The 143,583-nt window shown below is 38.7% G+C and overlaps 5 protein-coding genes, 3 long non-coding RNA genes and 2 pseudogenes across 10 annotated transcripts; 3 read left to right on the plus strand and 7 right to left on the minus strand.

Moving 5' to 3' along the window:
- Nucleotides 1–817: 817 nt before the first annotated feature.
- LOC105668153 (putative nuclease HARBI1) lies at nt 818–2,542 on the minus strand (annotated as a pseudogene).
- A 14,165-nt stretch (nt 2,543–16,707) lies between these two features.
- Nucleotides 16,708–17,608, minus strand: LOC136997858 (uncharacterized; annotated as a pseudogene).
- Nucleotides 17,609–22,864: 5,256 nt separating this feature from the next.
- Nucleotides 22,865–23,862, plus strand: LOC136997823 (uncharacterized). 2 transcript variants are annotated; one of them, XR_010888470.1, is made up of 3 exons: nt 22,865–22,925; nt 23,052–23,100; nt 23,306–23,862. It is a non-coding gene; the product is annotated as an uncharacterized lncRNA (long non-coding RNA). The 2 variants fall into 2 exon arrangements; XR_010888469.1 differs by having other exon boundaries at nt 22,891–23,100.
- Nucleotides 23,863–39,359: 15,497 nt separating this feature from the next.
- Nucleotides 39,360–48,602, plus strand: LOC136997859 (uncharacterized). Its single transcript, XM_067349255.1, has 6 exons — nt 39,360–39,371; nt 46,447–46,699; nt 46,757–47,052; nt 47,107–47,289; nt 47,560–47,868; nt 47,979–48,602. The coding sequence occupies exons 1-6, from the start codon at nt 39,360–39,362 to the stop codon at nt 48,600–48,602; spliced, it is 1,677 nt and encodes a 558-aa protein (XP_067205356.1).
- Nucleotides 48,603–48,755: 153 nt separating this feature from the next.
- On the plus strand, nt 48,756–54,615 carry LOC136997860 (uncharacterized). The gene is made up of 3 exons (XM_067349256.1): nt 48,756–51,543; nt 53,870–54,094; nt 54,557–54,615. Exons 1-3 carry the CDS (start codon nt 48,756–48,758, stop codon nt 54,613–54,615), a joined length of 3,072 nt encoding a protein of 1,023 aa, XP_067205357.1.
- Nucleotides 54,616–57,216: 2,601 nt separating this feature from the next.
- On the minus strand, nt 57,217–58,933 carry LOC136997861 (uncharacterized). Its single transcript, XM_067349257.1, has 4 exons — nt 58,792–58,933; nt 58,168–58,448; nt 57,444–58,013; nt 57,217–57,357 (listed from the first exon to the last, which is right to left on the minus strand). The coding sequence occupies exons 1-4, from the start codon at nt 58,931–58,933 to the stop codon at nt 57,217–57,219; spliced, it is 1,134 nt and encodes a 377-aa protein (XP_067205358.1).
- Nucleotides 58,934–59,200: 267 nt separating this feature from the next.
- LOC105679252 (uncharacterized) lies at nt 59,201–60,841 on the minus strand. Its single transcript, XM_012379163.1, has 2 exons — nt 60,641–60,841; nt 59,201–60,535 (listed from the first exon to the last, which is right to left on the minus strand). The coding sequence occupies exons 1-2, from the start codon at nt 60,839–60,841 to the stop codon at nt 59,201–59,203; spliced, it is 1,536 nt and encodes a 511-aa protein (XP_012234586.1).
- A 3,525-nt stretch (nt 60,842–64,366) lies between these two features.
- On the minus strand, nt 64,367–77,520 carry LOC136998014 (uncharacterized). The gene is made up of 2 exons (XR_010888597.1): nt 72,529–77,520; nt 64,367–64,934 (listed from the first exon to the last, which is right to left on the minus strand). It is a non-coding gene; the product is annotated as an uncharacterized lncRNA (long non-coding RNA).
- Nucleotides 77,521–91,046: 13,526 nt separating this feature from the next.
- On the minus strand, nt 91,047–92,670 carry LOC136998006 (uncharacterized). Of its 2 annotated transcripts, none has more exons than XM_067349765.1 (3): nt 92,500–92,670; nt 92,154–92,416; nt 91,047–91,649 (listed from the first exon to the last, which is right to left on the minus strand). In XM_067349765.1, exons 1-3 carry the CDS (start codon nt 92,540–92,542, stop codon nt 91,290–91,292), a joined length of 666 nt encoding a protein of 221 aa, XP_067205866.1. In that variant the 5' UTR covers nt 92,543–92,670; the 3' UTR covers nt 91,047–91,289. The 2 variants fall into 2 exon arrangements, with proteins under 2 accessions (XP_067205866.1, XP_067205865.1); XM_067349764.1 differs by having other exon boundaries at nt 91,047–91,652; nt 92,500–92,669.
- Nucleotides 92,671–106,464: 13,794 nt separating this feature from the next.
- LOC136997805 (uncharacterized) lies at nt 106,465–108,240 on the minus strand. The gene is made up of 2 exons (XR_010888448.1): nt 106,814–108,240; nt 106,465–106,721 (listed from the first exon to the last, which is right to left on the minus strand). It is a non-coding gene; the product is annotated as an uncharacterized lncRNA (long non-coding RNA).
- Between the last annotated feature and the right edge of the window lie 35,343 nt (nt 108,241–143,583).

Below are 143,583 nucleotides of genomic sequence, written 5' to 3' on the forward strand. Positions count from 1 at the left end.
TATCACCCGTTATAATTTTCCACAGGAAAGACTTTTTGTGCTGTTTGTTGTACAGATTCAGACACATTTCAACACGGTTATCTTTGTTCTTCTGGCTCAATTCGTATGGTACCCACTTTCCCTTTTTCTGAATCTTTCCCATCTTCTGTAAACGGTTAGAAACGGTTTGTTGCTTTACTCCCAGTTGTAATGCAAGCTCTTTTTGCGTTTGGGACGAATTTTTATCAAGTAATGCTTGCAATTCATCGTCCTCAGTCTTGAGAGGGGCTCCGCTACGTTCACGATCGCTAACGTTGAAATCACCTTCTATAAACCATCTGAACCAAAATTTACACGTACTTTTGGATACAACATTGTCTCCAAGAGTGAAACAAATTGATGCACACGCTTTTGCGGCGCTCTTTCCTTGATGGAATTCATAGCGAATGCAGTGCCGAATAAATTGTTTCTTGTTTGCCATTTTCAAGCTGCTGTAATTTTAGGTTACACAAACAATATCGTGATGTTGGTTGTTATTTTTTATGTTACCATATAAACACAACAAAATCGGAAAAGAGCGGAAAAATATTTAAATTTTTAATTACTTTTTTATGTTCTACAAAAAAGGTTTAAAACTTATTTGTACCCCTAATACATAGAATCAGTCATTAGTTCGTTCGCTTGCCGCTATGTGACGCATTATACGCTATCTATCTCGTATTTAAGTTTTAATCATGAAAACTATATAAAACTTGCAAAAGGTGGGTAATAATATTGAAGTCTTCAATTTGAAGATGTAATAACTTTTTCTATCAGTTTAATATCTGAATCCCAACACAGGGAATTTAGCTAAACTGATTGTTCAAAAATTGGGTAGATAAATGTCCGAATAAATGAAAATTGTTTATTATTAAAAAATGTATTATATATACTATGTACATACATAAAATGTACCTCATGTACATGCCATGAATGTGTATTGCACATCCTCGGAATATACCCCATGTATATACCACGAATGTACACTGCATATCTTTGGAATATACCTATGTATGTACTATGGACATCCTATGTACATACATACGGTAATTATTTCACATACATAGGATATACGCTTTATATACTTTTCACATTCTCTGTATATACATAGAATATACAATATACATATATGTATATACATAGGACGTACATAGAATGTCCTAATGTTTATTGGGTTGTGATAACATACGCATAATCTGTTCACGCTTTTGAATGGCAATTGCCTGTGGGCGTCCTTCGTTTTCTACATTTATATTTAAAATTTCATTTGGTATTTCTTCAATTGCGTCAATATCATCATATTCATCCATATTATCTAGTATAAAATTGTGCAATACACAGGCTGCTGCAATTATTTTTTTTCCAAGATCTAAATCTGTAATATCCAAATATTTTAAACGTCAAAACTTTCCTTTCAAACGTCCAAATGCTCGTTCAATTACTGATCGAATTGAACTGAGTTTAGTATTGTATCGTGATTGAGCAATTGTCAAATGTCCTGTGTCTTTAAATGGTGTCATTAAATTCATCATTAAGGGATACGTAGAATCTCCAATGATATGTTCTTCTGGCAGCAATAATGTGTTTCTTTCATTTATAATATGTCGATATATTGGGCTATTTTTGAATATGCGTGCATCGTGCATTCTTCCAGGTAGACCAATGAAACAATCAATAAACTTTATACGATAATCACAAATACCTGAAATAAAAAGTAATTAATTAAATAAAGTTGATTCTCAAAATAAATGTTATACATTCAGTAATACCTTGTAATACAATTGAATGAAAACCTTTCCTATTGTAGTAGTCATGAGCATTGTCTTTTGGTTGCTTGCACGGAATATGACAACCATCAATTGCTCCTATGACTCCCGGAAATCCATTTGATCTTTGCTCGAATATCTGCAAAATAAAAAAGATTGGATTAATGTTAATAAAAACACATGTAAACACATTTTTATGTAAACCAAAACAAAAGTCCAAAATTATTCAGATCAGTTTAAATTTAATTTTTTCTTAAAGTGCTGAATCTTCCAACTTGTTATAAATTATTATTTTAAAAATTGTTTTAATAATTTTATACTTACATCCATACACGTGTTTTTATAAATATTATTTGGCCATTGTATATACTGTGGCATTAAGTCAGCAAGTATACCAACAATTTCTTTAAAAATATTATGTGCTGAACTTGTTGGTATATTAAATCTATCTCCTGTTGCTAGAAAAGTTACTGGTCTGCTTAATAACTATATAGTTAATAACACTTTTTTTTTAAGTGGTGCATAATCATCTACATGTCTTTCAAGATGTTGTCCAATAACATTTGATAAATTCTGTAATTAAAAAAAAACATAATAAAACATATAATAAAGACATGTATAACAACATAATTAATAAACTACTAATTTAAAGCATATATTGTACAATTATACTGTACAAAATTAAATTGTTCAAAATTTACAATTTTTTAAATAATTTTATGTATACAGTTACTTACTTCACAAGTTGCTCGATCCATCCTAAACATTTCTTTAAACTGATCTTGAGTAAATCTAGGAATTGTTATTTCATAATAATATTTATTACAATTTTTTATTCTGGCACGGTGTCTTACATTTACATTTACATTAATAATATCAGGTATTATTAAATTTGTCATAATATTTTCAAAATTATGTACGGATATTCCATCATCCATTGCAAATAATGGTATTAATTCCATTTTTATATACAGGGTGTTCATTAAGTCGCGGACCGGTCTAATATCTTTTGAAAAAATAAAAATTTCGAAAATCGCCGAAACACGTCAAACGATTTTCCAAAAAAATATATTTTTTTGCGGGGGGTTGCAACCCCCAACCCCAAGGGGGTGCGGGGGGCGCGAGGGGAGAATAAATTCTTAAATGGGAAGGGGGTCGAGTGGGGGCTCGTTTGAAAGGTCTTTTCGAGACGAATTCAAAACACTATCCATACAAGGGCGCTGCAATCATTTTTCGCAAAAATATTTGATTTTTAAGATTTTTAATACCATCGGCATTTGCGTTACCCAATGTACACCACGTGGAGGTTGCTCGGTTGGATTTAATACATCGTGTAGCCCTGAAAAGGACTGATTTTATGTAAAACGATCATTTTTTTCTCTTCGGGATGCTTGATTATAGTGAGTCCCCTTGCCTCTCATTTGTGCGGTTGGTACATATGCCAGTTTATCACTTACAACAAATGCTCAAATTGTCTGCCCTCCTCTGCTTGACAATGAGCTAGTCGTAATGGAAATGCCAAAGTAATCGTTAACTACTCGATGAGTTAACATCTTTCAGAAAATCGTTTCGCGCAAGTGAAATTTTGTCAGAGAAAATACATAAATATCGCATCCATCATCGGTTACTTTGGTCAACGATTACTTTGGTCAGACTTCAGACGGTCATCATTATTGGTTCAAACTGTTATAAATTTCTTTTGTCTTCTTTTGCAAAAATTATCATAATTATTATTATTATTACAATTATTAATATTATTACAATTATTACCCAGTTACTACATTTATTAATAATAATTGTAAATAGTTAAGTAGTACATGATGGCAAAATTAACAGAAAAAGAACGGAATTATCTGTTAATGATGAGAGGATATGGCGATAAGCAGAGGTCGTTTCAAGAAACTTGCGACCTGTTCAATGCAACATTTAATGACCAAAATCCAATTTAAAAATCGACAGTAGTAAGAACGATTGGGTGTGTTATCGAAACCGGAAGCGTAAAAGATCGTCCACACAGTAGACGACCTAGGACTGTTTTCGATGACGATAGCAGTATAATAATTTTAGAGTTTTGTCGAAAATCCTCATGCGTCTATTAGACATATTTCTGTAGAAAATGAAGTTAGCATAAGTGGCGTTCATAATCTTTTAAAAAATTAGAAGTTCTATCCTTATAAATTACACCATACTCAAGAGTTGCTTGGTCAAGATTTAGATGGGAGGATGGAATTTTGTGAGGAAATTGAGGAACGCGGAAACGATTTTGTAAGTTAAATTATTTTTACAGATGAAGCTGCTTTTCAAATCGATGGAAATGTGAATCATCAAAACTTTCGATATTGGAGCACTGAAAATCCTCACTGTATGAGAGATGATAAAACCCAATATCTCGCTAAAGTAAATGTTTGGGCAGGAATAATAGGAGAGCATTTAATCGGGCCTTTTTTCTTTGATGAAAATCTCAACGCTGAAGCGTATGAAGCTACGCTAATTCAGCAAATTATACCCGCTATTAGAAACCTTTACCCTAATAATGAGTTCAATCAATTATGGTTTCAGCATGATGGGGCACCGGCACATTTTGCGTTGCGTGTACGGCGTGTTTTAGATGAAAACTTCCCACATAGATGGATAGGAAGTCGTGGTACAATTGAATGGCCGCCAAGATCCCCCGATTTGACACCTCTGGATTACTTTCTGTGGGGCTACTTGAAAGAACGAGTTTACAAAATAAGACCTGTCAACATTGAAAATTTGAAGCAGCGAATAACTAATGAAATGAATGCAATAACTGTCGAAATGTTGAGGAATGTGAGAGACGCATTTCCATTACGACTAGCTCATTGTCAAGCAGAGGAGGGCAGACAATTTGAGCATTTGTTGTAAGTGATAAATTGGCATATGTACCAACCGCACAAATGAGAGGCAAGGGGACTCACTATAATCAAGCACCCCGAAGAGAAAAAAATGATCGTTTTACATAAAATCAGTCCTTTTCAGGGCTACACGATGTACTAAATCCAACCGAGCAACCTCCACGTGATGTACATTGGGTAACGCAAATGCCGGTGGTATTAAAAATCTTAAAAATCAAATATTTTTGCGAAAAATGATCGCAGCGCCCTGTATGGATAGTGTTTCGAATTCGTCTCAAAAAGACCTTTCAAACGAGCCCCCACTCGACCCCCCTTCCCATTTAAGAATTTATTTCCCCCCTCGCGCCCACCGCATCCCCTTGGGGTTGGGGATTGTAACCCCCCGCAAAAAATAGATTTTTTTGGAAAATCGTTTGACGTGTTTCGGCAATTTTCGAAATTTTTATTTTTTCAAAAAGATATTAGACCGGTCCGCGACTTAATGAACACCCTGTATATTATATATTACATATTAACTGTATTTTACTGTTTTTACTGTATGCACGTTGCCCATTACACATTATTATAGGCAGCCATCTTTGCAAGCAATATTTCAAGCGAATCATTCAGCGGCAAATTTATAGCGGATTTTGATCCATCGAAAGCAGATGTCTCAACTGTTGAGTCTGCTGAATGCGGCCAATGCTATTGTTACGTCCTGATCAGACTTCACGATTCTTTTCTTTTTATTAAATACCAGACCTAGTAAACACGGGACCAACAAAAACTCTTAAAGAATATTATAACGCCAGAGCTGTTTTTCTCACGAGACACCATGAGCTCGAACTTTCTCCCAGAGAAAAATAGCAAGGGGGATAGATATTTGAAAATACTTTGGTCGGTCAGCGTGCCTATCGTCGTCAGGAAAATCATAAAAGTCAAAACTCGCGGTAACCGGAGTCTTTAGTCGACTCCAGATGTTTAAAATAAGAAATAAAAACTGGCACCAGCTAGCCATATATTTGGATTCCGCCTACGGGAACCCTAGTAGATAGGGTTTTACCGAGTGACGATCGGGCAATGACCACAGTCGCACGCCTAGAAGGCATGACACCTGATACGGTGCACGTGTTCAGTAGGTCTGGGAAACCGAGATGCATTAATCGCACTCTCCACGCGACTCCAAGGCCACGCAACAGTCGTAAACTGTCAAATTTATTAGATCAGTGACCCAAGGTCTCGCGAACTCATATACCGATTCTCAACCCTCCAATCCGAAAGCCGGGAATCGGAGCAAGCACCTCTATAGACCACCCTTCGTTCCGTCGTACGGTCTAAAGACTACGCCCACCTAGATCTTAAGACACTGAGATGCACCCCACCTATACTAATTAACACCAACCGGGTTACGCCACCTCAAAAACCTACCCCCATCGCTTATGGACCCGAAACGACGCTATTCCTTATTCGTTAAGGCCCCTTTCTTCCTACCTCCATTCCAAGTAACTTAATTACCTAAACCTAATCCTATTAGCTAAAAATGACGCCACCCTCCCCCACATTAAAAATCTTCTCACAAGACTAATTCCTATTCGATCCCCGCTTCAAAAACCTAAGATTTTCCAAATGGATTCACCCCAAGGAAAGGGTATAAAAACCCGTGTTTTGGTGGCTCCAAACCACAATTATACACAATTAGTCACTCAGTTCATCAAGCAAGTTTGCCAAGTCCTTAAGTCAGTTTTTCGAGTAGTTCGGGCCGCGAAATAAAAAGGGTCGATACTTTGTCACGACCAAGTGGTGCATTTCAACCAGAGGATCCATCACTCTGACGACACCATCCCGCGGCAGGGTGCCCACGCTTTTACAAAGGGTCCGACGCCTACACACCATCCCTCAACGGGGCGCCTGTTCAAAAACCACCGCACACACTCAACCCAATCCGAAACTATCTTGTAACGAGTAAGTTAGTTCATTTGTTTTATTTTTTTCCTCATCAGTATTTTCTTTATTCTTATTATGTCCTCCGTCCCTATTTTGTTTAAAATTTTTGTATTATTTATCAGTGAGAACTGAACGTTCGCCGCGACCCAACAATCGTCGGAATCGCTCGGACCTTTCGGCATTCGCTCTCTGCATAGCTATATTCCTCCCACCATACATCAGATACGCGGCGAGGGTCACCGTAAGACCCGTTAGAATTAGGGGACACACCCCACGTAGTAACTCTCGTATAACCACACACACTCAAACCGACCCACCTCCGGTATCACCATCGATTCCTCAGGAATCTCCTCAGCAATCTCCTGAACCCTTTCTTGACCTTTTACCACTTCCTACCCCCAGGTCCATTTCTCCGATCCTAGAAGAGCTCCTGGACTACAGACCTCCTCCGCCTGTCCGTTTACACCCTCCTTCAGTAGAGGCTCAACTGGAGGAACTCCCACATAACGATCCGGAGTTGGACAATATATCCGTCAACTCCGAAGCCACCACCATTGAATACGTCGAGCCTCCTCCGCATCTTCCTCACCCTGTATTCACCGAGTTCGACTTCTTAAATCTAGTCTTTTCCCCTGAGGAATAATCCACACACACACACACACACACACACACACACACACACACACACACACACACACACACACATCTTTGGAAAACCGAACGACGAGTACGCTTTCTGATGGCGCTCAGCGCTCACGAAGCTATCATTGCCGGTGTCGCATGTTTTCTTATAAAATGCATATTTCTGCAAATTTTCAATGAATCGATCTGAAAATTTCCAGAAATCTTCCTTCAGTGGTGAGGAACAAATGTATCACTGGAAGTTATTCCAAATTTCAAGTTCCTTCGATACTTTTTGTCGGCGAAACTAAAAAAACGTGGTTACCGATTGGCCTCAATTTGCAATTAATTATTATTAAACAATAGGTTAATTAATTAAACAATAGATTTTCAGCTTCTTTATTGTTTTGTAGGCATCGCTAGACTATACTGCATGCGTATACCAAATTTCAAACAATTTCAATAAAATTTGGCCAAATTACGACGATTTATATCTTAAAATCTTATTGAATTTGGGGATAAAAATTTTTCAGTTTTTTATTTTTATTATTAAAAATAAGCATCAAACAAAAAAACTGCAAATAGAAAAAAGTTCCGTCTCGTCGATCTCTACAAGCCTATATTTAAAAAAATTAATGTTGCGACTTTCAAAATTTTCATGCTCTGAGACGTTTGGACAATACTTTTACAGGATTTCAAGCGCTGGGCAAATTCTTTGATCCGGGCCGTCAATTCTATCTATCTGTTACGCTCGGTCGACCCGCTGAACTTATTTTTAGCCGAGCGCGTGTCACTCAGGTACAGCGTTTCGTGTGTGCGTGAGATGTGCTTGGGTTCGAAATCCCGCTGATCTTATCCGCACGCGCTTATATTGTATTTTATTTAACTATTTTTTAATGTTTTTTTTATAAACTTCTTATATCAAAAAGTTTAATTTTTTGTGAAATCTTTACATATTCAGCAAGCACTAAAATACATATTGATGCGCGAAAGATGCCGAAATCATATCTCTATTGCGCAATATATAATTATTAGGAAAATATCAGAATAACAAAAGTCTTAATTTATTTTATCCATAAATTCGTAATACGTTCTTTAGCCTATTAAAAATCAAATATCAAATAACTTTGCTCCACAAGATATCAAAACTCGAATTAAGAGTATCATTTTTAAATCATTTTGTAAACAAATTTAAGATTGCTACTTTTACTTATACATTCGACAGCAAAATTAAAGTATCACTCATTCTGCTTTCTAAAAATAGGCAAATTTCGAAAAAGTGTAACTTTGTCAAAAATGATCATAATGAAATATTCCATATTCAAATTTTAAATTTGAAATCTTTACTTTTCAGATTGGTACTTTATTAAACAAGTTACTGATTTTTTACGAAACTATACGGATACAAATAAAGAATGCAAAATGCATTAAATTTCAAAATTTTTGTATGAACTTTGCAAAGTTCCATGACATGAATTAAAAATCGCACACAAATGCGGTTTATAGCTTTTGAAAGTGTTAATATTGAAGCAAAAATGATTTTTTTACTTTAACATTGAATAATTTGTTGAAAAAATTGCACAACGTTCAAACGAATAAATTAAAGGTAAAGATTTACGCTTTCAAATAATGTAAACCGCATTTGTATGCGATTTATAAATCACGCATTGGAACTTCTCAAAGTAAAAAATTTTAAAATTTGACGCATCTCTATTTATATTTGATGTAGCTTTGTAAAAAATCAGTAAGTCATTTACTAAAATACCGATCTCAAAAGTAAAGCTTTCAAGTTGTAAAATGCTTCTCAGAACATTTTATTATGCCTACTTTTGACGAAGTTATAAATTCTCTTGAAATTTGGAGGGCAGAACGGGTGATGCTATAATTTTGCTGTTAAATGTGTATACATCAACACATTATCATTGGATATATTTATATCATTTAAAGAAACATTTCTTATTTTTATAAACACGATTTCAAAAATATGCAAAAGTATACTTTTAAAAAATAACTTATAAACAAAGCTTACCACTGTTGCGTATCCATAATTTTTGTCTTGCATCTTGCTTTGATGGAAATTTAAATAAATGTGAACCTGTAGTATATCGTCCGTTACGACAGTTTTTATAAGCACATTTATCATAAATTGTTTCCATTGTCCACTGATTATTTATTATACTTTATTTAATAAATGTTAAATATGTTTCATAAACTTTTTAAATATAAAACTAAAAAATATAAAACTAAAAAATTAAATATAAAACTAAAAAAAACTATATAAATTAAAGGATAAAGTTCCGATTATAGCGGAACCCTCCGATTTTTTTGAAACTACACTATTTTTTGTATTTTTGCACGTTGATGACGAATATGATAATGAAAATCGCCGACAAGGTCATTTTCAAGGTCAAAACATTAAAAAACTGAAAAAATATCACTTTTTTAACATTATTTTAATAAATATTGACGTAACAAACAAATATTTCAAATAAAAGTTGTAGTTCTTGTAAAAATACATTATTTATGTTCTATGCATTTTTTGTGTAAAACTGATAATTTTCGAGAAAATTGACGTTAAAGGTTAAAAACTTTGGTAAACAGGTAGGCCTTAGCTTGCATGCGCATGCCGTTCAAGAATTAGCGGCGTGTGTGCGTATACAATTTATGTATATTTATTAAATCTTTGTCTTGCTAAAAATCTAATGAGTCTACAATATACTAAAATTACTAGATACTAAAAAGATTAGCAAGACTCCAACGCAAGGTGTGTGCGCGCAGAAAGTTTATATGAATTAAATCTTCGCCTTACTAAAAGTATGATGAGTCTACTATATACTAAAAATTTTAAATACAGGAAAGATTAGCAAGACCCCAACGCAAGGTGTGTGCGCGCAGAAAGTTTATATGAATTAAATCTTTGCCTTACCAAAAGTATGAGTCTACAATATACTAAAAATATTAGATACTGAAAAGATTAGCAAGACCCCTACGCAAGGTGAAGAGCATATTGTGTTTGAAAGTTATTTTAAACTTCTATAATAGTGACTAGCCATGTAATAGGCGGGGGGAGGGGCTCTGCCCCTCCCCCCTGCATCCCCTCCCCGCCTGCGCCTTCTGGCCCCTCGGGGGGGCTTCGCCCCCCCAACCCTCCTTTTTTCGTCCCCCCGAACCCCTCTACCTGTTTACCAAAGTTTTTAATCTTTAACGTCAATTTTCTCGAAAATTATCAGTTTTACACAAAAAATGCATAGGACATAAATGATGTATTTTTACAAAAACTACAACTTTTATTTGAAACATTTTTTGTTACGTCAACATTTCTCGAAATAATCTCAAAAAAGTGATATTTTTTCACTTTTTCTGACCTTGAAAATGACCTAGTCGGCAATTTTCATTATCATATTCGTAATCAGCGCGCCAAGCTACATAAAATAGTGGAGTTTCAAAAAAATCGGAGGGTTCCGCTAATCGGAATTCCACCCAAATTAAATAACAATTAAACAGAAATAAAAGAAAATATAAAAACGATATTTTATAAAACGATAATATTGCAAAATAAAAAATGTGAAACGAAGCTGCACGGTAACACACAGACTTTCCGTTGCACACTGACTATGAGCGTAGCGTATTTATCTCAATTTTTACCGAGATGCTCGCTGTTTACTTGTTTAGCTAGGACAGTGCTCGGAATTTGTTGAACATTTCAGCCGATTTCCGCGGTATACCCCTTTTTTTGTCTCCATACCGCGCTTGCTGCAGCCGCTAGGGTCAACGTCGCCGAGCGTTAGGAGTGGCACTATTTAATTATCATATTAGTGGATTCTTCTCCCTATTTATTAAAATTTTAAAAAATTTATTAAAATTTATTAAAAATAAATTTATTATTAAATTTATTAAGTGAAAATATTTTAATAGATTTCCACGTCACCCATGAGGTACTAATGCTGACGCGTTTTTTTAAAAGTGGTTTTTCCAGTAGGTCCGCTCCACTGAAGATAAAAATGCGTCAGCATTAGTACCTCATGGGTGATGTGGAAATCTATTGAAATATTTTCACTTAATAAATTTAATAATAAATTTATTTTTAATAAATTTTAATAAATTTTTTAAAATTTTAATAAATAGGGAGAAAAATCCACTCATAATTAAATAGTGCCGCTCCTAACGCTCGGCGGCGTTGACCCTAGCGGCTGCAGCGAGCGCGATGTAGAGAAGAAAAAAGGCGTATACCGCGGAAATTAGCAGAAATGTTCAACAAATTCCGAGAACTGTGCTAGGAGATTGTTTTATAAAACTATAATCTCTCTCAGGACTGTCGATGATATATATATATACTGTGAGTCACAAAATTATTCGCTCAGTCGAGAATGCAACAAAGATGAATGAAATAATGAGACAACAAAGGACTTTTTGAAATTTTTTAATTTGGAAATACATAATTTACAGTTCAATATAACAGAATTGTAGAAAAATTTGGAACATTGTGGTTTATAATTACAGAAAAACAAGTTATAACAATTCTTTACACGTTTCCACGTCACAAAATTATTCGCTCATTTTGTAGAAATTATTATTTTAATAAAATTTATACTTAGTGGGATACCCTTTTTGTTTTACAACTTCGGCAAGTCTTTTTTGCATCGATCCTACTATTTTTTTCAAATAATCGCTGTCTATTTTTTGCCATTCCTTTTGTAATCTATTTTGCAACTCAGTTTTGCTTGTAATAGAATGTTTGCGAATTTTTTCCGTAGTACTCTTCGAACTGTTTCGTGGGAAACTTCTTTTTCAGAGAAATTTTGAAGAAATGAGTTTATTCGGGGAGCACTTATTTTCGGATTTTCTTTAACTTTCCTAACTACAAACGCTCTTCTGAGGAATTTAATAATTTCTTTCTACCACGGCCTGTTTTATTTTCTATTCGTCCTTCTTCTTCGTATCGTTTAATAACGTATCGCGCCGTCAAATAACTTTTACAAACAATACTTCCAATTTCTCTTAAAGATTTACTGTTTTTTCAATAAAAAATAATTAATTTCCTAACTTCAAGATTTGTTTCTTTGCTTTTTCTGCCCATGATAATGAATTATTGAAACGAGAAGTTATAAATGGAAATCGATGCTTACTGAATGCTTTTCTATGTTATACTGACTATCTTAAGCAACAATCAGAAACAAATACCTATCGAAGTTAGTAGACTGCATTTGTTTTAGTCGGTTCATAGAGTGAGTGAATAATTTTGTGACGTGAAATCGTATAAAGAATTGTTATGACCTGCTTTTCTGTAATTATAAACCACAATGTTTCAAATTTTTTTTACGATTTTGTATATTGAACTGTAAATTATAAATTTCCAAATTAAAAAATTTCAAAAAGTTCTTTGTTGTCTCATTATTTCACTCATTTTTGTTGCATATTTTTATTTATCAATCTTTTATAAATAACATTTTTAAAATAATTTTTGACAATATCTGATTTATAAAGGATTGGTGAATACACAATTTTTAAAAAGAGCAATTTTTAGGGTAATCATATTTTAAAAAATAAACAAGTATTCGATCCGACCAATATAGTTTCAAGTTTTATGACACGGTTTTTTTCAATTGATATACAATATTTGTTTTAGAAAAAATTAAAGTCTTCCAGACAAGCACACAAAATTTTGTGTATGTGTAGTGTTAAGAATATAGAATTAGATTTTAAAACTTAATTGTTAAATGAAACTTTGTGCGGTGCACACTTGCTTGCGGCGGTTCATGACTATAGTCCTCTCAAATTATAAATAAAAAGATTATTTTTACTGTCTAGCTTGCATTCGTGTTTAATATGTATTTTTACATCTATTATAGTTTACGTGTAAACGCCCAACCCTGGCTTTTAATATTCAAAATAAGTTATTGGTCATTACTGTATAAAATATCTATAAGAGTTTATCATTTTTTTAAATATTGACAAAAATGCAACTTTTTTTTTACACACGCGCACGCACACACACACACACACACACACACACACACACACACACACACACATAAAATTATAGAAGAGTTTATTAAAATAATTTAAATGTACATTTTCAAATTACACTGGTTATTGAAAATAACTGATCTTTTGCTAAATAAACTGTAAATGCAAAAATAAATGCTACATGTATTTACAATACGTGTGTATTTATATTTCAAATCTGATTGATATACATAATCATGTTTTATAAGTATGCATTACCGACACTTTGTAGATATAGCACATATCGGAACCAAAAAGTCGTGGACATAGCACGGAAGAGACCCAAAAGATCGTGGACTTTACCTACGGGATTCGTGAACATTGGCTACGTAGTTCAATGTGCACGTTTTGTGCACATAGAGGCGCTAGCCCACAGAAACACGAAAAATGCGGGCATATCCACTCTCAGTCTTCTCTCTGCTTATAGTCTGTGCGCTATACGTAACCCTTTCATAACGGTTGTCGGGTGGCACTTGACTTTGATATGGGTGAAGTTAACATTAACTTTGAAGCGATATAGTTATATATATTATTATTTTGAGTGTTTTTGTTATATATGCTATGATAAGATACATACAGTGACTGATTGCAAGTTGTTAATTGCAGTTAAGATCTTGCTAAGATCTAGTAAGACTTGCATTGCCAAAGGGGTAAGCTGCACTATTTGTATTAATTGCATTGCCAAAGGGGTAAGCTGCACTATTTGAATTGATTGCATTGCCAAATTGGCAAGTTGCACTAATTATAAAATTGCATAGTCACGGCGTTAAGCCGTATCATTCGTATAATTTTGAATTGTTTAGGTGACCTTGCACCTCTCGTATTATCTGGTTTTGTCTAAATGACAATTGCATTAGTTCATTGCCAAGGTGGCATATTTGATAATATAGTTGTTTTCTTATTTAACGGGTTTAACAGTTATAATTTGAACACGCTCTGTGCGGCTTTCTTTACTTTTCTTTATTTTCAGGAATCACCATATAGCCGTAATAGCATCCTTATTTTCAGTTCTACATATTGATATACGCAAAAAGAGTTCATGCTTATTATTCAGTTGCTGAGTCTCTATACCGTCAAGGAAATATCAAAAATTGTCTCTTAATTAATTCTAAGATACCATATCAATTCTTCCAGTTTGGTGAGTGAATTTGATTTGATTACATTATGCAATACACACTAATGTGAATATTTCATTCATGCGCTTTTGTTGATCGTGCGTTGATTATATTGTATTTTATATGTACTTGCATTTATATGATTTAACGTATTCTATTATGTTAATATATATGTTGTGTCTTAAGAATATTACTTAGTCAACTCAATGAGTGAATAAATTGTTACAGTCTTTTCTTTGAGATATGTATAAATGAGTTTCCCTTCAAGATTATTCGTTGTTTCTGTATTTTGAAATTATATTTAACAAAGATTTTATACATGCTATGATAAGATACATACAGTGACTGATTGCAAGTTGTTAATTGCAGTTTATGTGTTTTGTCGTTAACAATTATCTAATTGATAATATTGAAAGACTTATGAGATGTTTATAAAGCGAATTTTACAGGTTCTTCTATATAAATCTTAAAATTTGCAAATTTATATACTACATGTGTTTGACTTATAGGTTGTCATACTTGTGCATCTAGCACAAGACTGGATTGTAAATTATACGATTTATTATTGCTTGCTGATAAATTGCATAATCTAGTGACTTTAGTGCAGGTCACTGAGGTTGCCTATCTATGTTACTGCATTTTATGGTTTACCATGGATGCAATGTGTTAGATTAGATTAAATATGGTGTGGCTCCGAGGGGGTCTCCCTTACGGCCATATGAGTCGGTACGCGCTTGCGCGATAGAAAAAGCGGTATTTTAGAGCGGTGAAACGTAATATGATGATGCAATCTTTTGTTCTGAAGCAACCCAATTTATATGGTTTATATGGTTCACTGATCACTGATAATTTGTATGGCATTGATTATTATGTGTAATGTGTAAGTGTGTTAGTGTATTTGTGTGTGTATGACCGCAGTGTGTGAGCTAAGGTCCGTGGGTTTGCTAAGCCCAAATGGCTGTGCGGTTCAGCCATCCTACGCGGATTGCAATGTGTTATGCATCTGAGATGGATTTGTGACAGTGAATATCTGTTATTGAGATCATTGTTAACAGTATTTTTACTATGGATTACCTAAAAAATGTTGCTTTTGATGCTGAAAGCGATTAATGACACAATGTTCGCATTGTTTTATATGAATAATGTGCAGGATCTTATCGCTCATGGTTATGTGTACCTGTGACACATGGCATGCTTGAATATTATTAGTTGAGCATTATTATTGAACAGTTGTTATCATTGTCGCATTGAACAGCTGTAATTGGTATTAGTATTAGTGATCTGCCAATTATAGACGGATTGGTAATTATCCAGAATAGCTACCTCACCTCCGATTTTGATAAAAATACACTCATTCGACGCGTTTTAGTCTAAAATAAAAGAATCTGGCAGAATAAAAGTCGCTCTGCCCAGCGAAGCGAGATATTAATTGTTAAAGTTAATGACTTTTCAGGTTACGAAACCTGTCATTCCGACTGAGCATAGCGACATGGGCATGCGCTGCGGTCACGCGCGCATGCATAGTAATAACTTAGTGTTACTCTGCGCTAAATTTGAACATTGGATTTGCATTAATCCTCGCTTTGTGTAGAAACTCGTAAACCCATGTTGAACCTTCCTTTATTGGAAATTTCACGCGTAGGCGGCGGAGGACTTCGCCCCGTAGGGGCGAAGTCTCTCCCCCGCGTAAAACAAATAATAAATCCTACTCAGGTTATACCTAACAAGGTAAACCTAACAAGGTTAATCAAGGTTCACAAAAAAAGTCGTAAACCCATGTGGAACCTCGCTTTGCGTGAAAAGTGTATGCGTAGAAATAGTTTCGCTTCACTACGAAGCGAAATTCCACATTTACTTTCTACGCAGAGCAAGATTGAATGCAGACCCAATGTGTATAGTTTTTATAATGGTGGAGCCCCCCGCAGGGGGGCGGAACACACTGCTTTCACACATATTCTTTCCACGCAAAACGAGGTTTAACATGGGTTTACAACTTTGTTTGTCAACCTAACCTAACCTAACCTTGTTAGGTATAACCTGAGTAGGATTTGTTATTTATTTTACGCGGGGGAGAGACTTTGCCCCTACGGGGCGAAGTCCTCCGCCGCCTACGCGTGAAAACTTTAAACATTACAATTAGTATTTTCTGTAATAAATATTTTATTTTAATATATTAAAATATAAATATATATAAAAATATAACAAATATAAAAATATAACAAATATAAAAATATTGCACAAAATATTCAAAAAAAAAATTAGTAGATTTCGTAATTGAACACGGTGTTTTAGCGTCTACAATTTCGTGTGATACGTATGGTAATAATGCAAATATTAATAAAAAACATTAATACATTGATATAAAGAAATTGATACGTGTCTTCAAGCAGTGCTTGGGCCTGGTTCATCGCAGGATGATTCTGGTTGGTCTTCTTCTGGCTGATATGTGGACATCGAAGGATACATTTCCACGATAGTTTTGAAGAAAACTTCAATTCGTTCCAGCCGGCTATAGACACGTTTGAACAGAAATTCGGACAAATATCCAATAAAATGTTCAGATTTTGTTCCAAACTTTGGAATATTTCCCCGAACTTCTCTCCAAACGCGTTCTATATGTTGAGTATGTGCGTATGTAATACAGTTAAAATAGTAAAAATACTTCTTACTTTTAATTAATTTTAAATATTTCTTACCGGTTTCAGGATCGACAAAGTTGAAAGAATGGTTGACTGTCAGATGTTGGAAGCCCTCATTGCTTAAACAATTGTAAGACTTCCAACAATCTGATACAACTGTTGTTCCTGACATGATCCACTGTTTGATGCATACCAGGGCGTTTTCTCTGTTCGATCCTCTACTGGAACGATGAAGATTTTCTTCGTATCTCGCTCGTATTCTCCGAAAATCCACTGACCTTTGATCAGTCGACCACGATTGTATTTTCGTCGTCCAAATTTTGCCTCGTCTATTTCAACTGTGCGTCCTGGGCCACCAAACTTTTCGCTGTGTTTTTCAGCCCAGAACACACAGACCTGTAATTAGAAATAAAATTATTTTATTTTACAATACTTAAAATATTTACAGATGTTTAAATATTAAAAAATATTACTTACTTCACGGCAAAAATTAAACCAATCAACAATCGTGGTCTGTGATACACCAGTTTCATCCTGCGTATCGTCTTAACGTGAGTGTCGCAGCATTAAAAAGCATGCAACAATTTTGCAAACGGTACCCACGTCAAGGTTTGTTCTATCGAACCATGTTCCAGATTTCGCATTTTTATAAAAATCGCACTGCTTGGAGACACGTTTTTTGTATATATTTTGTACAACGTGCCGTTTTCTACATTTATATATTAATGTTTCTTTATTAATATTTATGTTATTACCACACGTATCACACGAAATTGTTAACGCTAAAATACCGTGTTCAATTAAAAAATCTACTAATTTTTTTTTTCAATATGTCAAGTGACCAAATTCTAATAAGCTTAGCATTGTGCACTGTTATTACGCTTTTAATATAATACGCAATAACTAATGAAATTTCTTTGTTCAAACTTAGCGCAGAGTAACACTAAGTTATTACTACGCATGCGCGCGTGACCGCAGCGCATGCTCATGTCGCTACGCTCAGTCGGAATGACAGGTTTCGTAACCTGAAAAGTCATTAACTTTAACAATTAATATCTTGCTTCGCAGGGCAGAGCGACTTTTTTTCTGTCAGATTCTTTCATTTTAGACTAAAACGCGTCGAATGAGTGTATTTTTATCAAAATCGGAGGTGAGGTAGCTATTCTGGATTTTTATTCTGGATAATTATCGACGGATTTTCTTCTAATATAGACTTGTTTTGTGTGACATTCATATATGCATTTATTTGATAGCTTTAAGGGGATGCTGGAGTGGCAGCCGAACTCCGACGCGAAAGCGCCATCATTTCGATGGTACTAAAAATGAAACGACATTATCGGCGTAGCCTACGCCGCGTAGGTCCGTGTGTACGCATTTGTTTGTAGTGGTAACTCACTACACTGACGTGTGGTCTGTGTACGTGTGTCATCGGAAGTTTGTAAACAAACGATGCTTGCGCTTGTTTCCTCGACTGAAATTTCGTCGCAAGGCTGCAATATAATGTCCGAGAAAACATAGGCGTATACAAGGTGTCAAATAAATACAAACTAAATATGATCGCCTCTGAATATATTTATTAAAAATTGTTAGCTGACGTTAGATCATCTCTGGCTTTTGTAATTCTAAATTGCCAGTCCACGAGAAAACCGCCTCTGGCTTGAAGAGAAGAATAAGAATTCTCTAATGCCAGTCCACGTGAAAACCGCCTCTGGCTTGTCTTATTTTATATTGCCAGTCCACGAGAAAACCGCCTCTGGCTTGAAGAGAAGAATAAAAATTCTCTAATGCCAGTCCACGAGAAAACCGCCTCTGGCTTGAAAAGAAGAATAAGAATTTTCTAATGCCAGTCCACGAGAAAACCGCCTCTGGCTTGAAAAGAAGAATAAGAATTTTCTAATGCCAGTCCACGAGAAAACCGCTTCTGGCTTGTCTTATTCTTTATTGTAAGATACTTTTATTACGTCATATGCTCTATGTATATATATAATGTATATTATATGCTCCATATTATCTATATTCATATCAAAATATCTTTCTAAGAAATTGACATCATTTTGTATACTTTTTTTACAATAAATGTATGATATATGCCATATTTTTTATTTCTAAAGCATGAAATATAAAGATATTTTTATTTTTTTGTGTCTATTATTTGTAAAATAATATTGATAAAAGAAACAACATTAATTTTGCGACTTGCAATAATCTGTTTTATTATATGCTTCTTTTAAATACTTACAATTAGCCTTATTTTATGTGATTAACTTGGTATTTAAAATACGTATCAAAATCGAAAATGTATTTGTATTACAGTAGAAACGAAACATTCTTGTCTTACAACAGAGAGAAATGGCAAAATATAATATTGTCTAAAGTACAGTCTAATAAAAACTGTTAAAATTGAACATTTTATAAAACCACTGTGATTCATGAAAAATCAGAACTATTATTTAAAAAATATAAACATATTTCGACTGTGTGTTTTAAACTGCACCACACATTCAAAATTCACAGAATAAAATTATTTTTGCAAAGTTGTGTATAATGTCAGTGGAAAAGTGATTTATTTGTTATTACATATACATGATATTTTATCATTCCTCTCTGGTGTAAGACTACAATGTTTTTTTTTCTACTGAACTAGAAATTAATTTTACATTTTGATGTGTATTTTAGATACCAAGGTAAACGCATAAAATAAGGCTAATTGTAAGTATTTAAAAGAAGTATATATTGAAACAGATTATTGCAAGTCACAAAATTAATGTTTTTTTTATCCAAATTTTTTTACAAGTGATACATACAAGAAACTAAAAATACCTTTATATTTCATGCTTTATAAATAAGTTATATGACATATACATTTATTATAAAAATATATACAATATACAAAATAATATTAACTTTTTACATAGATACTTTGATGTGAATATACATAATATGGAGCACATAATATATATAATATAAACACATGAAGCACATGAATAAAAGTATTTTACAGAAATTAGAATATGAACGTATGTAACTAAATATAAATATTTGCAAAAATGTTGCAAAATTTATGTATAATACATACACTTTTTTATCCTTCAGAGTGCCTTCAACCCATTTTTTTCAGCCGGGTTTTGTAGCACATAACACAAACACACACACACACGCACAACTAACACACATAACTAACCTAAAAGATTCTGTATATGACAGATAGCACTGAGAACTGTATAGCGCCTCTATCCCAAAATCGCAGAACTAATCTATAGCTCTTTTTTACCATTTTCTTCTATATTGCACGCATGCTTTGCATAAATCTGGAAAAGTATGGCATTTTGAAAATAAGTCTCTAAGCTCTATTTTTTTGGTTTTCCATTAAAGTTTCATACGCTCTTTTTCGGCACACACTCTTGTTTTGCAGATTGAAGCAGTATAATTTTGATATAAAAGATATAATTCTTTGAGGTGACATTGTCGATAAATTTTCAAAAATTTTTTTTATTTTTTGGTTTAAATTTCACTATCCACCGAAAGATTAGCATGTGCACTTTACTTACACCAAAGGATTTGTAATTCTATCAAAGCAATAAAAAATGCCATACTTTCCAGAAAATTAAAAGTTCGGTCGGTAACAATATGACTTCAGCATCCTCTTAAGAGTTGAATTTCTTATATCTAATGATAGTATATAACTCTGATAGTGTTTTGACTGTTCACTGTGTGCAGATTTACTTACTGTTTATGCTGGTTACTGATTACTCTACTTGCAGGTTAACTTGTCATATGCGTATGATTCTCGTCGCATGGTAAAGGAATTTTTTTTAAATAGCTCTATCTTATTGGAGGATACTCAAGATTATGGATGGATATTCTGTATATAAGGAGGATGGATAAGATACGTATTTCGTGGATTGTTGACATGTGCCTGTAAATAGATACATATGGAATAAGGAACTATTCTGTCTTAATGTAACGATATTGTTATATATCATGAAACGAGATGAATTAGTCTAATAATGTGAGGTGGGAATAAGTGTGTACAGATATACAGATTTACTCATTACGAGATATAGCCTTTTGACATATTACTAGTTAATTTTGATGAATATATAATATATGGAGATATAATAGCTGATTTAATTGAACTACTATTTTCACTTTGTGATTACTTAATGAAATAGATTATAAGCTGTATTTCTAATTAAGATGGACATTAATGTATTGATATTCGTGCGCGAGATACTTTGATTGATGTACGAACAACTATATATGTGATCTGGAATTTTCTCTTATTTGAGATTTAACATAATTCGGATGAATGATTTCTTTATAGAAAATACATGTATTCGTGTTGTGCCTATGTGGGATGTATTTGTGTTATTTTGATTTAAGTGTATAAATTGCATAAACTGATAATTATATAATTTATTATCATATTTTGGAAGGTTTATGTATATAATCATACGGATAATTTAACTATTCCAATGAAAGACTTTATAAGGAGAAATTATTATTAATTAATTGCTAAATGATATATCCCACATAGCAAAGATCTCCCCAGGACATCCCAATTTGATCGAAATAGTCCCAGTTTGATCCAGAACAAAACGTTATCCGTAGGATTACCTGAGGATATCCCGTGTAGCATGTCCTGTGGATATCTTATGTACGATCTCCGCAGGACATCCCATTTTGATCAAAATGATTTGAATGATACAGATCGATAATAAATAGTTATTCGTAGGATTTCCTAAAGATATTTTTAGCACAAAAAATATACGTACATTAAAATTGCTGTTTCTTCAAATTTAGCAAAAGATTTCTTACATAAATATTTTTTAGTAAGACATTTTTTTGCTTAATTTGAACAGAGAACAAATTTAATTTTGTGTGCATGCGTAAACACACATATAACATACAAATATAATTTTAATCCGTCCATTTGTTAAGAGCAAAGTACAAGTATATATAGAGAAAATATTTATTTCTATTATATGACGATACTAGAACTTGGTCATCGAGTTCTTGGTTCGAGAAGCCAGTATATACAGTGATGGAAGAAAGTTCCGTAATGGTCAAATATCTTGGAAAATAATGATTATGGAAGAAAATGTTCAATACAAAAGTTTTAGTATATCAAATGGTCTATTATATGGTTATATTTAAATGACCTTCATGTGACCTTGAAAGACACCGCGAAGGTCAACTTTGAAATCTTAAATAGAATCTCCTATTTTCTATTACATATTCTTAAAGCTGGTGTTAAGACGTTTCCGAAACAATATAATAAAATTATTTTTTATTAAGTACTTTTTGAGTTATGAGGCTTGAAAGTTACAGCATTTTGACATAAAATACAAAATATCTTGTAAAACATTCAATTTTCAGAAATCTTTCAGAAGAAAAAATATGTAATTTGCAACATGTAGCTGCATATTTTTTTTTAAAAGCAACAATGTGTTTTCTTTATATCAATTGATTCGTCTCATTATTTTATGCATAAAAGTATTAAGGTAAGATTCCTGAAAATTGAATGTTTTACAAGATATTTTGTATTTTATGTCAAAATGCTGTAACTTTCAAGCCTCATAACTCAAAAAGTATTTAATAAAAAATAACTTCATTATAGTGTTTTGGAAACGTCTTGACACCAGCTTTAAGAATATGTAATAGAAAATAGGAGTTTCCATTTAAGATTTCAAAGTTGACCTTTGCGGTGTCCTTCAAGGTCACATGAAGGTCATTTCAATATAACCATATAATAGACCACTTAATATATTAAAACTTTTGTATTAAACATTTTCTTCCATAATCATTAATTTCCAAGATATTTGACCGTTACGGAACTTTCTCCCATCACTGTATAAGATTACCGCTTTTTGATTACCTAACCTTTCTCGAATTGACAACTCGAATCAAATTCTAGTGTCGTAGATCGGTGAACATTGAGATTAACGCAGACAGTGAAGTGTGAGTTTTGTGCTATGATTCTCCCTTAAAAAACGGAAAAAGGCGCATAAGCGATAATATAAAGCGTCAGGAACTATTAAATTGACAGATAATTATTAAAATCTAAAATTATTATATCATATGCAGGTCATCTTTCTATATATATCATAAATAAGGTTATGTTTGAGAGATGTTGGTTAGTAGAACACCGCTACTACAATTTTTATTTATATATTTTATATTAATTTTTGTGCTATATATATATTTATAGCACAATTATATATATATATATATATGTATATAATTTTTACAAATAAGTTAGTTTTACGTATGTAATATTATGTATATGTATAGTATAGTGAAAATAAGATTCAATATTATTGTTTTAAATTATATTGCAGGAAGAGTTTGCTTATTTACAGTAAAAAAAAGACTATAGATACTAATATTTAAGTCATCATTAATTATTGCGTAAACAAGGTAACATAATATTCTTAACTTATGGCATAAACAAGGTAACATAATACATGCATCTTTAAGAATAACTAGTTCTTTGAAAAATGACAAGAATTATGTATATGTAGGAAATATAAATGTTTGTTTTGTTAATAAATTTAGTGAATGTAAGTTTAGTGAATATATACTACGTATATATATACATATATATACCCACACATACAAATACATAAATAAACACTTAAACACATAGATATTTACACTAATAAATCTATACATAATGCATATACATATAATACATACATTAGATTTAGTTATTAAATTATAAAAATTAGATTAACTTTCCATCTAATTCATTAAACATCTGGTTTAAAAAAATTAAAAATATATTGAGAGGTATATGTTTATATTTATGTTATATAAATGTTTATACGTATTTGTAGGTACAGTTCAATTAAAATACCCGCAAGCTACTGAGCACGAAATTTCGGAACCAATTAAATCATGACTTCGTCATGCAATTAAAAAAATAAAAAAACTGAATGCTGCACAATAAAATATTTGATACTTTTTTTTTATATTTTGTTCATGTGTATAAATTATACATAATATTAGCAATTTTATGTATAAAATATTATGTATGTAATATTATTCATATTAAGTTATAATATTTAGTAATATCAAGTTTATTAATTTATATCTAACACTGTGACTAGTGCAATTTTGAAATGTACAAGACGTATCTTTAGTTTTCGTTTTTATATATACAAATTTTATTTTTATTGTGACTATTTTTACATTATATAGTAAATAAAAAATTTAAAAAAAAATTACATATTTTATAATAAAATGTGCTTCAAATGTACTATTATTTATATTACTTATACGTACTTTACCTTTTTTGAAATGTGTCTATTCTTAAAATAATGTAATATATTAGAAGCTTTTATTTTTAGAAATTTTGCTAATAATCTTTCCTTTATGCTCATAAAGATACTTACATGTCAAATGTCTATATAAAAAATTTGAAAAAAATATGTATTTTGAAAAAATGTTTCAAAAATTCTTTAGTTTTAAAGGAGTAATAAAAAATAGTAATAAAACAATATTTTGATAGTGGTGTCATTAAAGCGAAATTGTCGTAAATTTTTAAAATATAAATAATAATTAATATGAAACTTTTCGAGAGAGAAAGAGAGTGACGTTACTTATTAAGATTACTGTTTTATTGCTTCCTTAACTTAAAACTAAACAATTTCTGTTTAAATCTTTTAAAAAAATATATTTTTTAAAGGCATTTTAAATAAACATTTAAAATAGATATTTTTCTGGGTGGTATTTATAGTCCAATTTTATATTTAGAATCGTCTTATGATTTCATTCAACTAATGAAATAATGTTGCGCAACCATTTTGTTGATTGAATGAGGTTTTAAAATGATTTCGAATATAAGATCGGATTATTAACACCATCCTATATTCAATAATTTTATTTGGATTTTATCTGGATAAAAAAAAATATCCAGGAGACATTGTTGGGATCTAATTTAATCATATGTAGGATATCCCAGGGATATCACAGGGATTTATTTTTGGATGTCCTACGGATATCTGAAAAGCGGACATTCGGATATCCCACGGATGCCCTACGGATATCCTACGGCTTTGTACAGACATCCCAGGGATATCTGAAAATCTTTTACATTACATCCCGCGGACATCCGTAGGATGAAATTTTGCTATGTGGGATGATATTAACAAGGATTTAATTGTTCTAAGAGCTATAACTATTATCATGATGATGTTTTAGCCTAACAAGTTAATATGAACGATTTTGTTTCATGAATAAGAATCATTCTATGATGGAAATGTATAAGAGCGATATATTGAGAATTCCTACTATAATTCAAGGATAGTGACATTATTATTCTTTGTTTATATATCTATGGCTAACTAGTATAAGCACATATATATAATCGTAATCTTATAAAGTTGAGAAGACTGTGTTATAAGAACTAGTGTAGTCTATGTGAATTAAATACTAAGTCGATTATATGGTTTGTGTTTATGACATTATATGGGTGAAAGTAAATGTACTATTGAAGAGATACCTCCAGGACTATTTGCTTTATTAGTGGTGCTAACAATTTATGTGTGTTTTGCATATGATAATTGAAGGATAGATATTAGGGTATAATATACTATATATAAAACTAGATTAATATGCAACAACTTAATGATACGAATATATACAAAGATGAATAAAAATAATAGAACAATTGAAGATTGAGTGGCCGATGGAGACATTGTTGCCCTTATCTTTCCCCTTTATTTTACTTACCTATGCTGGATTATTGGACCGTTTCAGCGGGAACAAATAGTTATCTGAAATAAATGAAATTAATTAATTCAATTAATTGACTTTCCATATGTGACAATCAGGATATATTAATGTATATTGAACAATAATTCTCCTATTGTATATATAATGAACGAGTTGATTATAATAGAATTGATATTTTGAATAATAATTGTCTTGTTCTAGTGTAAATTATAAGTGAATTTCTTTTGAGATGCTAGGCATGCTTTGATAAAATTTATTGATTGAGTGATATATTGTGAATTGACTTTGTAAGGTGAGTTGTAATCATATTCTGACTTTGATACATCTTATACTATTTATGAACTTATATATGTAAACTCTGATAAGACTTTATGTGTATGGGTTGTGAAGCTTTGCATCTGAATGCCAAATATAGTTCCTTGTAGATTCACATTATACTAAGTGAATGGGGCAGCTACTCGGAGCAAATAACTTATACTGCCCGACAAGAGATTACTCTTGCTTAATAAAACCAATAATAACAATATGGTCATGAGCATAAATAATGATAATACCGTCTCGGCGTTGGATACCGAGAACCGGCATTGGGGGGTATCGTCCCTGTTCCTCACGGGTCGTCAACCTGTGAAGGGCTGGCTCCTGCGTCGGTGGCGAGCGCGGGTGGCCGAAGTGCTATCGTCAGTGTGCAAAGACTAAGTAAAGAGATGATGATTCTTCCGTTGAGAAGGAACAGGTCAGGTTCTGTAAGGTCGGAGGAGACGGGGGCTGTTGCGGCCCTTTGTGATGCGGTGCTGTCGGAGCCTGTGAGTCCCTCCATCTCGACCGCTTATTCGGATAGCAGAATCGATTTCAGATTCAGATATTAAGGTGACAAAGGAGAACCCGCGGCAGCAGTGAAGGGAAGAAGGGGCAGACCGGTGGGGCCTAAAAAAAGGAGGATCAAAGATCAAGGGAGGAGAAAGTTGGCTGTCGCTTCTCCGTCGATAACGGGAAGAGAGTGGACGACGAAATGGCCGGCCTAGAGCTGGAACATGTCGCACAGATAAACCTGAAAATTACAGAGATGGTTAATGGAGTTGAATCTATTAGGAAAAGACCTAATATTAAGGGATCGTTTACTGGCCAGATGAAGGTCATGCTAGAGGTCATACGCAGAGCAAGTAGACGACTCTCCATAAAGGCGTCATCGAATGAAGATTCGGATTACTGGAAAGAAAAATTCTATAAGATGGAAAGAATGGCAATGGAGAGTAGGTGCGAAACGGACGCGTTAAAAGTAGAAATAGAGAAGGTAAAAAGGAGAGAAGTGATTAAAGACGCCTATGATATTAGTGAGAGCAACAGGGACTTACCTCATCGGGGTAAAGAGACGTTGTTGGAGAGGGCCTTGGGGCCGTCGGCTGCAGCCCTCCCCCCAAGTGAGGGAAAGGGAAGAACTCTAAGGAGCGGAAAAGACTATAGAATTGCGAGCGGCATAAACCCTATAAAAAAGAGTAAGTGTGCAACACCAAGTGAATATTACAATAGGATCGAGCTGGATCTGGCGATCGTCCATTCTTTAGACAGACTGGGTAAGGGCATGACTAATCCGAGAAACGAGGCTCCTTAGAGAGGGAATGTATACAGAGGGGGCAAGAGCTGATAACCAAGCAGGAGCGAATCCGGCGGTACCTGAAACAAAACAAAAAAAAACCAAGCTTAGTGAAAGTCAAAAAAATAGTATCTTAGTAAAAGGGGACACTTTTGTGATGCCTTCAAGTCCGATGGTGACTTTGGGAGGTAGAAATCAAGTTAAAAGAGTTAATAAAGTTAGTAACATCATATCTGGGGGTCGTAGCAAAGATTCTGGGGCTTCATACGCGCGATCTGAAAGCAAAAAGAAAAAGAAAAGAAAAAAATTTAGCATCCAAAAGGGTAATAACGATGAGAGTAATGCATCTAACTTCATTAGTGCAAGCGAGGGGGAAACGATAGACAATTTCGTAGATTCTGGAGGGAAGGAGGTAGAATGGACAGAAGTGACGAGCAAAAGAAAGAGAAGGAGAATTGGGGAAGGTAAGTCCACACCCAAGGAAGACAGCACAACTCCGGGGGCAAATTACAGTAATGCCAAAAATAGTACGGGGAAGAATAAAGATAATAGATAGAATGGTAACCAAAAACAAAGAGAAAGTCTCACCGCATTCAAAAAAATGGTTCCGCGCACGTCGGTGGTATCCGTTCTAAATGAAAATAATGATCTTTCATATGTGGATATTATGAGGGTTGCACGCGAAAGAATCTCATTGGTGGATCTGGGTATATCAGAAACCAGAATCAAAAGAGCGGCGACGGGGGGGGGGGGGGGGGGCTGATAGAAATACCTGGTACTGACTCTGAAAACAAGGCAGACCTTTTACTTGCTAGACTAAGAGAGACCTTTTCGGATACAATCGGAGTGAAATTTAGGAGGCCCACTAAAAAGACTCACTTAAGATTATCGGCCATGGACGACTCGGTGTCGGGGATAGAAATTAAAAACATTATATCAGAGATTGGTAAATGTGATGTGGAAAACATTACATGTAGTGCGATCCGATATATCAGGGGAGGTCTTGGAGTGGCTTTTGTCCAGTGCTCGACGGCGGCTGCAGTTAAGATCTCTGAAGCAGGTAGGGTGCATATCGGGTGGTCGGCTGTCAAAGTGGAGGTGATGAGGGCAAGACCGCTCCAATGCTTCCGCTGTTTGGCGGTGGGTCACACAACTCAGAAATGTCCGAGCGAGATTGACAGAAGCCGCTGCTGCTACAAATGAGAACCGGACCACAAAGCAATAGAGTGTAGAAATAGAATCAAATGCCCGGTCTGTTCTTATCGTGGCCTGAATGCAGAGCATATAGTGGGCAGTAACGTATGCCAGGCGGTGGCATCCAAAAAGAATTTAGATAATACAAACATTAATAAAACAAGCATGAATAACAAAGAAGTAGAATACGTTGAGGTTCGGAGGGCTCAACAAACAACCGAGCAACCCGTTGCTGCTGCGGTCGAGATGGAGTGTAGTAACAATAAATATGCTAACTATACTACAATGTAATGTAAACCACTCAAAGCATGCGCAAGATAATTTGCGTCAGCTGATGGAGGAAAATAATGCTGGTCTGGCAGCCATTTCGGAGCCACACTCGATTCCTGAGGATGACAGGTGGGTGAGCGCGACAGATGTACCTCCAACATCTGCAATTCTATGGCGCAGAATGAAGGGCGCGTTCTTACCAATGCAAAACTTAGAACGAGGTCGAGGTTTTTACGTAGTTAGGTGGAGTTCGTTGATTGTTATTAGTTGCTATATCACTCGCAATGTACCGGAGCGAGTATTTAACGCATTTCTAGATGCAATACATGTAATTTGTGACGTGACGCTTTTCGAGCGCCGTCACAAGGGCGATAGCCCGACCGAGGGAGCAAAGAGTCCTGGTGTTGCTCCTCGCGTGGAGAGAGCAACCCGCGAGACTCCACAATCTGTACGCGTTGTTTTTTTATGTCGTTCCCATTTTGTACCGTAAATATCGTTTTTAAGTTGTAAGGCGAGACCCCGTGCGGGCGGCGTTGCGTGTTTTGTGCCTCAGGGCGAAGATGCAGCATCGCCATGGAGACCGGACGCCGGGGGATCATCAACGGGTGTCACGCGTTAGTGACCCCACAGTAAAAGGTCAGGTACCGCGATTCTGTCGCCTTCGCCATCCAAGCCCTATCGACTAACTCCGCTTTGGTTTTAGCCACAAACTCAAAGAAGCGCAGAGAAACGCAGCAGCGGACCTCGCCCGGCTGCAGACGGCTTCGAGGACTCCGAAGATGCTGCACCCGGAAGGACCGCAGTATGGCCCGGCCAGCCTAACCAGTCTCTTCCGGAAACATCAACTCATCAACACATTATCGGCCGAAGGATTTGAGGAAACCACAGAAAGCGGGGGGGGGGGGCGCCTTGGATGAACTGTGGGCGGGTCTCAGGGTCCCCCCTTTTTGGAAAATCAGCAGGATGCGCAGGAAGGCGACGCGGATTTGGAAGGACCTATGTGCAGAGCCGAGAAGAGTCACTGTTCAGTGTGCCGCAAAAGCGCGAGAACGATCACGAGGACTCAGCCCAACGACGCCGAAGACGTCCACTCGATGTAAGCCGCCTCTCGGGTAGCCGTAGAGTTCCGTCCGGTTATGGCTGGTAGCGTGAGTCTGTTTTGTATTTAGTGTCTCTCACATAACTAACCGAGATTTTTGATACCGTGAGCGCGTATTGACGCTCAATTACCGCGTGTTTCCAGCCGGCTCCGGATATCACGTAAAAGTCTCTCCGCCTTGCGTGAATCAAGCGCCGACAGTCTCTTTCGTTTACCGTTTCGTTTCGTTACCGTACCGTCTTTCCGTTACCGTTTCTGTTTAAAGATACCGATTGCTACCGTCTTTCCGTTACCGTTTCTTTTGAAGATACCGATTGCTACCGTCTTTCTTGCGATACCGTTTGGTTACCGTTTGGTCGCGTTATCACTGTACCGGAAGTACCGTGGGTGAATGTCCGCGGGCGGATTTTGGTTCGGGAACGTTCTCCGCGAGATTGCTGTTACCGCAAAGTTAGCGTCTCGGCGAGAAACGTGAAAGCCCGCGAAAAATAGCCGTTCCGCGACATCTCATTTCTGGCCGTTAGGCTACCGTCGTTCAAAGAGTATTTATTTGGCCTTCACCGGCCGCGTCGGATGGTCGTAAGATAAGTTATTTGTTTTGCTGGATATCGTCGGATCAGCTGCGAATTATCGTGATTGCGTTTCCGAGATTTCATGTAGTTATCGAACTTTATTCTTGTTACCGATTGATTGGGGCGAATGGCCTTACTACCGTATCAAACTATTTCCGCCGTATCGGCTCCGGCCGAACTATATAAGTATCTTTTACTTTGTAACCGAATCACTGAAATAAATCATTGTTAAATTTTAATTATTGAGTTGTCCTTGTGTTCGCCTCTCACTCCAGATATCTAACGTTAAATAAAAGAACTGCGCCCCTCTGCCATATACTGAGCGGGGAGCGGCCGAGCAATTTAGAGAACTGTTGAAGTTACCGATACCGCGGTGCGATTACTCGCACCTGGCGCCCATTTCCGGTTACCGATATCGCGTGAGTTACCTTGCTCCCAAATTTTGTGGAGTACCGCGAGTTACCGAATCGTGCAGTTATTGCCGATTTCGCGAGTTACCTTGCTCCCGACGAGCGTGGAGTACCGCGAGTTACCGAATAGTGCAGTTATTGCCGATTTCGCGAGTTACCTTGCTCCCGACGAGCGTGGAGTACCACGAGTTACCGAATCGAGCATCTATTTTCGATACTGTAAGTTATCGAATCGAGCATTTATTGCCGATACCGCGAGTTACCGAGTCGTGCATTTACTGCCGACGCCGCGTAAGTTACCTAACTCCCGAAGATTGTGGAGTACCGCGGTTACCGATTTTCATTGGGCGTGCTCCCTCGGATCTGGCGTGATTCCGAGGCTAGTTCACGTCGCAAATTTTGGCGCCTAACGTGGGGCCCACGCCGTGAAAAATCATCGAGAAATTAGGAGAAAGTAAAATCTGGAGAGTGAGAGAGCGTAACTCAATTAATTATATCTGTGTCTTGTCAATGTACTAATCCACTTATTACAGTTCATGTTCTTTCGTCTGTGTATATGACAAATGTACGTATCGTCCACAATATCTATATGCTGTCCTATGCAAGTAAGTTGCAATAAGTATATTCTAAGTCCTATTGAAAAGAAAAGGACTCTGGAATTTATGTGCCGTCGCGTATACGTGTGATACCGCTCGCTGTGTTGGCGCGTGCCGCTCAGCTGTAGAGTTTTTCTACACGTCGCTCACTCGCGGCCGAACGCGACGTAAACACTCATACATGCGCTCGCTTATATAATATCGTCTAAACCGATTTCGCAGAAATTAAGTAGGTCAATGGAAAAACCGAGACATTTAAAGTCTCAACCTGTTCAGCATTATTTCCGCCTGACTGATTTCGAGCGTGTTATAGAGAGCCGTTTATCGTACCTTTCCGATATTAATTATACGCGAGGCCTAATTTTCGAGATCTTTTCGTTAATTTCATAAATTTCCGTTATAACGAATTATTCGCATAATATTGTTCGATAAGTGAATCGTTACTATGACCGTTTGACGAACTTGTTTATTATTTGATACCGTTGATCTCAGCTGCTTTCTTTTGATTATTGTCGATAGCTCATGTATTATTTTTTTTTTTCGGATTTTGTTTGTTACTTCTTTTCTCTTAGGTTTTACCGTATAAGGTCGTGGTTAGATTCGTTGCGTTTAAACTTTCGTCTCAACGTATTCTTTTGATTTTTATTACTCAAGGAATTATTTAATTCAGCTTTGCGTGATCACGTCATAATTACCTTTTTTATTTTACCTTTCCTTTTTTTTTGTTTTCGCTCTTTAAGTGCATAATTATTGTCTTTTCAAAATTAATTATTTTCTTTTTGCCCGTTCTCGTTATTTCTTTCTTTTTTATTAACATTCGTGGATTGATTATTGCGTTCCGTATTCCGCCACTGAAAACGTCTTTCTTTCTTTCATCTTTTTCCTTTTTCTTTCTTTTCACGATAACGCTAGTAATTAACGCTTCATTTCCAATATATTAACTTTAAAAGTTACATGACAGTGATCTTAGCCTGCTAACTTTCTTTTCTTTGTTTGTAAAAAGTTTTTTTCTTCTCTCTCTCGAGTCATACCGAATAACACTTTTTTTAAAGCAATAGATTGCCTGACTAAGGTCGGATTGAAAATATCGTTACCGTTATTATATTGATATCGCCACATGATGAAAGTTTCGATCGTGGGTTTAACGGACTCGCATTGAATTTGGCTGATTTGGCGTATCAAAGTCGTTAAAACGTACAGTTTTCGTGTCATTTGAAATTGTTTGTTTCTCGTATTTATTCGTTACCGTATCAATTGTGTTTATGATTTATTTCTTTTTTTTCTCGTGTCGGTTACTCGAGCATACGGTCACTTTCGTGTGTTGTTTTTTTTTAATTAAGCTACCATTATTAATTTCCTTTTCATTTCTTTTTCTCGTTCCTTTTCTCTGTATGTCCTTTTCTCTTTTATGTCTTCTCGCGTACGGATAACAAAGGAGACGTACGTGAAGCTTGATTGCTGTACGGTTGCGCGAGTGTGCCAGTATTATTACCGTATTATTATTATCCTTATTTTTTTTCTCTTTTGGAAGATTTATTGAAATTTCGTGGAGATTTGTGAATACGCCGTCGAGAATTGGCTCTCGGCGTGATTTCTTTTCTCTTTCCGTGCCTCTTTTTGTTTGTCGGTGATTATCGTCTCGTGCGTAAGTTTGGAGGAATAACTTAACCTCGCTTTCTATTCTAGTGTTCTTTTTATCTTTGGTTCCCTTTGTTTTGTTTAGTGGCGTTAATTATTCTTTTCTTTTCTTTTCTCTTTCGTTCTTTTCCTATTATCATATATTGTCGATTTTTCTTTTTTTGCGCGTGCGTTTTCAGGTTTTGCGTTCTATCGTGACGAATTCTCGTTCGGTAATTGATTACTTTTTGGTTGATAGGAAACAATTTAGCGTCGTTTTTTTTTCTCGTTCTACTTTTCTTCGTTCTTTCGTCCGTCTTATTTCTTATTGAGATTATACTTTTTTTGGTGTTTTTGCGTCTCGACTACGTTTTGTTTTTGGCGAGTATTTGGGTGGACCTAGGAAATAGTACCGGATAATTTTTCTTGCTCCACATGAGGAAGGATAGTTATCCTCATCAGTGGATTTACGACCTGACCATCGAACAAGCGCGACAACACTTATCGGATAGGGGATTAAGTATTCAGAGAATTTTGCCGGTTTTACGAGCGCGACTTACGCGTTACGAGAACGCTCAGCACGAAAAGTCTCCCCCGTCTCCGGCACTTAGTCCGGCTGAGGACGCCGCGATGTCATTAGACAAGTGCGCGATTTCGAGCGAATCCACCCCCCGAAGGGAGGACCCAAATTACCCGGGACACCCCCGTTTTACAATCGGGGGGGAAAAGGAAGATGCCGCGGTGGGAGGGGTTTATCTTACGTGTCCCCCGAAAATTCCGGAGGTTCCCCCGCAAACCTACGAACCGCGTCCGTCACGCGCGTCCACTGCGGAGGCATATAATTTAATGCGTAAGTGGAACTTACAGTTCTCGGGAAAGCGGGGTAGCGACGCGGAAGCATTCCTGTTAAGGATCAAAGAAGCCCGCGCAATAGTACCGATATCAGATTCGGATCTATTTAAACGTTTATCGTTGTTCTTATCGGACATGGCGCTTTATTGGGTAAAGTTAGAGAGCGCAAATTGGCGCAATTGGGATGATTTTGAGGCCGGATGGAGAGCGCGATTCGGAGATCCCGATTTTTAATACGCGCTGCGAGACGAATATTTCAGGCGCACCCAGGGGGAGCACGAGACACCTGCCGATTACCTGACGTGCTTACGCGCGTTATTAAATAGAATGACGCCCCCCTGGCCCTTGGTGGAACAGCTTAATTTCGCGCACCGCAATATGCTGCCGCGTTTAAAAATCGCGATCCGCCGGCAAAAATTCGGAGATTTTTCCACATTAGAATATCTAACGAGCCGCGTAGAAAAATGCTACCTCGCGGAGCAAAATTACCGACCCCCGTTACCGCCGGAACAATCTATTTTCCCGGACTTAGCGTACCGCGCTTCGAAAGGAAAACCGAAGAACCCTGTTACCGTTGCTACCGCTGCTTCCACTAAAAAGGAGAAGAAAAAGAAGGCCAAAACCGCGAATAGAGCAAAGGCTGATACCGATAAAGATACCTCTACCGATACCGCTTCCGATTCGTCAAGTAAAGTTACCATTTCCGCTACCGCTGCGGCCAGCAATGTCAAATGCTGGAACTGCACTAAAATCGGACATCACGCACGCGAATGTACCGAGCAGCGCCGCATGTATTGTTAGCGGTGTGGCAAACCGGATGTTACCGTTAGAACCTGCCCTACGTGTGCGGGAAACGCGGAGCCAGTAGGTAAGGTCCCTACGACTCCAGATCCACAGAGAGAGACCCGAACTAGATTGACAGATACCGAAACGCTAATACATTTCTACGTTACGTTCGAGCGAGACAAATTGCCGCTCCTGCGATACTTTACGATCCGTATCGACAATTATACACTTTCTGCCCTCGTGGACTCCGGAGCCAATCGAACCTTGCATGGTCGAGAGGGAATAAAAATTATTCGTACGTTAGGACTCATGACCTTTAAGGGGAGAGGCGTACAAATTCGCACAGCCAATGGACAGATAGCGAATATTCACGAAGAAATCAAGTTACCGTTAGAATTAGAAGGTCAGTGTCGTGAGGTTACCGTTGCATTGTTGCCGACGTTGGCAGTACCATGCATTTTAGGGGTGAATTTCTTAACGAAATTTGGTATAGGGTTGGATTTCGCAACAGGTGAATGGTATTTTGCGCAAAATCCAAACGTTCGCTACCGTCTCGCTACCAACCGAATTTCTCGTGAAGGCTCATATTATGGATTAACGGAATTAACGTCAAAGCAAGAGCATACGTTAGATACTTTTTTGAAAACCCTCCCGGAACCGTCTGTGAATCCCGGTATTACAAGCCTGACAGAACATAAGATCGATATAGGCAGTAATCCGCCCGTGAAGCAGCGTTGTTATTTAGTGTCGTCTAAGGTCCAAGAAGCCATCCGTTCGGAAGTAGACAAAATGTTAGACGCCGGAATAATAGAACCTTCGTTTAACAAATGTCGAACCCGGTGGTCATGGTCAAAAAACCGAATGGCAAATACCGATTCTGCTTAGATTTTCGAAAGGTGAATAGCTTATCGAAGAAAGATGCATATCCGTTACCGAACATGGCGGGAATCCTTGATAAATTGCGATCAGCCCGTTACATTTCGACTATAGATTTAAGTCAGGCCTCACTTTCAGGTACCATTGGCTAAGGACAGCCGAGAAATTACCGCGTTTAGTGTTCCGGGTAAAGGACTCTATCAATTTACGCGGATGTCGTACGGCTTAACAGGGGCTCCCGCAACCTTTCAGCGGTTGCTAGATCGGTTGATAGGCCCCGAAATGGAACCTTTTGCGTTTGCATATCTCGATGACATTGTGATAGTAACGCCTACTTTTGAGGAACATATGATCTGGCTAAATAAGGTATTGGATAGAATTACCGCTGTCGGTCTTACCGTGAATCCCGACAAATGTGAATTTTGCCGTGCTCAGGTGCGATATTTAGGATTTCTCGTACAAAGAGAGGGGCTAATGGTAGACCCTGAAAAGACGCGACCGATCCTCGAATATCCCGCGCCGTTAAATATCAAGCAATTGTGCCGATTTTTAGGCATGTCGTCCTGGTATCGACGATTTATTCCGCAATTTGCCACTCTTAGCGAGCCGTTGACACGCCTTTTGAAAAAGGCAAGCGCTGGGAATGGGGGAGTGATCAGATCCGCGCCTTCGATCAGATTCAAGATCATTTAGTTACCGCACCAACACTTGCGCGTCCAAATTTTAAAGAACCTTTTGTATTGCAGACTGACGCTAGTTCTGTAGAGTTAGGTGCCGTTTTGACTCAAAATATTGATGGCGATGAAAAGGTAATAGCTTTCGCAAGTCGAGCTCTGGCAGGCCCCGAAACAAGATACACAGTTACCGAGCAAGAATGCTTAGCAGTCGTTTGGGCGATAAAGAAATTTAGACCATATCTTGAAGGCTATAAATTCACAGTTGTTACCGATCATAGCAGTCTACGCTGGTTACATAATTTGAAAAATCTAACAGGTAGATTAGCTCGATGGGCTCTCGAATTATTAGAGTACGATTACGAGGTAATTCACAGGAAAGGTGCCTTACATCACGTGCCTGACGCACTCTCTCGCATGTTCGAAACTCAAGTTACCGTGGAAAATTCAGATACCGATACCGATACCGTTAATTTGGTTACCAAAAATGATACCGCTGGCGCGCTTACTGCTGCCAATACCGCTCCGGTGATAGATACGAAGGATGATTGGTACCGCAAAAGATATAAAGAGGTGATATCAAGTCCGAATAAATACACGCAATGGAAGGTAATGGACGGACAATTATATTTTTTGAGGCCGAAACGCGTGATTTCCGAAATAGTCGAGGATCTCGACCGCTGGAAATTAGTCCTTCCGAAGGAACTGCGTCAAGAAGCCCTCAAAGACTCGCACGACGCGCCGCAGGCAGGTCACCTAGGCGTAGAGAAAATTTATCAGCGTGTCGCCGTGTCTTATTTTTGGCCGAATCTGTTTCGTGATGTTACCGATTACGTGCGAGCGTGTGATATTTGCCAGCGCACCAAGGTCGAACAAACGGGTTCCGCAGGTCTCATGGGTCGCCGAATTGCGGACGGTCCATGGAAAACCGTAGCTGCCGATATCATAGGGCCATTGCCGCGTAGTAAATCGGGATTTCAGTACATTCTCGTTATTCAGGATTTGTTCACCAAATGGGTAGAGTGCAAGGCACTTAGATCGGCTACCGGAATCAAAATTAAAGAGGCCCTCGAAGACTTAGTAATCTCACGATGGGGCGCTCCGAAATTTTTATTGACGGATAACGGTACCAAATTTATCAATAAAACGATGAAGGCGTTTGCCGAAGGGCGTAATATCACGCACACAACGATACCGCCCTATCATCCTCAGGCTAATCCCGTAGAGCGAGTAAACCGCATTCTTAAGGCAATGGTCATTTCGTTCATAGAGAAGGACCATCGCGAGTGGGACAAACATTTGTCCGAATTTCGTTTCGCGTACAACACCGCGTTTTATTCGTCCTTAGGGATATCTCCCGCGTTCCTCAACTTAGGAAGGGAGTTAGAGCCGGTGCAATCACTAAAGCGTCGCGACAATAAGGTTACCGACATTGAGAGTAGAGATACCGCCGAGTGGGGGAAGCGCATAAAGAAATTGCAGTCATTGCGCGACTGGATTATCGAAAATTTAGACCAGGCTTTCCAGAAGCAATCCTCCCGATATAACTTGCGTAGGCGTGATAGACGTTTTGAGGTCGGCAATTTGGTGCTAAAGCGACAGCACATCTTATCGTCTGCGGCACAAAACATAGCCGCAAAACTGGCGCACAAGTTCCAGGGCCCTTTGAAAATCTCGCGGGTGATCTCGCCCATCGTGTACGAGCTAGTCCAGCTGGACGGATCTCCCGCAGGTAAGATTCACGTACAGGACCTTAAACCCTATTGCCTTCCCGATCCCGAAAGCAGATGCAGCGCAACGTGATTTTTTTTTCTTTTTTCCTTCTTTTCTCTTTTCTTTTCGTTCCTTTGTTTTCTTTTTTTATTTTTTTTCTTCGTCTTTTGACTATTTTATTTTCTTTTGCCCGCGTAGGTTAAGCTAGTACCTTAGTTCTTTTTTTTGTTTATTCCTTTTTTTTTCTTTTTGTATTCTCTTTTGTTGCTATCGACAAGTCGCTGCATCGCCAGCGCACCAATAAAACCTGTCAAGCCAAGTCGTGTCTGTCTCCTTATCCTCCCCTAGTAGTAAGGCGGGAACTCTCCGTTAATCGGGAGAACCACCGCGACCCTCTCGTGGACGTGAACTGCGGAGAAACTCTCGGAATCGTCGCACGCGGAGTCCGAACGAGGCAGGGGGGAAACATGCACGGCGACAGACTGCCAAAAAAAAAAAAAATTTTGCGGTTTGTGGTGAGAACACCCAGGTAAGGCTACCGGAGGGTCGGTCACCGGCGTTCGTCAGGACCGAAACTCCACGGTCCTCCTCTGGGAAGGGGGAGTTGTGACGTGACGCTTTTCGAGCGCCGTCACAAGGGCGATAGCCCGGCCGAGGGAGCAAAGTCCTGGTGTTGCTCTTCGCGTGGAGAGAGCAACCCGCGAGACTCCACAATCTGTACGCGTTGTTTTTTTATGTTGTTTCCATTTTGTACCGTTAATATCGTTTTTAAGTTGTAAGGCGAGATCCCGTGCGGGCGGCGTTGCGTATTTTATGCCTCAGGCATAAAATACGAAGATTCAGCATCGCCATAGAGACCGGACGCCGGGGGATCATCAACGGGTGTCACGCGTTAGTGACCCCACAGCAAAAGGTCAGGTACCGCGATCCCGTCGCCTCCGCCATCCCAGCCCTATCGACTAACTCCGCTTTGGTTTTAGCCACATACTTGTAAAGAAACGCAGCAGCGGACCTCGCCTGGCTGCAGACGGCACCGAGGACTCCGAAAATGCTGCACCCGGAGGGACCAGAATATGACCCGGCCAGCCTAACCAGTCTCTTCCGGGAACATCGAATCATCAACACAATACCGACCGGATAATTTGAAGAAACCACAGAACGCGGGGGGGGGGAGGGGCGCCTTGGATGAACTGGGCGGTTCTCAGGGGCTCCTCTTTTTGAAAAATCGGCAGGATGCGCAAGAAGGCGACGCGGAATTAGAAGGACCAACGTGCAGAGCCGAGAAGAGTCACTGTTCGGTGTGCCGCAAGAGTGCGAGGACCAACGCCAGGATTCAGTCCAACGACGCCGAAGACGCCGACTCGATGTAAGCCGCCTCTCGGGTAGCCGTAGAGTTCCGTCCGGTTATGGCTGATGGCGTGAGTCTAAAGTTCTGTGTTTAGTGTCTCTCACACGACTAATCGCGATTTCGATACCGTGAGCGCGTTTTGGCGCTCAGTTACCGCATGTCCAGCCGGCTCCGGATATCGCGTAAAAGTCTCTTCGTCTTGCGTGAATCAAGCACCGACAGTTTCTTTCTCGTTGCCGTTTCGATTGCCGTTCCGTTTCGTTACCGTACCGTCTTTTCGTTACCGTTTCTTTTTTGAGATACCGTCTATTTGCTACCGTCTTTCTTACGATACCGTTTTGTTACCGTTTTTGTCGCGTTATCACAGTACCGGAAGTACCGTGGTTGAATGTTCGCGGACGGATTTTGCTCGGGAACGTTCTCCGCGAGACCGCTGTTACCGTCTTGGCGAGAAACGTGAAAACCCGCGAAAATAACCGTTCCGCGACATATCATGTGTGGCCGTTAGGCTACCATCGTTCAAAGCATATTTATTTGGCCTTCACCGGTCGCGTCGGATTGTCGTAATACAAGTCATTTGTTTTGCTGAATATCGTCGGATCAGCTGCGAATTATCGTGATCGCGTTTCCAAAATTTCATGTAGATACCGAAATTTGTTCTCGTTACCAATTTATTGGGCGAATTGCCTTACTACCGCCGTATTAAACTATTTCCGCCGTATCGGCTCAGGCCGAACGATCTACTCATCTTTAACCCTTGTAATCAAATCGTTGAAATACATTATTGTTAAATCTTAATTATTGAGTTGTCCTTGCGTTTGCCTCTCACTCCAGATATCTAACGTCAAACGAAAGAATTGCGCCCCTCTGCCATATACTGAGCGGGGAGCGGCCGAGCATTTTAGAGAACTGTTGAAGTTACCGATACCGCGGTGCGATTACTTGCACCTGGCGCCCATTTCCGGTTACCGATATCGCGTGAGTTACCTTGCTCCCGAATTTTGCAGAGTACCGCGAGTTACCGAATCGTGCAGTTATTGCCGATTTCGCGAGTTACCTAACTCCCGATGATTGTGGAGTACCGCGGTTGCCGATTTCTATTGGGCGTGCTCCCTCGGATCTGGCGTGATTCCGAGGCTAGTTCACGTCGCAATATATTTACTCATGAGTAACTTTTCGAGGTTATGTGACTTATACCTTAATATGATCTGTGATTTTATATGATTTCATATTATCATATGCGGACAATTAACCTGTAGTGGCAGAGCTACTCGACTACGTGTTATGTGGCTGAGGAATGGTTATACAGAAGTGGATACATGCTGTAATGAATGGTCCTCGTGATACTGGAAGTGGACTTAAAATGGGCACAGATGGGTGGAGGTTTACTCATATTACTCTATCTTTCTCTAAACTTCTTATTATCATTGTTTTGTTAACTTGTTAACTTGCTATGAAGCTGTGTATACATGAGCTTGTATTAATTGCATACCTATTTCAGTGATTGTTGCATATGGATGATTAATAGATCCATTCAATGCCATTATGCGACATATCTACTCAATGATTTGAGGATTGTTCCACATGTATGAAAATGTACCTGAGAATTGTCCATGTGAACGGAATGGCCGCAGCAATGTGAAAGACACCAAAGATTCTATATTATCTTGTGTTAATTGTGTGCTATGGCTGTTTGCTTTGTCATGTGTATAAATGTGCATATACACACTGAGCATTACAGGAAATATAACTAATCTATCTATAGGATTGAAACTTAATGACTGTTATTTAGAATGTTTCTTTTAATTAATTAATATGATTTGGCTGTTTTGTTCTATAACTATTAATTTGAATTATTATTTATAAAATATTTGATCAGTTAAGCGACAGCTATACGTATGGTTAATAGTGTATTATATATGACAATTTATAGATATATGACTGAATAATTGCAGTCACTTATCTGCATATAACAATTTTGTTAAATTAGTTTTTGATTGATTATAATATTGATGTGATTTATGATTTTAACATTCTACGATTATGCATATTACAAAATGGATTATATGTTAAATAGTGGAGAAATGAGATTTTTTTATATTTGGATATTGTGATATTCAGTGTCTTTGCTAAGATCTGTATGAACCGAATGTTATATCAATGTAATATACCCTGTTGGATGTTGTATGTATGTCTGTTTATTGTGGTGATTCTATATATTCTATACATAATATGTAAACTGTATGTTCGCGATCGAAATGAGACTCCGATCGGAACAAAGAGGTGCCGGGTGCGCTCAGAGAGAGCGAAGGGTCAGATTGGCGGCGAGGAAAGAACGGAGCGAGCAACGAAAGGAGCGAGAAGGAGAGAGAACGCTGGCGGTCGCACGAAACCAGAGCTGCCAGTTTTCTCCGGAGAGCTCCACACGCGCACAATCGAGACCCGCTGACGTCACGTGTCCGTGTGCGCTCGGCTGTCGACGGTAGAAGTGGGCGGACCTATGTCTTGTATCTCTTTCCCACCAAGCCTAGCGTAAAAACCGGTTTTAAACGCTCGCACCGTTTCTTCTGCCAAGCGTTGGCAGCGAAAATGCTTTCCAGAATGCTTTCGCTCCACGCGACTAAGTCGACTAGCGGCGTGTTGCTTTCGCTCGACGCGATATTTTTTCTGAGATATACAGTCTTTTATGAAACATATATCATATTTATATTAATAAAATATTTTAACATTATGTATTTGCAGAATATGATTTTTCACGTTAATGTATAAAATAAGAATAAAGTAATAAAAATTATATATTGCAATATATAAACAAAACAAGTAACATTTAATATATTATTAATTTATTTATATGTTCCAATTTTACACATTAACGTGAAAAATCACATTATAAATGCATAATATCTTTTGTAAATAGCAAGATACATTGAGAAGTAAAGGAAAGAATTGATTGAAAATAAAAGAAACATGTTTTTACTTAAAAAATATTTATGACTATCTTATTTAACACAAAAGTAATCTGGACAAAGCATACCAATGTGATTATACATCGAATAGTTTAGTATTTTAACTTTATTTTAACCATTTTAATATAGTGGTCTTCCGCACCACCCAAGAGGTTCCACTAATGGTGCGTTAGATTTTTTCAAGTGGATCTTCGCCAGGAGCCCTATTGTACCACTTTTCATTTTTCTTTATACATTACCTTTATATAGATATGGTTTCGTTTGCAGACAAGATACTTGTTACATTCCTGTCGTTTATAAATGTGGTGTCATTTGCAGACAAGATACTTGTTATACCACTGTAATAAAAGTAGCACACAATTACTTTTCTTGTATCATATAAAAAATATTATTAAATTTATTTTAAACATTATTATTGCGTATTAGATGTCGAGGGACTAACTATATCATTAACATCTGCAGGATATAGATTAAGAAGACTTTTCTGTTTCTTAGGACAATGTGTATATAAGTTGTCTGTCGACATGAGAGATAAGTGCTTTTCATTAATCTCCATGTCTAAAACAGTTTTTTTTCTAGCTTTTAAAGCTGATTTCAAAACGCAAGTGGCATTTACAGAGACGGACGAAAGGCTATTTCGTTTTTTCGTTTTTAAGTCTGATAAAATTGAAAACATTCTTTCTGGGTCGGCATTAGAATTTGGAAGTGATCTAACAGCATTCATAAGAGATTTGAGTTTGGGATATCTATCAGTATTTCTGGAGTTTTTACTTTGTAAAATCTGTTTCCACATGTCATCAAAATTTAATTCTTTTAAATTTGTTTTTTCTGTTATTGTAAAATCTAGATGTACAATAAGCCATTCTTTCTTTAAATCGTTTTCGTCAAAACCTCCGAAAGTTTGAGCGATAAAAGAAACATCATTGAATGATGTTTCTCTGTCAAAATCAAATAAAACAATATCTGCATCAAAAACTTTTAATTTTGACAAAAATTTGTCATTAATTGGTAATCTTTTACTTATTTCCTCGGCAGCTGTTACGTAAAATTGCAAACAATTTTCTCGGACATTCGCAACTAGGTCTGCATGTCCGTTTTTTGTCAATTCGTTTAGGTATTCTTCACATTCTAATCCTAAATTTATTTCGCTTAAAGATTTTTGATTATTTTTTTCAAAAAATTGGATATTATTGCATACGTTTTTTAAGCACTCGGATTTTAAAAAATGTTTACAGACTGTAGTCAAAAACTCTACTGCTTTTGGTTGTAATAAATGGATTCTTGTTTCCACTGCTTGAAAGAATGCATTAAATAAATTAAAAAAATATAAAATATGTTTCAAAAATAAGAAATATGCTTTGATATCTAACTTTTGCATTATGGTTAATAAATGTTCTCCAGATATTGTTTTTTCATCTACAACTCTTTCGATCAAAAAATGTTTAATAGCACTCCAAGACTCAAGAAGTCTTTCCACACACGTATGGTGAGAAAGCCAGCGTGTATCAGCCAATCTTAAAATTTTGCGGTTTGTTTTCTGAAAATATTCCGTAAATTCTTGAAAAATAGCTAAACGCTTGGGACTACCGTTAATGTAACTTGCGATTTTTTTTAGAAATTCCTCGCAATATTCGGGTATTTTTGTACATGCATTATGCGCAATTAATGCAGCGGAATGGCACGGACATGGAAATGTTAATAAATTTTTACAAATTTTTGCTAGTTTTGTTTTAAATAATGAATTTTTTCCTATCATGACAGATGCATTGTCGCATGACAAGGCAATAATATTTAAAAATGGAATGTTAAGACTATACATTTCTGATTTAAATGCATTAAATAATTTTTCTGCGCTACTATTTTTTGCATCAATATTAATTAATTTTATTAACTGTGAGCGAATGTCTAATTTTTCTGGATCAACATACCGCACAAGAAACGTCATCCATTTTTCATTACAAATATCAGACGTTTCGTCAATAAAAATAGAAAATCTAGTATTTTGAATTATGTTTACCACACGGTTCGTTTCAACCGGACACAACACATTTGAAATTATACTTTTACATTTTGTTCGACCCATAGTCATACTTTTTAATATGTTATAATCTTTTCCTATTTGTTGAAAAAAACTTAGAATATCTGTTGCCGTTTGATGCGAAATATTTTTATCAGCGATCAATGCGGCAAATCGAATTTCTGCTGATTTTTTTCGCTCTTCAAATGTTAAAAGTGATTCATGATTTGTCACGTTGTTAGTTTCATTCGTTTTCTTGGTTTCTGTATTATTTTTTTCAGATATCCTCTTGTGCGCTTTGGATTCTGAGTGATCATATATGTGCGATAAGTCACCAATCATAGTTTTTTTACAAAACGAGCAAAAAAATGAATTTTCATTATGTGACACCTCGCATAGCCATGGCTTAAATTGCTCAATATCTAACCATTGTTGTCGAAATGAATTTTTTTTACGTTTTTTTGTATTTGAACTTACATCGTTATTATTGAATAATGACGTATTTTTTATGACATGCAGAATTCGCATGACTTGAAACACGAGTATTGCATGAAAAATCTTTATTGCACATATACAATGAAAAAGACTATCATCATTGGATACTTTACGTATCCAAGATGTGTATTTATTATCACTAAGCCAAGCTTCTAAAAAGCTTCTCTTTGGTTTTTTTCTCAATTGTTCACACATTTTTATGTATAAATAAAACAAAAAATAAAAACGAAAAATATATAATATATGAAAAAAATTTATATATTAAAAAATATTAAAGAAAATATATTTTTTTACGTGTAAATAAAACAAAGCCAAAAATTATAAAACAAAAAGAATAAAAAACAAGAAAAAAAATATATATATATAAATAAAAAAATATTTAAGCAAATATACTAAAATAAACTAAATATACTAAAATAAACTAAAATATAATAAAATAAACTAAAATATAATAAAATATATATTATTAAATATATGTTATTAAAACTGTGTTAAATCATTTTTTTGAAAATTGAGTCATTGTTATTACAAGACTCTACTCTCCAATTTTTACCCAATGGCAAATGTTTTAAATAAATATTTTCATTTTAATAGATATGTGAATTAATAAGATTAAATCACATTCGCCGGTATAGTGTTGATATATATATATTATACACATGCATATAAATAGTATATAAATAGATGTAAATGTAAGAATTTTATAACCTCAAACTACTTTTCCTTTTGAACATCAAATTTTTCCGAGGCACGTGTATAATAAACATGTTGGCACATATTAATGATATAATATTATATGGCGACGAGCTTAACCAAGTCGCTAAGTCGTATTCATTACTTTCTCGTTTAATTAATTAATTAATTACTCGTCTAAAGTAAGTCGTTTTCACGAAACTATATCACTGACGTGGTTTGCACAATGGTCTACGTTACATACTGAAGTGAGCTTTGGAGAAGTGGGGGTGGGTTTTTTCCCCTGTTCGTGCAATAAGTATTTAACGATATTTAGTTTATTTTATAGCTCTGTATTTAATTTCATTTATTAGCATAGTTTTACGTATGCAACTTGACTTCAGTAGAATTAGTTTTGTGAACGCCAGATAGTTGGCGCTAGTTATAGTTGCGAGAGAGTTCCTATTATTACGTGCACGGACAATTTTTGTACGGCGTGTTTTATACAGAATAAACAATCTTCAATATCAATACACAAGTAATTCATTCTATTAATACGTGCCAAGCACCGGTCCTGCATTGAGGACACTAACATTTTGGTCCTTCGAGCCGGATACGCCCAAAAAGACAGCATAAGTCCGTGCTTAACCTCGAAACATCGAGTCGTAGGCGAGAGCACAAAGCTCAGCTCGTGCATGCGTGGCACTGTAAGCCGAAAAGAAGCAACCATCTTGATCATTCGCTTAAAAGCACGCAAGTGAGACAAAATTCACCACGAAGTCCTCGCGAGCATTAGACATTTTTCGAGTATTAGATTTTTCGAGAAAGTGACAGTTTTGACGTGATTCACCATGACCGACGGGGCAACGAGGCTCAAATTATATAAAGGCAAACGCGGGCAAATAAAGGGAAGTTTCACGCGAAGTGACAAATACTTAGCCGATCTAAACGGTTCAGAAGTATCGATAATTGAATTGCGTCAACGGTTACAATAGGTGAGTGACCTGTGGGAGGCTTTCAACGACGTACAATCAGCAATTGAAGAGCTCGAGACTGAAGAAGCAAACGAGCCGATTCACCACGAGGAGAGAGGGGAGTTTGAGCGAAGATATTTTGCAGTCACCGTTCAGTTGGAAACTTTGATCGACACAAAGATCGCCGTCGCGCGGCCTCCGCATTCATCTCGTCAAAGCGACAACACAATAAGCGTGCAGAATCTCCGAGAAGGAACGCCAATATATCAGGGAAGTAATTTTCCAAACGAGCATTTGAAATTGCCACGTGTTTCATTGCCTACTTTTTCAGGAAGTTATAAGCAATGGATTCCATTTCGAAACATGTTCTTGAGTATGATTCACGAGAATCCGATACTGCCAAATGTGCAAAAAATGCAGTATCTTATGTCAGCCCTGACGAATGAAGCTAAGGATGTTATAAGCTCTTTGGAGGCATCCGATGCTAATTATCCTGAGGCTTGGAAAATGCTTAAGGAAAGATACGACGATGACAGCCTAATAATCCAGAAGCATGTCAAAGCACTGTTCGAGCAGCCCGCTCTACTCAAGGAGAATCATCTCGAGTTGCGACAGTTGTTAGACAACGTACTAAAGCATATACAAGCACTTAAAGCATTGAAAAGGCCTACGCAACTGTAGGATGATCTGTTAATCCATCTGGTAACAAGTAAATTGGATCACATCACAAACAAGGAATGGGAAACTACGATAAAAAAGGGTGAGATACCTACGTTCAATCAATTGACAGATTTTCTGTCACAGCGATGCAGGGCTCTGGAGGCATCATCTCGCAGTCAGCGTAGCACTCTCACTACACAGAAGGTGGTTAAATTAGATAAAAATAAAGGCACAGCAGCTCATATTATATTTACCACAAATGTCATGTGTGCCTATTGTGGAAAGGCTGACCATCCTATTTATAAATGTGCTGGTTACTTGGCGCTACATGTGGATCAACGTATAAAGGAAGCAAGATCTCGCAAATTGTGCCTTAATTGTTTAAAGGTTGCTTCTCATCATGCGAAGCAATGTGGATCGGGATCTTGTCGAAAATGTAATAAGCGTCATAATACTTTACTTCATTTGGAACAGGTGGTCAAGCAACCTGAATTTGATATCACAAAGACGTCTACTCCTCAGGAAAAGGAACATATAGTAGCCACAAGTGTAAATCACGCATCGGTTAGTCAAAGCAGACAGGTGATCCTAGCTACGGCAATAGTTAATGTTGTGGATGCGAGTGGTGCTCTGAAGCCCTGCCGGGCATTGTTGGATAACGGATCACAATCCTGTTTCATAACCTCTAAGTGCGTCAAGAAATTAGGTATCAAACAATACGCTACAAACATACCCATATTTGGACTCGGTGAGCTGTCAACACGAACACATGGTCTCGCAAAAGTACAATACAATCGAGGATTAATGGATTTCAAGCTAAGCTCGATTGTTTGATAATCGAAAGGATAACTCAAGCTCTTCCAGTTAATCATCTTAATCTTCACGATTTACAGATACCAGACGGCATTACATTGGCTGACCCTGAATTCAACCGTTCGTCTGAGGTGGAATTACTTCTCGGTGCGGAGATATTCTTGGATTTATTGTGCATCGGAAAAATCAAACTATCAAGCGAACAGCCAGTCTGGCAGAAAACTTTACTTGGATGGGTAGTTTCAGGTAATCTCATGTTGCTAGAGGAGCCAAAGAATGTTACGATATGTAATTTGTCAATCAACGAGCAACTCAACACAAATCTCGCCCGCTTCTGGCAAATTGAGCGTGCAGAGCGTCAAAACACGAGAACCCCTGAAGAGCGCATTTGCGAAGGACACTTCGCGCAAACTTACAAGCGCAATTCTGAAGGTCGATTTATAGTGACGTTGCCAACGAGAGACGAAGTACTACGGACATTGGGCGAATCAAAGGACATCGCACTCAACAGATTTCGGATTCTAGAACGCAAGTTGAGTCGAGATGCTAAGCTGAAGGAGGAATATACGGATTTTATACACGAATATCAAAGCCTACAACACTTGAGAGAGCTTACAATGAACACATCATCAATTCAGGATACAAGTTTACATTACTATTTACCGCATCATTGCGTGATAAAGGAGACGAGTTCTACTACATGACTTAGAGTTGTTTTCGACGCGTCAAGTCATACAACTAGCGGAGTTTCATTAAATGACGCTTTGAGAGTTGGTCCGGTTTTGCAGCAAGAATTAGTCTGTATACTTCTTCGATTCAGAAGCTTCAAATACGTCTTGACCGCAGACATTGCCAAAATGTACAGGCAGGTGCTAATAAATGAGGCTCAAATTCCACTTCAGCGCATCTTATGGAGAGATCAACAAACAGAAGACATCAAGACTTACGAGCTATTAACGCTAACATACGGAACCGCTTCATTCCTGGCTACCAAGGTCATACATCAGCTTGCAGATTTAGAAGAGAATCGTTATCCCGTCGGAGCGAAGATAGCACGACGCGACTTTTATGTCGACGACTTGATAACGGGAACGAATTCCATAGGAGAAACATTAACGATTCGGGATCAAATAACATCGTTACTTAAAAGTGGAGGTTTCACACTTAGGAAATGGACCTCAAATAACGAAGAGCTGTTGAGCGGAGTCACTGAATCATCAATTGGCAATGCGATGTTAGAGTTGGACAAGGATGGAACTTCTAAAACGCTAGGAGTCAAATGGAATCCGTCAAAAGATGTATTACAATATACGATTGGCATGCAAGCATCAGAGTTGAACCTTTGCACGAAAAGATCAATTTTATCCAATGTAGCTCAAATATTTGATCCCCTTGGACTGTTGGGACTTGTGATAGTAACCGCTAAAATCATGATTCAAAGACTTTGGAAACTTCAAGTTGGATGGGACGAATCTCTACCTTCAGATATTTACACAGAGTGGATGGATTACGTTGTGAAGATACAAAAGCTCAACGAATTTGAAGTACAACGCAGGGTCTTTCATTATGGAAACGACGTGCAATTCGAGCTTCATGGTTTTTGTGACGCAAGCGAGAGAGCGTATGGAGCTTGCATTTATGTACGAAGCATCGATTCACTTGGAACTATTCAAACTCATCTACTCTGCGCCAAATCACGTGTCGCTCCTGTCAGAACGATATCAATTCCGAGACTGGAGTTGTGTGGAGCACAATTGCTTACGCAATTGATGGATAAGGTTAAACATGCCGTAGAACTCGACCTCAACAAATGCTGCTATTGGACAGATTCATCTATAGTACTACATTGGATCAAAACTACCAACAAAAGGTTGCCTGTTTTTGTCGCACACAGAGTCGGCGAAATACAAGAATTAAGCGAGGTCGGCAGCTGGGATCACGTGGGAACCAAAGAAAACCCAGCTGATTTGATATCAAGAGGAGCAAGTCCGAAAGAATTAATTGATTCACAATTGTGGTGGAGCGGACCGTCATGGTTACAAAAAAATATCGTGATTCAGCATCAAGCGAACGTCATGGATACTGAGGAGAATCAGTTACTCGAGAATAATAAGTTAACGCTTACTTCAATACCTACTCAAATGGTTATCAATCCATTCGATAAGTTCTCCAACTTCAACAAACTTGTCCGTGTTGCTGCCACTTGTATACGATTCGCACTAATCTGTAAAAGGAAACATAATTTTAAGGTTTCAGATCCATTATCAGTTGACGAATTGGAATACGCTATGAGATGCCTCATTAAAAGGGAGCAGCAAATGTCCTTTTATCAGGAACTAAATGCGTTGCGAAATGGTATTGAAATTTCCCATAAAAGCAATTTAAAGGCAATGAATCCATTCATCGATGAAAACGGCATTCTGCGAGTCGGTGGCAGATTGAAGAACTCGGAACTTCAACCTGAGGCTAAGCATCCTATATTATTGCCTCATCACTCAAGGTTAACTAAATTGATTATTCAACAGGAGCACAAAAGGATTCTTCACGCCGGAGTTGAAGCAACTCTCGCTGCGGTACGACTGTTGTACTGGCCGATTAGGGCGCGCAGCATAATTAAAAGGTTACTACGACAATGCGTTACGTGCTTTAAGATGCGATCACGACTATCTGAACAAATAATGGGTGACCTTCCGTCACAGAGAGTCAAAATCACTAGGCCCTTCAACGCTACAGGCATAGATTTTTGTGGGCCAATATATATACGCGAAGGAAAACGCAAGAATAGCAAGCATATTAAGGCATATGTTGCAGTTTTCGTTTGTATGACCACAAAAGCAGCACATTTGGAGGTTGTCTCAGATTTAACCACAGACGCCTTTCTCAATTCCTTCAAGCGGTTTATCGGTCGCAGAGGAAAGCCGAGCGACGTCTTTTCAGATAACGGCACAAATTTCGTTGGAGCCAATCATGAATTAGAAGATCTCAGGAAGCTATTCATTCAAGAGGAACATCAACGTAAGATTATTGACACGACGTCCAGTGAAGGAATAAAATGGCACTTTATTCCTCCTCGAGCTCCACATTTCGGCGGTTTGTGGGAGGCCATCGTCAAATCCTTCAAGAATCACTTTTACAAAGTGGCCTCAGAAGCAGCACTGACGTTCGAGGAAGCCTCTACACTTGTTATTCAAATAGAGGCAATACTTAATTCGAGACCACTAAGCGCTCTGTCTTCAGATCGTAACGATTTGAATTATTTATCCCCAGGTCACTTTCTTGTGGGCAGCTCACTAATTTCTTATCCTGAGCCCAACATAACGCAGATCAAGATAAATCGGCTCTCGAGATGGCAACGGCTGGAGCAAATACGCCAACACTTTTGGAAGCGCTGGTCACTCGAGTACTTGTCGCAACTGCAGCGACGAACCAAATGGCATGCTAATCGCGGCGAACAGTTGGAGGTTGGTCAACTGGTACTATGTAGAGAGGAAGGATTGCCGCCCTTGAACTGGACTTTGGACAGAGTACAGGAAATCTGTCCCGGCGACGATCACATCGTCAGAACAGCTATCATCAAAACGGCTAAAGGGAGTTTTAAAAGACCGGCGGTAAAATTAAGCATACTTCCCGTTGAGTCATCCGCGAGTATTAAAGAAAATTTGATTAATTGTTGTGATAAATAATAGACTTTGTAACACCTTAACTGAGTTTGCAATATTGATATCCATAAGATATCAAGGCGCGCGGTATGTTCGTGCAATAAGTATTTAACGATATTTAGTTTATTTTATAGCTCTGTATTTAATTTCATTTATTAGCATAGTTTTACGTATGCAACTTGACTTCAGTAGAATTAGTTTTGTGAACGCCAGATAGTTGGCGCTAGTTATAGTTGCGAGAGAGTTCCTATTATTACGTGCACGGACAATTTTTGTAAGGCGTGTTTTATACAGAATAAACAATCTTCAATATCAATACACAAGTAATTCATTCTATTAATACGTGCCAAGCACCGGTCCTGCATTGAGGACACTAACCTCCCCTGTGGTAAGAATTAAGGAGGCAACTGGGGAGGGAGATTAAATTCTTATGTGACCGTAGTCAGCCATTGCAGTATACAGGGTGTATAAAAATGGTGGAAACTCCAGAATATCTAAAAAAATATAACTTTTGTAAAAAAATGTTTCAGATAAAAGTTGTAGGGTTTAAAAAGATCTATTTACCGATCTTATCAGTTTGATCTTGGGTAAAGGCGTTTCAGAGATTTAAAGATCATCTTCACTTTTTCAAATGGAATTACTCTAATTTTTTTATATAAATCGATTTCTCGCAATATTTGGCGTAAAAAGTTATAGAGGTAAGATGGCCAAAAATTGAATAGTTCACGAGATATTTTATACTTTAATTTGACATAATTTTATATAGACTATGAAATATCTCGTTAAATATTCATTTTTCAATTATCTTACCTCAACACTTTTATGCACAAAATAATGAGAGGAATCAATTAGTGTAGAAAAAACACATAGTTGTCTTGAAGAAAAAATATAATATGATATAATTTTAGCTACATGTTTTTTCTTCGACAACTATGTGTTTTTTCTACACTAATTGATTTCTCTCATTGTCTTGTGCATAAAAATGTGCATGAAAATGTTGAGGTAAGATAATTGAAAAATAAATATTTAACGAGATATTTCATAGTTTATTTAAAATTATGTCAAATTAAAGTATAAAATATTTCGTGAATTATTCTCATTTTTTTAATACATTTTGTATACTATATTCTATCAGATCTTTCATATTTTAATGGTATACTTCAATCACAGATAATAATTATTGATTGCCCACACAATTATCGTGTCGGTGTGCTAAATGCGCCCAACTAAAATAATCGCTTACAGAAAGCGCTCTGTACATACATACATACATACATACATACATACATACATACATACATACATACATACATACATACATACATACATACATACATACACACATACATACATACATACATACATACACACATACATACATACATACATACACACATACACACATACACACATTCACACATACACACATACACACACACACACACACACACACACACACACACACATACACACACAGTTCTTGTGTACCTGGCCAATGTTTATAAACGTACAGACTAGTTGCTTCTTCCTTTCCGTGAGCACATACATTTTAGTTTCAAGAACACGCTGCTTAGAAGAATATCTCGAAACATGAATCGTAAGTAATAAATTAAATTATTATGCTCTTGAATCATATTATATTTGTAAATTATTATTCATAAATTGAATAAAATTTTTCAATTTTTAAATATAATAATATGAAAAATAGCACAAGAGCTATGACTAGAATTATGTGTTAATGTTTCTTATATTTACGAAATTGTCTTTATGGATATAAACGTTTCAATCGATTATTCATCCAATATACATTACATTAAAAGAATCAATAATTTTAACATTGGAAATACATAAAATCAAAAGTTTTAACTGTAAAACATTCAATGTCCATTTTTTTTAAAAGCTATGTCACTTGAGAAACCTTAAACATAAAAATAGAGCAAAATTAACAGTTATTGGAGTAATGTTATATTATACAAAGGTTCTCAGTTATCTGTACTTGTTGACATCGCAAGTAATGAAAATCTTTTGTGGTTAAAATTTTTAATTTAATGTATTTTAAATATTAAACTGATTCTTTTATTGTAACATATATTGAGGATAATCGACTGAAGCGTTTATATCTTAAAAGACAATTTTGTTAATATAAGAAAAATTGACACATATTATTAAATCGTAGCTGTTATACCGTTTTTTATTTTATTTAATTTATCTGTTAGCAAATAATTAGAAAATATTTGATTATTAGTTTCTTTCTTCTCTCTTATATATATATATATATATATAATTTAATAAATATGTATTAATTTTTGCAGAGGAAAATATAATGGACGTGGGAAATTTATCTCTAGAAGACGTGACAAATGTGCAGCAAATGATGCAACTCATGTTGCATCAACAGCAAGAAATGCAAAAAATACAACAACAGCTGAATTTAATTACAGAAAAATTAAAAGAAAAAGAAGTGGAGAAAGAAGCAGAACAATCGAGAGATGAGCAGCAGCAACAGCAGCAGCAGTCGGAACAAGCCGGCGATAATGGTACATTATTTATTAATTTAAATACAATATCAGAGAATTTTCCATATCAGGAATAGGCTAGTGTAATAATATCTTATTAATATATATGAAAGAGGCTAATAGAGCCACCGCTGGTTGTTGGTGCGAATTTTTTTATCTCTTATATTTTTTCTCTCGTTTTCCTTCCTTTCAAATAACTTCCTTACTTTAATCATACATTCCGATTCTTGAATAATAAGATCGATGTATGCAATTCTCGTACACTTTAGTGTCTCGAATCTGAGATTAGTGTACATTTTAATGTCTCAATGCAGACGAATCAAGTTTCTATACAAAACATAAAAAATTTCGCACTAACAACCAACGGTGGCTCCATTAGCCTCTTTCATATATATTGATATTTATTTATTTTTTGTAACTAAATGATTTATTCATGTGCATAATTGTTTTAAATTATTAATCTATAAATGTGTTTATTTTTAGAAAAAAAAGAAGAGGAGGTGGTCGGTCGCGTGCACGGTGGTACGCTCGGCGAAACTTGAAACAACGTGACAATCATGTTAGACCAGGTCCTTCTGGAATTACAAAAAGAAGAGGAGGCCAAAATAACAGAGGTGGCCGCGGGAACAGAAGTCGGGGAAGAGGTACAAGAGGTCATACAATAATAAAAAACTTATTTATCATAAATTAATAAATTTTATAAATTTTATTTTATTTTATTTTATTATTTTTTTATTGACTAACTTTTCTTATTGACTAACTTTCTTGTTGATCTCAAATATTAAATAATTTTAATTAATTTTATTATTTTATTTTATTTTAATTAACTTTTTTTATAAAATTTTTGACAAATTTTTAATTTTTAATTTTTTTTTTCTATTTTTTATTTGTAAAACCGACGAGCTTTTATTTGTAAAACCGACGAGCTAACATTGATTATATCAATGTTAAAACTAACTTTTTTATTAATTTTACAACAAATCTTGCGTCTAAATTATATTTGTTTTAACTCAGATCTTAATGTAAGTCAGCGTGCGTTTTCATATGTATTTTATTTATTTCACACTAAGGATAGCCTGATGACAGGCTATGAAATGTCTGTTTATACTAATGTTATTATAACTCAATACAAGTTCGTTTGCACTAAAATCTAGCGTTTTGATTCCTATTGCTCCTTTCCTTTTATAATTTTATTATTTGTTGACCCTTATCATTTTTAATTAAGATAAATAAAATTTCATTAATATGTCTACAAAGGACACCACACTTATAAACGACAGGCATGTAACAAGTATTTTGTCTGCAAATGACACACTTGTAAACGATATGTAACAAGCATCATGTCTACAAATAACACCACATTTATGACCGACAAGTGTATGATAAGTATCTTGTCTGCAAACGACACCATATCTATATAAAGATAATGTATAAAGAAAAATGAAAAGTGATACAATAGGGTTCCTGGCGAAGATCCACCTCTTGGGTGGTGCGAAAGACCACTATATTAAAATGGTTAAAATAAAGTTAAAATACTAAACTATTCGATGTATAATCACATTGGTATGCTTTGTCCAGATTACTTTTGTGTTAAATAAGATAGTCATAAATATTTTTTAAGTAAAAACATGTTTCTTTTATTTTCAATCAATTCTTTCCTTTACTTCTCAATGTATCTTGCTATTTACAAAAGATATTATGCATTTATAATGTGATTTTTCACGTTAATGTGTAAAATTGGAACATATAAATAAATTAATAATATATTAAATGTTACTTGTTTTGTTTATATATTGCAATATATAATTTTTATAACTTTATTCTTATTTTATACATTAACGTGAAAAATCATATTCTGCAAATACATAATGTTAAAATATTTTATTAATATAAATATGATATATGTTTCATAAAAGACTGTATATCTCAGAAAAAATATCGCGTCGAGCGAAAGCAACACGCCGCTAGTCGACTTAGTCGCGTGGAGCGAAAGCATTCTGGAAAGCATTTTCGCTGCCAACGCTTGGCAGAAGAAACGGTGCGAGCGTTTAAAACCGGTTTTTACGCTAGGCTTGGTGGGAAAGAGATACAAGACATAGGTCCGCCCACTTCTACCGTCGACAGCCGAGCGCACACGGACACGTGACGTCAGCGGGTCTCGGTTGTGTGCGTGTGGAGCTCTCCGGGGAAAACTGGCAGCTCTGCACGAAACGGCAACCGAGCGAGAGAGAGAGCCAAATAGAATTAAGTGAGCGAAAAGTGAGGATCCGCAGGCGCGGTGGAAACGGATCAAATCGAATGAGCGCGATAAATGTTTGTAGAGCGATGATATTTGCAGAATAATGCACTTTATTGTCAATAATTAATTAAACGAATTAACAAAAGTTCGCTGGCGATTAAGCCCGTCGAATACGTTCACGCGACAAGCGTCTAAATCTCGCAATAAGAAAAGATTCGAGAAACAACTGATTTTGAAGCCCGAAACTAAGCTTTCGTACGCTTGAGACGAAAATGAGAAAACTAATTAATAGCACTCAGCGACTTGAAGCGTCTTCTCACTCGGAATTGAAGAAAGCTTCTGGTTTTGCAAAAATGACCGATTGAAACGCCTGTCCGGTTGATCTGCTTGCGACCGCCTTTTTTACATCGGAGAGAGGGCCAGATGGTCGATGATGATTCGTGCAGACCTAAACTCAAGCGCCAGAGAGAGGAACGCTATCTCTGATGATTTTGAAATTTTCGGCTTTTCAACGCTTTTCTCGTGGCCTTCGCTGTTAGAAGTAAAAATAAAAACAATAGCAGCGGCTCACTCGAGATTGTTTACCGAAGCATGTTTTTCCGCTGCGAACGCTAAACATGGTCATATTCTGCCCGTTACTATGAATTTGTTACAACGTATACGATAACGAATTATAAAGACGAAATTATAGAAATATATGACGAAAAGAATTATAAAAACGACATAACGCACGCAGCGCGAAGCTCGATCGTTAACATACCGCCCGATGATTGAAATGATCGTTTCGAAAGGATGATGGTAATTGTACATCGCAGCAAACAAAAAAATTTTATAGAAGCTATTTTACAGATAGAATGATCATTTGATGGAGGCGATCAGTAGTTATCTCAAGAACTAGCGCGTTCTAATTTGTCGACTCCATGTCGATCGGTAGGAGACATATTTTTACTAGCGGTCGTTTGTACTCGCCGGAGATGGTTTTGACTGTGACAACACGCATGAGGTTGTCAGGGCCCGCATGGCACTCTAGAATGCGCCCTAGTTCCTATTTGCACGGCGGGAGCAATGAGTTTTTTAGCAGTACTAATTTGCCGACTCGGACAGAATCTTTGGCTACTTTTCGCCACTCACTCGTTGTTGAAGCGTATTTACATAATCATTTTGCCAAAGTTTCCAAAATCGCTCCGTCAGCTGTCGCACTAGCTGCCATCGGGACAAACGATTCTCGTTGATTTCCAGTACTGATTGTTCCGGAGGCGTAGTCAAAGCAGATCCTATTAAAAAGTGGCCTGGCGTGAGCGGCTCGTAATCGTCGACAGTATCAGTAAGCGGGGCGACAGGCCGAGAATTTAGACATGCTTCGATGTTACAGAGCACGGTAGCGAATTCTTCGAAGGTCAAAGTGTGAGACCCAACTATCCTACGGAAGTGGTGTTTTACGCTTCGGACACCTGCCTCCCAGAGCCCGCCGAAATGTGGAGCCGATGGAGGAATAAAATGCCATGTTACGTTATCCGTGGCCGTGCGATTTAGAAATTCAGGCTCGCGAAGGGCCGCTCGGAAGGCCATAGATAACTCGCGCTCGGCCCCCACAAAAGTAGTTCCGTTGTCGGAGTACATGGACTCTAGAAGTCCTCGTCGTGCGCAAAATCGAGAGTAAGCTCCTAGAAATGCCGAGGTGGCATAGCCCTCGACGAGGTTCTAGGTGGATAGCGCGAGTCGCCATACATATGAAAACGGCAATGTACGCCTTGCGTGATTTAACGCCGCGGTCGGACATCGCTCGAATTGAGACCGGACCGGCGTAATCAACACCGCAATGCAAGAACGCGCGCGCGAAAGGCGCGACTCGCACCGTCGGCAAGTCGCCCATCAGCTGCGTTTGCGTCGCCGCCTTTTCTCGAGTGCAGACTATGCACTGATTTATCACCGCTTTTACCACGCTTTGAGCTCGTATTTTCCAGAATTCGCGACGCAATGTTGCGAGCGTGAATTGAGTGCCGGCGTGAAGGGATCGCAGATGAGCGTGATGAGCTAGGAGCGTCACCAGAGGATGCGACGCGAGAATGACGGGATGTTTGCGCGGAAGGGCAATGAGAGCGTTGGACAACCGCCCGCCAACGCGAATTAATTTATCTTTGCCCAGAAAAAGAGTGAGAAAGAAAAGTCGGCTCTTTGAGGACAGGGCCTTTTGATTTTGTAGCGCCTTTCGATCTACTGGAAATAATTTCTTCTGAACGCGCTTAGCCAGAAATCTCGCGCGGTTCGGCATTCGTTCGCCGAAAGGGCGGATGGAGCTTCATTGATCGTTACCTGATGCGTCGCCCGGTTACGAAGTCGACGATCGAAGCGCATGATGTACGCGGTAACGCGTATGAGTTCAGGCTATGAGGAGTAGCGTTTCGATAGATCCCATGGCTCCGGCGGATTTACGACATGAGCGGTGGCGCAAAGTCGCTGTTCGAAAGGCGCTTCTAACGAAGAGTCAACCAGTGCGGGCCAGTCAGATGCCGGAAGACGCAACCACGTTGGTCCCTGCCACCAAAGTTTGTGGGTAGCGAGCTGGCTACCGAGAATTCCGCGAGATGCGCAATCGGCAGGGTTGTCCCCGGTTGGAACATGTTTCCAGGAGGCAAATGGAATCCGGGATTGCATTTCAGACACGCGATTTGCCACGAAAGTCTTCCATCTCGACGACGGTTGACTCACTCACGCAAGCACGACGGTTGAATCCGTCCAGCAATGACATGAAGCTGTGGTGAGACGGAGAGAGTTACGCACGAATTTCATCAACCGAGACAGAAGGACGGCCGCGGCTAGCTCCAACCGAGGAATACTTAATGATTTGATCGGCGCGACTTTCGATTTTCCGACAAGCAACGCGGAAGTTATCTCCCCAGAGATGGATGTGAGCCTAAGATAAACGGCGGCGGCGTAAGAAGTGGTAGCGCGTCAGAAAAGCCGTGAAGCTCGCATTCCATTGTATCGGATCCTCGCTGTATCCAGCGAGCGAGTCGCTGCCCGTTTAGGTCGACCAGCGACGTTTTTATGGACTCCCACTGGCTTACCAATGTTAATGGAATAGTTTCGTCCCAGTCCACTTTAAGCTGCCACAATTTTTTCAGAAGGATTTTGGCTGAAATTGTCACGGGCGTGCTCCAACCGAGTGGATCGAACAGCTTCGTGATGGTGGATAAGATCGCGCGTTTTGTGTTTGGAATCGAGAGAGGAAATGACACGCGAAATTCGAAGACGTCCGACGCCGGATTCCAGCTGATACCGAGAATTTTTATGTGCTCATTAGTTTGTAGAATTTTAGAGCAAGCTAACCCGTGATTTTCGACGGCGATGTCGCTCAATAATTTTGACGAGTTACTGACCCATTTCCGCAATTCGAACTGGCCCCGAGCTAACAGTGCGCACAGCTGTTCGCGGATTTGTCTAAGCATTGGAATGTCGTCCGCCCCGAAGAGGACATCGTCGACGTAGATATGATTTTGGAGCACCGAGACCGCCAAGGGAAACGCATCTCCTTCGTCTTGAGCGAGCTGACGAAGCACGCGAAGTGCTAAAAAGGGCGCCGAAGCCGTACCGTATGTCACCGTGAGCAGCTGATACGCTTGTACGCTCTGGTCGTTATCACGGAACCACAAGACTCGCTGGTAGTCGACGTCGCGAGGATCCACTCGTATTTGACGATACATTTTAGCGATATCGGCAGCATAAACGTAGCGAAACTGTCTCCATTGTAGAATTACCGCTGCTAAGTCGGTCTGTAATTTCGGACCCGCGAGCAAATGATCATTTAGCGTCGATCCATTTCCAGTGCGGCTCGAGGCGTTAAACACGACGCGCAAATGCGTGGTAACGCTGCTCTCGCGAATAACCGGGTGATGCGGAATGTAAACGCATTGCGCTGAGTCGGGCCCGGGAGACGATATGGTTCGCATATGTCCCATTCGCTCATACTCGCTAAGAAAATCGCTGTATTCCGCTTTTAATTGCGGATTTTCATTGAAGCGTCGCTGCAATCCTTGCAACAAGCGTTTGGCGGTCCTATGCGAGCTTCCGATTTCGATCGGAGGGCCTCGCTTGAATGGGAGACGCACGATGTACCGACCGTTCGAATCGCGCGAGTGCGTCGACACAAAATGCTCTTTGCACCGCTGCTCCTCGGGGCTGAGTAATGTCTGTCGCGGCAGCTCCTCGATTTCCCAAAAATTCTGGAAAAGCTTATCGAGTGATAGATTGTTTGCGCAATGCTGGACGGTGACGTTACGTGAGTTCTCACGAGTCGCCGTCGAGCCCGAGATGATTCATCCAAAGACGGTATTTTGCGCCACAGGTTGGCCGCTTTCGCCCTTTCGCACGCCCTCGAGAATCAGATTACCATAAAGATCGGCGCCTAAGAGCAGATCAATTGGATCTGCGCTGAGAGGATCCGGATCCGCGAGAGAAAGATCCGCGAGATGATCCCAATTGACGGGAGAGACCGCAGGCGACGGTGCGTAGCTCGTCAGCGACTTCATTATAGACGCGCAAATCTCGAGAGCCGGCTTCGAGTTGTCGCAGGGAGAAAAAATTATGTTTGCGGCGAAACGACAAGTGCCAGCGTCGAAGCCTCCGACGCCGGAAATGGCAACCGGTGCGCAAACGCGGTGCACTTTTAGGATCCGCGCAAGTCGTTCGGTCATAAAAGTTATTTCCGAGCCTTGGTCGATTAATGCTCGAACGACGATGGCACGACCTGATGCTGTCCGAGCCTGGACTTTAGCGGTTGCCAGTGACGTGAGGTCGCGAAAGAGTTTTGGTCGTCATATTTAATGCAGTTACAGCAGCAGTCTCAGCGGTCTTTGCTTGCGCATCGGAGCGGGCTGGCTGCTTCGACTGACGGAGAATCTGCATTGAGGTGTAGCATCGAGTGATGCTTTTGCTGACACGTGCGACAGGCGTATTTGCTGGGGCACGATTTTACTGCGTGTTTGGCGCTCAAGCAGTTCATGCAACTGTTGCTGCTTTTGATGATTTCCGCACGTTGTATCGGGCTTTTCTTAATAAATTGCGGACACTTGTTTATAAAGTGAGCCGATTTGCACAGTGGGCATGAGATTGTAGACGTTGCGGACGCCGTCGCGCTCGTTGCCTTTTGCGACCGTGCTAGTTTTGTAGCGCTTGGAGGCGCCAATTCCTCGAGAGCGCGAGAGGCGATGAAGCGATCGAGATCCGCGTATGACGGAATAGCAGTTTCGTTCCCCCCCCCCCTTTGAGCTTTCATGCTTTTCGCGTAGCAGGATCGAGTTTTTGCGAGACGGTATACACGAGGAGATTGTTCAGAATGTCTTCGGATGATCGCTTGAGTGTTTTTAGCGACGCGATAGCTTGATTTGCTTTATCTCGCAGTTCGTTTAATTCTGAAGCTGACTCGCGTAAAACACTCGGGAGATTACACAGCGACGCGGCATGAATATCGACCAAGCGACGTTTATTCTCATAGCGCGATACAAGAGTTTTTCAAGCGATCTCGAAGTTGTCGGCTGTTACTGGAATGTTCTTAATCGCGTCCAGAGCGCGCCCGGTCAAGCTCGAAAATAAGAAGTGCATACGCGCGAACGCGGACAAGTCCTTATTGTGGATAATGAGCAACGAAAAACGATCGTGAAAACTCTCCCATTCGTCGTACTTGCCCGAAAACGGTGGAATGCTGATGGGTGGTAGATGAGACAGCGAAAAGGCTGATGAAGACCCACTGGTGCGATGATTTGCCGAGGTGGAAGTCATCGGCGGTTCGATCTCCTCGAGGCGCTCCGCCATGTAGTCCAGGGTCTCCTGATAAACGTCTTCGTGCGCGTCAAACAGCTGACTCCGGAAGTAGTCGACCGACTCTCTTTGCTTCTGGCACGGCTTGCAGCAACGATGAATGCGTCTCAATGCACTAAGCCCATGTCTCTTTCAGGGCGGACACTCGCGATCGTATTTTTGCGGGTGTGTAATTATTTTTCCCGACCTTTCGAAAATTATCAAGTGACCGGGAGATTGAATGAAACAATGCTTGCTGTTTCGCTAAAAGTTCACTCATGGTGATATGCGAATTGTTACCCTTTGTCCAATCACTTTAACGCGCCACACTGATTGCCCTTAATCCGGCTCGAAGGACCAATTTTATGTTCGCGATCGAAATGAGACTCCGATCGGAACAGAGAGGTGCCGGGTGCGCTCAGAGAGAGCGAAGGGTCAGATTGGCGGCGAGGAAAGAACGGAGCGAGCAACGAAAGGAGCGAGAAGGAGAGAGAACGCTGGCGGTCGCACGAAACGGCAACCGAGCGAGAGAGAGAGCCAAATAGAATTAAGTGAGCGAAAAGTGAGGATCCGCAGGCGCGGTGGAAACGGATCAAATCGAATGAGCGCGATAAATGTTTGTAGAGCGATGATATTTGCAGAATAATGCACTTTATTGTTAATAATTAATTAAACGAATTAACAAAAGTTTGCTGGCGATTAAGCCCGTCGAATACGTTCACGCAACAAGCGTCTAAATCTCGCAATAAGAAAAGATTCGAGAAACAGCTGATTTCGAAGCCCGAAACTAAGCTTTCGTACGCTTGAGACGAAAATGAGAAAACTAATTAATAGCACTCAGCTTGAAGCGTCTTCTCACTCGGAATTGAAGAAAGCTTCTGGTTTTGCAAAAATGACCGAGTGAAACGCCTGTCCGGTTGATCTGCTTGCGACCGCCTTTTTCACATCGGAGAGAGGGCCAGATGGTCGATGATGATTCGTGCAGACCTAAACTCAAGCGCCAGAGAGGGGAACGCTATCTCTGATGATTTTGAAATTTTCGGCTTTTTAACGCTTCTCTCTTGGCCTTTCCTGTTAGAAGTAAAAATAAAAACAATAGCAGCGGCTCACTCGAGATTGTTTACCGAAGCATGTTTTTCCACTGCGAACGCTAAACATGGTCATATTCTGCCCGTTACTATGAATTTGTTACAACGTATACGATAACGAATTATAAAGACAAAATTATAGAAATATATGACGAAAAAAATTATAAAAACGACATAACGCACGCAGCGCGAAGCTCGATCGTTAACACTGTATATACTTACTTGTTTCTGTAAAGTAGACCTTAATAGTTTATAGATCTCATCAGTTAATAAATTTCTTAATGCAAGTGATTGTAGTATGAAATAAATGTCTACTGGAACAGCATTATTGAACTATTACCTGTGTATTGATGAACGGTGGATTATGCAGTGGTTACTATATATACTTGCAAACACTTAGAGTGGGTATTAAATAAAGTTTATTGTTATTAATAAGGATATTATACACGGTTATAAATAAATTACAAGGCTTGGGTGATTGTAAGAGGTGTAATAATTGTCTCTCTTCTGTCTCCTTCTATCTTGCACACATCTGAGATAGGATGATTTGAATTGCTGTACTGGAACAAATAATGGTCCTTGAGAATGATGGACAACTATGTTATAATAATTGATATGATTTTTTTATTTAATTAATAAATGAACAAACAATAATATATAAACAAATACATAAATATATAAATGGATGTTTATAGAATAAATATGTCTCTATTTCAAACTGACATTGAACGTCATAGTGATATCTAATTAGACATTTATTCTGATTCATGGTTAGTCTGATTATAATTGAATCTGTAATTGTTAATCTGTAAATAATTGTGTTCATATGATATGATCTGTATATTACAACAAACTACTTTGGCTTAGTATTGATAGTTTGAGCAAGTGTTTTGAAAATGCTCTGTACTGAACTTATTAGAATAGATTATTACTTGGGATTATTAGTAGAACATTAATTAATTGATTGACTTATTTGAATTGGTTCTTAGACTTTATTATGTGTGAATATTATTATATGAATGAAGTGCACCACTATTATTATTGTAGATTTTGTCATTGACTGTTAGTGAATGATATTGTTCTCGGTGGACTTTTAGTTATATCTATTAGAGTAGGACAGCTACCCAGAATAAACAAATATATATACAAAATAAATAATGACAAACAAGCTTCAGAGCTAGAGCTAGTTAGACATGCTCTATTTATTACTTTATATCACATAATAATTAATTAGACGTTTCGACCATTCGGATGTGGTCATCTTTAGTACAATACTTAAAACTATCTTCTAAAACATATTACAAATATATATACACTATCTCAACAAGAGAAGGACATTCTTGTTTTAAATAAAACCAGGCTAACAATTATGGACATGAGTAAGAAAATAGATAAAAACGCCCCGGCTTCGGATACCGGGGACCGGCACGTGGGGGGTATCGTCCCTGCCTTCTGCGGGTCGTCATCCTGCGAAGGGATGGCCTCCACGTCTGCGGCAAGCGTAGAGAGTCGAGCTGTTATTGCCAGCATTGAAAGATTAAGCACGGCTATCACTATTGTGCTGAGAAGAGGATCCAGATCGGGCTCTTTGAGGGGAAGTGAGGTCGACTCTACTCTGGCATCTGAGGACGTGGAGCTGCCTTGTTCGGTGAGTTCTGCCCCCGATGCCTCTGATTTCTGTGGAGCGGAATACTCTGATTCGGAGGGTAGAGTCTTATCTGGCGGGTCGTCCGAGCATCTGAAAAAGAAGATAAGATTAAATCTACAGGGAGTAGAAAAAGAAGGAAGCGGGGTTCCCCCCTTAAAGACGAAGAGCTTGAAAAAGAGAGGTATGCCCCGAGTTTCTCTTTCGATAGTAGAAAAAGTTGAAAATGAAATGGCTGGCGTCAAATTGAAACACGCTACCTAGCTTAATTTAAAGATTAAAGATATGATTGATGAAATAGAGTCAATTAGGAAGAGGTCGACCAACATTAAAGAGTCATTTAGTGGACAAATTAAGGTGTTCCTAGAGGTCATACGTAGAACCAGCAACCTTCTATCTATCAAGGCCTCATCAAAGGAGGACCCAGAATATTGGAAGGCGAGGTTCTATAATATGGAAAAATTAGCCATGGACAATAAATGCAAAGCAGATTCTTTGGAGGTCGAATTGTAGGAGGTTAAAAGAAGAGAACAAGTGCAGGCCTCGTATGATCTGACTCACACCGTAACCCCAAGTATGGGGCCGGTGGCCGGTGCTTGCATTGAGCTTGCACGGGCCGCGAGGGTGGTAAAACCTTTATAAAAAGACCCGGGTTGGTCGGACTCGTCAGCCATGGTAGGCAACCGACCTAGGAGAAGGCAACTCTGAGAACAAACCACAGGATAGGAAGAGGGGGAGGTGCGCTGCTCTTCCCCTCGGTTTTACCCGGACTCTGCGCACTCGGCCGGGGGTCGTCCTTCCCCGCGCTCGCGCTCATCATGTACACACACGTTCACACACACACTCTTGGCCCTCGCACTTTCTGGGCGCCTTCGCCACTGCGAAGCTGCCCGGAAGTTGGGGCCTATGCATGCATCCGGCGGGGGCCCCCGCGCATCGTGATGATGCGTGGGATACCACTTCCCGCCTGCATACACTCACACATTCATTTATCAATCATATACACACACACATACACACACCATTCTTTCACACACACAATCTCACCACATCCACACCCGCCCGGGTGGGGACCTGTGGTCCGCCCCCGAGTCTGGGGGACCCGGGCCGGCATGTGGTGGTGATGGGGCGGCGGCTGCGTCGGGACGCGTTCCCCGGGGGAATCCGCATTTTACCCGGGAGCGCGCTTTCGGGGTACGTCGTCGCTCGTGATCCGCCGCATGTCGGGCCTCATGCGGGCGGGTGGCGGGGCGGGTCTCCCCCTGGCCGATCGGTGGCGTTCGCCGAGCGGGCCAGTCGCTTTTTTGAGGGCCCGTAAGGCGTGCGCGTCGATTCATGGGTACGAATCCGGGACAACAGCGCGGAAGTCTCAAGCTAAGGTAGAAGGCATCGTGCCGAGGGTTGAATGGCCGCAGAGACTATAAAAATGTGTGGTCGCAAACGATCCCTATGGGGCACCTGGCGCCACAGTATATTAGTCGCCTTACTCCGGTATAGAGGCTTTGCCGGAGTGGACCTGTTTCCTACCATACTTGTGGGACAAAGATGGAGACACACAATACACAAAAAACAATCACAAAGCCGGACGGAACTAGCAATGACGACGTGGACATCAAACACGAAATAGAGAGGGCGCTGACAGGATTACAAGAGGGAAGGGGCATAACAGCCGGCCTGAAGAAAGTCGCCGATAAGACCAGCGTCGGGCGACTGAGGAGCGACGAGAGGGCAGCAACGGCTAGTGGGAATTCCTTCCCTGCTAGCACGAAAAGGAAAGGGAGGGAGGCGTTCTCCTTCTCGAGTAAGAGCGAGGAGGGAGACGCCCCTTTTAGAACCCCGAAGGGGAAATTGGTAAGAGGACCCAAAGAGGGAACTGGGATAATGCCCCCGAGCGGTGGAAAAGTGGCGGATGGAGGCGCCAGTATAAGGCCGAAAAAACTCAGGAGGAGGGGCGTGGCCACCCTCGACAAAGATCTCCTGAGGCACTAGGACTGTCTGAGGGCAGCTTTCGAACAACTCCAGCTGCCCCCTTATCTCTGGGCAGTCCTGTGGGACTACCTCCGAGGCAGGACAATCGCATATACGGATGGGACAGGTACGGTGTGCGAGAGGTTGATGTTACCGCGGGGTTCCACAGGGGTCTGTTTTAGGCCCGACACTGTGGAATCTCGGGTACGACGATGTGTTTTGGGCGGCCCTTCCTCCGGGCTGTGACGTCGTCTGTTATGCCGACGACACGTTAGTCATGGCCGGGGGGAGGATTGGAGAGAGGCCGCGCTGTAGCAACCGCAGCCGTGGTAAGTGTAGTGCGCGCTATACGGGGCCTGGGATTACAGGTGGCTCCTCAGAAGACGGAAGCCTTGTTCTTCTACAGGAAGACAGGAGGGAGACCACCCCCGACATTCATAAACGTCGGAGGGTCCCGTATCCTTGTGGGGTTCAAGATGAAGTATCTAGGCCTCACCCTGGATGGACTCTGGGAGTTCACACAGCATTTCGATGCTCTCACTCCCAGAGTGGACAGGATGGCGAACGTGTTGTGTCGCCTCCTGCCCAATCTCGGCAGTCCAAGTGCCAAAGTAAGGCACTTATACACGAACACCGTCCGGTCGGTGTCCCTTTACGGGGCACCGATTTGGGCAAACGACCAACAAACGCGCCAGCGCCTTGGTGCGTAAAGCCGATTGCCGCATGGCCATCAGAGTCGCCCGTTGTTACCGGACGGTGTCGTACGTGGCGGCCACGACCCTGGCGGGGATGCTCCCGTTCGACCTAGTCACTGCTTTGCTTGCCAAAGCATATTGAGGTCAGACGGAGCGACATTTCCCCCGAAAACATCCCCAGGAAAGTGGAGAGAGAGTAGGCCAGGGCCCGGAAGGTGGCGCTCAGGGAGTGGAAACACCGACTGAGCAAACACAATACTCCGGGTCTCACGGAATGGAGGACCGTCGAGGCCATCCAGCCCTGCCTACTGGAGTGGATAGGTAGGAGAGGAGGAGGAATTTCCTTCCACATGGCGCAGGTTTTTACCGGGCATGGTTGCTTCGGTGACTACCTGTGCCGGATTGTGAAGGAGCGCACTGCGCGGTGCTTCCACTGCGCGGCCGACCAGGATTCGGCGCAGCACACGCTCAAGGTGTGCTCGGCGTGGTCCGTGGAGCGTCGGATTCTGGTCGAGGTGGCTGGCGATGACCTCCCTTTCTTTGTTAGAGGAAAGTTGGAGGAGGAGGGTTTATAGGAGGTGGTCTCCTTCTGTGAGACGGTTATGTCTCGGAAGGAGGAGGCCGAGAGAGAGAGAGAGGAGGGAGGTACTGCCTCTTCCCAGAGGAGGAGAAGGGGCCAGGGAGGGGATCGGCCGAGGCCACGCCCTCCGCGCCCAGGCGCCGTCATCGCGCCGAGGTAGGATAAGAGGGGGGATGGAAAAGCGTTAGCGACCTCTCTCATTTCCTTCTCCGGTAGATTCCTACGCACGCTGGAGGGACCGTGCGGAGCCTAGCAACTTCGTCAGGGTTTTGTCCCAATCGCTGGTAGGAGATGGGGACTCTGATTCCAAACCCCCGGGTGCCTGGACTCGATAGGTGTGTTTTTGAAAAACACCCCCAGGATAGAGGAGTAAACCTCGAGAAAAAATCTGGGACCTAGCCAGTCTCGTTAGCACGCCGGTACTTCGGCATAACGGCTGGCCCCCCATGGCACGAGGGAGGGACGTGGTGTCTTATACCGTAACCCAAAGTTTGGGGCTGGGGGCCGGTGCTTGCATTGAGCTTGCACGGTCCGCGAGGGTGATAAAACCTCTATAAAAAGATCCGGGCAGAACGGGCTCGTTAGTCTTGGTCGACAACCGTCTTAGTGGAAGGAAAACTACGATAAATACACCCGGAGAAAACAACTCTGTTAACAAATTATTATGATGAAAGTATGACCGACACAGGGAAAGACTTACAGCAGCAGGGGGTCGATAACCCAGCTGCCGGCGCGGATGGGGGTATAGTCCCTGCCTTTGCCGCGTCGTTATCCGGTGAAACGCCTACTGCGGGGTTGACTATGAGCCCCGCAGTAGATATTGATATCGGTGGTTTCTCCTCAGGAGAGGAGATGGAAGTAAGAGGGAGGACTGCTCCTCCTGCCGTGGAGGACCTCCCGCTGGAGGATTTACTAGGGGATAGGGGCGGGGGACCCCCTTCTAGAGGAACCTGCGCCTCTCCCCCCAGGTTTGGTCAAGGCCCGTCCCGCCCTTTGCAAAAGGGATGCGAGCGACAGGTGGCGGCTGCTCCGCAAGGAGCGGGGTAGACCGCGTAAAGATGGGTCGGACTTCTTTAGGTTCCCCCCGGTGCTCCTGTCGGAATCGGATTCCGATGGGGAAGACGGAGTCACCGCGGGGACGTCCACCACGGGCAGTGCAGCGGAGGGAACTGCACTGTCCGGAGCCGGCAACTCAGGGGGGGGAAGTTCCCCTCCTTGAGATCATCCCGCTGGCGTTCACCGGCCCCCAAAAAAGGAGGGCTGAGAAGGTCATTGGTCTGATGGAGAAAGGAACCTCAGAGGAGATGCTCGTGAGCATAGACCGGGTGCTCCTCTCCATAGAGGAAGTGCGACAGCCGGCCACTGGGCTCAAAGGTGAGCTCAGTGGAAAGCTTAAGTTTGGGGTGCACGTCCTCAGGGAGACCGTCCGGATTCTTGCCGGGCGGGCTTCCGAGGGCGGGGACGGCTTTTGGCGCGAGTGGGTCCAGGCGCTGGAGAGGGACATTGAGTCCCAGCGGTCGGAGTATGGCCGTCTCCAGCGCCAAATCCGCAAACTACAGGCGTAGAATGCGCGTTGGTGAGAGGCCGATCTCACCTGTAGTGGAGGGTTTTCTCCCAAGCCCTGGGCCGGCTGGGGGGAACTACCATGGAAGTAGAGGTGGGCGGGGACTGGTACCCCCGTCCTTCCCCGTCGAATGATCCGCAGATCGCGGTGAGCTTGGCGGTGAGCAAGCGATACCTTGCGAGAATTTGGCGACCGCCTCCGGGGGCTGGAAGAAAGGGTGGCGATGCCCCCCTCCACCAACAGCCTCCGCCCCCTCCCGCCCTCGAGAACTCCACCGCTAGGGGGGCAATCCAGAGCAAAGTGAGGGGAAGGGGGAGAAAGGGGGGACCCACTGGGGTTGTGGTGCCTCGGGGGGCGGGGGATGTTCCCCCATCGCCGCTGGGGGTCTCCGCTGGCTCCGTTGCACCCCCTCTTCCCGAGGCGATAAGCACGCCGGAAGCGGTGGAACTCATTACCTGGGCCACCGTGGTCCGGCGGAAAAGGAGGGCCGGTAAGGCCGGTGGAGGGCCTCGTCCCTCCTCTGCCGCGCCCCCAGCCCGGCCGACCTTCCATGTGAAGACGGCCCCCAAGAAGGCGACGCCCGGAGGGGAAGGCGACAGTGGCGCGTAAAGGCCGGAAGCGCCTCCCGCGCACGGCGGCGATCCTCTTGACCGGCCGCGGCGACCTGGCCGGAGCCATGGCCATGGCGCGGCAGAAGATCCGCCTAGAGGATCTCGGTCGTTTTGACGGCATGAAGGCACGGAGGGCCTTCAACGGGGATCTCCTTTTGGAGATCCCCGGAGGTCAAGTTGCGGAGGCTGGGGCAAGTCGGCTGACCTCCGCAATGAAGACCGCGCTCGAGGGGTTCGAGAGGGTGAGCGTTTCACTCCCCTCGAAGAAACTTGATCTCCGCCTCACGGGGGTCGAGGAGTCGGTCTCCGGGGAGGAGATCCGCTGAGCTATTGCTCGTATTGGCGAATGTTCAGAACCGGAGATCCGAATAGGTCCGCTACACCCGACCAACCGGCGTGTGCAGACAGTTTGGGCGCAATGCCCAGCACGAGCGGCGGTCAAGGCATCGGAGGCCAAGGTCATCCAGATCGGATGGACCTACGTACGGGTGGAGCTGCTCAAAAGCAGATCCACCCGATGTTTTCGGTGCCTGGCGCGTAAACACGTACAGCAGAGGTGCCCGTCCAAGGAGGACAGGGCCCTCTGCTGTTTTAATTGCGGTGAAACGGGGAGGCATGTTATTGTCTCCCCCAATGCCCCATCTGCACGAAGGCGGGGAGGGAGGGAAACACAGGGCGGGGTCGGAGAAGTGCCCTCCGATCCCCCCTGCGCCTCCGGGCTCCCCTAAAAAATGGGTGACCACTCCCCCCCCCCCCCGGTGCCCGTTGGGGCCACTACGCGAGTTCCGTGGATGGTCCTCACGGACACCGCGGGCGAGATTCCTAGCAGGGCCGACTCGTGTGAGCGCGAGGGTCACGAGGGCGACCTCGAGGACCCTCGCGGAAAAGCGCCCTTAGGGCAGTGGGGGGAGAAATCCAGCCCTCCTTTCCAGCCCCAGAAAGTGCGGGCCCTTTCGGCTCCTCAATTACCTCCGGGTAAGCCGGGCTCGAGGTGTCGGAAGGGCAAGGGTTGGTCCCCTGCGGGGCGGGCAGTGTCAGACCACTCCCTCTCGGATTGAGGGGGGACTTTGGTCTTTGTCCGTCCCCGTAGGCGGGACCGTTAGGCCACGGTTCAAGGGGTTTTTCACGTCGAGGGCGGGGGGGGGGGGAACGTGGGAACCTCCCCCCACATAGGTTTTGATGATGCCGGGTGACCGGCAGTCGGGGGGTGGCCGAATGTAATGCGTTGCGGTTTCCGGCTATCCCCCATAAACGGCGGCTGACGGCCAAGCAACGGGGGTGGAGTTTAGTTGGTAGGCGCCTGAGAGACAGTTGGTCTTTTTGTACTCCGAATCCCAGGCGAATCCAACACTACCTTATGGCAGTGGATATTTTTCCACATTGCACGCCATAAGGTGTTTTTGGAAGATTCTCTACCCCCGGGGGGGGGGGAAGCTACGCTTCCACACAAGAAAAAAAAAGCCTCGTATGATATAGATTTATCTAATAGACTTACCTGTGATTTTGGATGAAGTAATTGTTGGAAATATTCTAAAAGGAAATTCAAATAGCGCGGGCTACAGCCCAACGGAGCGCCGCAGCTAGGATGTCGAGACGGCCCTGATCCATGGAGGGGGAATCGATGCACGCATAGCAGCATGCATGTCTTTATTAGTGTGCGGCTAGTCCCATCCGTTACGACGGTGGCGTGAAACTAACGTCTTTTATATAAGAGGAATAGCGAATAAATAGTTTTGATACGATACGATTCAGTTTGTTTCGAGAAAGCGGGTTTGACTCCCTCACCCCCTTATATATTTCTAACATAATAGATAAGAACGTTGATCAAACAAAGATGGTTCCCTCCATTCGAGAGTAGAAGGAGATCTACAAGCAGTAGAAATATTAGAGATGATATTACTTCAGCTAAAACCATTGTGAAAGATTGTGAAAGTGGTATACATAGGGAGCTTTTCATCAAGGCATTTAGGCGACACATTGACACGGTGTCAGACAGGGTGCTTTCCATCAATGACACGCCACGGCACGGTTCGACACAGCAGAAGAGCAAAGTCGAACACAGAGTCTAGTTCATGGCTGCCAATTTTTGGGATGGTATTCTAGAGAATTTTCATTTTATTTATCTGCAAAATATATTTATACTTATCGCAATCGTAAACAATAATAAATGATGGTTATGTTGATTTGTACGTACTTTAAATATGCCAATATGCTCCTGGTACAATATGCCAATATGCTCCTGGCCAATTTTTCAATTAAATGAACTTACCAGATATCATGGGAAGACATAAACAGACTCTAGCGGTCCAGTTCAGAACTAAACGCGTTCCATCAAGTATCTAAGCACGGTGTTTGACCGTGTCACACAGTGTCGATCTGTGTCTCCTAGATGGAAAACTCCCATAGTGAACTTATTAGCAGACTGGATCTGAATCTTGCCATCATCCGCTCCCTTGATAGACTGGGAGATGGAATGACTCAGTTGATCCAGGAGATAAGGTTGCTCAGGAAGGATCTTAACACTGGCGGTCCGAAATCTGGCGATTTTCATCCTCCTGGCCCACCAATTTCTCCGTCTGAATGGAAAAAGGTAAGGGCAAGAAAAAGACTAATAATAATAATAATATGATGATGAACTGTAATTCTGGTAAGAAGAGCACTTACCTTGGGTTTTCGGATGATAAGTTGCCGACTATAAGCTCGCTAAACTTTAGGGGATCGAATAAGAAAAGATTGAAAGTTGTCTCTGGAGGATATAGTGAGGTTTCTGTTGTGCCTAGAGACAAACCTGGAGAAATGAAAAAATAAAATAGATTAACTAACATACGGATGGATAACTGTGATATAAATAATCCTCCTTGTATTTATAGTATGAGTGAGGAAGAAATTTTTGAGAATTTTGTAGAAGTAGATAGAAATAAAACTAAATGGTCCATCGTCCGTGATAAGAAAAACAAGAGAAAGAGAAAGAAAATGGGTACAAAATCTATCCCGATTAAAGACAATTCTCTGCTCCTGCCGAACTTTGACTCTAGGTCTCTTATTAATAGAAATAAGTATACCAATAATACTTTTAATAATAATTTTAATAACATTAACGTAAAATCCAATAGTACTTATAAAGATAAATTAATTAATCTTAAAAAGAAGGTGCCGTGTACGTCAGCGGTGTCTATTTTGATTGAAGATGGTTGTCTTTCTTACGCAGATGTTCTTAAAACGGTGCGTGAGAAAATCTCTTTTATGGAGTTGGGTATAACGAATACCAAAATCAAGCGGGCGATTACGGGTGGTGTGCTTATAGAGATTCCGGGTGACGAATCTGAAACTAAAGCGGATATTCTTCTGATTAGATTGAAAGATATATTTAAAGATAATTGTGGAGTTAAATTGCGTAGATCTATTAAAAGGTCACAATTAAGACTTACAGGCCTGGACGACTCGATTTCTATTCCTGAAATTAGAAACATCTTATCAGAAATAGGTAAATGCTCAATAAAAAATGTCTCATCTAGCCAGATATGTTCGTGGAGGTTTAGGTGCAGTGTTCGTTCAGTGCCCGATATCGGCTGCTGTAAATATTCTCGAAGCTGAAAGAATTAATATAGGCTGGTCAACTATAAGAGTTGATCCTATGCGACCAAGGCCATTGCAATGCTTCCGGTGCTTGGCGGTGGGTCATACTTTACAAAAGTGCCCTGAGGCTAAAGATAGAAGGCTCTGTTGCTACAGATGTGACGAACTGGATCACAAAACCTCTGACTGAGTGCAGAAACAAGATTAGGTGTCCTGTGTGCTTTGACAGAGGTCTTAACACCGATCACATGGCGGGTAGCGACGCCTGTAGACCGGTGGCCCCTGGAAAAGCTATAGAGAAAAATGTTAAGACTGTAAATAAAGATGGTGATAGTGGTAATGTTTACATTCCTATCCCGGCTACAGCAGAGGTCACTGAGGTTCGGAGGCCCCAGGATTTGGCGAAGATTTCCGCCGAAGAAATGGATGTGGGGATACCAACCTTAATGGTGACCTTGCGACCGGCAGCAGCGGGTCAGCAGGCGGAAACCCCAGCAAAATAACGGAGCTGAGCCATGCGGCCAACGCCCCGAGGAACCAGCGAAGCAGCGGACCTTCGGCGATAAGAAGATTCCCAAGGTCCTGACATAGGTTAAGTTTTATTTTAAAAATACATATAGATAAATGTTTTATTTGCCATTAGAGCACAAATTATTCGCTGTTCCTAGTTTTATAAAATTTTAATAGTTTATCGCAATGAACGTTCCGCGTATACGTAAGAAACGCGAAACGACATCGTAGTGTTAAGATTACTTCTAGAATACGTAAAGATAAGTAGTTCGATAAAGAAAACCGCGTTAAACTAATCATTAAGAAATCGGATAAATCCGAGTAGTTTTATTTCGTGTTAAAGACAAGATATGCAATTTTAAATTACGTACTGTAAATAGATTCTTTTAAACGCGAATCACCGCCGTGACGAAACGGGTTACGAATTGATAGCGGTGATATTTTTATTATTATTATTATTATTATTCGATGCCAAGTCGCATACGAAAAGCGGTGCTGTAATAACTAAGCGTCGGCATTTGGTCAAACATCTATGTCGGCGAATTGATCAAAGACGATCGAAAAGTCAACTCGGTCAATACTTAACCGAGCGCGGCTAAACATTCGCCGTGGGAATTTCCATATATGGCAGACAATCGCAAACGTTTTCCGATGCGATAAACAGCCAGCGCCTTTCATCAGCGGCGTCGGAAACATGATTGGCGGACGACAGCTACCACCTGTAAGAATCCGGATTGGTTCAACCCAAGAAGGAAGGAAAGCAATCGTTGTCGAGGTATATAAGGAACGAAATCCAGCGTCCAGAGAATTGGTGTGCGAAAAATGGGTTCCTAGCGTGTCTTTCGCCGAGTCACGCTTCGAAGGAGCACCATGGCCACCTTATATCATTTAACCGATAACCAGTAGTTTGATGATAGATTTTCGCGACTCCTGCCGTAAAGGAGGATGTACGTGAAGTGTTATATTTTACTGCAATGTAAAACATGATCAATAAATTGTGATAACCGATTTATGTTCAACCCGGCGACGCGAAGAGATCGTGCAATTGTGCAAGTGCGTGCGTCTTAATTATAATTTTCCGATGTACTCGTATGACAAACAATAAACTGTGATTATTTTATCATATACAAATGTCAAGAGTCATTCCAAATATTTACCTCTTACATGCGTTCGTATAAACTCACCGTTAGTTGGGTTATCCTCTCCGTGGCGGACATCCTGATGTGCCAGCTGCAATGGAGATCCTGGAGGCATCCTGGAAACTTAAAAAATAAAAAGAGGAATTAATGAAGTTGTTGTGTGTCGAAAGACCACAACGTAATAATTATAGGTTAATTAGGCAATAACAATAATAAACATTTAGAAGGCCATTAATCGAGGCCACTTCTCGAGAACCTGTGACAAAAGTTATTTAATTATTAAACAATTAGGCGCTGACGCGAACACTCGTTCTTAGAAGCCCGAGTGTCACTTGCGTCTAAAGTAGGTTAAACAGATTAGCATTTTGGTAACACAATGGATCGATATAGTTCAAGTCTCATTGTGTTCCGAATACTGATCCGTATAAATTAAGGCGGCACACAAGGTGCCGCGGGTTTTTATCAGCAAAATTCCGGACAAAGCACGACACGTCGCGTACACGCGTAACCGCAGTAGTACGGTCGCCGAGTGAGGTGACAAGTGTAAAACAAGATACCGAATAAAAGTTATTCTATCTATTTAAAAGTACATCATTCTCCTAAACTCTCCGAGCCAAAGCCCCCTTGACCAGCACGGCGAATCTCGAATCTTTACGCAGCGCCTACCGCTATCGAAGTAGGCGCAACAAATTGGTGGCAGCGGTGGGATTCGCCATCTTTACCGTTAATCTGGATGTTCTGGATACCCTGATGACCTGGGCATGGCTGCAGCTGGACCAAGAAGTCTAACTCGAAGAGTTAGAAGCACAGGCACCAGAGTTAAAAACAACGCAAAACGAAAGTTAAAGTGTTGAAACTGGTGACCAAGAAAGTGAGCCGAAGCAACCCGTAGCAGCAATCAGCAGAGGAACAGCGTGAGCCTAGCAGAACGCCGCAGGAGCTGAATTAACGCAACCTGAGCAGAGCAGCCTTATCGCAGAGACGAACCGCGACCTGCCTCAACAGCCGACAGCCGGACGCAGAAGACAGCCCGACGCAACGGCACGAGCAGTGATTCAACATGCGAGCGATAATAATTCTGTAAGTTACTGACAAAAATTGTACACTAAAAGTTAAGCGGCGTTAATGTCCGAAGAACGCGATAACCCCAACGTGCAACTTAATCGATCCTGGCTATTCAGCAGCCAGGGCCAACGAGCGATAAGCGCACTTATAAACCCGAATCAGGGAACACAGCGTGCGACACGCGGAAATCGCGAACTCGAAACACAGAGTTCTAGTACCGAAAACGCGAGCGAGAATCCGGAAGTCCACGAGAATATAGAAATAAATCGACACTACTCTTTCGGGAAAATAGATACTAGTCTAATACTCGAAAGTGAGGATAGGGAAACGCGTCAAAACAGACAAATAAGCAGTAGAACACCGAGTCGCGCGTCAACAAATAGCGAGTCCGAACTGACCTCATACGATAGCAGTATTCGATCCGCGCGAGATAAGATACGAGAGCACGATGGCCCAAGCACCACGCAACATAACTGCCAGCGTGATAAACGAAGATATAGAATCGTTACGCGAACAACTAAGTAACGAAGGCAAAGAGACCGTAATAGCGGCCGGAACGCAGAGAAATCGCGAAACTGAGCAGATGGAAATAATGGTCAAATTTATGAGCGACATGCGAGTTCAACTACAAGGGATACAGGAACATTTCCACACGCAAATACTACGCTTACAAGAGCAGTTCGTCGATCTACAAGAACAGCAACGCGATATAAGAAACACGATCCGACCAGTCGCGTTCGGGCCTGATAATAGGGCACAGGTTTCACCACGACGTGTAACAGAGACGAACGTGACATACGGACATGGCCCATCCGATATACGGAGTAGGTCCCTACTCGCGACCAGCTACATGCAATTAAAAGAGGCGCGGAGTATAATACCGGAAATTGACGGTACCTCGCAGCACAAAATCCAAGAATTTTTAAGCGCAAGCACATATGCAAGGAAAGCATAAATTCTACAGAAGAGTCACAGTTACTCAAGGCCATATTGTGCACTAAACTAAAGGGAAAGGTCATGCTCAATTTCCAGACGCGAAACATACAAACGTTCGCAAAACTGAAGCAAGAACTCGAGGCATGCTATACGACCCGTAAAAGCATTGCTCACCTGCAGTTAGAGTTTAACACACTCAAGCAAAAGCAGGGGGAGGGCGCTTAAGTATATGGCCTGCGAGTGGATTAGCTCGCAATGAAACTCTATGAGTCAACGATTGAAGGCAAGGAACACACCGTGGCCGAAAAGAACACGATTAAGGGAACAATACAAGGCCAGGCCCTGCAAAATTTTCAATTAGGATTGCAGGAGGACATAAAAATAATAGTCCGATCGCGGAACTACAGCAATCTGCAAGAAGTGATAGCAGTGGCTGCCTCAGAAGAAAAAATGAGAAACCCAAACGTAATGAATAAGCCTAATTACAAAGCGGTAGATACCACGCGAGAAAAACCACCGCAATGTGCAAAATGTGGCAAATGGGGCCACCACGGACGCGAATGCCGCACAAGTCGCTTCGCTAACCGATTTAACTTACCCAAGGCGGACGGACAAAGAGTAAACGCTCTTGAAAAATATTGCAAGCATTGCAAAAAGACAGGACACTTGCGCGACGAGTGTTAGCTGCTAAACGGCCGACCCGAAAAAGAGGCCAACTCAAACGATAATGTACGCCCAAGAGCCATTAAATACACTAAAAGTGATAAGGGCAAGGGCGACGATAGCGACAACGAGAGCGAGGTCACTGCCAAGAGAACAGCTCGACCAGCGAAAACTCTACAAGTCGCACATACCGATAAAATAGCGCAAACAAACACGGATTTGGATCTGATTAAAATCTCTGTTAAAGAAGCAAAAGGAGAAATATCTACCATGCTAGTGGATACCGGCGCAACATTAACATTAATAAAGTTAAAGCATCTGAAGAGGGAGAAACGCTAATCTATGACGAAAAAATTACATTAATCGGCGCTATCGGAAGAAAAACGGAAACTTTGAGGATAATTGAAGGCAATATACCTATGCGCAACAAGCGCATAAGACACAAGATACATGTGGTGGGAGATGATTTCCCCATAACACATGAAGGAATTCTGGGCGCAGATTTTTTGAAACGGCATGTGACGCATTGGGAGTACCCCACTAAGCGATTAACCATAGGAGAAACTACATTCAAGCTGTTTCCTTATAAGAAAATAACATTGGCACCACGAAGTGAAACAGTCGTGCAAGCCACGACAAGTGAAAGCGCTCTAAGAGTTGTGCACGTATTAGAGACACGAGACAGGGGTGATCATCGGTGGCTGTTTAGTAAACGCCAGTTACTATAGCTGTCCCGTAAGCGTAATAAACACCACCGACGAAGAGATCGAAATACAAGCCCCACACGTCGATATTGAGCCTATAGAAAATAAGGTGGAAGCATAAATCTTAACCACCGGAAAATGCGAGGAGGGGGATACAGTACCTTTATCGCGCATTGGAAAAATAAAGAAGTCAATAAGGACCGAATATATGAATTGCGAAGAAGAAAAAGCAATATTGGCAATCTGCGAAGAATACAGTAACATATTCCATTTGGACGGAGAACCCCTGACCTGCACCGAGGCACTGCAACACGAGATCGTAACTCGAGCCGGTACGGCACCCGCGAATACGCGACCGTATAGATTACCGGAGAAACATAAGGCCGAAGTAAATAGACAGGTACAGGAAATGTTAAGAAACGATATCGTACGTTGTGACGTGATATTTTCGTGGTCCGTCACAGGGCGAGTAAGCCCGATCGAGGAGGGAAATTTGAGGTCGGAAACCCCACCGCGGGGGGCGACGACCTCTCCCTCTTAATTCTTTTTTTGAGCGTTGTAGCAAATTACGCGAGTCGTGGTGAGTGGCCAAACTCCAATATTGTGATTGAGGTGGAGCAGCCTTTGTGGGACCTGCGGGGGACTCAGCAGGCAGGACGACGGAGGCCCGGACGGCGTGCAGGCAGATCCAGAATAAGGGCAAGTAGAAATACCCTTGCTGGTATAATTCGATTCCAGACACAGTCGCTACCGCAGTTACCGTTTCAGATTCGGAGCATATCGAGGCCGGTGGACGCACCGAGAGAGATGACGCCCGAGAGGGAAGCGCGCTCTCACACGCCGGAGAACCGGGGTGGAGTACCCGAACAAGGAGCTGTCGTAACGAGCCAGGAAAGCAGAATCAGGTCGGAACCTGGCCAGTTCCCGGCTGATTCAAAGAAGGTTCGAATCCGGAAACGGAAAAGGCCGCAAAGGGCGTTAACGGCAGCTGTCAGAAGAGAGAGACCGGGGTCACCTCGGAAAAGCGTCACCGAGGGCCGATATATCGAGGAGCGACACGAGCATCGAGAAATCTAGGAAACATCGAAGGATCAAGAATCGCTAATCGATAGCGAGGATCTACATGCGCAGGACGATGCGCGGAATGTCACCGCTGTCCGGCGAGCCTCGCTGTCGTCACTGTTCGGCGAGTCGGCAACCTGAGAGGAGCCTTGAGGACCACAACGGGCGTACCGACGATTTGTAAGGCCACCACTTCGACTTCGCGGTAAGAGAGCGGTACCAGTAGGCGGCCCAAGCCTCGCGGAAATAAGAACCCGCATAGTTTTCGTAAAAGGGTATTGAATGTACTGAAATGTCTCGCGGTATCGAGCGAGGTTAGATTTAGGCCGGGCCCCGCTGACTACCGCCGCTCTAGAATAAGATTTCACCATGCTTTTTCCCCTCGGGGCTGCCGAGCCGACAGTCGTTTTGCGTAGGATAATGTCTTTTTTTTATGCGTAATAATTTCGTGTCTTTTCATGTATTTACGTACCGAGCGTAAGAATATTTTTGGAGTTAGTCTGTCGCGTATTTCTCGCCTCGGCCTTCTGTCGAGCGCTTACAATCAGAGCCGTAAGAATAAAATTAAGACAGAATTCGTACTGTAGGCTAATTTCTATTGAGAGCGAATTGCGCTGTGTGCTAACTGTTATTAAGAGAGATTAATAGAGTGAATCGTGACGACCGTACCTAATGAGAATTATAGAACTTGTACGTCGAATATATTATACCGCGTGAGACGGAAGTACGCGGATTTCCGTGTACCAAACATCCAAGTCATAACGCCTTTTACAGAGAAAACTGATATCTCCCCTTCGCGGGATTAAGACGTCTATCACCCGGCGTCAATCTTACTTGATCTAATTACTAGAATTAAATGTTATTTGTTACCAATTAATGTGTTCTTAATAACCATCTATTTCAGACTCCTCTCTCCAAATCGGTATTCAGCATCTCTAAAGAACCTTGCCCCTCTGCCATTTGTAGAGCGGGCTAGTCGCGCTTATCGCTCATTAATAAAAATATGAACTCTAACGTATTTGTTCGTGCGGTGCGTTAATCTGCGCCTGGCGCCTAACTATAAGTATTACAGTAATGAATAAATCAATTAAATAGAGCAACGAGGTTTGACACGCTTACCGGCGGGTGTACTTCTGCCCGACGGAAAAGTCGTCGCAACGTCCAAGCTCGAGTCAATGAAACGCACCACTTTTGGTGGTACCGAAGAAAACAGACGCTTCGGGAAAACTTAAAATGCGAGTCGTGGTCGATTTCCGAAAATTAAACGACCTAACAGTCGGAGACTCTTTTCCACTGCCAAATATAACAGATATTTTGGACCAACTAGGAAATTCAAAATATTTTACGTTAGATCTGGCATCGGGTTATCATCAAATACCCATGGCAGACAGAAATAAGCAAAAACGGCTTTTTCAACGCCCTACGGGCATTATGAATTTAATCGGATGCCGTTCGGGCTAAAGAATGCTCCGGCAACGTTTCAAAGATTAATGAATACTATTCTGGCGGGCATACAAGGAATACGGTATCTGGTCTATTTAGACGACATCGTGATATACGGCGCTAGCTTAGAAGACCACAATCGGCAACTATTAGAAGTATTACAAAAAATACGCGACAATAATCTGAAATTACAGCCGGACAAGTGTGAATTTCTTAGAAAAGAAATGGCATATTTAGGACACATAATTACCGAACACGGAATTATGCCTAACCCTGGAAAGATCCAGGTAGTAAAGAATTTCCCTACGCCAAAACGAGTCAAGGATGTGCAATCATTCATAGGACTGGCGGGCTATTATAGACGGTTTATGGAAAATTTTTCGAAAATAGTCAAACCACTCACGAAATTGATTAAAAAGGGAGTAAAATTCGAGTGGACACAAGAGCAGCAAGGAGCTTTTGACAATCTAAAAGAGAAACTAATTACCGCTCCCGTCTTGCAGTATCCAAATTTCAACGATGAATTTATACTGACTACTGACGCATCGGATTTCGCGATAGGAGGTATCTTGTCACAAGGAGTGATAGGACAAGACCGACCAATAGCTTATGCTAGCAGAATTCTTTCTCGTGCAGAACAAAATTATAACACGACGGAAAAAGAATTACTCGCGATTGTGTGGGCGTTCAAACATTTTCGACCGTACCTATACGGGATTTAAAATTGTCACCGACCATAAACCGCTAATTTGGTTGTTTAACGTGACTGATCCAGGATCTCGTCTAATTAGATGGAGACTGAAATTGGAAGAGTACGACTATGAAATCGTACACAAAGCCGGAAAATGCAATACAAATGCTGACGCACTAAGTCGCAACGTCGTTCACGATATACATATAATCAACAAGGAGAAAGAGAGTGACGAAGAGGAAGAAGAAAGAGATAGCGAAAAAGAAATAAAAAGGTACACGGAGGAAGAGAAACAGCAAATATTATATGAGTATCATAATGCACCGATAGGCGGGCATCAAGGCGTGCAAGCACCATAAATTGAATCCGTTTAACTCACAACTGGAGAAGATTAACAAAAGACGTAGAACGATACATTGCTAAATGCGAGCATTGCCAAAAAAGTAAATTAAAACGGCGAAGTAAAGCGCCAATGATTATTACCGATACTCCGAATAGGCTATTCGAAAAATGCGCACTAGATATAGTAGGACCGTTAACCGTAACTCTAACCGGAAACAAATACGTACTAACATTCCAAGATCATTTCACGAAACTGAGCAAGGCAATGCCCATCGAAAATCAGGAAGCTGGTACAGTAGCGAAGGCATTCGTTACAAAAATAATTTTGGAATACGGAGTGCCTGATAAAATTCTCACCGACCAGGGAACGAATTTTATGAGCGAAGTGTTTAAGAGCACTTGCAAATTGTTAAAAATTGAGAAGATTCGTACAAGCGCGTACCACCCGAAAAGTAACGGCGCGCTCGAAAGATCGCACAGGACACTAGCAGAGTACTTGCGACACTACATAAACGGAGATCAGACCGATTGGGACAAATGGCTGCCCTACGCGATGTTCACATACAATACTACACCGCATACAGCGACAGGTTATACGCCATTTGAACTGTTATACGGACACCAGGTTACGCACCCTACGGCCCTGACATATCCTCCGAAATTAACGTATACGTATGATGACTACGTATCCGAGTTCAAAGAAAGATTGCGTGCAGCACACCAGATAGCGAAAGCGAACATGCAAGAGGAGAAAGCAAAGTCAAAAGAATGCTACGACAAAAAGGCTAATGTAAGCACGTTTAGAGCAGGCGACAAGGTATTGCTATACGATGAAACACTGCGCCGCGGACGCTCTAAGAAATTAGAATCTTTATGGTGAGGACCGCATACAATAATTAAACAAAATTTCGACGTGAATTACACTATAAAAGCGGGGAGGAAAAGCATGGTCGTTCATGCGAATCGTTTAAAATTATTTGTGGAACAATAAACACTTACCTCCCCGCCTCCCCTTGTTTCTCCGTGCACTTTATCAGATGGGATACTGGCACATCAAACCGGAAAAACCCCCGGAGAAAACTTGGGGGCAACTTCCCCTCAAACTTCGCCGTCACGTCTACCAAATCTTTGCGGAGCGGGAAAGATTTTCGCGGTAGACGGAGGCGAAACACGTGCCGCGTTCCCGCGATCGAATCAGACTCGACGAGGAAGGTCTTGTTCATCTTCGCGAGTCGAAACAGTATTAAACTACGCGCCACTTGCTCTCTAACGACCCACCGATAAAAAATGCTCATTCATATCTAATGTAACTTTATAACCACCTGATAACAGGTATCTAATTCTCCGGGAAGCGCTTGCGACGCAACCTGAGACAGACCTATCCGTCACCTTGGACCGATTCCAGCAAGAGCCTGGGTTATATTTCGAGGAGATTGGAGACCTAAACATTATACTCTACCTGGAAACTAGTGATCAAACTCGAAATATCGTCGTTAGGTCAGCGCCATGAGCATATCAGAGAATGGGTTGAGCGAGCCGAAAGCGAGCGGGACACGATACATCCTACTCGTCCAGAGAAAAGCAAATTTGCGAATCTGTTAGAGTTAATAAAGAAAGATGAAGTTAGATTAGCTGCACTAATAGACAGATTAAACAGTATCTATAAGGATTCATTAAATAGAAAGCGCGGACTGATTAACGGAATAAGTTCGCTAGCTAAATCGTTATTCGGCACTATGGATGCCGACGATGAAAAACAAATAAACGTACAACTGATGCTAATACAAAGTAACCAGAAGACGCTTACGTAACGCATAACCAATTAAAAGTATTAAATACTACAATAGCGCATATCAGTGATTTAGAAGAAACTATCGAACAGAATAATGAAAGATTATACGATCTAGATAAGCGTATCTACAACGGCACATTATTAATTATCAAAAGCGAAGAAATAAATGAATATTGCACTATTATTAACAAAATGTTAACCGATTTACAGCGTGACGTACAGAACGTATATGACTACTTGTCTTACGCTACACACGGAATTATACACCCTAGGTTAGTTCCGGTAGAGAAAATTTTTAGCGAATTGCGAGCGATAACGCCACACTTGCCTCAAGGGACGCACTTCCCCTTTGCCCTCGAAAATAGTGGATGGCCGTTACTAGAAAAATTGACCACTGTTAACGCGTATTATGCGAACAACACTGTGTACACTATATTAAGATTTCTGCTTGTATCTTATCCTAAATATAAGTTAATAAAGATAATTCCTCTACCTGTCCATAACCATGGCGAACTATTTACCTTTACGGAAATAAACCAACATGTAATTGCCGTTAATCTGGAATTACCCTCCTATGTAACCATGACGGTAGAAAATTTAAGTGTGTAAAAATCGTAAATCAGTATATTTGTAAACCAGACAGTCCAGTATACTCTATAAATCCGAGAGCACTCTGTGAAGTACAGTTGTACGCGGGACTAGCGAAAGAAAATGCATGCGACGTTAGATACATTAAATCTAACCAAACGATTTGGATAGCTCTAAGCAAAGAAAATTCGTGGCTGTATTCGACTAATAAAGAACAGGAAATAATTATACAGTGCAAAAATAAAAGGAATATGCGAATCAAAATCGAACGCACAGGTAAAATTACATTAGTAAATAATTGTAAAATAATTACGACGGACATGACCATCAGGACTTTAACGTTAACAAGCGACACTAGCATTCAAGCCTTTTTGCCGAAATTTAATTTAACTCTTGAAACCGTGTGAGCTTCGGCGGACGCGGAGTAGCTCGCCGGAATCCAGGTTCGGTCGGTTGGAGGTATGCCAAATAAACCAAATGCTCGTTTATAATAAATGTAACAAAACAGTGTTTATTCAGAAAGATGTAGATATGGTTTGTCTCGAATGATCTGCCTCAATGCTCGTGTATACATGCGAAGCGTGTGCAAGATGAATTCAAAAGAGCATACAAAATAGCCCAAATATCGGTGAAATAATTAACAAGTGATAGCGAAATAGTTCTTTAAGAGGATGCTGAAGTGACGGGCGAACTCCGACGCGAAAGCGCCATCATTTCGATGGTACTAAAAATGAAATGACATTATCGGCGCAGCCTACGGACCTATGCCGCGTAGGTCCGTGTGTACGCATTTGTTTGTAGTGGTGACTCACTACACTGACGTGTGGTCTGTGTACGTGTGTCATCGGAAGTTTGTAAACAAACGATGCTTGCGCTTGTTTCCTCGACTGAAATTTCGTTGCAAGGCTGCAATATAATGTCCGAGAAAACATAAGCGTATACAAGGTGTCAAATAAATACAAACTAAATATGACAAAATAATAAATGAAAAATATACATATAATACTATATATATCACTGAAGAAAAATGTCATATACTTTTCTTATTTTTATCCTTATGTAGTAAATACTAAATAACTAATTAATCAATTAATTAATATATACATATACACATATATTCAATAAATAGTTATCTTTATTTTGTATTTTATATGATAATGACTGAAATAATGGAAGTATATATCATTTCAGTTATATAAAATACAAAATAAAGATAACTATATTCAATATGTATATGTATGTATTCAATAATTAATTAACTTATTTATTTATTTTGTATTAATTACATAAGAATAAATTTAGGAAAAGCATATAACATATTTTTCCAATTAGATATATAGTATTATACATACATTTTTTAAATAAAATATTTTATCATATCTAACTTATATCTATTAGACACCTTGTATAAATCTATTTTGTCTCGTATGTACATCATTCAGCCATACGCTAAAATTTTAATTGCGAGAAAAAAGGTTAAATGACCTTATAAATTATCTGATAAAATATAAACAGACCACACGTGCAGTAAATTGCTAACTAAAATAAATACGTATTTCTTCAAATCTGTCAGCTGACGTTAAATCGCCTATGACAATATTTCTTAAAATCTGCCAGTTCACAAATAAATCGTCTTTGGCTCTCTTTTTTCTAAACGGTCAGCTGACGTTAGATCGCCTCTGACAATATTTATTAAAAATTGTTAGCTGACGTTAGATCATTTCTGACAATATTTCTTACAATTTGCCAGTTCACGAATAAATCGCCTTTAGCTCTCTTTTTTCTAAACTGTTAGCTGACGTTAGATCGCCTCTGGCTATATTTATTAAAAATTGTCAGCTCACGATAGATCGCCTTTGACAATATTTCTTACAATTTGCCAGTTCACGAATAAATCACCTTTAACTTTTTTTCTTCTAAACTGTCAGCTGACGTTAGATCGCCTCTGGCTATATTTATTAAAAATTGTCAGCTCACGATAGATCGCCTCTGACAATATTTCTTACAATTTGCCAGTTCACGAATAAATCGCCTTTAGCTGTCTTTTTTCTAAACGGTCAGCTGACGTTAGATCGCCTCTGGCTATATTTATTAAAAATTGTCAGCTCACGATAGATCGCCTTTGACAATATTTCTTACAATTTGCCAGTTCACGAATAAATCACCTTTAACTTTTTTTCTTCTAAACTGTCAGCTGACGTTAGATCGCCTCTGGCTATATTTATTAAAAATTGTCAGCTCACGATAGATCGCCTCTGACAATATTTCTTACAATTTGCCAGTTCACGAATAAATCGCCTTTAGCTGTCTTTTTTCTAAACGGTCAGCTGACGTTAGATCGCCTCTGACTATATTTATTTAAAATTATCAGCTCACAATAGATCGCCTCTGACTATATTTCTTACAATTTGCCAGTTCACGAATAAATCGCCTTTAGCTGTCTTTTTTCTAAACGGTCAGCTGACGTTAGATCGCCTCTGACTATATTTATTAAAAATTGTTAGCTGACGTTAGATCGCCTCTGGCTTGTCTTATTCTATATTGCCAGTCCACGAGAAAACCGCCTCTGGCTTGAAGACAAGAATAAGAATTTTCTAATGCCAGTCCACGAAATAACCGCCTCTGGCTTGAAGACAAGAATAAGAATTTTCTAATGCCAGTCCACGAGAAAACCGCCTCTGGCTTGAAGACAAGAATAAGAATTTTCTAATGCCAGTCCACGAAAAAACCGCCTCTGGCTTGAAGACAAGAATAAGAATTTTCTAATGCCAGTCCACGAGAAAACCGCCTCTGGCTTGAAGACAAGAATAAGAATTTTCTAATGCCAGTCCACAAGAAAACCGCCTCTGGCTTGTCTTATTCTATATTGCCAGTCCACGAGAAAACCGCCTCTGGCTTGTCTTATTCTATATTGCCAGTCCACGAGAAAATCGCCTCTGGCTTGAAGACAAGAATAAGAATTTTCTAATGCCAGTCCACGAGAAAACCGCCTCTGACTTGTCTTATTCTATATTGCCAGTCCACGAGAAAACCGCCTCTGGCTTGTCTTATTTTATATTGCCAGTCCACGAGGAAATCGCCTCTGGCTTGAAGACAAGAATAAGAATTTTCTAATGCCAGTCCACGAGAAAACCGCCTCTGGCTTGAAGACAAGAATAAAAATTTTCTAATGCCAGTCCACGAGAAAACCGTCTCTGGCTTGAAGACAAGAATAAGAATTTTCTAATGCCAGTCCACGAGAAAACCGCCTCTGGCTTGTCTTATTCTATATTGCCAGTCCACGAGGAAACCGCCTCTGGCTTGTCTTATTCTTTATTGTAAGATACTTTTATTACGTCATATGCTCTATGTATATATATAATGTATATTATATGCTCCATATTATCTATATTCATATCAAAATATCTTTCTAAGAAATTGACATCATTTTGTATACTTTTTTTACAATAAATGTATGATATATGCCATATTTTTTATTTCTAAAGCATGAAATATAAAGATATTTTTATTTTTTTGTGTCTATTATTTGTAAAATAATATTGATAAAAGAAACAACATTAATTTTGTGACTTGCAATAATCTGTTTTATTATATGCTTCTTTTAAATACTTACAATTAGCCTTATTTTATGTGATTAACTTGGTATTTAAAATACGTATCAAAATCGAAAATGTATTTGTATTACAGTAGAAACGAAACATTCTTGTCTTACAACAGAGAGAAATGGCAAAATATAATATTGTCTAAAGTACAGTCTAATAAAAACTGTTAAAATTGAACATTTTATAAAACCACTGTGATTCATGAAAAATCAGAACTATTATTTAAAAAATATAAACATATTTCGACTGTGTGTTTTAAACTGCACCACACATTCAAAATTCACAGAATAAAATTATTTCTGCAAAGTTGTGTATAATGTCAGTGGAAAAGTGATTTATTTGTTATTACATATACATGATATTTTATCATTCCTCTCTGGTGTAAGACTACAATGTTTTTTTTCTACTAAACTAGAAATTAATTTTACATTTTGATGTGTATTTTAGATACCAAGGTAAACGCATAAAATAAGGCTAATTGTAAGTATTTAAAAGAAGTATATATTGAAACAGATTATTGCAAGTCACAAAATTAATGTTTTTTTTATCCAAATTTTTTTACAAGTGATACATACAAGAAACTAAAAATACCTTTATATTTCATGCTTTATAAATAAGTTATATGACATATACATTTATTATAAAAATATATACAATATACAAAATAATATTAACTTTTTACATAGATACTTTGATGTGAATATACATAATATGGAGCACATAATATATATAATATAAACACATGAAGCACATGAATAAAAGTATTTTACAGAAATTAGAATATGAATGTATGTAACTAAATAATATAAATATTTGCAAAAATGTTGCAAAATTTATATGTATAATACATACACTTTTTTATCCTTCAGAGTGCTTTCAACCCATTTTTTCAGCCGGGTTTTGTAGCACATAACACAAACACACACACACACACGAACAACTAACCTAAAAGATTCTGTATATGACAGATAGCACTGAGAACTGTATAGCGCCTCTATCCCAAAATCGCGGAACTAATCTATAGCTCTTTTTTACCATTTTCTTCTATATTGCACGCATGCTTTGCATAAATCTGGAAAAGTATGGCATTTTGAAAATAAGTCTCTAAGCTCTATTTTTTTGGTTTTCCATTATTGTTTCATACGCTCTTCTTCGGCACACACTCTTGTTTTGCAGATTGAAGCAGTATAATTTTGATATAAAAGATATAATTCTTTGAGGTGACATTGTCAATAAATTTTCAAAAATTTTTTTTATTTTTTGGTTTAAATTTCACTATCTACCGAAAGATTAGCATGTGCACTTTACTTACACCAAAGGATTTGTAATTCTATCAAAGCAATAAAAAATGCCATACTTTCCAGAAAATTAGAAGTTCGGTCGGTAACAATATGACTTCAGCATCCTCTTAAGGGGATCCTAAAGTCGTCCTGTATTATCGACCGAATTTGTAATATTTTCCTGCACACTAATCTTTTTTTTGGTTCTATAGAATTAGATATCCTTTTTCAGGATTAAAGTATACACATTAATACAATCTGCAAGGTATACCTTATAAGCAAAGAAAGAAAAAAAATTTATAATGTATATCTCGATTTACTAAATTCTTAATTTAGTATAAAATTATGCAGTTTGTACATACAAAACAGAGCTTGCAGATACTAGATGATACAGAAGAATCACATAAAACCTTCAGAATTGAGTTTAGGAATGTAATATAAAAGATTAGTGTGCACGAAAATTTATAGATAGTTGTGGAGGTTAGATGGATGCAAATGAAGATAATAGGATAAAACAGAGCAAAAAATCAGTTCAGGGATATAACTATAGAGGCGTCATACTATATTTTTTTCTGTTTTATCTCGTTTTTACTGATTTCTGATTTCTTTTATAATTAATTTTTTTTTGCTTAAAATTTATACTTTGCAGATTGTATTAATATATATATTTTATTCTTGGAAAAGGATATATAATTTTGTATTACCAAAAAAAAGATTACTGTGTTAGAAGTTTTGTTGATGACACAGTCGGACTACACTTATTCTTTCGCATTTTTTCCATTTTTTCGCTCTCCCTTACTTACTTTTTTTTCCATCTCAATAATATTTTAAAATTATAAAAAACAATACAGGCAGTAATAAATTGTCAATACGTGTGCAAAAATAATATAATGATATATCTTATGATCTCGAAGGATGAGAAGAGAAGAAAGAAAGAAAGGAGGACAAAAGAGAAAAAGAGAGAAAGAGAGAGAGAGAGAAGGAGAAAGAGAGAATAAAAAAATTGTTATAATTCTTGCTATTACAAAGGATGGTAATAGAAAGAATAGAAATAAAATTTATTTTTTGGTAGTACGATTGTTTTTATTCTTTTTATAACAATAATTGTTATAAATTCACTTATTCTAATAATAAAATTGTGATATTTATTTAGATAATTAATATAAGTCTCCAAATTTATAAATTACAAAATCATAAATAGACACAGTAAATTGTGGAAAAAGCACAATGTGAAAAGCAAATTAAAAACCAAAAGAAAAGTAATGCAAAATTTTTAACAAGACTGCGGCAAATTGAAGAAAAAAAAAGCAGATCTATTTTAAACTAACATAAATGCACATGAATTGTGGAAAAAGCACAATGTGAAAAGCAAATTAAAAACCAAAAGAAAAGTATTACAAAATTTTTAACAAGACTGCGGCAAATTGAAGAAAAAAAAAGCAGATCTATTTTAAACTAACATAAATGCACATGAATTGTGCAAAAACCGCAAGATTAATTGTGAAAAATTGTGAAAAATAAAAAAAACACATAGCAAAATACCAACATCTGGATATGTTGGTACCAATCTATATGCCACCACTCATATATCATTTTGCAGCAAAGTCATAATACAAAAAACTTTTTTCATAATACTTTTATCTATAATACGGATATGGAGGATAAGAGGGATATGAATTTGGAATATAAGATGACTGATTGTGAGTCGATGGTGATATATATATAGGTGGTGGCATATAGATTGGTACCGGACATATCACTTGTGGCGATGGTGCGTAGGGTTGCGGCGCAGGTGCGTAGGGTTGCGGCGCAGGTGCGTAGGGTTGCGGCGCAGGTGCGTAGGGTTGCGGCGTCGGTACGTACGTCTGCGGTGACGGTACGTAGGTTTGCGGCGATGGTGCGTTGGATTGCGGCGAGGGTGCGATGGATTGCGGCCTTGATTTTTTCCACAGCTTCCTCCGCTCTCTATTTACAGCACGCCGCACTGCATCATTAACCTGCTAAAAAAAATATTTTTATTACATCGAAAATATAGATAGAGAAGTTGTTTTGAATGAAAAGAAAAAAAAAGAAAATGATAGAAAGCACGAGATAAAGAAAGCGATTGAGTATGACAGTGAATGAGAGAAAGAAAGAAAAAGCAGAGGGTGAGAGGAAACATGATAAAGAAAGCGACCGAGTCTGAAAATGAGAGAAAGAAAGTGAGAGAGAGAGAGAGAGAGAGAGAGAGAGAGAGAGAGAGAGAGAGAGAGAGAGAGAGAGAGAGAGAGAGAGAGAGAGAGAGAGAGAGAGAGAGAGAGAGAGAGAGAGAGAGAGAGAGAGAGAGAGAGAGAGAGAGAGAGAGAGAGAGAGAGAGAGAGAGAGAGAGAGAGAGAGAGAGAGAGAGAGAGAGAGAGAGAGAGAGAGAGAGAGAGAGAGAGAGAGAGAGAGAGAGAGAGAGAGAGAGAGAGAGAGAGAGAAATCATACATTCCATGCATGTTTGAATAACAAAAATACTTACTTTTTCAATATCTGTCTCCCTTTTCCATCTTCTTGTTGGACCCGGTGCTGCACCAGGTACCGGATCTAGTGCGGCGACGGACACTAAACCTGGTGCGGCGGCGACGGGCGGTGGACGTGGTGCGGCGGCGACGGGCGGTGGACGTGGTGCGGCGGCGACGGGCGGTGGACGTGGTGCGGCGGCGACGGGCGGTGGACCTGCCGCAGCAGCGGCGCCACGGACTGAACGTGATGCTGCACCATTTCTAGATGGCTCGCTTCTTCCTATAAAAAAATAATACAGATAAATAATGTTATAATTCCGTTATTTTATTGTTTAATTATTAGTACATAATGAAATCACTTACGTCTTCTACCTCGCGCCGTTGCTTGTGCCCACGTGCCTTCCATTATTGCACCGCACCGTCACTGACCGTCACGCAACTGCGACCAACGTGCCACTACCGACTGCCGACTGCCCATTGTTGCAAACAAGCGACGATCAATTTACGCGGCTTCGCACGTGATCGTCATGTGCACGCATACATTTGACAACACCGTACACTCGGCATTCAACTTTGCTTGGCTATGAGAATTCTTGATAGGCTATAGAATATATATATATCTTCTGTCTTGCTTCCACTCCGTTGACAACAGTATATTATATTTATATATGCATCACAAATTACACGTAGCAAGCGTGGCTAAGCGAACAAGGCTAATGACCAGAATATTAGAGGTCCCATGTACGAAACCATGCTTTTTTCATTTTTTTTATCTTTTTCCATATTTCTTTCCAACAGTGCACAATGAAATTAATTATTGCACAATGTTTTTGTATCAAAAAATGAAATATACTTTATTATTAAAAATATTTGCACTTATAAAACTAATAATTGTAAAAAAAGAAAGTTAATTCGAAAAAGAAGTTTTACTTTAATATTGTTATTTTCAATATTAAACAAAAAATTATTTTACAATAATGCATTATTCATCTTTGGATGATATCAAATTATTATGATATATTACTGCAATTTTATTAATCATTGCTTGTAGAATCTTTTTCTAAATGAGAATCTTTATACACATTTGGATGTTTATCGTTATAGCATCGAAACTCAATCGTAATTTGATTCCAATAATAAATATCAGCAACATATACGTGCAAAGATTCACTTCGAAAAAGAATCGGAAAGCGATAATTAATATAATTGTAGTAATGTGTCATTGTAATTTAATGTTATCAAAGATGAAGCATTTTTTTATAATAATTTTTTATTTTTATATTGAGAATAGCAATATAAAAGTAAAACTATCTTTTTAGAATTACTGGTTATATAAATCCGAATAGTTTTAATAATGTAGTATATTTCATTTTTGCCACAAAACCATTGTCTAATAATTAATTTAATTGTACACTGCTACAAAGAAATATGAAGAAAGAAAAAAAATATGTAAAGCATAGTACGTGAGACCTCTAATATTGTAATCATTAGATTTGTTTGCTTGCTACAACATATTTGTGCATATATACACATGCTCCTGTTATTCATATGACATCGTTGCGGACAATCTAAGGATCACACGATTGTCCGCGATTTCATGTCTTGTCTAATATCACTTTTGCTTACTGACACTTGAAAGCAACAACGCTCTCAACGCACAATTTAGCTACCGCAAAATTTCTGCATGTAACCGCGAAATATAATATGTAGAATGATCTCGCATTGATGACAGTTCTTATTAGAAAATAATATGTCTTCTTGTTAAATAGATGAAATAAATGTATCATATCATAAATATATTTTATTTTCTCTCCAATGTTATTATCGTTTTTGCATCATTTCTTTGACTTTGCATATATGTACATATAATAGAGCACGTAGAATTAAAATAAGCATAATTTGAATATAAACAATTGATCGAGCCTGTCGTTATTGATATTGGATAATCTCGGCTCTTCTCAGCTTGCGATGTCGCTTATAAACATCTGATCGCACTTTTGTGCCTTGCACGTAATTTGATGCAAAACACATCCATGTCTCCTGATACGGAATGATCTTGTATTGAGAACACTTATTGTTAGACGGTTTTACATTGATAGTATATGCATATGTAATATATTTTACAAGAGGCATCTCCTTTTTCGCATCTTATAAGTATTTGTACAGATGCCGCAAATTGATAGTACGAAGCATTTACATTAATTATATATAAATGTATATATATATATATATATATATGTATATATGTATAATTAATGAATACATTATTAATGTGAATGCTTCGTATTATTAATTTGCGGCATCTGTAAAAATATTTAGAAGATGCAAAAATTAGATGCCTCTTGTACAATATATTACATATGCATATACTATCAATGGAAAACCGTCTAACAATAAGTGTTGTCAATGCAAGATTATTCCGTATTTTACATTACGCGGCTGTATGCGGAAATTTTGCGTTGTGTAAGTAGTGCAGTGTGAGCGTCGTTGCAAATGTCAATTATATGTAATTATACATGTCTCTTGACACACACACACACACACACACACGCGCGCGACGCGTGTGTGTATGTATGTATGTATATGTATATCAAAAGACACGGTTGTGTTTCGCGTCAAATCACGCGCAACGCACAAAAGTGCGATCATATGTTCACACGCGACATCGCGAGCTGAAAAAAGCCGAGATTATCCGATATGAATGACGACAGGCTCGATCGATTGTTTATATTCAAATTATTATTTAATACTTATTTTTATTCTACGTGCTCTATTATATGTACATATATGCAAAGTCAAATTAATGATCTAAAAACGATAATAAAATGATTCAAGAAAAGAAGATATATTTATAATATGATACATTTATTTCATATATTTCACAAGAAGGCATATTATTTTAGACTTCTTGTTTACTCTTATTGAAACATAGAAAATTTTTAGCTAAACATAGCGTCTCAGTAATGGGGAACCTTGTGGAGCTAGGCACATACCTGAATTAAAAAACAGCTGATAACAGAGTGTAAAGAACTGTTGTGATTCTTATACTGTTTGACAGTGAATATAACCTTTTATACTCAGTGAGTTTAAATATTAAATAAAAGTGTTATATAATAAAAGAATTACGTAATACTATATTATTATATTATTATAATAATATTATTATATAAAAAAATTAATACAATTTTAAATAATTTAAAATTAATTAAAATATCTGTGTGTATATATAGTGAGTGTTTATATGATCTGTGTTCACACACAATCATATATTTCTTACTAATAATAAAACGTTGCTTATTGTATTATTACTGTTTCTGTAATCTGTGAAACATGGGAAAGAAGTACAGCAGCAAGCAATTGCCTCTTACTCGCAGAAGATTTTCAATGAAAGGTGGATGGATAAAAAGGTTTGTTCTATTCTTTATCATTCTTTTACATTGCATGATCTTATTCCTAACATTGATTATAAAGTGATATAATAGTATTAATAATTTGATATGTACATGTAGCATTTTGTCATGATATACGTCAAATAATAAATATTGTGTTAAAGTTAACACTTTCTTATTTTATGTTATTGCACGCAGAATAATAAAAAAAAATTGAAAAAATGTTAGTTTTAAAATATGTTGAAGAATGAAGCACATTTAAAGATAAGAAATCTACCAACTTGATAATGTTTTTACATCAGCTATAAGATCATGCAGTGCATAATAAGTTGTTTATATTTTAAAAATTTAATATAAAATAATGTAACATTATAGTAATAGTGACATATGAGCCACGTTTTTCAAAATGGTATGTTTCTTTACAAAATGACATGAAGGTAAGGAAACATAAATATTCTCCTGTTATTATTTTATTAAAAAATCATTACACAATCTTTATGAAGTACTCAATGAAAAGAAAACGGCAATTAAATGAAATTTCCGTTTTTTTGAAAAGTGATTACTGCATTTATCAACAAACAATTTTTTACTAAGAAACTAACAATAATATAATAAAATTAAAGTACAACTTTTTCAATAATATAAAATACATTTCTTACCATGTGTACATGTTTTAAAACAATAAATGTGCAAAACATTGAATCTCTTGTAACAACATATGTACTGATACTATTTTTAAAAAATGGCTTATATGTACAACTTATATTTTCAGGATGTATATTTTGCGTTGCTATTACAAGCTAAACATACCAAAAAAAACTGTAAGAGTACGTTTTTCATATTCTTATGTATTATCTACCATTATAATTAACACCGTTTTGAATTTGAATTAGACATCGTCAATTTTTATAAGAATTGCAATTTGTAATACATTTTTTTGCAAATAATATTTTCTGAAATAACAAGTCTTATAATAGCAATGCAATATAATAATTTAATAATGTAAAACAAGCAGCCTAGCTGGATTGTAGTGCTATAAATGTATGAATAAAAAAATTAGTTTATAGTTAACTCTCCACTAATATTTTGGCAATATTTTTTTTGTGCATAACTTGATAATTACTCAAACTGTTCTTCAAAAGTAACCCTTTTTAAATGGGAAGAAATTTCTTTCCACAACACATCATTTGTAAGTGTACTTCAAGATATTTTATAAATAAACACATTTTTTTTAAAAACATAAAGAACGATTCTGATAATTTTAACATTGGAACCATCACAAACTAATTGAGAGATATTTTTATTCACGAACAAATTATTGCATTGTTAGATTTGTGTTACAATAAATAAAGAATTTGTGTTGTATTTTTAATATTGATGCATTTAATTTCATTCTTTTCATTATTGAGTATCAAGTAATACAAAGGGCTGAAGAGAGCCAAGAATATAATCAAAATATCAGTGGAAAGAAAAATTAATTAATATTTTTACATTTATAAATTCGGAGCACTACAATGTAACTTTCACTTTATTAGCTTTGTATTTTTGAATTATTATTCTAATTATAGAAGAGTCAAAAATCAAAATAGTGTTAAAGTTATTCAATGCAATACAATTTCTTTTCTTATTTCTTATTTTTTTAATATGTAAAAGATTTAAAAAGTTTTTTTAGATATATTTCATTAAGAAGCAATATAAATAATACAATAAAAGAAATGAAATATGAGAGATTAAAGCAATCCTTTGTTTATTTGTATTAGATATTAGAGTATAATATATTAATAGTATTAGAATGGCATTGTAGCATTAGAAAAGCCAGAGGCGGTCTATCGTGGGCTGGCATTGTAGCATTAGAAAAGCCAGAGGCGGTCTGTCGTGGGCTGGCAATTTTCAAGAAAATAAGCCAGAGGCGAACTATCGTGGGCTGGCAATTTTCAAGAAAATAAGGCAGAGGCGGAATATCGTGGGCTGGCAATTTTCAAGAAAATAAGGCAGAGGCGGAATATCGTGGGCTGGCAATTTTCAAAAAAATAAGTCAGAGGCGAACTATCGTGAACTATCAAGTGAAAACAATACTTTAACAACGTTTTACAGATTGTGTGCCTATCCACGAAAGTATATGTATAGATAGTTTATTATACGTAAGAAGCTAATAAGCAAAGGATTGTTATATTTATCTCATGCAGTAAAACAAATAGAGTTAATAAATTATATATAAGATATACAAATAATTAATAGTTAGATGTAATAAATAAGAAGAAAGAAATTGTAACATTTTGTACACATTTTTGTATTTCTTTATTACAGTAGTGAATATTTCAAAGTTATTAATGTTATAAATATTTAAAAATGTAATTAATATTGATATAATAAATTAAATTAAAACTTATATCTTTTTTTACAGGCGTTTGTTGCAGAGGATGCAGGAGCAAACATCACTATTAGTGAATCAGGTAACGAAAAGTAAAAGTAATGATATTGATAACGAATCGTCATGTCGACAATATGACATGAAAAATTCACAAATCAATACCAAAGTAAAGCAGTGTCTCGAACAGCAAAAAGATATGTACAAAGAGGCAATTACAAATGGTATTGATAATGAATCGTCATGTAGACTGCATGATATGCATTCAGATAAAGATTCAGAAATCAGTACCAATGTAATGCAATGCCTCAAACAGCTGCAAAAAGCTATGTACAATGAAATAATTACAAATGGTATTGATCAGGAATCTTCATGTCGACAGCACGAAATGAAAGATTCAGAAATCAGTACCAATGTTATGCAGTGCCTCGAACAGTTGCAAAAAGCTATATATGAAGAGGTAATTGCTAATGGTATTGATAACGAATCTTCATGTAGACTGCACGATATGAAAGATTCAGAAATCAGTACCACTGTAATGCAATGCCTGGAACAACAGCAAAAAGCTATGTGCAATGAAAATGAATTATGTGAAGATAATGATAGTTTTATTATCGAAACCATTGACAAGGACCTTTTAGATACAGATAGTATCCAAGAAAGTTTGCCCGAAGGTCGTTGCATCGTCGATATTTCTTTCATGTGGAATGAGATACACAGAACGTTTGATAATCATCACCGAGGAGTACAGTGCCTATTTAAAGATTGGAAAATCATAAATTCTCGTCGCCGTGGATTATTGACACAGTTGTTCTTCAAATGCCAAATGTGCAAATATGAAGACAATATCTGGTCAGAACCCACTGAACTCAAAACCTTGGACATTAATACAGCTGCTGTAGCAGGAACTGTTACAACGGGAATTGCTGTATGCCCTGTTCGGAAGAATTGTATGCAGCCATGAATGTTGCTTGTATGTCCGAGCCAACTTATATCAAATATAGAGAAAATTAAGTTGATGATTTTCAAAAAACAGCCATGGAAAATATGAAAATGGCTGGCGAAGTTGAAAAGCAACTTGCTGTTGAAAGAAACGATGTTATAAACGGTATTCCGTACATCACTGTTGTAGCAGATGGTAGCTGGATGAAGAGATCGTACGGCACTGCTTATAACTCTCTTTCAGGTATTGGAGCCATAATTGGTTACCATACCAAAAAAGTTCTCTTTGTTGGTATTCGCAATAAATTTTGCGCAATATGTGATATGGCAGAACGAAAAGGTGTCAAACCGAAAGTTCACAAATGCTATAAAAACTTTGATCGCAACGCAAGCTCCACAAGGATGGAAAGTGATGCTATCGTAGAAGGTTTTAAATGCAGCTTCGAAATGCATGGTTTGATCTACAAAACAGTTATCGCCGATGGTGACAGTAGTGTATATCAGACCATTCGTGATAATAATCCATACAGTGAACAGATGGTAACTGTAAAAAAAATAGAATGCAGCAATCATTTGCTTCGAAATTTGTGCAAAAAGCTGAAAAGTGTGGCAGAGATGACTCAGTTAAAAACACAAAAACAACGTGGCTTTGTACAGTTGCGAAATATTGTAAAAAATAACATTTTGAATATTCGAAAAGAGGTAGAAAAGATAGCCGAGCTACGAAGAAAAGAGCAAGAAACACCTCAACATTATAAGGCTGTAGAATTACAACAAGATATATTGAATATTCCTAGCCATATTTTTGGCGAACATAAGCGATGTGAAACACACGGTCATATATGCGAAGAGAACGAAAATAAAACAACAAAAAATTATGTACCATATCTGAAAGCACACGGTCTGTATCACGGAATAGAAAAAGCTTTCTCATATCTAAGCTGTTATTCCGACAGCTTGTTACTGAATTTTACCAATAATCCTGCAGAATCGTTTATCTTAATAATCTGCAAAGAAATTGGTGGAAAACGCATTCATTTTGGTAAGCGAGGCTCTTATAATGCTAGAGTTGCGGGAGCAATAGTGCAATACAATACGCAACAAGTCCTAACGCAATTGCATCAAAGTATGAGCAAGATTGTTGCACCTATTGTCGAGAATCTTGAAAAGCAACGACAAATTAAAGTTGCAAAAACTAGAGAATCTCGAGAGGCACAGGGAAGACAAAAGAAATGCAAAGGAGAGTCAGGAACAGATTGTCATTACGGTCCGCAGTCGCAAAAACCGGATCTTCCGTCCCACGTATATGAACAACTTCGACAAAACCACTTAGAAAAGTTATTAGAAAATGCGAAAAACTGGCAGAACATCGAAATAGATACAAGAAACCAAAGTGAATCCGAATTATGGTTTTCATTGAGACGAGAAATGTTGACGGCATCTAATTTTGGAACTATATGTCGCATGAGACCGACAATGTCTTGCGCAGCAACGGTAAAAGCTATTTTATATCCACCATTCATTGATAACGCAGCCATAAAATATGGTCGCGAAAATGAAGAAGTAGCAAAGAAAGAATTGGCTTTGAAATTAAACAAAGAAGTGAAATCTTGTGGATTATTCATCGATACTGATAATCCATGCTTGGGTGCTTCTCCAGACGGACTTATTGATGAAGATGGTTTAGTAGAAATCAAATGTCCTCTATCTGCTGAAAATTTAGCAGCTGAAAAAGCCATAGAGACATTGCCTTCCTTAAAAGGCATCTTTGATAAAAAAGATCAGAACAAAATGAATCAGAATCACCGATATTATTATCAAATTCAAGGTCAGTTAAATATAACACGGCGAGAATATTGTATCTTTGCTATTTGGACTCCAAAAAGCATGAAAATATTGCGCATTGATGCAGATAAAATGTTTTGGACAAATCAAATGCTGCCCTTCTTGACACGCTTCTATGTATAACGAATGTATGCTTCCAGAAATCTTGGACAGTCGTCATAATAGACATATGCCTATCAGAAATCCAAACTATATTATAAAAGCTAAAGAAGAAGCAGCGAAAAAAATACTCTGTCGAACAAGTAGACGAAGAGTAATGGAAAATGAAAATGATATAGAAGAAAGCAAACGATTCAAACTGAACGTTTCACCAATGGAAGCAGCAAAAACCGATGCAACTGTTCTTGTTCTGCAAGATAAGCAGGAGCAAAATGATGACTGTATGATCGTAAGTTACTCACAGAAACGATATATAAGTAAGGATGATATGGTAAGACATAAAAAACTATTGGATGAAACCTTTATTCCTATCACTTTGATAAAAGAGAATGTCTTGCATGTAAAAAGTCAACTAAATAGTGAATCGTTGGATCAATTTTTGCGCATTATAAAAAATACGTCTTCTTTCGAAACACAAAGTGTACTGTATTTACAATACCCTCACATAATTGAAGCTAGTCATAGTGACAAAAGCTTACAAATAATTGGAGGGAATTGTAGTAATCATTGGAGATGTATTTTCTTTGACGGCACTAAACTTCAGATGTACGATAGTCTACCTGGCTGTACATACGATAAATTGGTAGCTGAAGAAAAAAATTATATACATCTTCGTTATCCTACAGTAAGCTCAAGTAACATAATTTTTGAAAAGGTTCAAAAACAACCTGATGGAATAAGTTGTGGACTTTATGCTGCAGCTTTTGCTACAACTATAGCTTTAGGAGGCAATCCTTGTGAAGTAAAATATTCCAAGGATGTAAAATGCATGAGAGAGCATTTTTATAAAATTATAAAAAACAATAAGCTGTTGCCTTTTCCAACATTATAAAATAATTACACACACATATGTAATATATTTATTATATATATATATATGTATATAGATATATAATAAAGTTATATATATATATGTATATAATATTCAATAAACTGTTACTTACTGTATTGTAACTTATAGAAAATTACAATTCAAAGAATATATGTATCATATACACACATATGTTTCTATTTATTTTTCTTATATATTATGCATATACATATATACATAAATAATAAAATATTATTTTTTTTGAAAGATGTATAAAAAGTATATTTCATAATGTGAGCAGTGCTGAAATTGTGTTCAAACTGTGCAATAAAGACAGACATACTTTTTATTGCCATCGACACGCATTACATACGCTTAGATACACGTGCGAGACGACAGAGCAATAAAAATACGCAAAAGTGTCTGATTTCAATATATTGAACACAATGCTTTCTCTGAAATATACATTTAGATTCCTGTCGATAATGGCAAAACTAGAAATTATCGACATTATCGATATTTGTAGTTACTCGTGTAACGTCCCCATATTTTAGCAAGTAGATTTCCACTCGTAAATTTTTGTTTTAAACTTTCTAGTTTATCGCCTCTTGGAATTATCGCTCGCTGTATCAATAGCGCTCGACACATGTCGCCAGAAAGGCGCAACACGAAACCTTTCGCGTAACGTAAACCCCTTGTTGCGTTTCAAAGCGTACGACTGTAAATTATCTGTCGCTCTCAAAACTTAGGTCCGGATATCACCTACGGTTTTATGTTAACCATACCACTCTCAAAACTTAGGTTCGAGTATCGCCTGCAGTTTTATATAAACCATGCCTCGAACATTCGATATTCTAAAGCGAGATTACATCCATGTGCGGTCCTATTGCATAGGACAAACCTTTGTCTCTGAAGATCCAGAGGAGTATAAATACGGGCCCTGCGATGCCGCCGAGTCAGTATTCAATTTTTCAGTAAGCCGTCAATACTCAGTCAGAGAGTCAGTTTCGGTCAAATCGTTAGTTTTCGCATTCGCAATTTCAATTCTGACTCAGTCTCGGTCTAATTCTAGTACTAGTTTCGTCCTAGTTCAGTACGGTTAATTTAAGTTCGGTTTATCAATTTTATATGTTCAATTACTTAATTCGCAAACTGCGCGTTCCATCTCTAGAACATAAGTGCTAATATGTTTGTAAGAATTCTTATCTTATAAGTTCATTTGAGTGTAATTTCATTTATAAACCAATGTACTCTTATTTTCATTTATAATTACATTTATTTGGTTGCTTTGAGAATTTTATCTTTAATTTCAAATCCTTAAACATTATTCCAATTTAGCGTGCGATCCTTAAATTCCAACGAATAATAAAAGGTAAGGACGTGTCGCGAAATAACTCTAGTGCAGTGATTCCTCGACCGCAAGATAACCAGCAACAATGACGCATCTGAAGATTTATCTCCATACGACTACCAACCTGCTATTGGAAGATTGATCCTGGAACCGATCGGGCGCCTTACAATTAGATTGAGTTATCACTGGCTTCAGGTACCATACAAGTCGACACCGGTGAGTCCGTTCCAAATTTATTTGCATGGGAAGGTTTAAAGTTAAAATCTGAGCAAGAGAAAATGCCAGATACCGAAGTAACATCTTCGCGCCCAGACTCAAATTGTAATTGTCGTTTCGTGTACTGTATCTTGGATAACGCGTGCTTGAATAGAAATACTGGCACGATATTGTGCCTCAATTGCTATCACGATTTATCAGAACCAACGCGAAATGATTTCGAACACGTCCTCGGACATCATTTGAATATCGGTTCTATAGTTCCATTAGCAAAGTGTCGTGTTTGTGGCCAGAACGTATCTCAACCTTTTCCAGTGCGTCACTGTCTCGCGTGTCTCAATCATTTTATAAGGCTAACAAATCAATTAACTCGAGAAGGACGAAGTGTTGTTAATCTTCCCGATCCTACCAGCGTTCTACTTGGCGGAGGCCCGGGAATACGTACGTTAGTTATAACCAGCTTATTAAATCAACCGTCTGATTAATCGAATTTTAAATAATTGATATGTGTGTGGGGAAACGTTACGCTTGTCGGTCGCCTCGATTGGAATATCTTTATAGGTACTCCTTAGCTAGTTGCGTTCGTGAAACCAGCTTCGTGAATCCTACGGCAAAAGAGCGTCTTTGCAAAGAATGCATCGCTAGCGAACCGATTGAATATAAAAGTTTATTCGTAGTTTTAAATGATAGGCATTACGCATCCGTCGGGCGTCGCCGCCCAAGATTACATTGCATTATTTGCCATCGCTACCTCGCGTTGATTCAACCGATTTCCGAGTGTCACGAATGTGAAGACAGGTACCTTAATTATATGCAAAATCTCGCTGAAAACGGAGAAAGTTTTTATGATCAGCGAAACCCAATGTTACTCTCTTAAATTTTCGGTCAACATATACTTGATGCATTTTAATGGTATTAAGCGATTCTTTCATTTCAAATGCATGATAATAAAACTTAAATAATTACACGTCAGTCACAATGGTTGATTACTATTTCTTATTACGTTGCTGCATTATTATCATATTCATTTTCTTGTGGTCTTACTCGGATTCATTATTCGCCTCTATTTAAATTAACTATTCATTAAAATACGGTCCTAATTATTACTATACACGTTGTTTTGCGGAGTCGCAACAAAATATCGATGCGATACTGCTTTCCTTAAGATTTATTATTCGAATTTATCATTCATTAGAATACGGTCCTAATTATTGGTCATACACGTTGTTCGCGTAAGGAGCAACAAAATATCAATGCTATACTGCTTCCCTTACGATCTCTCATTCAATTTCGCTATCCATTAGAAAGGGATTTTGGTTACGATTTTTATATTAAACACAACATTTGTGTTTCACGTTCTTTTTCTGATCTTTTACTTTTTCATTGGTTCGTGAATCTTACCGATTGAGTCTCGCGTAAAGGTGCGAACACTACGTGTTACCGCCACCGCGCCGGGACGTGACACTCGATAGAAATTATCGACATTATCGACATTCATAAATAAATGTTATCGACATTTTTAGTTCCATCTAGATGAGGGCGCAAACCCGTCGGAGTTCGATCTCCGCTTTAGGATCCCCTTAAAGCGGCGTGGAATAAATACAGAGTGGCGTGAAAATAAATGCGAAATATCGTTAATGGTGAAATAATTATTTGAGCGGCGGTGAAATAATTATTTAAGGTGGCGAAAAATAAATGCAAAGTATACGTGAAAATAAATGTGAAGTATCGGCAATAATGAAATAATTATTTGAGCGGCGGTGAAATAATTATTTAGTATGACGTGAGGCGTCCTGGTGCGGTCGGCGAGAGCGCAAGCGCGGGCGATCGTGTCGCAACGGTTGGTACAAGACGGAGCGCTTGTCGGTGAGTGCGTTCGTAGTATCGCGAGTCTGTTCGATCGTAGATCGATGCGGACTATTCGGCGGCGCGGATTGGTCGACGCGGTTTTGCTTGCCGGACGGATTACAATTTTGAAATCCCGGCGAATAAACGCGGTATAAGGACTTAGGCTGCCGCAGGCTCGTCAATCTTCCGTGCTATTTTCTTGTCTAGTGTTTAGAACACCATCTATAAGATGACCCTCAGTAAAGTTAGAACTAAATAGCAATATGGTGTTATGGGTCGGTAAAAATGTATACTTTTTATTCTTATATTATTTTATATTTGTTATTAAAATTAAATTTAAAAACGTTAAATTAATTTTAAACATTATATTTTATACATGTATATACATAAAATATATATATAAAAGTAATTGTAAATGTTTGTAGTATTTTAAAATGACAGATCAAACACATACAGACAAAGAGTAGACAGATCTAAAATTTCATGCCTCAATGTGTTCCTGTAACATAAATATAAATTTAATTACTTATTTTTTGTGTATTAATAACTAATAATGATAACATTAATATAATTCTCAATAACTTACATGATTTTCGAATTTGTATTTATATCCTTGTTTCTACAGGTTTTGTATTACATTTTCTTCTATATTTATTGGACAATCGTTTTGCAATGTTATACATAAAATTATTAGAATGCACATCAATTTTGTTGCTGAGGATGTTATTAATAAATTTGCACCATGCTTTAATGAATTCTTCAGCGGTTACTTTTACTAACATTTCTTTTAAATGTGTGCATTGCAAAGGATAATTAAAAAAACATTGATCTTTTAAAATTTTAGTTGTTTTTTCAAATATTTGGACTTCATGGCACATATGTACAAATTGTAACTCCAAAATTTCAATAGCTTGTCTTATATCAAGTAGAGTCTGTGCATTTATAAGGTAATTCATACATTCGTCACATTGTGCAATAATTTTATTACGTTTAAGTATATTAAAAATTTTTCTTTCGTTTATTATCTTCTCGCTTGTATCAGTATCAGGTATAATTGGTTCAGCACATTCAATGTTATTTATTTTCTCGACATCGTCAATTTCTTTGTTTGTCTCACTTAAATTTATTAAATGGGAAAAAGCTAGTGTCGTTCCCTCTTTGTCTTCTTCACAATTAGCTCCAATCGAATGCTTTGAAGTTAAATTACAAATTAGTAATGTTTTGAATGCACCTTCAAACTGTTCGCAACTTGGATTTCTATTCGCACATCCGTTGCTTCTTATTTGACTAAAGAAGTTTTCAATAACATCTTGATTTAAAAATTTTAAATTTAACGATTCAAAAGTAGCTTCCTGGAGTTTATTCCATATTTCTTGCGCAGCCATCATGGTCCATACCCAATTTTTTAAACATTTAGGTTGATTTGTTTTAGGAATCTTCCGGGTCTCTTTGTCAACATAACGCATCTTTTTTAATTCATTACATGCTTCTTGCCAAAATAAAATGTGTCCACTGGAGGTAGTTATTACGCTACTTAATCCTTGTCCTTTTTTCCATTAAAGGAATCAAATAGATCGTTGAAAAATCGAATTATTTCACAAGTTGTAAATGCATTTTTTGATAATACCATTTCACCTTGTTGTGTCTGAACAACTCCTGAAATAAAAATGTAATAAGAATTAAAGAAAAATTAAAAAAGAAAAATTATTGTTAAATATTTTATTTTAAAATATCGTATATTACTTTACCTCCATTTAAATTTAGAATAACATCCATAAAGTTGGAAAAAGTGCGACTAAAAATTTGGGATGCATATTTTACTCTCATTTTTGGTATTTGTTTTGGAATAACATGTCTATCTGTAATTTTTCCCATTTGCCGATATTTCATGAAAGAATTTGTATCAATTTCATACGTAGTTTTTATATGATCCCAAGACGCGTATTTTTGTTCTTTAGATGTTACATCTGTATATAAATCTTTTACTATTAAATTATTTCTGACTCCTTTCAGCAAATGTACGTAATCAAAAATAGGTATTATTTCATTATTTTTAATGATAAAAGTATTCTCTGAAATAATATGAAAATGTTGCAATTAGTTCTTATTATATTAAGAAAAAATTATTAATAAAATAAAACTAAAAATAAAAAAAATTATATAAAATAAAATAAATAACAATGAAAATAAAAATAAAATACACGGGTAAACAATTTGTGCTAAATATAACAGATATTGCCTGCCTCAAATGATCTACACAAATTTTTGTTTATTTAACATGGATATGCTAAAAAGTGACACTAATATTGTATTAAAATTTCAATACAGAAATAAATACAAACTTTATAATAATGTGAAATAAATTTTGTGTAAAATTAACACATTCATGTGTTATGTATTTAACAAAAATTTTAACCAAAACCTTTTTTAACATAAATGTGTACAGTGTAATCATTAAATTATTTGCTATCCTTACTTGTACGTAAATTTTTTTTGGTGCGAATTTTATTTGTTTCATCTATGAGACTATTAATTGTTGCGATATTTGTACCACCTTGATCGCATATGGTGGCCACAGGTATTAATCCAGATGCAGAAATATTTACTAACCATTCTTTGACACATCGTATTAACTGAAATGTTTTCGTGGTACTTTCACAAAAACCATAGCCCAAGGGCATTTTATTTCCCGATTTTAAACATCGTAGATAAAAAGTTATTGCATGATCAGCAATTTTTCTGCTTCTTTTCATGCCCCAATCCTCAAAGCCTACAATTTTATTTTGTCTTCTATTGTAAGATAAAGTGGGTTGCAAAGAAATTTCATCCCAGAGAAGAGCAACGTATTTTTCTCTGCTATCTTTCATATCTTTAACAATTTGTCTTAGGTATTTAATGATTAAATGGGTACAGCCAGCTTGTAGAGGAATATTCAGTAGATGCGAATTTAAAGTTGTAATGGATGGACAACATAAATATTTAGATAGGTAGGTATAAGATGCACGCGATCTTTTATATAAATTAATACAAAATATTTTTTCTTCGATGGTATACCTTTGAGCCTATTCGAAGAAAATTGTTAATATATTTTACAATTTGTTTATATATAAAATATTACATACATATATATATATATATATATAAATGTTAATTTTACTGAAAAGTATGTAAATATTTGGAAGAGTAGGAGCATTATTTAGATGTAGGAACGGTATTTGGACAATTAATATTAAATACCTGAGGAGGTACATCATTGTTTCTCAAAATCATATTAATGAATTTTTCTCGTATCGCCGATGTCGAATTTGTACTGTCCAAAGAAATTGATCTTGTATTATTCCTTTCTCTATATTCTTTTACAAGACACTTTAGATATCTGTTTCTACGTCTTAATTTGACGCTTACGTTATATAAAGATTTAGCTCTGGGACTAAGATTAGCAACACGTGTAATATTATGCAAATTTGGTCTTCTTTGTACGCTTTTTTTCAAAATTGAAGCTGGTTCTTTATCTTTATCTTTTGGTAATGTGTTATTGTCATCATGAATTATAGCTTCATTGTCCGATTTTCTTTGTAGATGTAGTATTTCTTCAAATATTTCATTTTGCATTTCAATTTGATTTACATTGTTTTGCATAAATAAATCCTGATGCTGCATGAATAAATTATCATACTGTTCCATTTTTTTTTCGATATATGTAATTCGACTAGAACAACACGCGTTTTCAGGATGTGCAAGTTGCGGAGTTTGATTATGCTGTTCTATATTTTCGTTTTCTTGCTGTGATTGTACATGCTGCAAATTATTGTCTATTGTATCAGTGCGATTTTTGATAATAGGTATTGCTGTCTTTAACAAGGTACGTTTATACGGCGAACAGCTATAATCTTTTTCCGAAAAATGCTCATGACACACTTTATATTTGTGCAAATCTTGAGCACAGTAATTCTTTAACTCATGCAATTTCAAACTTTCTACCCATTGAGAACATCTTTCTGTATTTTTTGGAAATTTATGCGATGGCACATTGACTCCTGACTTGCAGCCAAGAACGCAACAAGCTTTGACCATTTTCTTATAAAATTTTCTAATAAAGATTATAAAAATAAATAAGATTATAAGGATTGTATTATAAAAATTTAGCGATTCTTATTATTATTTGTATTATTGTGGCTAAAATTATATTACCTGCAATTTCGGTGAGTCGAAGCTTGATGTCTATTTTCTAATTTTTTACTTCACTTCAGTTCATTTCAGTTCACTTCGATTAATTATAACCAATATACTCTAATATGCTCAACGTGCTTCAATATGTTCAACGTGCTTTAATATGACTCAATGTGCTTCAATATATTCAACGTGCTCTAATATGCTTAACGTGGCTCAACATGCATGCGTGCATCAATGTGACAGACGCTGGCGGACGCCATATTGAAAATTTGGCTACTTAGTTTCCGATTTCTCAAGGGTCATCTTTTAGATGGCGCTGAAATACTATACTAAGTTTTCTCATAAGAGTTTATTGAGCCTGGGCTGCCGATTACGCTCGGCGGGAGTACGAGGATGCTTGTACGAAGGCGGAATTTTAGAACGGCGACTTAGCTAAGTACGCGGAAATGCCCGCAATACGAAGTTCGGTGGCCTAGAGGAGCCAAGTACGCTCGGCGGGTATACGAATAGATTCGTATGCGGGAATCAAGAATACCGAGGACGCTCGGCGGTACACGAGGATACTTGTGTGCTGGAACAGGTATAACGAAAAACCGAGTATGCTCGGTTTGGGACTACGAGGACACTCGTAAAGGGATGTTCGCTGTCTATCAGCGAACGGAGTCTGGTGAGAAGACGTTCAGCCGGGCGTCTTTTATACCCGGCTGGCAGCCGAACGGCTTTGAATCGGCAAACATCGGCGGTTTCGGCGGCGAGTCCCCCACAAAACGGAATTTCGGAACGGTCGGGTGTGGGGGATTTTCGGCGGTTGACCGCCGCTGTTTTTAATAAAAAGTTTATCGGCGCTCGATGCGCCCTTGGTGGGCTACGGACGATGGACGGTCCGTAGCCGTAACGATGCAGCTTGCGGGCTGCACCGTTACACTCTAATAAAAGAGACGGTCATAAATAAGCCAGAGGAGGCAATCAGACCAATAAAATTAAAGAAAATCATTCAGAGCCCTAAGGAATTCATGGACTTAGGAAGAGAAATAAAAGAAATTAATAAGGAATTAGAAGAAAGTAATGTTGTGCAATTCAAAAAGCCAACATTTATTTATCCTATGGTCACTAGTTCTGTAGCCATCGTAGTTATTCTGTTAACCATATTAATAGGAATGGTAATTGTTTTAGCGAAAAGAAAAAGGGAAACTCGAGAACTCTCGCAACCCCGGAATGCGTAAAATTGTAAATCATTATAACATGCACTACTCAGGTTACTACTGAGACAACTGCAGTAAACAAACGAAAACTTCGTTTCTCCGTTTTCTTCTTTTAACGGGGGAGGGATGTTGTGTGTCGAAAGACCACAACGTAATAATTATAGGTTAATTAGGCAATAACAATAATAAACATTTAGAAGACCATTAATCAAGGCCACTTCTCGAGAATCCTGTGACAAAAGTTATTTAATTATTAAACAATTAGGCGCTGACGCGAACACTCGTTCTTAGAAACCCGAGTGTCACTTGCGTTTAAAGTAGGTTAAACAGATCAGCATTTTGGTAACACAATGGATCGATATAGTTCAAGTCTCATTGTGTTCCGAATACTGATCCGTATAAATTAAGGTGGCACACAAGGCGCCGCGGGTTTTTATCAGCAAAGTCCTGGACGAAGCACGACACGTCGCGTACACGCGTAACCGCAGTAGTACGGCCGAGTGAGTGAGGTGACAAGTGTAAAACAAGATACCGAATAAAAGTTATTCTATCTATTTAAAAGTACATCATTCTCCTAAACTCTCCGAGCCAAAGCCCCCTTGACCAGCACGGCGAATCTCGAATCTTTACGCAGCGCCTACCGCTATCGAAGTAGGCGCAACAAAGTCTTACGCGAGTGCGGCGCGATACGTGAAGTGAATAGTATTCGTCGCAAATGGATTGCAATGGTACCAGTCAACTGTTCTAGTGGCGAGATCCAGCGGGGAACTGGAGAAGCGCAGCGACGAGGAATCCTTACTGTTTGGATGGGTCAAAGCAGCTGGCGACCGTGACGCCTGGCGAAACCACTGACGTCTGCGGGCCGGTAAGTCACGCATGGTTCCCTTCCACCTTATGCGTTCGGTTGATACTGTACGTGTTCGGTCACAACCTTACTACAGTGTAATGTCAATCACTCTAAACCGGCACAGGATAATCTGTGTCAGCTAATGTGTGAATACGGAGCGGGCCTTGCCGTTATTGCAGAACTTCAATCTGTACCAGCTGGAGATTGCAGGTGGGTGCATTCCTCTGACATTTCTTCTACATCTGCTATTTTGTGGCGTAGAGTCGGGAATTTGTTCCTGCCGATGCGGACCTTAGAAAGGGGTCGCGGATTTTGCGCTGTAGAATGGAACTCCATTGTTGCTATCGGTTGTTATATTACTCGGAACATCTCGGTTCACGCGTTTAACGCTTTCCTCGATGAAATCTATTTAATTGTTATTAAATATAAACATCGCTCGGTGTTTGTTATGGGCGATTTTAACGCGAGACATGAGGATTGGGACCCGAGATGTACCGATGGACGTAGTCTTATATTTAAGAATTGGATTAAACATGTAAATTTCTTCGTTTTAAATAATTGCTTTGTAAATACGTGCGTTAGATGGCAGGGCGAATCTATTGTTGATCTGTCCTTGGCTAACCCTTGGCTAGACGCCTTGTTAAGAATTGTGTAGTGGAAAAGGATATTGTTACCCTTTCAGACCATAGGTTCATCCGATTGGTTTTTGGATCGGGAAGAGCTAAGGAAAAATTTTCCTTTATCAGTAATTCCTTTGATGGAACTTTAAGAAGTTAGATACTGAGATGCTGCTCGCTGCGTCCATTGGCTTGGCCTGGTCTATGGACCAATCGGATGAAACCTCTGCGGTCTCTTTTGTCAATTTGGTAAACAAGTCTCTAAGAGAAATTTTTGATATACTCATGCCGCGGAGCGGAGAGTACATTAAAAACTTGTGTTATTGGTGGTGCGAGGAGATGGCGCTATCTCGTAGGATTGTGATGAGAGCAAGGCGCACTCTTTCTAGAGTGAGAAAAAAGAGGTATGCTCCCACTATTGAGTCTAAATATAGGTATTACAGAGTTTGTCTTCGTAATAATAGAAACTGTATCTTGAGGGCCAAGACAAGGGCTTGGAATGAGTTATTAGTGTCACGTCCCGGCGCGGTGGCGGTAACACGTAGTGTTCGCACCTTTACGCGAGACTCAATCGGTAAGATTCACAAACCGATGAAAAAAGGTAAAAGATCAGAGAAGAATGTGAAACACAATTGTTGTGTTTAATATAAAAATCGTAACCAAAACCCCTTTCTAATGGAAAGCGAATTTGAATGAGAGATCGTAAGGGAAGCAGTATCGCATCGATATTTTGTTGCTCCTTACACGAACAGCGTATATGAACGATAATTAGGACCGTATTCTAATGAATAATAAATTCAAATAATAAATCGTAAAGGAAAGCAGTATCGCATTGATATTTTGTTGCGACTCTGCAAAACACGTGTATAGTAATAATTAGGACCGTATTTTAATGAATAGTTAATTTAAATAAAGACGAATAATGAATCCGAGTAAGACCACAAGAGTATGAATATGATAATAATACAGCAACGTAGCATGAAATAGTAATCAACCATTGTAACTGACGTGTAGTTATTTAAGTTTTATTATTACGCAGTCAAAATAAAAGAATCGCCTAATACCATTAGAATGCTTCAAATGTATTGACCGAAAATTTAAGAGAGTAACATTGGGTCTCGCTGATCATAAAAACTTCCTCCGTTTTCAGCGAGATTTTGCATATAATTAAGGTACCTGTCTTCGCATTCGTGACACTCGGAAATCGGTTGAATCAACGCGAGGTAGCGATGGCAAATAATGTAATGTAATCTTGGGCGGTGACGCCCGACGGATGCGTAATGCCTATCATTTAAAACTACGAGTAAACTTTTATATTCAATCGGCTCGCTAGCGATGCATTCGTTGCAAAGACGCTTTTTTGCCGTAGGATTCACGAAGCTGGTTTCACGAACGCAAATAGCTAAGGAGTACCTATAAAGATATTCCAATCGAGGCGACCGACAAGCGTAACGTTTCCCCACACACATATCAATTATTTAGGGTTCGATTAATCAGACGGTTGATTTAATAAGCTGGTTATAACTAACGTACGTATTCCCGGCCCTCCGCCAAGTAGAACGCTGGTAGGATCGGGAAGATTAACAACACTTCGTCCTTCTCGAGTTAATTGATTTGTTAGGCTTATAAAATGATTGAGACACGCGAGACAGTGAAGCACTGGAAAAGATTGAGATACGTTCTGGCCACAAACACGACACTTTGCTAATGGAACTATAGAACCGATATTCAAATGATGTCCCAGGACGTGTTCAAAATCATTGCTCGTTGGTTCTGATAAATCGTGATAACAATTGAGGCACAATATTGTGCCAGTATTTCTATTCAAGCACGCGTTATTCAAGATACAGTACATGAAACGACAATTACAATTCGAGTCTGGACGCGAAGATGTTACTTCGGTATCTGGCATTTTCTCTTGCTCAGATTTTAACTTTAAGCCTTCCCATGCAAATGAATTTGGAACGGACTCACCGGTGTCGACTTGTATGGTACCTGAAGCCAGTGATAACTCAATCTAATCGTAAGGCGCCCGATCGGTTCCAGGATCGATCTTCCAATAGCAGGCTGATAGTCGTATGGAGATGAATCTTCAGATGCGTCATTGTTGCTGGTTATTTTGCGGTCGAGGAATCACTGCACTAGAGTTATTTCGTCGCGACACGTCTTTACCTTTTATTGTTCGTTGGAATTTAAGGATCGCACGCTAAATAGGAATAATGTTTAAGGATTTGAAATTAAAGATAATATTCTCAATGCAACCAAATAAATGTAATTATAAATGAAAATAAGAGTACATTGTTTAATAAACGAAATTACACTCAAATAAACTTATAAAATAAGAATTCTTAAAAACATATAAGCACTTATGTTCTAGAAATGGAACGCGCAGTTCGCGGATTAAGTACTTGAACGTATAAAATTGATAAACCGAACTTAAACTAACCGTATTGATCTAGGACAAAACTAGAACTAGAATTAGACCGAGACTGAGTCAGAATTAAAACTGCGACTGCGAAAACTAACAACTTGACCGAAACTGACTCTCTGACTGAATATTGGCGGCTTACTGATAAATTGAATACTGACTGACTCGGTGGCCTCGCAGGGCCCGTATTTATACTCCACTGGATCTTCAGAGACAAAGGTTTGTCCTATGCAATAGAACCGCACATGGATGTAATCACGCTTTTGAATATCGAATGTTCGAGGCATGGTTTATATAAAACTGCAGGCGATACTCAAACCTAAGTTTTGAGAGTGGTATGGTTAACATAAAACCGTAGGTGATATCCGGACCTTAGTTTTGAGAGTGACGACAGATAATTTACAGTCGTACGCTCTGAAACGCAACAAGGGGTTTACGTTACGCGAAAGGTTTCGTGTTGCGCCTTTCTGGCGACATGTGTCGGACGCTATTGATACAGCGAGCGATAATTCCAAGAGGTGATAAACTAGAAAGTTTAAAACAAAAATTTACGAGTGGAAATCTACTCGCTAAAATATGGGGACGTTACATTAGATAACTTAAATGTGATCCGTGGAGCCTGCCTTATAAAATTGTCTTAAAAAAATTGAAACCTGTCTCTCACTCTGTTTGCGAGACGTTGCCACACCACACTGTGGTCGATATTATTGGTGTATTCTTTCCGGAGGGTACTGATGATGAGTGTGATCCTTGCGGTCTCCATTTTGTATGGCATGAGGATCTCTCTGTCGGTAAAGTGGAAATGGTAAGAGCTATGAAAAAATTACGCGGTAATAAAAAGGCTCTCAGTCCGGACGGTATCCTGGGGGGGGGGGGGAGGGATAGTCTCGGGTAGTGTAGGGAGTTTTATGGAGGTCTGGCAGAAGTGTTTTAGCGCGTGCTTTCGAGAAGGTGTCTTTCCTTCTGCGTGGAAGACAGCCAAATTGGTTTTGATTAAAAAGATTAAAAAGAAAGAGGGTATTCTTTCAGACCCTGGTATTTATAGGCCAATTTGCCTATTGGACGAATCGTCCAAATTATTTGAGAGAATCATTACATCGCGTATAAATGATCACTTGAGATTGTCTGGCCTTCTCTCTGAGAACCAATTCGGTTTTAGAAAGGGTCGGTCAACCCTAGACGCAATCTTAGAATTCAGAAAAATGGTCTGCGAGGGGCTCAACAACGGTAGAGTTATGTTGGCTGTTGCATTGGACATAAAGAACGCTTTCAATTCGCTGCCGTGGGGGGTTATACGCTCGGCCATGACCTCCATGGAATTCCCTAGTTATTTGTGTAGAATTGTTTCGGCCTACCTGTCCGACAGATGGCTGGTTTACGTCGACTCTGGGGCGGGGTGAAGAGAAGGGGCATGCCTTGTGGTGTTCCGCAGGGCTCTGTTCTTGGACCGACTCTGTGAAACATCGGATACAATAGTGTTTTTAATCTGATCTTCCGACTGGATGTAGATTGATTGGCTACGCGGATAACACGATTCTGCTCGTCCCTAGGGTCGACGTGGACGCTGCACTGCATTCGGCTATGCTCGTGGCGGGAATAGTTATTGGGGAGATTGAGAGGCTTGGTCTAGAGGTATCGCCTCAGAAGACCGAGGCGATGTCTTCCCTGCCTTTGCGGTTGGGCGTATTCCACGTAGATCTTTGATTATCAAGAATCAGGGTTGGGTAACTTAATTTTTTTTTTAACTAACAAGGGGAGGACGCGGATTTCGGGTCACCGATTTTAAAGAAATTTTATATGGTATAGTACTCTATCAGAAGAGTACTTTAGTAAAAGGATAGGGCGCAACGCTCAGCCGTTTTCGAGAAAAATCGATTTGAAGTTTATGGCGTCCCTTATATTCCGGTCCTGTTGGATCGATTGTCGAGATGGCGGCGTAGCTCGGGCACTTAGGCTCTGAGCTATCACGCTGTCGACCTGGGTTCGATCCCTGCCTATTATACTTTTTTTTTCATTTATTTTATTTATTCTAGCGAATATTTATTCATTATATTATTATAATGAAATAAATTTATATTAATTAACAATTTTGTTTTTTTTTTAATTTGCACTTTCACTACTTCTATCATATAAAAAATAAAGTAAAAAAAACATCTACGATTTAAATAATATTATAATTATTATTTAATACCAGAAATATTTTATTAATCATAATTTAATTTGGTATGTAATTTTTCACTCAATTTCGTTGAGTTACTTATTGCTCCAACCATAATATTTGTATACTTAATGTTCTCACACCAGGTAACTGCTAACAGTTTTTAGCTCCTCTTTAGACTACTTCCCTTCTGTAACGTATATTCCTACACATCAAATTAAATTATGATTAATTAAATATTTCTGGTATTAAATAATAATTATAATATTATTTAAATCGTAGATGTTTTTTTTACTTTATTTTTTATATAATAGAAGTAGTGAAAGTGCAAATTAAAAAAAAAAAAACAAAATTGTTAATTAATATAAATTTATTTCATTATAATAATATAATGAATAAATATTCGCTAAAATAAATAAAATAAATAAAAAAAAAAAGTATAATAGGTAGGGATCGAACCCAGGTCGACAGCGTGATAGCTCAGAGCCTAAGTGCCCGAGCTACGCCGCCATCTCGATAATCGATCCAACAGGACCGGAATATAAGGGACGCCATAAACTTCAAATCAATTTTTCTCGAAAACGGCTGAGCGTTGCGCCCTATCCTTTTACTAAAGTACTCTTCTGATAGAGTACTATACCATATAAAAATTTCTTTGAAATCGGTGACCCGAAGTCCGCGTCCTCCCCTTGTAAGTTAAGTTAAAGTTAATGCCCTTAAAAATTTAACTTAGTTAAGATACAAGTTAACTCACAATGAAATTAATTGAATTAAAAGTTAAGTTAATAAAAAAAAGTAATTGGAAAGTTAAAAGTTAAATTTATTTATTTTATGATTTTAAGATTTTATAGTCTTATAAATAAGGGAAATAACAAATATACACTTTATTTTGAAATATATATATATTTTATTAGAAACTCTATATATTTATTTTTTTCAAATACTTATTAAATTTAAGTAACAAAGTCATTTCGAAATTTTTATCAGACATTTTTCCTCGAAGATTATCGAAAACAAGTTCTCCTGCACTGAACAGCCGTTCAACGTAAGCTGAAGACGGTATTGATGTATTATATTTTATAAAAGCACGTTTGAGTGCCTTAGGGAAATCTTTTTCCGTTGTAAATGTATCAGTCGACAAGTAAGTTTGAAGAATATGATCAGTCATAATCATATTTTCGTTTCGGTTCTGATCCAGCATCTTGTTATTAAATATAAAAAAATCGTCAGTTTTGTGTAATACTTTTTCTTTGAGTGTACTTGAATGAACTTCTGTATAGTTTTTGGTGATAAATTCCTGAACACTCGATTTTAAAAGTTCGGTAATCCTAGAACATGGAGTGAAATTAGCGTATTGTGCTTGTATAACGTAAAAGGAAAAATTTAACTTTCGGTAAAATAAATATTAGGATATAATCAATAAATCATTTATATATTATTAATAATATAAAAAACAAAATCTAAAAAAACAGAAGCAAGATTATTACCATGCAATATTTTTTAAGAAAATCAATTTCAGTAGGAGTTAAAGTAGGAACATTTAAGGAAGAAGCTACGGCGTTTACTTGTTTAATGTTGTCCATTATCTCCACTATAGCATCGTAGAACGAATTCCATCTAAATTACATGCAAGTAAAAAATAAAATCATGTACAACAATAAATAAATAAAAAAAAGCGTTCATAAATAAGTTACACATAAAACAGTAATTGCCCTTCAATTTTACATAAAATAAATATAACATATATGTAGAGTGGAAGAAAAAACATGAAAAAAAAATAACAAAATGTTTCCATAAAAGACAATATTAAATTCCAAGGCACGCGTAATATTAACCTATTAGATTCATCTTTTGCATACTATTTTTTTTTATTCATTAAAAGATAATTGAGATGAGGGAACACATAAATATATTTACAAAATATTAACCATCCTAATGTGCACATGTAAAAGATATAATTATTTACATTAATATCAATTACTAATTATTACCTTGTAGCGTTTGGAACTTTTAAATATTTTCCAAGACTATTTTTAATCATATCTGCTACGACAGACGATTGATTTTGTTTATTAAAGATAGCTTGACATTTTGCAAATGCTCTTCTGCTAATTGCTTTGTAACTAATATCTTTTTCAGCGCAAGCCGTATCGACGGTACTAACTAAATTTAGTGTATGGGAAGCACATCTCCGTTGAGATGGTAGTATATAATTTTCTTCGCTATTGGCTAAAAATTCTGATATTTCAACCGATTCTAAACCTTTTACAGGTTCATTTTCTATTTTATTATCTTCTTCAATGTCACTGTACACTCTGTAAATATTAATAATATTATAAATTCCACAACAATTTTACATTAATTATTAAGCTTTTGTAAATATAAAATTGATTTTTTTATTTATTTTCTAACTTTTATTAAATGTAAATGTGTAAAACTCTCTCTCTCTCTCTCTCTCTCTCTCTCTCTCTCTCTCTCTCTCTCTCTCTCTCTCTCTCTCTCTCTCTCTCTCTCTCTCTCTCTCTCTCTCTCTCTCTCTCTCTCTCTCTCTCTCTCTCTCTCTCTCTCTCTCTCTCTCTCTCTCTCTCTCTCTCTCTCTCTCTCTCTCTCTCTCTCTCTCTCTCTCTCTCTCTCTCTCTCTCTCTCTCTCTCTCTCTCTCTCTCTCTCCCCCCCCCTCTCTCTCTCTCCCTCCCTCCCTCCCTCCCTCTCCCTCTTTCTCTCTCTCTCTCTCTTTCTCTCTATACATATATATATATAATTAAATCCGCAAAACATTAAATTTGCTTACTGGAACGCTTTTTCAAAATTTCTAGCATTATCCGTTACAATGCATCTTGTCTTATCGTTGATATTAAATTCAATTAATATCAATTTAATTGCTTTTGCGAGAACATCATATGTATGTCTCCCTTGAAGTCGACGGCATGCAAGTCCTTTTGACTTTCTCTCCAAAGTATCATGATCTAACCAGTGCACTGTCATGCCCAAGTAGGATCTGACGATGAAAATGTAATGATTCGATCAACAATCATAAATAAAAAGAGACGATTTATAATAAAAATATTTATAAAAAAATTAATCGGTGATAAATTACCTTCTAAATGCCGTCCAGCAATCTGCCGTTACACACACCCATTCCTCTTTTTTTTAGTTCTTCGATCAGTTCCATTTTCATTTTTTCGAATGTTCTATCAATGTGCGTCATGAGAGTTTTGCGAGTCATAGGCGTTTGTTGAATTGTTGTTTCACAAAACTCGATAAATGCTTCATGTTCGACAAGTGAAAATGTAGAAGCAGTATTCACAACAAGCTTTAAAGTGACTTGGTCAAACTTTTGTTTAAGTTAAAAAGTCATTTTTTTTTAAACTATCCAGCCTCCTTTGCTTTAGTTTTGGTTCTGACCCATCAAATTTTTCGTGCATTGAATTTCTTTTAACTGCTCGAAGTCCATTTTTCGAAGCTTTGTTAAAATCATCCAACTTACTAGGATGTATATGCTATATACAGGGATTTTAATCTATGGATCCGAATATCTTCCAAATTACGGTATCTACAAAAAAATGGTTTAGATAAAAGTTGACCAGGACAGAGGAGGTCATTTAATTGTACCATTGGTTTTGACCTTGAGGTCAATTTTGAAGGTTATTTCAAGGTCACGATAGTTTTTTTAAATGGGACACCCTATTTTTGACTGCGGATTTCGAAAGAGCGGAAAATTTTACATCAAACTTGTCTTATAAAAAAATTGTTTTTGCGACCTTGGAAAGGTCAAAAATGAAGGTAAAATGCCTGAAAAACGATCTGGTGTAGTTTTTCTGAAATGACGTGGTTTTCTGGGTAACACAAATGTGCATAATGCTTAAACAAAGTCAATAAATTGTAAAAGTGTAAATCACTTTGACTAGCTTGACCTTGAGGTCAATTTTCAAAGTTGTTTGAGGCTCATAACGCATTTTTTGATTAGTAAACCCTATTTTTGACCGCTGAACCTGTTTCTTGACAATGGGCTCTTAAACAATGGCACTTTTTACATGAGCATAGGGATTTTTTAGTTTTTTGACCTGACCTTTTGAAGGTCATATCAAGGTCAAAAGCACTTTCATCTTACTTTTAGCGTTACCCGGAAACAACGACGTGGACATAGTAAGTTCTGTTTCCTTTAGGGTGCTTGATTATCGTGAGTCCCCTTGCCTCTCACTGATACTGTAATTTAAATGAATTACCCACGGAGTAATTGTTCAAAATTACCTCCGTTGGCTTCGAGGCATAACTGCAATCTGTTTTGAAAACTATCCACAGTTCTAAGCAGGGTAGCTCTAGGAATGGCTGCACAAGCTCTACGAATGCGGTCCATAAAATCATCTCTTGTGGTTGGTCGTTCAGCAAAAACAACATTTTTCAAGTATCCCCATAAAAAGAAATCAGGCGACGTCAGATCTGGTGAGCAAGGAGGCCATTCAACTGGACCCCTTCGTCCAATCCATCTGTCATTGTAACTAGCATTTAAAAAGGCACGTACAATGAGTGCATAATGCGATGCAGCACCATCTTGTTGAAGCCACATTCTTGCTCTTGTTGCTAAGTCAACATCTTCTAATAAGCCTGGTAAGTGATCTCTTAGCAACGATAAGTACGTCGCCTGATTTCTTTTTATGGGGATACTTGAAAAATGTTGTTTTTGCTGAACGACCAACCACAAGAGATGATTTTATGGACCGCATTCGTAGAGCTTGTGCAGCCATTCCTAGAGCTACCCTGCTTAGAACTGTGGATAGTTTTCAAAACAGATTGCAGTTATGCCTCGAAGCCAACGGAGGTAATTTTGAACAATTACTCCGTGGGTAATTCATTTAAATTACAGTGTCAGTGAAAGGCAAAGAGACTTACGATAATCAAGCACCCTAAAGGAAACAGAACTTACTATGTCCACGTCGTTGTTTCCGGGTAACGCTAAAAGTAATATAAAAGTGCTTTTGACCTTGATATGACCTTTAAAAGATCAGGTCGAAAAACTAAAAAATCCCTATGCTCATGTAAAAAGTGCCATTGTTTAAGAGCCCATTGTCAAGAAACAGGTTCAGCGGTCAAAAATAGGGTTTACTAATCAAAAAATGCGTTATAAGCTTCAAAGAATCTTGAAAATTAACCTCAAGGTCAAGCTAGTCAAAGTGATTTACACTTTTACAATTCATTGACTTTGTTTAAGCATTATGCACATTTGTGTTACCCAGAAAACCACGTCTTTCAGAAAAACTACACCAGATCGTTTTTCAGGCATTTTACCTTCATTTTTGACCTTTCCAAGGTCGCAAAAACAATTTTTTTATAAGACAAGTTTGATGTAAAATTTTCCGCTCTTTCGAAATCCGCAGTCAAAAATAGGGTGTCCCATTTAAAAAAACCATTGTGACCTTGAAATAACCTTCAAAATTGACCTCAAGGTCAAAACCAATGGTACAATTAAATGACCCCCTCTGTCCTGGTCAATTTTTATCTAAACCATTTTTTTGTAGATACCGTAATTTGGAAGATATTCGGATCCATAGATTAAAATGACTCACCCTGTATAACAAAAATAAGATTATTCAAATGATATTTAAACAATGAGTACCGTAGCTTAATTCTAAGAATTTAGATCGTTTTATTATTAACTAAATTATGCATTTTACGCCAGATAGTGAATATTTCTTAACAAAAATTTAGGACAAAGATATATAAAAAGTTGGTTATATTTAACATAACCTATAAGTTAATATTTAGCTGAATGTTTCTTTTTTTGTTTACCAGATATATATACAGGGTGTCAATTAAGTCCCGGGACGGCTGAATATTTTCTCATGTAAGGTATTTTTGAAAAAGGTCAAGGTCATTTCTGAAGTAATTTTCAACGAGGAATTCAACGGTGACCTTCAATTTGACCTTGAGCTTGACCTTCAAGGTCATTTCAAGGTTAGGTTAGGTTTTTTAAATAGAAACTCCCTTTTTTGACACCGGCAATCGAAAGAGCGGGAAATTTTACGTTTAGATATGTACTAAGTCACAGGTAGTGTTTGATCTTGAGGGTCACTCTAAGGTCATTTAAACTCGAGCAAGGTCTGGATATCTTTTGGAATAGATGGTTTTCAGTTTTTTTTTTAACGACCAAAACTAATAACTTTAACAAGGCGTATTTAGTAGTGACCTAGAGCATGGCATTGAAGATGACCTTCAAGGTTGTTTCAATTTCAACTTTTTTTATTTACTTTTAGCATTACCCAGGAATAACGACGTGGACGTAGTAAAATCTATTCCCTTTGGGGTGCTTAATTAGCGTGAGTCCCCTTGCCTCTCACGTCCGGGGTGCTTGATTAGCGTGAGTTCCCTCGCCTCTCACGTCCGGGGTGCTTGATTAGCGTGAGTCCTCTTGCCTCTCACGTCCGGGGTGCTTGATTAGCGTGTTTTCTTTCAAGATTCGAAGTTTAGAGTTTATAAAGAAAACACGCTAATCAAGCACCCCGGACGTGAGAGGCGAGGGGACTCACGCTAATCAAGCACCCCGGACGTGAGAGGCGAGGGGACTCACGCTAATCAAACACCCCGGACGTGAGAGGCAAGGGGACTCACGCTAATTAAGCACCCCAAAGGGAATAGATTTTACTACGTCCACGTCGTTATTCCTGGGTAATGCTAAAAGTAAATAAAAAAAGTTGACCTTGAAACAACCTTGAAGGTCATCTTCAATGCCATGCTCTAGGTCACTACTAAATACGCCTTCTTAAAGTTATTAGTTTTGGTCGTTGAAAAAAAAACTAAAAACCATCTATTCCAAAAGATATCCAGACCTTGCTCGAGTTTAAATGACCTTAGAGTGACCCTCAAGATCAAACACTACCTGTGACTTAGTACATATCTAAACGTAAAATTTCCCGCTCTTTCAATTGCCGGTGTCAAAAAAGGGGGTTTCTATTTAAAAAACCTAACCTAACCTAACCTTGAAATGACCTTGAAGGTCAAGCTCAAGGTCAAATTGAAGGTCACCGTTGAATTCCTCGTTGAAAATTACTTCAGAAATGACCTTGACCTTTTTCAAAAATACCTTACATGAGAAAATATTCAGCCGTCCCGAGACTTAATTGACACCCTGTATATATACACTCACCCGAAAAAAAAGCGGTACACTGAAAATGTGGGAAAAATTCATCAAATTTCAACTGACGATAACTTCGTAAATAATAAAGATAGAAAGTTCTATAAAATATGGAAATGAAGCTAAAAATCTCTACTTTAAGAATCAATTTATTTCAATGTTGCAAAATAAATTTATTGAAAATGGCGGATGACAAAGCGCGAGCATGCAAAATTGAAAAATAATGGTTCGAGTTTGCGACGGTGCACGGTATAAACAAAAAATTGTAGCTTATTGGGATCAAAAGCGTACGAAAGTACAGAGTCTCCTCTTTAAAATGCTTTTTTATGCATCTCGATACGATGATTTTTCGCTGAGAGATTCGCATTTGAAGAAAAAGGCAGATTCTTACTTCAAATGCGAATCTCTCAGCGAAAAATCATCGTATCGAGATGCATAAAAAAGCATTTTAAAGAGGAGACTCTGTACTTTCGTACGCTTTTGATCCCAATAAGCTACAATTTTTTGTTTATACCGTGCACCGTCGCAAACTCGAACCATTATTTTTCAATCAATTGTTTTGCATCCGAAGGAGATGTCTGCAGATCTTTTGTGATTTCTCCGCCCTGACTTTTTGTTTATGCTCGACCGCACATTGCGAGAAGAGTGCTTGATTTCTCTTGATCTTTTTCTTTCGAGACGCGTTACTTATTCGTACGACTTCGTCAAAGTAAACAATAATTAATCTTTTCGCATTGAAATTATTGGTCAATTATGGCGACGATAAGTCCTGAAAAAGCTGCTCAAGTTGTAGCGTTAATTGAAGATGGGAGAAGTCGAAGGTACGTTGCTGAGGCACTTGATTTATCAGTGTCAACCGTGCAACGTGCTTATGCTAGGTACTTGGAGACTAATTCTGTCCAAAGAAGACCTGGTTCGGGACGTCCTCGTTGTACGAATGAAAACGATGACCGATTTATTGTTTTAAATTCATTAAGAGACAGACATCGAACGGCTGTTCAAATTCGAAACAATTTAAGAGATGTCCGCGAATGTAATGTATCCGTTGACACTATTCGAAACAGATTAGCGGAACACGGTCTTTTTCCGCGCAGGCCAGCAAATGTACCTTCGCTTATGCGTCGCCATCGCGTAACTCGACTCAATTTTGCTGTCGAGCATGCAGGCTGGACATATGCAGAATGGAGTACCGTTCTTTTTAGCGACGAATCTCGTTTTTGTCTGTATTCTTCAGACGGACGAGAACGAGTATACCGTCGCGTTGGAGAACGATTTGCAGACTGTACTGTAAGTGAGAGGCCTAGCTACAATGGTGGCTCTGTAATGGTTTGGGCAGGAATTTCTGCGAATGCTCACACAGATCTCCACTTTTTTGACGCAAACATGAACGCAGATGTATACGTGGAAGACGTACTCATACCGTACGTTGTTCCGTATGCGCACTTCATCGGAGAGGACTTTTTGTTTATGCAAGACAATGCTCGACCGCACGTTGCGAGAAAAGTGCTTGATTTCTGCGATGAAGTTGGCATAAATCGACTCGAATGGCCAGCAATGAGTCCAGATTTAAATCCCATTGAACACCTATGGGACAATATTAACAGAAAAATACGAAATCATATACCTGCTCCTCAGTCATTGCCAGAACTTCGAAGAGTTCTTAAAATAGAGTGGAATGACATTACGCAGACTGAAATTAGAACACTAATAAGAAGTATGCCTCGTCGCATGAATGAGGTAATACGCGCACGAGGAGGTCATACCCATTATTAATATACGCGCGCGCACACACAATTGTACACGCACCACCGGGAGGGCTTGGAGTCGTAAAATATCGTGGATCTAACGAGCCATGAGGTCCTTATCCCAGTGGTGCACGCGCACACACATGCATGCACGCGCACGCACGCACGCACGCACGCACGCGCACGCACACACACATACACACACACGGACGCACGGACACACGCACGCACACACACACACACACACACATACACACGTGCCAACATGTGCACACGGGATCAGATTTCTGCCACGTCCACGCCGTTGATCCTGGGTAACGCCAAGAGCAGAATTGACACTTATAACCGTAAGGAGAGTTTGGAGTTTTAAAATACCGCGGAGAACCGGTACTCTGATAACCACAGAATTCTTATTCTTGCAATTTGGTCTGGTTCAAAATTGAATATCTCGGCACGTAATACAGCTAGCAGGATTTTTTAAAAACCATTTTAAAAGTTTGGATGTCTAGTGTTCGAAAATTCATAACGCAATAATGTGTGATAACTTTCTCCAAAATGGCGGATGACAAAGCAAAAGCATGCGAAATTGAAAAATAATGGTTCGAGTTTGCGACGGTGCACGGTATAAACAAAAAATTGTAGCTTATTGGGATCAAAAGCGTACGAAAGTACAGAGTCTCCTCTTTAAAATGCTTTTTTATGCATTTTGATACGATGATTTTTCGCCGAGAGATTCGCATTTGAAGTAAGAATCTGCCTTTTTCTTCAAATGCGAATCTCTCGGCGAAAAATCATCGTATCAAGATGCATAAAAAAGCATTTTAAAGAGGAGACTCTGTACTTTCGTACGCCTTTGATCCCAATAAGCTACAATTTTTTGTTTATACCGTGCACCGTCGCAAACTCGAACCATTATTTTTCAATTTTGCATGCTCGCGCTTTGTCATCCGCCATTTTCAATAAATTTATTTTGCAACATTGAGATAAATTGATTCTTAAAGTAGAGATTTTTAGCTTCATTTCCATATTTTATAGAACTTTCTATCTTTATTATTTACGAAGTTATCGTCAGTTGAAATTTGATGAATTTTTCCCACATTTTCAGTGTACCGCTTTTTTTTCGGGTGAGTGTATATATATATATACAGGGTGTCCCAGACTTTCCGAATAACCGGTTCAGGGTAGACTCCTGACGTTGTTCTGAGACGAAAGTTCCTTTGGCAAAATGTCGAGGGTGTCGTAATTTCGGCGTTATGAAGAGCAAAAGTTCTCCAATCGATGCGCTGAATTTTCCCGCGCTCAGGGACATCGCACATCAAAGGAGCCCCGTGCATCGCGCAACGATTGTTTCGATCGAGCGCGTTTCTCGCGATTGTTCACGCATTCACTGTTCACTGTTTCACAGTACTCCACAAGAAAAATGGAGTCAGATCCGCCGGAGACCTCGCCGGCCAGTGCACATCGATTGCTCCGTATTGACGTAAGGCGCGGTAGGTCATACCTCGCAGTGCTCATATCGATTTTCTATCGCGGGAGCGCACGACGCTTCACGCTAGTGCTTGACAGTTCCGCGCGCGTGTCGTGATTTCGTGCAATTCGGTGAGCGATCAGTCTGTTCTTTTTTGTCGGTCATACAAATGTCAATGTCGCGAAGAAAGTGTCGAAAAGTGATGCGACGATAGTCTCGCCACACACGTACGCAAAAACGCGTCGTGTGTTCAACGCGAGATACGCGGATAGATAAATCGTACGCGGAGTGCGCCCGTGTACTGGCCGGCAAGGTCTCCGGCGGATCTGACTCCACTTTTCCTGTGGAGTACTGTGAAACAGTGAACAGTGAATGCGTGAACAATCGCGAGGAACGCGCTCGATCGAGTCAATCGTTGCGCGATGCACGGGGCTCCTTTGATGTGCGATGTCCCTGAGCGCGGGAAAATTCAGCGCATCGATTGGGAAACTTTTTACCCTTTATAACGCCGAAATTACGATACCCTCGACATTTTGCCAAAGGAACTTTCGTCTCAGAACAACGTCAGGAGTCTACCCTGAACCGGTTATTCGGTAAGTCTGGGACACCCTGTATATATTTTGGGTGTCCCGCGTAAGGTGTACCACCGGGAACTGGGAGGTAGATGGGATTGAAATAAATATAAAAGTCCTTTACCGTTTTACGATATTCGCAATAATAAACGAGATATTAATTTTTACAATTGGACTAATGAGAGCGCGTCGAGAGAAGCGCTCGAGCCGCTCGAGGTCTAGCCCGGCCTAGTCTATCATACATTGGCTGCGGGCGGCGCGTTGGAAAGGCAAGAGGGGAAACGCGCCGTGGCTCGGCGCTCAGCTCACGTCTCGCCGCACCGCGCCTAACGTCACGCGTCTATGCCGCTACGCACAATCGCGATTACAATATGTATGTTGTATAATAATGACAAATAACTTATTTAGGGAAGAAAATAATAAAAGATCGCGAATTTGCGATAAAGTACGATACGATAAAGAAAAAAATTACAATTGTGGATATTGTAATTAAGTTATTTTGTATTTATGCGTTAATTTTTTACATTAACACGATTCTGTTACTTTTACTTTATTATGATATTTATTTGTTGTGTACATTTGGTATGAATTTTTTCACAGTGCAAGGAAACGCTATCGTTTCCACACCACCTTGAGGTAGATAGCTTGGCGCGTTTTTTTTTAAAGTGGTTTCCCCAGTAGGCCTAATCCACTCTTCTCACACTTCTAATTAAGTGTATGTTCAAAGTGCCTTCCTTGCATTTGCAAACATACTTCTACTCTCCGAGAAATTTGCCGTGTTGCACGGTGCGCCATATCTGGAGTGATGGTTTGAAAGGCCGCTATGATTTCATCACGTACCTCATTTTCAGTACCATCACGTTTATGCTCGACTAAAGCTTTGATATAGCCCCAAACGAAATAATCGAGCACGTTTAAATCTGGCGATCGTGTCGGCCAAACGATCGGACCACCCCGACCGATCCATCTATCCGAAAAACGATCATTTAAAATTTCTCGTACTCTACGAGAATAATGTGCGGGAGCTCCATCGTGCTGAAAAATCAGCGTTTCCCGCTCTCGAAGAGGAATGTCCTCCAAAAGAATGGGCAATTCATTTTCCAGAAATTCTGCATATCTTTGTCCATTGAGATGTGCCGGTAAAAAATACGGCCCGATCTGAAAATTTGCCACAGAAACGTTATGGAAACAATGCAATAGAAAAAAATGTCTTTATTTGCAAGAATATTTACCACTCTGTTTGCAAATATTCCTGCCCACACATTTATGGACCACCGATATTGGAAGGTGCACTGACGAACAGCTTGCGGATTCTCCTCTTCCCAAAACAAGAAATTGTGAGAATTGAATACACCATTCGGCGAAAAAGTTGCTTCGTCCGTCCATAAAATGTGATCGGGAAATGAAACATTTCGCCGACATTGTGCAAGGAATCCTGCGCAAGTTTTATTCATGATTATTATACAGTTAAAAGCGCTATAAATATCAAATAAAAATTAGAATAAAATCATAAAAATACCTTCACAGAAATAGATGCGCTGTATTTCATCTCGTGGAAAAAGTTGCTGCACACGTTGAAAATGGAAAGGATGCAATCCATTTTCTTGCAAAACACGATGCACTGTGGTTCGTGGTATACCAAGTGCGCGACTTACACGGCGTATAGTATTTTGGGGATTTTCCTCGAACGCACGCAGAATTTGTTCGTCGTTGTTGACGTGACGACGCAATACCCTGTCACGGTTTTCATGCATAACAACTCCTGTTTCTATTGCGCGTAGGAAACATCTCGTTATTGTGTGCCTGCTTGCATGCCGACGATTCGGAAATCGCTCCGCGTACAGACGCTCCGCGACACGAGCATTTCCTCTGGCCATACCGTAAAAATAAATCATGTAAGTATACTCTTCCGTTGTAAAATTTATTATAAGCGCACTCTAATAATACATTACTAAGAACAGATACGTGCAACAAATGTGAATACGAGAAAAAAACAATATATGACCACAAGAAAAAAATAATTGAAAATATATTTTCAATTGTTTTTTTCTCGTATTTACATTTGTTGCACGTATCTGTTCTTAGTAATGTATTATTAGAGTGCGCTTATAATGAATTTTACAACGGAAGAGTATACTTACATGATTTATTTTTACGGTATGGCCAGAGGAAATGCTCGTGTCGCGGAGCGTCTGTACGCGGAGCGATTTCCGAATCGTCGGCATGCAAGCAGACACACAATAACGAGGTGTTTCCTACGCGCAATAGAAACAGGAGTTGTTATGATGCATGAAAACCGTGACAGGGTATTGCGTCGTCACGTCAACAACGACGAACAAATTCTGCGTGCGTTCGAGGAAAATCCCCAAAATACTATACGCCGTGTAAGTCGCGCACTTGGTATACCACGAACCACAGTGCATCGTGTTTTGCAAGAAAATGGATTGCATCCTTTCCATTTTCAACGTGTGCAGCAACTTTTTCCACGAGATGAAATACAGCGCATCTATTTCTGTGAAGGTATTTTTATGATTTTATTCTAATTTTTATTTGATATTTATAGCGCTTTTAACTGTATAATAATCATGAATAAAACTTGCGCAGGATTCCTTGCACAATGTCGGCGAAATGTTTCATTTCCCGATCACATTTTATGGACGGACGAAGCAACTTTTTCGCCGAATGGTGTATTCAATTCTCACAATTTCTTGTTTTGGGAAGAGGAGAATCCGCAAGCTGTTCGTCAGTGCACCTTCCAATATCGGTGGTCCATAAATGTGTGGGCAGGAATATTTGCAAACAGAGTGGTAAATATTCTTGCAAATAAAGACATTTTTTTCTATTGCATTGTTTCCATAACGTTTCTGTGGCAAATTTTCAGATCGGGCCGTATTTTTTACCGGCACATCTCAATGGACAAAGATATGCAGAATTTCTGGAAAATGAATTGCCCATTCTTTTGGAGGACATTCCTCTTCGAGAGCGGGAAACGCTGATTTTTCAGCACGATGGAGCTCCCGCACATTATTCTCGTAGAGTACGAGAAATTTTAAATGATCGTTTTTCGGATAGATGGATCGGTCGGGGTGGTCCGATCGTTTGGCCGGCACGATCGCCAGATTTAAACGTGCTCGATTATTTCGTTTGGGGCTATATCAAAGCTTTAGTCGAGCATAAACGTGATGGTACTGAAAATGAGGTACGTGATGAAATCATAGCGGCCTTTCAAACCATCACTCCAGATATGGCGCACCGTGCAACACGGAAAATTTCTCGGAGAGTAGAAGTATGTTTGCAAATGCAAGGAAGGCACTTTGAACATACACTTAATTAGAAGTGTGAGAAGAGTGGATTAGGCCTACTGGGGAAATCACTTTAAAAAAAAAACGCGCCAAGCTATCTACCTCAAGGTGGTGTGGAAACGATAGCGTTTCCTTGCACTGTGAAAAAATTCATACCAAATGTACACAACAAATAAATATCATAATAAAGTAAAAGTAACAGAATCGTGTTAATGTAAAAAATTAACGCATAAATACAAAATAACTTAATTACAGTATCCGCAATTGTAATTTTTTTCTTTATCGTATCGTACTTTATCGCAAATTCGCGATCTTTTATTATTTTCTTCCCTAAATAAGTTATTTGTCATTATTATACAACATACATATTGTAATCGCGATTGTGCGTAGCGGCATAGACGCGTGACGTTAGGCGCGGTGCGGCGAGACGTGAGCTGAGCGCCGAGCCACGGCGCGTTTCCCCTCTTGCCTTTCCAACGCGCCGCCCGCAGCCAATGTATGATAGACTAGGCCGGGCTAGACCTCGAGCGGCTCGAGCGCTTCTCTCGACGCGCTCTCATTAGTCCAATTGTAAAAATTAATATCTCGTTTATTATTGCGAATATCGTAAAACGGTAAAGGACTTTTATATTTATTTCAATCCCATCTACCTCCCAGTTCCCGGTGGTACACCTTACGCGGGACACCCAAAATATATACAGGGTGATTCAGAACAACCCAGGTGTCCTTGCACAGACGTATTCCTGAGTTAATTCTGAGACGATTTTTCCTTTACAAAAACTTTGTCCGCGGCTTATTTTTCAAGTTATAAAAGAAAAAAGTTATCAAATCACGGGACGAATACAGAAGATAGGCAGGAGCGGCGCAACTGGGCGCAACTCCATTCGACACGGGTGATTACGGGACGCACGTCGCGATCAAACACACGTGATGAAACACGCGCCACACACACACACGCACACACACACACACACACACACACACACGCACACACACACACATACACACGCGCACCTCTCTCTCTCTCTCTCTCTCTCTCTCTCTCTCGCTCGCTCACTTACTTTTACAAATTCGACGTCTTCATTCTGTTTGACGGATGAATAATTTTACCGGGGATAAGCAATAAAAATTTACACAGCACTTGACATGCAACAAATCCATACCGAGATTTATAAGACATACATTTTTTTCGTATCACGTATCGAATTTACTCACGTAAATGAATGATTTATAAATCGATTCATTACTATTAATCACTGCCGAATAATCATATTCCGCTTACTTTTATTAAGAAAAAAGTACACACTACATGCAATTACAGTAATCAATACTTTCACAGATTTACACACACTCACACACGAATCTATCGGTTTGTTATTACTACCGATTAATTATTCGGTGACTAAAAATTATTCGAAGGATACGCCTAACGTTTACACAACGCACGTAGCTCGATGCGGAGACAGTACTCGATGTAAACAATGAACTAAATTATGTTTTTATTGAAAAGTATTGTTACGCCTGTGCTTTTCGCCGCTGATGCTGTGTGTTACAGCTGACGGACCGATCGATAATATCGATCGGTCACTATAAGTTCAAGCCGTATGGCATTTGTAAATAAACAAGTTGTTGCTAAGAGAATGTAAACAATCGATAATATCGATCGGTCCGTCAGCTGTAACACACAGCATCAGCGGCGAAAAGCACAGGCGTAACAGTATTAAGTCGATAATTGCAGTTGATAAATCATGATGTCTGATATAATAATGCAGCGCATTAATGACCGACAATAAAACGCTTCGAAAACTTCTTACTGCTAAGATCCGATTGAATCAACTTAACTTTAGCTTTAAGCGAGATTTACATGTATAAATCTTTATTTTCTTTATTTAAAAAGAAAGATAAACACATTTTTTAAGTCTCACTTAAATCCAAAATAATATTAGTGATTCAAGTGAATAAAATTAGTAGGTAATGTTTAAGTATCTGCCTGTTAATCAAAGATGTGGATTTTTTGTTAACAATTTGCGAACTCAAAAAAGATGTTCATCGTAAATAAAATATTTGGTTGCCCTGAAAAGGGCAGATTAAAAGATATTTTAAAAGAATTTAGTTCTTATAATAAATGTTCAAAATGTCCGCCGTTCATTGTGATGCATGCTCTCATACGTCTCAATAAATTTTCTTGAGTTTTCTCCATAACTTCGTCCTCGATTAGAAAAATGGCATGATGAAGTTTGTCATTTAATTCTTCGACGTTCTCAGGAAGCTGTCTGTAAATTATTTCCTTGCAGTAGCCCCACAAGAAAAAATCCAACGGATTGAGGTCTGGTGATCTTGCAGGCCAACGAATCGGACCGTATCGACCCATCCAACGTTCGGGAAATTGGTGATTTAAAAAATTTGTGACAATTCTAGCGTTATGTGGGCCAGCACCGTCTTGTTGAAATAGAATTTTATTTCTATTTAATAATGGTATTTCTTCCAAAAAATGTGGCAGATTTTCTGCAAGAAATTCCACATACGATGCGCCATTGAGTCTTTCCGGTAGAATAACTGGGCCCAATATTTTTGTACCCATAATTCCAGCCCAGACGTTCAGTTTCCAACGAACTTGGTTATTTCTGAGTCGTGTCACTCGAGGATTTTCTTCGTCCCACACATGCATATTGTGTGAGTTAAAAACTCCTTCTCGTGTGAACAGCGATTCATCGCTGAATATTACACGAGAAGGAAATTCTTGATCTTCGTCTACTCTTCTGAGGAAATCCTCGCAAAATCTCTTCCTCCGAGGATAGTCTTCCTCTCGCAAATGTTGCACGCGAGTGTAGTGGTAAGCGTGCAATTTTTCTTCTTTGAGTATTCTTTGGACGGTAGAAAAAGAGAGTTTGTATTCTCGAGCAATGTCTCGAATACTACTTTCTGGTTCTTGCTCAACAGCACGAAGAACTGTTTCCACGGTTTCCAAATTTCTTGCATCACGATGTCTACCAGTGTCTTTTTTCGTCGGTAAGACACTTCCAGTCTCATATAATCTTTGAGCTGCCTGAAGTATAACATTGGGCCTGGGATGTCTTATTCGGTTCGGATACAATTCAGCGTATCTTCTTGCAGCAACGTAATATTGCCCCTGACATTCACCGAGTACCATGAGCATGTCATAATACTCCGCATTTGTATACGCTACCATTTTCGTCTCCAATCGTCTCCAAGAAATCTTGATTCTCTAATAATCGAGAGATTATTAATTAAACAATTGATCGATGCTCCGTATTTATACGATCTTTGCGGGGGATCGAGCCCCCACCACGCCCCTCCCGACGAATAATATCTACAGATGATATGCGACACGATTCGTCGGGAGGGACGTGGTGAGGGCTCGACCCCCCGCGAAGATCGTATAAATACGGAGCATCGATCAATTGTTTAATTAATAATCTCTCGATTATTAGAGAATCAAGATTTCTTGGAGACGATTGGAGACGAAAATGGCAGCGTATACAAATGCGGAGTATTATGACATGCTCATGGTACTCGGTGAATGTCAGGGGCAATATTACGTTGCTGCAAGAAGATACGCTGAATTGTATCCGAACCGAATAAGACATCCCAGGCCCAATGTTATACTTCAGGCAGCTCAAAGATTATATGAGACTGGAAGTGTCTTACCGACGAAAAAAGACACTGGTAGACATCGTGATGCAAGAAATTTGGAAACCGTGGAAACAGTTCTTCGTGCTGTTGAGCAAGAACCAGAAAGTAGTATTCGAGACATTGCTCGAGAATACAAACTCTCTTTTTCTACCGTCCAAAGAATACTCAAAGAAGAAAAATTGCACGCTTACCACTACACTCGCGTGCAACATTTGCGAGAGGAAGACTATCCTCGGAGGAAGAGATTTTGCGAGGATTTCCTCAGAAGAGTAGACGAAGATCAAGAATTTCCTTCTCGTGTAATATTCAGCGATGAATCGCTGTTCACACGAGAAGGAGTTTTTAACTCACACAATATGCATGTGTGGGACGAAGAAAATCCTCGAGTGACACGACTCAGAAATAACCAAGTTCGTTGGAAACTGAACGTCTGGGCTGGAATTATGGGTACAAAAATATTGGGCCCAGTTATTCTACCGGAAAGACTCAATGGCGCATCGTATGTGGAATTTCTTGCAGAAAATCTGCCACATTTTTTGGAAGAAATACCATTATTAAATAGAAATAAAATTCTATTTCAACAAGACGGTGCTGGCCCACATAACGCTAGAATTGTCACAAATTTTTTAAATCACCAATTTCCCGAACGTTGGATGGGTCGATACGGTCCGATTCGTTGGCCTGCAAGATCACCAGACCTCAATCCGTTGGATTTTTTCTTGTGGGGCTACTGCAAGGAAATAATTTACAGACAGCTTCCTGAGAACGTCGAAGAATTAAATGACAAACTTCATCATGCCATTTTTCTAATCGAGGACGAAGTTATGGAGAAAACTCAAGAAAATTTATTGAGACGTATGAGAGCATGCATCACAATGAACGGCGGACATTTTGAACATTTATTATAAGAACTAAATTCTTTTAAAATATCTTTTAATCTGCCCTTTTCAGGGCAACCAAATATTTTATTTACGATGAACATCTTTTTTGAGTTCGCAAATTGTTAACAAAAAATCCACATCTTTGATTAACAGGCAGATACTTAAACATTACCTACTAATTTTATTCACTTGAATCACTAATATTATTTTGGATTTAAGTGAGACTTAAAAAATGTGTTTATCTTTCTTTTTAAATAAAGAAAATAAAGATTTATACATGTAAATCTCGCTTAAAGCTAAAGTTAAGTTGATTCAATCGGATCTTAGCAGTAAGAAGTTTTCGAAGCGTTTTATTGTCGGTCATTAATGCGCTGCATTATTATATCAGACATCATGATTTATCAACTGCAATTATCGACTTAATACTGTTACGCCTGTGCTTTTCGCCGCTGATGCTGTGTGTTACAGCTGACGGACCGATCGATATTATCGATTGTTTACATTCTCTTAGCAACAACTTGTTTATTTACAAATGCCATACGGCTTGAACTTATAGTGACCGATCGATATTATCGATCGGTCCGTCAGCTGTAACACACAGCATCAGCGGCGAAAAGCACAGGCGTAACAATACTTTTCAATAAAAACATAATTTAGTTCATTGTTTACATCGAGTACTGTCTCCGCATCGAGCTACGTGCGTTGTGTAAACGTTAGGCGTATCCTTCGAATAATTTTTAGTCACCGAATAATTAATCGGTAGTAATAACAAACCGATAGATTCGTGTGTGAGTGTGTGTAAATCTGTGAAAGTATTGATTACTGTAATTGCATGTAGTGTGTACTTTTTTCTTAATAAAAGTAAGCGGAATATGATTATTCGGCAGTGATTAATAGTAATGAATCGATTTATAAATCATTCATTTACGTGAGTAAATTCGATACGTGATACGAAAAAAATGTATGTCTTATAAATCTCGGTATGGATTTGTTGCATGTCAAGTGCTGTGTAAATTTTTATTGCTTATCCCCGGTAAAATTATTCATCCGTCAAACAGAATGAAGACGTCGAATTTGTAAAAGTAAGTGAGCGAGCGAGAGAGAGAGAGAGAGAGAGAGAGAGAGAGAGGTGCGCGTGTGTATGTGTGTGTGTGTGTGCGTGTGTGTGTGTGTGTGTGTGCGTGTGTGCGTGTGGCGCGTGTTTCATCACGTGTGTTTGATCGCGACGTGCGTCCCGTAATCACCCGTGTCGAATGGAGTTGCGCCCAGTTGCGCCGCTCCTGCCTATCTTCTGTATTCGTCCCGTGATTTGATAACTTTTTTCTTTTATAACTTGAAAAATAAGCCGCGGACAAAGTTTTTGTAAAGGAAAAATCGTCTCAGAATTAACTCAGGAATACGTCTGTGCAAGGACACCTGGGTTGTTCTGAATCACCCTGTATATACATATATATATACATTTATTAATTTATTTTAAACTTACCTTGATGTGCGTTCTCAAATTCGAGTTTGAAGACACTGACGCCGATATATATTTTTTCTTGGGTTTACATAAGAAGCACTGAAATGACAATTTTCCGGTTTTTTTATCGTGAGTGTCAAACTCGAAAAAATCGCGAAGATGTGACCATGTGTATAGCATGCTTTCACGATCAACTTTCGTGGATTGCGACAAATCATCCGAATCAAAATGTTGATCATTAGACGTAGACGAATCAGATTCATCAACAATGTCAACACTCATTTTGGCACAGAAGATTCGCAATAACGTAAATTTTGTTAGAAGCCAGATCGACTAGTGCAGCACTAATACATATAGTTTGGCTAGATTTTAGACGCTGGCAGCAAGAAGTAAAAAGCACGAGGGATAACCGCGCACATGCGTAAACTATATACATACGAGTCGTGTGTCCCGCACTCTACACTTGTACTGTACAAGTATATTTGTGTGGTTACCGCTCTATTCGTGCACTTGCTTCCAGTGTCTAGAATTTGGCAGCGCGACGTTTCGTGACACCTTTTTTCCTTTTTTATGTTTTATGGCATGGTTAACTTTAGAAAAGTTAATAGTTACCGATAAAATGTAACTAAATTAAATTAAAAGTTAAGAGTCTAAAATATAACTAAGTTAAGTTAAAATTATTTAACTTTTTAACTTTTTAACTTAACTTTTATTTTTTTAATTGGACACTACCCAACCCTGTCAAGAATAGAGAGATTCCCATTACCCCATCGCTGAAGTATCTTGGCATCTTTTTAGATGGGAAGTGGGAATTTACGTATTATTTTGAACGGTTGTATACGAAAGTGGATAAAGTGGATAAAGTCATTGGTTATTTGAGGGGAATTATGCCCAACTGTAGAGGACCGAACGAAAAAAGGAGGAGATTGTAGCGTAACGTGATATTATCTACGATTTTATATGGGGCTCCCGTATGGTCGGAGTTTTTTGACCGAAATCCTAGAGCTAGGTTGTTAATGGTTAGACTGATACGCAGGATCTCTCAGAGTTTGTTGTGCGTACCGTACGGTTTCTTTTACCGCGGCATCTATAATGTCAGGGACCCCTCCTATTGGGTATTACGCGAGGAGAATGTCGATGATATATCACAAAATCAGGGAGGAGGTAGCTGAGGGAGAGGAGATTTCTCCCAAACTCAGACTGGAATGGTATACTAAGGCGCGGGACAAGGCTTTGATTAATTGGAGGGATAGCTTGCTGGAAATGAATAGGGATCAATCAGGTTATAGAGTACGTAGCGCGATCGCTGACAGGCTAATCGAGTGGTCCAATAGGAGCCACGGTTGGGTCATATAGCCCAAATTTTATCGGATCATGGGTGTTTCAGTGAATATTTATGTAACGCACTATCCATAATCGTTTGTACGTCGTTTGTACATTATTGATAATCGGTTAAGGAGGATGTTAAATATAGGTCAATTTTGGCCCCTGGTGTGGAACCAAAACTACACATGGTTTCTTATAGATTTCATACCGTAGAATCACGTGGTAAAGTTTGTTTTCCTCTAGACACCGGGGAAAGTACGAAAAAATTGAAAAAAGACCATGAAAAATGGAATTTTCCGAGCTGGTTGAAGCTTGGAACATTCCTGCAGCGATTTTTACAAAATGATTTGTCGCTCTTGTCCTTTTGCAGGGAGGAAGTTCTGAGGCCCTCACATGACATACAAAAAAAAAAACCAATCCGATACATGCGTCGGAAGTCACCCTTATACCCGAAAAACCATCCCCAAAATTACTTAAACGATTCTCGCCAAGCTAGAAATGATTTGTCGCTCTTCTCCTTTTGCATAGAGGAAGTTTTGAGGCCCTCACATGACATACAAGGAAAACCGATCCGATACATGCGTCGGAAGTCACCCTTATACCCGAAAAACCATTCCTATGATGTTACTCGGCAGACAGCCAGTGCGTATGCAGATTTGTGTCGCCAAGCACTTATTGAAACTCTGTGTGCAGAATATTTAACATTTTCAATGTCTAGAAGCTCAATGATTAAACATAATAATGAAATTGCCGTCCGGATCCATGCTCCAACAGCAGATAAGATCATTGTCGTTTTTGATGGTACGTATTTATTCATTCAAAAAAGTGATAGTTTCGATTTACAAAAAAAAATCTATTCTGGACACAAACATCGCAACCTAATAAAACCTATGATAGCCGTTTTCACAGACGGTTACATTGCAAATGTCTGGGGACCCTATAAAGGTTTAAAAAATGATGCATCATGAATGAATGCCCTATTGGAAGATAATGCTGTTTGGTCTGCCTTTAAAAATGACGATGTTCTTATAGTAGATCGAGGTTTTCGTGATTCTATTAATAAAATAAAAAATAGAGGATTTATTCCAAAAATGCCAGCCTTTGCAGATAGCCTTCGTGAAGCTTTGTCAACTCAACAGGCCAATGAATCACGATTGGTCACGAAATCTCGTTATATAGTAGAAGTCATTATTGGAAGAATTAAACAAAAGTTCCAATATTTCAATAAAACAATCCAGAACACGACCGTTCACTCGTTATTTGATGACTTTAAAGTTGCTTGTGCTTTGTATAACTTTACTTTTAAACCTGTAAACCTACCTAAAAATCATGATCTCATAATTGAACGAATGCTAAGTTATTCATTAACAGAAAATCATTTAGCAAATCTTGTGAAAAAGGAAAACTTAAACAAAAAATCATCAATGTTTTATAATATTAAAGAATATGAATTAAATGATTTTCCAAAACTCGAAATGGAGAACTTAGAGTTATACGCTTGTAGAACTTACCAAATCAAAATGGCTGTTCAATATTATGAAGATCATGTATGTGAAACAGGTGATTTTGTATTTGAAATCACAAAACCATTGACTGATATAAATTATCATGAGTATAATATTAACCTAAACAGAAAGGATGCCCTCTTATTGCGAGTTCGAGTTCGTTCTCGTCACTCGAATTCTATTAAGTACTTTGTTTACGTCTTAATTAATAAAAGTCTTTCTAGCATTTCATCAATCGTAGGTCACGCTTGTACATGCAAAGTCGGTAACCGAGTGATAGGATGTTGTTCTCATGTTATGTTGATAATACGGTATTTTGGATTTGCGAAATATTTAAACACAATACCGCTACCAGCGTCCAGTTTTTCATCCATTTTCGAAAATGATTGGTCATCCGATTCAGATGATAATGAGATTATTGAGTCTGACTGAATGTCTATGTACCTTAGCTTGGCGAGAATCGTGTAAGTGATTTTGGGGGTGGTTTTTCGGGTATAAGGGTGACTTCCGACGCATGTATCGGATCGGTTTTTTTTGTATGTTATGTGAGGACCTCAGAACTTCCTCCCTGCAAAAGGACAAGAGCGACAAATCATTTTTTAAAAATTGCTGCAGGAATGTTCTAAGCTTCAACCAGCTCGGAAAATTCCATTTTTCATGGTTTTTTTTTCAATTTTTTCGTACTTTTCCCGGTGTCTAGAGGAAAACAAACTTTACCACGTAATTCTACGGTATGAAATCTATAAGAAACCATGTGTAGTTTTGGTTCCACACCAGGGGCCAAAATCGACCTATATTTAATATCCTCCTTTATAATTCCAACATTTTGTTTTTGTTTAAAACGCAAAATAAATAATTTTTTAGTTTAGAACGCGTACCAAGTATTAAATCAGCTTCTTTAATTGGTATAGATTTTACACTAAACAATTTATACCTATCGGAGAAACAGATTTAGTATTAAGTACGCGTACTAAACAATCGGTGTAAACTAAGCCATAGATAACAAATGAATACATATATGACTACTGAAAGACTTAAAGGAGTGGAGATGAACAAAACACTGTGAAAAAAAACAGAGCAGCATTGTATGGTTGTGTATACAACCACGTACACACCCACCACCCACTCGCATACACACCTACACGGATACATGCAACACACATCGCACGCACATACACGCATATGCACGCACAGGCGCGCATACGCACGCACACGCATGCGCACTCGCTCCGTGCTCCGTACCTGTCTTATTCAAATAAAAATTATTTATTTTGTGTTTTGAACAAAAACAAAATGTTTGAATTATAAATTTAACCGATTATTAATAATGTACAAATGACGTACAAATGATTAAGCACGATAAATTCATAAATTATAGTATACGTGACGTAATTGCGACATAGGGGAAGCTAACTATCATTGGCACTGTTACAAAAACTTTGTAATTTTTTTTTTAATTAACGAAGAATGTACAAACGATAAAACTCATAGTACATTCATGTACAAGCGATGTACAATCCGAATATATAAATGTTTTTACGATTTGCGTTGGGAGGGGGGGCAATTATATAGATCTGGTATACTATACGTCAGTCGTCTGTCGGTAGGTGAGTTTTCTTCTTTATTCGCGATTAAAGTATTAGAATTTTTGTCAGTTATACGGTCTATCGTTTGGTTGTCGGTATGCAACTTTTCTATTATATTATCAATAATTAGTAATTGTAGAGACGTCAATGTGAGGAGGGCCTCTTGTAACACTGATTCTAAGGGGTCGATTTCGATCCGATCTGTGAAAATACATAGGTGTTTAGATCATCGTGATTTATAATTGTTGGCGTTGTAAGATCAAGATTTAGTTCAGTATAGAAATCTATTTCGTCGACACTACTTTCAAGAGTTATTGGTTCGATTGTAGAATTTATATTTATTTCCGATTTGATAATTTTACAGTGTTCTTATTTGATTATTTGATTTTTTCCTTCTGTATTTTCAATGTCTCGTAAAATTTCGTATCTGGTTGCTTGGATAGGAATTTCTATTATTTCTAGAATTAACGTTTCGAAAGCTATTAGTTGCTTTTGCGAGAGTTGTTTCGATTTCCGATGTCTTTTTGCTACGCAAAGCTTGAATTTTTGTAATTTAGAAGTTCTGCGCTTCTTAAGGTTACGTTTCGTCGTGTCAATAGTCTTTGTCATTTATTAGATTTCCCTCGCGCGTTGATAATGTGTTAAAAAGAAAAGAGTAAAACATTCGGTTAAGCAGACAAATATAAATTATGATTTATTTTGACTTACTTGATACTGAGTTCCGTGGCGTTGATTTCGCTCGCTGTGATAGTAAGAAATTTTCTTTGTCATGCGTAGTGGTCGAAATGAAAAAGAAATAAGCGTATGACAGTCGTGCGGATTATCCAACTAAATAGTTTCTCCATAACGCACTATCACGATGAAATAGAAAAGATGTGTTAAAGATGTGTCAATCTGTGTAAGCGCGTATGTGTGTGCGTAATGTAAGATCGAAATTAGATAGATTCGTCACTCGGTTTCTCGATATAGAATTTTTATATTAATTGTGCGATCGGGTTATGTTCACTTTCGATCCTTATAATTCAATTAATTTGCATTTATTCCTTACTGTTCTGATTTACAATAATAAATCTCGGGCTTACAGATTTTTTCTTTATTTCCATTGAATTCGCTCGCTTTTCTGGAGTGCGATGTTCTCGTTGATCGATCGTCGATTGACTCGTTGCTTCCTTCCGATGATCCGTTGGTTGAAAGGTGACGTTCCCGCTCTGACGTGTTTTCTTCGAGTTGCGTTGTGTGTTCGAATTTCCGTGACGATCTTGTTAATAGTTGGCTGATGCAATATGACGTTCTTTTCTGCCAGTCTCTCAACGTAGGCGTAGAGAATTCAGATTTCTGTAATTTTGTGTTAATTATCTGAGGTAGCGATCGGTTGGTATAGTTCGTTGTGGCAAGATGTCGTAAAATTAAATTGAAAATTCAGCTTGAATGTGGCTTCTTGATTTCTCCACGCACTGCCTGCGTTATTTTTCTAAGTTCTTATTTCACTTTGCTTGCAAAATTTGAAACCGTGTGAGCTTTTTCAGACGCGGTATAGCTCGCCGGAATCCGGGTTCGTTCGGTTGGAGGTACGTCAAGAGAGAATGCACGTGAATGTTGATAATAAATAAGAAATGTATTTTATTCAAATAATGAGTCTGATGACTGTGTGTACATGCGATGTATGATTGCGATAAATGTACTTGGTGAAATTTGTATAAATGTGATGTATGATTGCGATAAATGTACTCGGTGAAATTTGTATAAATGCGATGTATGATTGCGAGGCGAGAAGAGTATAAAGGTACGGCGAAATAAGTATAAAAGCAACAGCGAAATAAGTATAAAAGCAACGGTGAAATAAGTATAAAAGCAACGGTGAAATAAGTATAAAAGCAACGGCGAAATATGATAGGTTTTGACGTGAGGCGTTTTAGTGCGATCAGCGGAACAATCGGCGCAAGCGCCGTGTGATCGAGTTGTAACAGTTGGCTCACGACGGAGCGCCTGGCGGTGAGTGCGTTCGTAGTGTCGCGAGTCCGTTCGATAATAGATCGATGCGGACTGCTCGGCGGCGCGGATTGGTCGACGCGGTTTTGCCTGCAGGAAAGATTACGATTTGAAGTCCCGGCGAAGAAACGCGATATTTGGATCAGGAAGCCGATTACGCTCGGCGGGAGTACGAGAACGCTCGTACGAAGACGGAATTAGAACGGCAATCCGGCTAGGTACACGGGAATGCCCGTTGCACGAAGATCGGTGCCTAGAGGAGCCGAGTACGCTCGGCGGGTATACGAGTACACTTGTATGCTGAGGCAAGAATACCGAGGACGCTCGGCGGTATACGAGAACGCTCGTGTGCTGGAAAAAGGCATAGAAGCCGAGTACGCTCGGCGGACTACGAGAACGCTCGTAGAGTGATGTTCGCTGTCTAGCAGCGAACAGAATCTGGTGAGAAGACGTACAGCCAGGCCTCTTTTATACCC

This window comes from Linepithema humile, chromosome 2, assembly GCF_040581485.1.
Source record: "Linepithema humile isolate Giens D197 chromosome 2, Lhum_UNIL_v1.0, whole genome shotgun sequence".
Taxonomy (NCBI): domain Eukaryota; kingdom Metazoa; phylum Arthropoda; class Insecta; order Hymenoptera; family Formicidae; genus Linepithema; species Linepithema humile.

Bases quoted from the DNA above. Each gene is read 5' to 3' on its own strand.
- LOC136997859 (XM_067349255.1), top strand. The intron at 46,700-46,756 runs GTAATTTTCCAA...CTACTTTTTCAG, and splicing joins AACGCCAATATATCAGGGAA to GAAGTTATAAGCAATGGATT. The intron at 47,290-47,559 runs GTGGTTAAATTA...CATTTGGAACAG, and splicing joins GCACTCTCACTACACAGAAG to GTGGTCAAGCAACCTGAATT.
- LOC136997860 (XM_067349256.1), top strand. From the start codon at position 48,756: ATGTACAGGCAGGTGCTAATAAATGAGGCTCAAATTCCACTTCAGCGC. The intron at 51,544-53,869 runs GTATTAAAGAAA...TAATTTTTGCAG, and splicing joins TCCCGTTGAGTCATCCGCGA to AGGAAAATATAATGGACGTG. The intron at 54,095-54,556 runs GTACATTATTTA...GTTTATTTTTAG, and splicing joins GGAACAAGCCGGCGATAATG to AAAAAAAAGAAGAGGAGGTG.
- LOC136997861 (XM_067349257.1), bottom strand. From the start codon at position 58,933: ATGTTCCAACCGGGGACAACCCTGCCGATTGCGCATCTCGCGGAATTC. The intron at 58,449-58,791 runs GTTAGAAGCGCC...TTCTGGGCAAAG, and splicing joins CCCGCACTGGTTGACTCTTC to ATAAATTAATTCGCGTTGGC. The intron at 58,014-58,167 runs GTGCGAGTCGCG...CTATCCACCTAG, and splicing joins TGATGGGCGACTTGCCGACG to AACCTCGTCGAGGGCTATGC.
- LOC105679252 (XM_012379163.1), bottom strand. From the start codon at position 60,841: ATGAAGTCGCTGACGAGCTACGCACCGTCGCCTGCGGTCTCTCCCGTC. The intron at 60,536-60,640 runs GTCTTTGGATGA...AAGCTTTTCCAG, and splicing joins AACCTGTGGCGCAAAATACC to AATTTTTGGGAAATCGAGGA.
- LOC136998006 (XM_067349764.1), bottom strand. From the start codon at position 92,542: ATGGAAGGCACGTGGGCACAAGCAACGGCGCGAGGTAGAAGAC. The intron at 92,417-92,499 runs GTAAGTGATTTC...ATTTTTTTATAG, and splicing joins AACGGCGCGAGGTAGAAGAC to GAAGAAGCGAGCCATCTAGA. The intron at 91,653-92,153 runs GTAAGTATTTTT...TATTTTTTTTAG, and splicing joins GGGAGACAGATATTGAAAAA to CAGGTTAATGATGCAGTGCG.